The 144,179-nt window shown below is 34.0% G+C and overlaps 7 protein-coding genes and 1 pseudogene across 18 annotated transcripts; 4 read left to right on the top strand and 4 right to left on the bottom strand.

Annotated features, from left to right (window-relative positions):
* Positions 1-13,894: 13,894 nt before the first annotated feature.
* LOC105189395 (uncharacterized) lies at positions 13,895-16,235 on the top strand. Its single transcript, XM_019844295.2, has 2 exons — positions 13,895-15,097; positions 15,904-16,235. Exons 1-2 carry the CDS (start codon positions 14,066-14,068, stop codon positions 16,192-16,194), a joined length of 1,323 nt encoding a protein of 440 aa, XP_019699854.1. The 5' UTR covers positions 13,895-14,065; the 3' UTR covers positions 16,195-16,235.
* Positions 16,236-16,366: 131 nt separating this feature from the next.
* Positions 16,367-17,750, bottom strand: LOC105189388 (uncharacterized). The gene is made up of 3 exons (XM_011151446.3): positions 17,599-17,750; positions 16,652-16,755; positions 16,367-16,569 (listed from the first exon to the last, which is right to left on the bottom strand). Exons 1-3 carry the CDS (start codon positions 17,656-17,658, stop codon positions 16,434-16,436), a joined length of 300 nt encoding a protein of 99 aa, XP_011149748.1. The 5' UTR covers positions 17,659-17,750; the 3' UTR covers positions 16,367-16,433.
* Positions 17,751-26,516: 8,766 nt separating this feature from the next.
* On the top strand, positions 26,517-33,396 carry LOC105189397 (trichohyalin-like; annotated as a pseudogene).
* Positions 33,397-34,127: 731 nt separating this feature from the next.
* Positions 34,128-111,834, bottom strand: LOC105189389 (antichymotrypsin-2). 10 transcript variants are annotated; one of them, XM_019844293.2, is made up of 9 exons: positions 93,304-93,476; positions 81,951-82,072; positions 80,116-80,298; positions 79,821-80,031; positions 75,195-75,409; positions 74,005-74,199; positions 73,788-73,923; positions 43,760-43,930; positions 34,164-34,325 (listed from the first exon to the last, which is right to left on the bottom strand). In XM_019844293.2, exons 1-8 carry the CDS (start codon positions 93,311-93,313, stop codon positions 43,776-43,778), a joined length of 1,227 nt encoding a protein of 408 aa, XP_019699852.1. In that variant the 5' UTR covers positions 93,314-93,476; the 3' UTR covers positions 34,164-34,325; positions 43,760-43,775. The 10 variants fall into 10 exon arrangements, with proteins under 10 accessions (XP_011149751.1, XP_019699852.1, XP_025152444.1 ...); XM_011151451.2 differs by lacking the exon at positions 34,164-34,325 and adding an exon at positions 39,362-39,500; XM_011151452.3 differs by lacking the exons at positions 34,164-34,325; positions 43,760-43,930 and adding exons at positions 47,263-47,367; positions 51,585-51,783.
* Positions 111,835-117,288: 5,454 nt separating this feature from the next.
* Positions 117,289-118,009, top strand: Tom7 (translocase of outer membrane 7). The gene is made up of 3 exons (XM_011151459.3): positions 117,289-117,591; positions 117,683-117,731; positions 117,834-118,009. The coding sequence occupies exons 1-3, from the start codon at positions 117,492-117,494 to the stop codon at positions 117,847-117,849; spliced, it is 165 nt and encodes a 54-aa protein (XP_011149761.1). The 5' UTR covers positions 117,289-117,491; the 3' UTR covers positions 117,850-118,009.
* A 5,190-nt stretch (positions 118,010-123,199) lies between these two features.
* Positions 123,200-126,203, bottom strand: Arp1 (Actin-related protein 1). The gene is made up of 7 exons (XM_011151457.3): positions 125,956-126,203; positions 125,583-125,647; positions 124,940-125,266; positions 124,489-124,798; positions 124,177-124,350; positions 124,034-124,096; positions 123,200-123,965 (listed from the first exon to the last, which is right to left on the bottom strand). Exons 1-7 carry the CDS (start codon positions 126,001-126,003, stop codon positions 123,822-123,824), a joined length of 1,131 nt encoding a protein of 376 aa, XP_011149759.1. The 5' UTR covers positions 126,004-126,203; the 3' UTR covers positions 123,200-123,821.
* A 660-nt stretch (positions 126,204-126,863) lies between these two features.
* On the top strand, positions 126,864-131,302 carry LOC105189393 (hypothetical protein). Of its 3 annotated transcripts, none has more exons than XM_025296661.1 (6): positions 126,864-127,049; positions 127,154-127,504; positions 127,722-127,856; positions 127,929-128,920; positions 129,172-129,997; positions 130,124-131,302. In XM_025296661.1, exons 2-6 carry the CDS (start codon positions 127,165-127,167, stop codon positions 130,945-130,947), a joined length of 3,117 nt encoding a protein of 1,038 aa, XP_025152446.1. In that variant the 5' UTR covers positions 126,864-127,049; positions 127,154-127,164; the 3' UTR covers positions 130,948-131,302. The 3 variants fall into 3 exon arrangements, with proteins under 3 accessions (XP_025152446.1, XP_011149763.1, XP_011149762.1); XM_011151461.3 differs by having other exon boundaries at positions 127,929-128,438; positions 128,562-128,920; positions 129,172-131,048; XM_011151460.3 differs by having other exon boundaries at positions 129,172-131,048.
* Positions 131,303-136,032: 4,730 nt separating this feature from the next.
* shrb (charged multivesicular body protein shrub) lies at positions 136,033-137,760 on the bottom strand. The gene is made up of 4 exons (XM_019844296.2): positions 137,395-137,760; positions 136,922-137,099; positions 136,479-136,732; positions 136,033-136,322 (listed from the first exon to the last, which is right to left on the bottom strand). Exons 1-4 carry the CDS (start codon positions 137,573-137,575, stop codon positions 136,264-136,266), a joined length of 672 nt encoding a protein of 223 aa, XP_019699855.1. The 5' UTR covers positions 137,576-137,760; the 3' UTR covers positions 136,033-136,263.
* Positions 137,761-144,179: the final 6,419 nt, after the last annotated feature.

Here is a 144,179-nt window from a genome sequence, read left to right as displayed (position 1 = left end):
ATGAACATTTAAATTCAAATTTCAATTAAAAATTAACTTAAAATTTAAAAATGTAAACTTCGGTCTCCTAACGCTAAGATAAGCTTCAGGACAAGGGGCTTCCCAATATAGCTCCTGTATCAAAACCCTCATTAACTACACATAACGTGACCTCTCACAATCCCAGTAGAAGCGGAGATATCGACGATGTTAAATGGTCAAATTATCTCAGATAAAGTTAAACTACTTTAATCCTCGTATCTCCTAAAACGTCTAGAGATACGCGGGACGGCTTTCTCAAATTAAGCCTTATCAAACACACTTTGCCATACATAGATCTCGCTACTCATTCCGTAGACACGGAGATATCGAACATTTAATCAGAATCAAGTTGAAAATTTACTAAAAAATGTACCTTTCGTATCTCCTAAACGTTTCAAGAAACAGACTCGAACGTTTGCCCAATAAAGCCCTTATCACCCTTTTCTACATGACGGACTCTCATCCCAGTAGAAGCGGAGACTATGAACGATCTGATTCAAATTATTAAAAATCCTTCGATATCTCTACAAACGGTTAGAGATACAGGCTTCGGACAGGTACCAAATTAAAGCCTTTCAAAACCCTACATTTTGGACTACAATGGCAGACCCTCTACTCCATAGAAGCGGAGATATCGACGATGAAGGCTGGATATCGACGGAGAAAGGTTGAAAACTTTAACCTTCGATATCTCCTAAACGGTTAGAGATACAGGCTTCGGACAGGTACCAAATTAAAGCCTTTCAAAACCCTACATTTTGGACTCAATGACGACCCTCTACTCCAGTAGAAAGCGGAGATATGACGATGAAGCTGGATATCGACGGAGAAAGGTTGAAAACTTTACCTTCGATATCTCCTAAACGGTTAGAGATACAGGCTTCGGGACGCCCAAATTAAAGCCCTTTCAAACCCTACATTTTGGACTACATGGACGACCTCTACTCCCAGTAGAAGCGGAGATATCGGGGAAGGCTGGATATCGACGGAGAAAGGTTGAAAACTTTAACCTTCGATATCTCCTAAACGGTTAGAGATACAGGCTTCGGACAGGTACAAATTAAAGCCCTTTTCAAAACCCTACATTTTGGACTACATGGACGACCCTCTACTCCCAGTAGAAGCGGAGATATCGACGTGAAGCTGGATTCGACGGGAAAGGTTGAAAACTTTAACCTTCGATCTCTCTAAACGGTTAGAGATCAAGGCTTCGGACAGGTACCAATTAAAGCCCTTTCAAAACCCTACATTTTGGACTACATGGACGACCTCTATCTCCATAGAAGCGGAGATATCGACGGATGAAGGCTGGATATCGACGGAGAAAGGTTAGAAAACTTTAACCTTCGATATCTCCTAAACGGTTAGAGATACAGGCTTCGGACAGGTACCAAATTAAAGCCCTTTCAAAACCCTACATTTTGGACTACATGGACGACCTCTACTCCACATAGAAGCGGAGATATCGACGGATGAAGGCTGGATATCGACGGAGAAAGGTTAGAAAACTTTAACCTCCGATATCTCCTAAACGGTTAGAGATACAGGCTTCGGACAGGTACCAAATTAAAGCCCTTTCAAACCCTACATTTTGACTACATGGACGACCCTCTACTCCAAATAGAAGCGGAGATATCGACGGATGAAGCGACGAGGAGAAATTGAAAACTTTAACCTTCGATATCTCCTAAACGGTTGAGATACAGGCTTCGGACAGGTACCAAATTAAAGCCCTTTCAAAACCCTACATTTTGGACTACATGGACGACTCTCTACCCAATAGAAGCGGAGATATCGACGGATGAAGGCTGGATATCGACGGAGAAAGGTTAGGAAACTTTAACCTTCGATATCTCCTAAACGGTTAGAGATCAGGCTTCGGACAGGTACCAAATTAAAGCCCTTTCAAAACCCCCTACATTTTGGACTACATGACGACCTCTACTCCCATAGAAGCGGAGATATCGATGAGCTGGATATGACGGAAAAGGTTGAAAACTTTAACCTTCGATATCTCCTAAAGGTTAGAGTTACAGGCTTCGGACAGGTACCAAATTAAAGCCCTTTCAAAACCCTACATTTTGGACTACAATGACGACCCTCTACTCCCAATAGAAGCGGAGATATCGACGGATGAAGGCTGGATATCGACGGAGAAAGGTTGAAAATTTAACCTTCGATATCTCCTAAACGGTTAGAGATACAGGCTTCGGACAGGTACCAAATTAAAGCCCTTTCAAAACCTACATTTTGGACTACATGGACGACTCTCTACTCCCATAGAAGCGGAGATATCGCGATGAAGGCTGGATATCGACGGAGAAGGTTGAAAACTTTACACTTCGATATCTCCTAAACGGTTAGAGATACAGGCTTCGGACAGGTACCAAATTAAAGCCCTTTCAAAACCCTACATTTTGGACTACAATGGCGACCCTCTACTCCCAATGAAGCGGAGATATCGACGATGAAGGTGGATATCGACGGAGAAAGGTTGAAAACTTTAACCTTCGTATCTCTAAACGGTTAGAGATACAGGCTTCGGACAGGTACCAAATTAAAGCCTTTCAAAACCCTACATTTTGGACTACAATGGACGACCTCACTCTCCCATAGAAGCGGAGATATCGACGGATGAAGGCTGGATATCGACGGAGAAGGGTTAGAAAAATTTAACCTTCGATATCTCCTAAACGGTTAGAGATACAGGCTTCGGACAGGTACCAAATTAAAGCCCTTTCAAAACCCTACATTTTGGACTACAATGGACGACCCTCTACTCCCAATAGAAGCGGAGATATCGACGGATGAAGCTGGATATCGACGGAGAAAGGTTGGAAAACTTTAACCTTCGATATCTTCCTAAACGGTTAGAGATACAGGCTTGGACAGGTACAAATTAAAGCCCTTTCAAAACCCTACATTTGGACTAACATGACGACCCTCTACTCCCAGTAGAAGCGGAGATATCGAGGGGCTGGAGACGGAAGGTTGAAAACTTTAAAAATCCTTCGATATCTCTAAACGGTTAGAGATACAGGCTTTCGGACTGGTACCAAATTAAAGCCTTTCAAAACCTCTACATTTTGGACTACATGGCGACCCTCTACTTCCCAATAGAAGCGGAGATATCGCGGATGAAGGCTGGATATCGACGGAGAAAGGTTAGAAAACTTTAACCTTCGATATCTCCTAAACGGTTAGAGGTTAGAGATACAGGCTTCGGACAGGTACCAAATTAAAGCCCTTTCAAAACCCTACATTTTGGACTACAATGACGACCTCTACTCCCAATAGAAGCGGAGATATCGACGGATGAAGGCTGGATATCGACGGAGAAAGGTTAGAAAACTTTAACCTTCGATATCTCCTAAACGGTTAGAGATACAGGCTTCGGGGTACCAAATTAAAGCCCTTTCAAAACCCTACATTTTGGACTACAATGACGACCTCTACTCCCAATAGAAGCGGAGATATCGACGGTGAAGGCTGGATATCGACGGAGAAAGGTTAGAAAACTTTAACCTTCGATATCTCCTAAACGGTTAGAGATACAGGCTTCGGACAGGTACCAAATTAAAGCCCTTTCAAAACCCTACATTTTGGACTACAATGACGACCCTCTACTCCCAATAGAAGCGGAGATATCGACGGATGAAGGCTGGATATCGACGGAGAAAGGTTAGAAAACTTTAACCTTCGATATCTCCTAAACGGTTAGAGATACAGGCTTCGGACAGGTACCAAATTAAAGCCCTTTCAAAACCCTACATTTTGGACTACATGACGACCTCTACTCCAATAGAAGCGGAGATATCGACGGATGAAGGCTGGATATCGACGGAGAAAGGTTAGAAAACTTTAACCTTCGATATCTCCTAAACGGTTAGAGATACAGGCTTCGGACAGGTACCAAATTAAAGCCCTTTCAAAACCCTACATTTTGGACTACAATGACGACCCTCTACTCCCAATAGAAGCGGAGATATCGACGGATGAAGGCTGGATATCGACGGAGAAAGGTTAGAAAACTTTAACCTTCGATATCTCCTAAACGGTTAGAGATACAGGCTTCGGACAGGTACCAAATTAAAGCCCTTTCAAAACCCTACATTTTGGACTACAATGACGACCCTCTACTCCCAATAGAAGCGGAGATATCGACGGATGAAGGCTGGATATCGACGGAGAAAGGTTAGAAAACTTTAACCTTCGATATCTCCTAAACGGTTAGAGATACAGGCTTCGGACAGGTACCAAATTAAAGCCCTTTCAAAACCCTACATTTTGGACTACAATGACGACCCTCTACTCCCAATAGAAGCGGAGATATCGACGGATGAAGGCTGGATATCGACGGAGAAAGGTTAGAAAACTTTAACCTTCGATATCTCCTAAACGGTTAGAGATACAGGCTTCGGACAGGTACCAAATTAAAGCCCTTTCAAAACCCTACATTTTGGACTACAATGACGACCCTCTACTCCCAATAGAAGCGGAGATATCGACGGATGAAGGCTGGATATCGACGGAGAAAGGTTAGAAAACTTTAACCTTCGATATCTCCTAAACGGTTAGAGATACAGGCTTCGGACAGGTACCAAATTAAAGCCCTTTCAAAACCCTACATTTTGGACTACAATGACGACCCTCTACTCCCAATAGAAGCGGAGATATCGACGGATGAAGGCTGGATATCGACGGAGAAAGGTTAGAAAACTTTAACCTTCGATATCTCCTAAACGGTTAGAGATACAGGCTTCGGACAGGTACCAAATTAAAGCCCTTTCAAAACCCTACATTTTGGACTACAATGACGACCCTCTACTCCCAATAGAAGCGGAGATATCGACGGATGAAGGCTGGATATCGACGGAGAAAGGTTAGAAAACTTTAACCTTCGATATCTCCTAAACGGTTAGAGATACAGGCTTCGGACAGGTACCAAATTAAAGCCCTTTCAAAACCCTACATTTTGGACTACAATGACGACCCTCTACTCCCAATAGAAGCGGAGATATCGACGGAGAAAGGGATGAAGGCTGGATATCGACGGAGAAAGGTTAGAAAACTTTAACCTTCGATATCTCCTAAACGGTTAGAGATACAGGCTTCGGACAGGTACCAAATTAAAGCCCTTTCAAAACCCTACATTTTGGACTACAATGACGACCCTCTACTCCCAATAGAAGCGGAGATATCGACGGATGAAGGCTGGATATCGACGGAGAAAGGTTAGAAAACTTTAACCTTCGATATCTCCTAAACGGTTAGAGATACAGGCTTCGGACAGGTACCAAATTAAAGCCCTTTCAAAACCCTACATTTTGGACTACAATGACGACCCTCTACTCCCAATAGAAGCGGAGATATCGACGGATGAAGGCTGGATATCGACGGAGAAAGGTTAGAAAACTTTAACCTTCGATATCTCCTAAACGGTTAGAGATACAGGCTTCGGACAGGTACCAAATTAAAGCCCTTTCAAAACCCTACATTTTGGACTACAATGACGACCCTCTACTCCCAATAGAAGCGGAGATATCGACGGATGAAGGCTGGATATCGACGGAGAAAGGTTAGAAAACTTTAACCTTCGATATCTCCTAAACGGTTAGAGATACAGGCTTCGGACAGGTACCAAATTAAAGCCCTTTCAAAACCCTACATTTTGGACTACAATGACGACCCTCTACTCCAATAGAAGCGGAGATATCGACGATGAAGGCTGGATATCGACGGAGAAAGGTTAGAAAACTTTAACCTTCGATATCTCCTAAACGGTTAGAGATACAGGCTTCGGACAGGTACCAAATTAAAGCCCTTTCAAAACCCTACATTTTGGACTACAATGACGACCCTCTACTCCCAATAGAAGCGGAGATATCGACGGATGAAGGCTGGATATCGACGGAGAAAGGTTAGAAAACTTTAACCTTCGATATCTCCTAAACGGTTAGAGATACAGGCTTCGGACAGGTACCAAATTAAAGCCCTTTCAAAACCCTACATTTTGGACTACAATGACGACCCTCTACTCCCAATAGAAGCGGAGATATCGACGGATGAAGGCTGGATATCGACGGAGAAAGGTTAGAAAACTTTAACCTTCGATATCTCCTAAACGGTTAGAGATACAGGCTTCGGACAGGTACCAAATTAAAGCCCTTTCAAAACCCTACATTTTGGACTACAATGACGACCCTCTACTCCCAATAGAAGCGGAGATATCGACGGATGAAGGCTGGATATCGACGGAGAAAGGTTAGAAAACTTTAACCTTCGATATCTCCTAAACGGTTAGAGATACAGGCTTCGGACAGGTACCAAATTAAAGCCCTTTCAAAACCCTACATTTTGGACTACAATGACGACCCTCTACTCCCAATAGAAGCGGAGATATCGACGGATGAAGGCTGGATATCGACGGAGAAAGGTTAGAAAACTTTAACCTTCGATATCTCCTAAACGGTTAGAGATACAGGCTTCGGACAGGTACCAAATTAAAGCCCTTTCAAAACCCTACATTTTGGACTACAATGACGACCCTCTACTCCCAATAGAAGCGGAGATATCGACGGATGAAGGCTGGATATCGACGGAGAAAGGTTAGAAAACTTTAACCTTCGATATCTCCTAAACGGTTAGAGATACAGGCTTCGGACAGGTACCAAATTAAAGCCCTTTCAAAACCCTACATTTTGGACTACAATGACGACCCTCTACTCCCAATAGAAGCGGAGATATCGACGGATGAAGGCTGGATATCGACGGAGAAAGGTTAGAAAACTTTAACCTTCGATATCTCCTAAACGGTTAGAGATACAGGCTTCGGACAGGTACCAAATTAAAGCCCTTTCAAAACCCTACATTTTGGACTACAATGACGACCCTCTACTCCCAATAGAAGCGGAGATATCGACGGATGAAGGCTGGATATCGACGGAGAAAGGTTAGAAAACTTTAACCTTCGATATCTCCTAAACGGTTAGAGATACAGGCTTCGGACAGGTACCAAATTAAAGCCCTTTCAAAACCCTACATTTTGGACTACAATGACGACCCTCTACTCCCAATAGAAGCGGAGATATCGACGGATGAAGGCTGGATATCGACGGAGAAAGGTTAGAAAACTTTAACCTTCGATATCTCCTAAACGGTTAGAGATACAGGCTTCGGACAGGTACCAAATTAAAGCCCTTTCAAAACCCTACATTTTGGACTACAATGACGACCCTCTACTCCCAATAGAAGCGGAGATATCGACGGATGAAGGCTGGATATCGACGGAGAAAGGTTAGAAAACTTTAACCTTCGATATCTCCTAAACGGTTAGAGATACAGGCTTCGGACAGGTACCAAATTAAAGCCCTTTCAAAACCCTACATTTTGGACTACAATGACGACCCTCTACTCCCAATAGAAGCGGAGATATCGACGGATGAAGGCTGGATATCGACGGAGAAAGGTTAGAAAACTTTAACCTTCGATATCTCCTAAACGGTTAGAGATACAGGCTTCGGACAGGTACCAAATTAAAGCCCTTTCAAAACCCTACATTTTGGACTACAATGACGACCCTCTACTCCCAATAGAAGCGGAGATATCGACGGATGAAGGCTGGATATCGACGGAGAAAGGTTAGAAAACTTTAACCTTCGATATCTCCTAAACGGTTAGAGATACAGGCTTCGGACAGGTACCAAATTAAAGCCCTTTCAAAACCCTACATTTTGGACTACAATGACGACCCTCTACTCCCAATAGAAGCGGAGATATCGACGGATGAAGGCTGGATATCGACGGAGAAAGGTTAGAAAACTTTAACCTTCGATATCTCCTAAACGGTTAGAGATACAGGCTTCGGACAGGTACCAAATTAAAGCCCTTTCAAAACCCTACATTTTGGACTACAATGACGACCCTCTACTCCCAATAGAAGCGGAGATATCGACGGATGAAGGCTGGATATCGACGGAGAAAGGTTAGAAAACTTTAACCTTCGATATCTCCTAAACGGTTAGAGATACAGGCTTCGGACAGGTACCAAATTAAAGCCCTTTCAAACCCTACATTTTGGACTACAATGACGACCCTCTACTCCCAATAGAAGCGGAGATATCGACGGATGAAGGCTGGATATCGACGGAGAAAGGTTAGAAAACTTTAACCTTCGATATCTCCTAAACGGTTAGAGATACAGGCTTCGGACAGGTACCAAATTAAAGCCCTTTCAAAACCCTACATTTTGGACTACATGGACGACCCTCTACTCCCAATAGAAGCGGAGATATCGACGGATGAAGGCTGGATATCGACGGAGAAAGGTTAGAAAACTTTAACCTTCGATATCTCCTAAACGGTTAGAGATACAGGCTTCGGACAGGTACCAATTAAAGCCCTTTCAAAACCCTACATTTTGGACTACAATGGACGACCCTCTACTCCCAATAGAAGCGGAGATATCGACGAATGAAGGCTGGATATCGACGGAGAAAGGTTAGAAAACTTTAACCTTCGATATCTCCTAAACGGTTAGAGATACAGGCTTCGGACAGGTACCAAATTAAAGCCCTTTCAAAACCCTACATTTTGGACTACAATGACGACCCTCTACTCCCAATAGAAGCGGAGATATCGACGGATGAAGGCTGGATATCGACGGAGAAAGGTTAGAAATTTTAAACCTTCGATATCTCCTAAACGGTTAGAGATACAGGCTTCGGACAGGTACCAAATTAAAGCCCTTCAAAACCTACATTTGGACTACATGAGCCCCTACTCCAATAGAAGCGGAGATATCGACGGATGAAGGCTGGATATCGACGGAGAAAGGTTAGAAAACTTTAACCTTCGATATCTCCTAAACGGTTAGAGATACAGGCTTCGGACAGGTACCAAATTAAAGCCCTTTCAAAACCCTACATTTTGGACTACAATGAACGACCCTCTACTCCCAATAGAAGCGGAGATATCGACGGATGAAGGCTGGATATCGACGGAGAAAGGTTAGAAAACTTTAACCTTCGATATCTCCTAAACGGTTAGAGATACAGGCTTCGGACAGGTACCAAATTAAAGCCCTTTCAAAACCCTACATTTTGGACTACAATGACGACCCTCTACTCCAATAGAAGCGGAGATATCGACGGATGAAGGCTGGATATCGACGGAGAAAGGTTAGAAAACTTTAACCTTCGATATCTCCTAAACGGTTAGAGATACAGGCTTCGGACAGGTACCAAATTAAAGCCCTTTCAAAACCCTACATTTTGGACTACAATGACGACCTCTACTCCCAATAGAAGCGGAGATATCGACGGATGAAGGCTGGATATCGACGGAGAAAGGTTAGAAAACTTTAACCTTCGATATCTCCTAAACGGTTAGAGATACAGGCTTCGGACAGGTACCAAATTAAAGCCCTTTCAAAACCCTACATTTTGGACTACAATGACGACCCTCTACTCCCAATAGAAGCGGAGATATCGACGGATGAAGGCTGGATATCGACGGAGAAAGGTTAGAAAACTTTAACCTTCGATATCTCCTAAACGGTTAGAGATACAGGCTTCGGACAGGTACCAAATTAAAGCCCTTTCAAAACCCTACATTTTGGACTACAATGACGACCCTCTACTCCCAATAGAAGCGGAGATATCGACGGATGAAGGCTGGATATCGACGGAGAAAGGTTAGAAAACTTTAACCTTCGATATCTCCTAAACGGTTAGAGATACAGGCTTCGGACAGGTACCAAATTAAAGCCCTTTCAAAACCCTACATTTTGGACTACAATGACGACCCTCTACTCCCAATAGAAGCGGAGATATCGACGGATGAAGGCTGGATATCGACGGAGAAAGGTTAGAAAACTTTAACCTTCGATATCTCCTAAACGGTTAGAGATACAGGCTTCGGACAGGTACAAATTAAAGCCCTTTCAAAACCCTACATTTTGGACTACAATGACGACCCTCTACTCCCAATAGAAGCGGAGATATCGACGGATGAAGGCTGGATATCGACGGAGAAAGGTTAGAAACTTTAACCTTCGATATCTCCTAAACGGTTAGAGATACAGGCTTCGGACAGGTACCAAATTAAAGCCCTTTCAAAACCCTACATTTTGGACTACAATGACGACCCTCTACTCCCAATAGAAGCGGAGATATCGACGGATGAAGGCTGGATATCGACGGAGAAAGGTTAGAAACTTTAACCTTCGATATCTCCTAAACGGTTAGAGATACAGGCTTCGGACAGGTACCAAATTAAAGCCCTTTCAAAACCCTACATTTTGGACTACAATGACGACCCTCTACTCCATAGAAGCGGAGATATCGACGGATGAAGGCTGGATATCGACGGAGAAGGTTGAAAACTTTAACCTTCATATCTCCTAAACGGTTAGAGATACAGGCTTCGGACAGGTACCAAATTAAAGCCCTTTCAAAACCCTACATTTTGGACTACAATGACGACCCTCTACTCCCAGTAGAAGCGGAGATATCGACGGATGAAGGATGGATATCGACGGAGAAAGGTTGGAAAACTTTAACCTTCGATATCTCCTAAACGGTTAGAGATACAGGCTTCGGACAGTACCAAATTAAAGCCCTTTCAAAACCCTACATTTTGCACTACATGGACGACTCTCTACTCCCAGTAGAAGCGGAGATATCGACGGATGAAGACTGGATATCGACGGAGAATGGTTGGAAAACTTTAACCTTCGATATCTCCTAAACGGTTAGAGATACAGGCTTCGGACAGGTACCAAATTAAAGCCCTTTCAAAACCCTACATTTTGGACTACATGGACGACCCTCTACTCCCAGTAGAAGCGGAGATATCGACGGATGAAGGCTGGATATCGACGGAGAAAGGTTGGAAAACTTTAACCTTCGATATCTCCTAAACGGTTAGAGATACAGGCTTCGGACAGGTACCAAATTAAAGCCCTTTCAAAACCCTACATTTTGCACTACATGGACGACTCTCTACTCACAGTAGAAGCGGAGATATCGACGGATGAAGACTGGATATCGACGGAGAATGGTTGGAAAACTTTAACCATCGATATCTCCTAAACGGTTAGAGATACAGGCTTCGGTCAGGTACCAAATTAAAGCCCTTTCAAAACCCTACATTTTGGACTACATGGACGACTCTCTACTCCCAGTAGAAGCGGAGATATCGACGGATGAAGACTGGATATCGACGGAGAAAGGTTGGAAAACTTTAACCTTCGATATCTCCTAAACGGTTAGAGATACAGGCTTCGGACAGGTACCAAATTAAAGCCCTTTCAAAACCCTACATTTTGCACTACATGGACGACTCTCTACTCCCAGTAGAAGCGGAGATATCGACGGAGAAAGGTTGGAAAACTTTAACCTTCGATATCTCCTAAACGGTTAGAGATACAGGCTTCGGACAGGTACCAAATTAAAGCCCTTTCAAAACCCTACATTTTGGACTACATGGACGACCCTCTACTCCCAGTAGAAGCGGAGATATCGACGGATGAAGGCTGGATATCGACGGAGAAAGGTTGGAAAACTTTAACCTTCAATATCTCCTAAACGGTTAGAGATACAGGCTTCGGACAGGTACCAAATTAAAGCCCTTTCAAAACCCTACATTTTGGACTACATGGACGCCCTCTACTCCAGTAGAAGCGGAGATATCGACGGATGAAGGATGGATATCGACGGAGAAAGGTTGGAAAACTTTAACCTTCGATATCTCCTAAACGGTTAGAGATACAGGCTTCGGACAGGTACCAAATTAAAGCCCTTTCAAAACCCTACATTTTGCACTACATGGACGACTCTCTACTCCCAGTAGAAGCGGAGATATCGACGGAGAAAGGTTGGAAAACTTTAACCTTCGATATCTCCTAAACGGTTAGAGATACAGGCTTCGGACAGGTACCAAATTAAAGCCCTTTCAAAACCCTACATTTTGCACTACATGGACGACTCTCTACTCCCAGTAGAAGCGGAGATATCGATGGATGAAGACTGGATATCGACGGAGAAAGGTTGGAAAACTTTAACCTTCGATATCTCCTAAACGGTTAGAGATACAGGCTTCGGACAGGTACCAAATTAAAGCCCTTTCAAAACCCTACATTTTGGACTACATGGACGACTCTCTACTCCCAGTAGAAGCGGAGATATCGACGGAGAAAACTTGGAAAACTTTAACCTTCGATATCTCCTAAACGGTTAGAGATACAGGCCTGGTTCTGGCACCAAATTAAAGTCCTCTCAAAACCCTACATTTTGCCGTAAGTGACGACTCTCTACTCCCAGTAGAAGCGGAGATATCAAAGGAGAAACTTGGAAAACTTTAACCTTCGATATCTCCTAAACGGTTAGAGATACAGGCCTGGTTCTGGCACCAAATTAAAGTCCTCTCAAAACCCTACATTTTGCCGTAAGTGACGACTCTCTACTCCCAGTAGAAGCGGAGATATCAACGGAGAAAGCTTGGAAAACTTTAACCTTCGATATCTCCTAAACGGTTAGAGATACAGGCCTGGTTCTGGCACCAAATTAAAGTCCTTTCAAAACCCTACATTTCAAAACCCTACATTTTCGACTACATGGACGACTCTCTACTCCCAGCAGAAGCGGAGATATCGACGGAGGAAGGCTGGATATCTACGGAGAAAGGCTGGAAAACTTTAAACTTCGATATCTCCTAAACGGTTAGAGATACAGGCCTGGTTCTGGCACCAAATTAAAGTCCTCTCAAAACCCTACATTTTGCCGTAAGAGGCGACTACCTACTCCCAGTAGAAGCGGAGATATCAACGCAGAAAGGTTGGAAAACTTTAACCTTCGATATCTCCTAAACGGTTAGAGATACAGGCCTGGTTCTGGCACCAAATTAAAGTCCTTTCAAAACCCTACATTTTCGACTACGTGGACGACTCTCTACTCCCAGTAGAAGCGGAGATATCGACGGAGGAAGGCTGGATATCGACGGAGAAAGGCTGGAAAACATTAAACTTCGATATCTCCTAAACGGTTAGAGATACAGGCCTGTTTCTTGCACCAAATTAAAGTCCTCTCAAAACCCTACATTTTGCCGTAAGTGGCGACTCTCTACTCCTAGTAGAAGCGGAGATATCAACGGAGAAAGGTTGGAAAACTTTAATCTTCGCTATCTCCTAAACGGCTAGAGATACAGGCCTGTTTCTGACATCAAAATATAGTCCTCTAAAAACCTACATTTCACCATTAATTACGACTCTCAACTACCAGTAGAAGCGGAGATATTAACGGAAAAGTTCGAAAACTTTAACCTTCGATATCTCCAAAACGGCTAGAGATACAGGCCTGTTTTCTTCACCAAAATATAGTCCTATAAAACCGTACGTTCACTATAAATTTCGACTCTGAACTCCCAGTTGAAGCGGAGATATTCGCGGAACGAGTTAAAAAACTTTTACCTTTGATATCTCCTAAACGGCTGAATATACAGGCACATTTTTTTACCACAATAAAGTCCGGTATCAACCCTGTTCTTCCCGAATTGCGGGTAGTGCGTTGCGTGAAACATGAGGAGGTGAAGGGGCAAGACAGTAGAGATTCTAGTTTAGCGATAAGATCTGCCGCTGACTCGCCTCGTGTTTCCTCCTGCCGCACTGTCGTTCATCGGTAGTGAGACAAAGACGGAGAGCGATTGATCGTCTGTGCTTTTCTAACTTAATATCTTCCTTAAGGAAATAGAGTGAACAAGAACCATGCACGCTTTATCATTATCGTCAGGACGGGCATAGTGTGCACACATTTTCTCAGGTGGCGCGTCGGAAAATGCGTCCCAGCGTAACCGGTCCGGTGGTCGCTCTCAGGTTTCTCTCTGGTACTGGCGGCGCTGGAGATGTTGAGATCTGGCCAAAATCATCGCTAGTAGTTCATTGTTATCATTGTTATATAGTCATAGTTGGGAACATGTATTGAGTGCTGTTAATTTATTTTAATTATCCATGTAAAAATTATCCCATATATATTCAAATGTGTTGACCATGTCAGAAAACACGAAAACCGTTTTAAGACCAAGAGTTAGATTCTCTCAACTTTCTAATAAAGAGCAAAATAATGGAACTGTTAAAGAATCTTGTAAGAATCGTACAAATTTACAAATAAATGGTCCCAAAATTAAAAATATTGTAACTCTTGAAAGACCTGTTAGAATAATGAGTTCTACAGAGCATACTGATATTCATGAAAAGGACATACCTTTGAAGAATTGTGAAATGAAAGTCGCAGTATGTTTTGATGATAAAGCATCTAAGAATACTCAAAATACATCATTGTTTAATGATAATGTGTCAGAAACTGAGCTTCCAAAAACTTTACACAATGTAAATACTCAAAACATGAAAGAAATTGATAAATTATTGCAACTAGATAAAAATAGATGCATGGAAAATAATATTTTGAAACATTGTAGAAGAATTTTACAACAAAAAAACAAAGAAAATAAAACTACAGTATCAAACAAAATTATGTTGAATAAAAATATTAAGACAAAAATAAAAGATGATCAATATGAACAGCCAATTGTATGCAATAAGTTACAACTATTTAGGAACAATAATGATATGCAGAAAATAGATACTATAAATTCTAATACAACGGAAATAATGAAGTTAAAATCTGTACCAAGCATTATGAAAAGAACTGAGAAGCAAACCAAAACAAAAATATTCAATGCAAAATCTACTATACCTGATGTTATACCATATTATAAATATATCAAACCTAGAATACAAAATAAAGGACTTGTTAAAAAAAATGTATTACATAATATAACAGGCCCTAAAATTGAAGTTTCTGTGGGACCAGGAGTTTCTCATAAAAAACAGCATGATATAAAGATAGATGATGCAAGTAAACAATGTTATATATCAAATAATGCTGCAGAAAAATTGGCACAACCAGATTTTAATTCTATCTTATGTATCTTTAATAAACTTAAGGAAATTAAACAACATAAGGTTATCAGAAATATTAATCATTTATCATCTGTACAGAAGAATCTTTTAAATGAAAAGGTAATATTTATATATATATAATAATATGTAATATGTAAAATTAGGATAAATATGAATTTGAATCAGATTATATATATGTATATATATAAATAAGTAGCTATAAGTAGTTACCTATTATCCTTTTACTTCGTATTAATATATATATATACACACACAAGTCAAATTTATGACTTGATTATAATTTCAATTTGATTATAGACTAAATATGGCTATCATTCATAGCACCCAAAACTAGTTCAATAATGTTTGTAGTCATTGGATCTGTTCTTTATAGCTGCACTACTGAACTAGTGCAATAAGTAAAATGAGATAATCATATTTTTTCTCACTCTAACTTATTGCATTAGTTCAACAGTACAGCTATAAAGAACAGATCATATATTTGTATAAACAGCATAAGATTTAACAATGTTCATTATTGTATTTGTTGCATATATGTATAGACAAGTATGTTATAATTATTTATGCATATAACAAAATATGTATATAACATTAGTAATTATAATATTAAAAATTATCAAATTAGTTTTATGCTGTTTATGTGAATATAGGCTATGGTATCTATATGTTATTAAACTGATTTTAAGTTATAATTAACATAATTAAAGATGAATAATAACTCTCATGATATAAATTATTTAAAACTGACAGAAACTAATCAGACATGATTGGTAAATATAAATTAAAATAGTTTGATTTTTATTCTAACATATGAGCAATTTAGTGCTAAGTTACATGGTGTATGTAATTTTAAATTATAAGACATAAGGTTAATATTTAAAAGCATTTAGTCTTTTTTGTGATAGATTTCTACTGTACTGGATTTTCCATTGGATGAAGCAATTTTTAACAATTTAGTGGATTTGAACATAGAAGATAAACAAATGCCCACTATTATACGGAGCAAGGATCCAGAACCACGACAAAAGGATGTTGCACCCAAACTTTCTGACTTCTTTGTACCTGAATATACAAAAGATGTCTGCACACTGATACATATTAAATCTCGTGCTTCAAAAATTAATGAGGATTGGAATATTTTTAAAATTAGTAATAAAATACTTGATTGGAGACATAGTTTGGATGATGTACGATAATGTATTTATACCATTTGATAACTTATATAAATATTATAAACAATAAATGAAAAATAATTAAGACAGAATGGATACAACTGTTCCTAACAACACAATATGACATATACTCAAAACATTTTGGCATATAAAAATAAATTACTACAAAAGTATTGGTAGAATTTCTACTTACAAACTAGACAAGCTTGATCCGATAAAGAATTTGTTTTTTTATATTACATGTTTATTAATATCATGTTGATTTAAAATTCTGAAGGCATTGGAACAAAATTATTGTTGTAATATTTTTGACGCAGGTAAATATATAAACGTTGTAAGTTATAATAAAAACATATACCAGCAAGTATCAATCCGATTACAACTCCTCCTATGATTATCCTGTTAACATTCCAATTGATTTTAATTTGAACAAGTAAATATAATAGTATAATAATTTTCAAGGTAAATCTAATATATTTACACTGTAATCCATATGTTGTAATTATCATAAGTACAGCATACATTTTCATCACAACAATATTCCCAAACTTCGCATAATCCCCATACACAATAATGTGCAGCAGCCTAAAAATATGCACATAATGAAACAAATATTGATACATGTATATTTGAAAACTTAAGTTGAAATTTTATAAAAAAGAAGGTAATTGTGAAGATACGGACCTACTCACTAATTTCGCTAAAACTTTGCACAATTGTGTATTTTGGTGCGTAGAACACGATTTTGAAAGAAAAAAGTGTCGCTCTCAAATGGATCAAGTTATAAAAATCTGAAAGATAACACGCATGGGGTTAGGAAATCTGTCATGCCGATAATACAGATTAACTGAGAAGCATGTGCAATGCGTAAAGTGTGAGTACATATAATCGGGAGAGGGGCGGAGCCCCTCCCCCACATTCCCTCTTCAAAGAAATCCTAACCTAACCAAACTTATTGCATCTTTATTGTATACTGTTAAGTGTGGGTTTTAAAAATTATAATCTTTTTAATAATGTATGCAATATATGAAGATTTAATAAGTTGGGTTAGGTTAGGATTTTTGGGGAGATGGTGTGGGGGAGGAGCGGAACCCCTCCCCGCTTACATGTACTATCATATACTTTCTAACTAAAAAAAACAGACCATAAGTCTCTGTATTATCGGCATGACAGATGTCCTAACCTCGCGTGTGTCATTTTTTATCGCTTCATAAGTTTCGATTCGTTTGAGGACACTTTTTCAAGATCATGTTCTATGCACCAAAATACACAATTATGCAAAGTTTCAGCGAAATTGGTGAGGAGGCCCGTATTCTTCACAATTACCCAAAAGCATAACATAATAACCAATATTTATGATATTCTTGCGTTTTATAAACAGTATAATATACATTATATAAATGATATAATATTAAATATTGAAATTACTGATGAAATCATGAAAATCCAAATTAGTATAAAAGGTATACTATTTAATAGATACTCCATTGTACAAAGCACTACAATCACACCAAAATGTCAGGGGGTACAGACTCCCCTCTTAAGAAACGAGTGACAAGTTTCAGCATTACCATAGTCTATACTAGGGGTGCGTTCCGTTTCACGCATATGCGCGCATTTTTATAATATACGTGACATAAACTATAGATAAATGCGCGCATATACGTGAAACGGAACGCACCCCTAGATGTGTCGAACTAAAATAGGTCACGTGACGCGAAGTGGAGATACGCGCTACATTTAAAACCGTACATGCGCACTTATTGATATATCCCACATAGTACGTAATCCCATACAGCACAGACAATTGCAGCAATATTACTGCAATGTTGCAACATTGCACATTGCAGTGCAATATTGCAGAGACATTGCAAAAACAATATTTTGCATTATTATACCTGAAATGTTGCAGCAATATTTCAAAAGGTCATCATAAGGTAGCTCACTTAAATCCCTACAACTTTTACTCAGATCATTTTCTTTGAAACTTCAATACTGAAGAGTTATTTGGGGTAGGACATTAAAATGAGACATCCTGTATATTGTTAAAATATTTTATAAAACATAGCAAATATTTTTTAAATATTATTTTAACATTTATTTAATGTTAATGCAACAATGTTTATAATTTCAAAAGATGTTTATAATTTGATATTAGATTTGTAACATTATAACAGTCTCATTTAAACATTATTGAACCTTCGAAATTATACCCAAAGTAAACACACTTATATGAAGTGAGGAATTGGTGTAGTGTTAAAATGATAGATTTATAATCCGAAGCTGTTTTGAATGTCCGAATTCGTGTCACACCAGTACCAAGTGCGAGTTTTCCAAATATGATGTGATATGATATCAATAAAATAAACTAAGTTTCAAGTAAAACCAGCATGGGCTAAAAACTTTAAAAATCATTTCTACTAGAAAAAGAGCAATAATTAATTTTTAATTTTTCTACTGAGAAACATTACCAAAATGTTAGCACAACATTATTTATAACAACTTTACATTTGTGAATTCAACATTATCGAAACCTCCAAATCGAGGTCAAAGTTTGTTCATTATGATACTGGTATACAACATTAGGTACGACATATTTGAAAACGTTACATATCGTTATAATAACGTTTAATTAGTCTTTAATTACGTTAACGTAATGATTTTTTGCTAATTAGGTAGAAATATCCATAAAAGCTGCAGGAAATGTTCATAAGAGCTTCATTATCAGTATGTCCATATTTGCACGTGTAACCTCCATAGAAACTCCATTCAAAATGTCTATGGAGATCCACAGAACGTTCAAGAAGCGGACGTTTGGATGTTCAGTAGAGGTCTTATGGATATTACATAGACGTCCATTGTAGATTTTTAATCTCCATGCTGGCTATCTACTGGACATCTGGATGTTCTATTCTATGTGGGATAAATGGTGAAGATGACGTTAATTCGCGTGTATTAGCGGTGCTAGCAATGGTAAATTTGAATCCTCATATTTCAACTCGAGAACTGCAATGTAATTTAGGAATTCCTTATGTCACCTTATGTTACGTGTGGAGGATTTTACAAAGACATAAATTCCATCCCTACCATATCACTTTAACCCAACACGTAAATGAAAATGATATGCGGCTAAAAAGACAATTTTGTCGTTGAGTATTACGAATGGTAAGAGAAAACCCAACTTTTTTCCAGTATATTCTCTTCAGTGACGAAGCTTCATTTCATAACAACAGACAACTCAATACGCATAACTATCATTATTGGTCCACATACAATTTTTATTGGACTCAACGTGTTGATAATCAATACCGTTGGAGTTTAAACACTTGGTGCGGAATTGTAAACGGATATTTGATTGGTCCATACTTTTTTGATAACCGCTTAAATGGGGAAACTTACCTTTATTTCTTGCAGCATAAGACGGGCTTTTAGAAGAGGTAGATCTTGCTACTTGACAAAAAATGTGTGGCAGCAAGATGGTGCGCCACCTCATTTTCCATATATTGTGATGGAATACCTGAATAATATCTTTCATGAAAGATGGATAGGAAGGTATGGATATATTCGATGACCTCCACGTTTTCCTGATTTAACTTCGCGTGATATTTTTGTGAAGCTATATAAAAAATATTGTTTACAAAACTCCGTCGACATCTACAGGAGACTTGAAAAATCGGACAACTAATGTTTGTCACAGCATTCCTCAAAATATTTCAATTTCAACAGTAGATCATTTTGAGAAACGGTTGAGGCTATGTCTGCAAGAAAATTGAAGTCCATTCGAACATCCTATCAATGGCTAACGACATATTCAAGTTGATCTTGGCTTAACCGGCCGGATCAGTGATCGATTTTGCCTTAGTTGACTGGATGTGGACACACGTACACGCACGCAAGTGTAAATCCAACTATGCAACCTCCATCTAGTACACCTTGGGTAACGCTAATGCCGGCGATACTAAAACTTTCAAGCTCCATAACCCGAAAAGTACTCAACATAAAATAACTTTATTATAGTGTTTTGAAAAGTTCTCGAGGTACAAGACCTCGAAGCTACAAGAATATATAATGAAAAAAGTAGGGTGTTCCATTTAAAAAATCATTGACATGATGTTGACCTGCCTTTGACAAGGTCACTCAAGGTCAAATCCATATGTCCATCATGTGTTTCTTTTTTTTATTCATGGGGAGAAACCCTCATGAATACTCCCGCCCCTTTGGGAAGGGGCGGGGATTATGCCGAACTCTTACCGGTTAAAACTCCCTAGGGTGCCTGCTAAGCGAACCGGAGTGAGGGAGCTGGGGGAACTGCGCCTGCATTCCCTCCTCAGCACTCCAGCCTTGAGGCTCGATGACGAGCCCTCCGCCCTAGTGTTGCGACCCCCAGCTTACGCGGGAAAGAAGGGCGCGGCGCCCCGACTGAGCAGGCTTGCCGGATTGGCCACCGGCTGCTCTCCTTGTTGAGAGAAGAGAGGGGACACCCACGTGCTCTCCCAGCCCCTCTCGATTACGTTGAGGAGGGCGAGGAGTGGGGGCCTCAGGGAAGAAGGGGAAATCACCTTCTTCTCCCCACGATGGCCAGTGCCCCCTTCGTCGGCAGACGGATGCAATCCCTAGACGGCCGGAGGCATCCTCGATTACGTGAATCTGCCTCCGGCAGCCATGTAGGGTCGACGTCCTGTGGATCTCTCTTCAAGCCATATAACTATTGAAAAATTTTTTCAATAAAATCATTGGTTTGCGAGATAATCGACTATATCACTTAAAATGAAACACCCTGTATACATATGTGTGTGTGCGTGCATGCGTGTATATGTGTGTGTGTGTGTGTGTGTGCGTTATTGTGTCAAAGTTATAATCATTAGGTATAAATACAATATTTTTGGTAACATGTGTATATATGTGATGTATTTATTTGACAATTTGAATTTCTGTGTCCTCTGTTACATTTCTTTTAACAAGATGGTTTAGATTCCAACAGAATTTACATTTATTTTCATTACTCAGGATTCAAAATATATCCAGTGAATATCGGCATCATTTTATAGGTGTCTTCACTCCGGATGGTTTTTATTATACCATACACGAACGGACGATTTATCATTAATTTCTCTTCAGGCATTATGGAATAAGGCATTATCATAATACCTGTAACATAATTATCATAAGCAAAAGAAATATTGTTAAATACAACATGTATATGAAAACATGTTTATTTAAAAAACGTCTTAAAAATGTCTTAAATAAGATTTTTATAAGACGTTTTTTTATAACATAAGAATATTTTTAGATATTATAAAAAGAATCTTAAAGTTGTCTATATATTATTATATATATAAAGTCGTTATACAAATATTATATTTTCGTCTGAGTATGAGACATTTATAAAACATATGTAACTGCATTACTAATTATAACATTTATGCATACGTTGCTATAGTAAATATCTTACAAGGAACATCCGCGAAGTGTCTGACATTTATTAATTTGATAATCTTGAAATTTCCGAAGGTTGATAAGTTAAAAAAATGTTAGAGCACTATTGTAACAATATATTCTTGAGATCAAGTAAAATAAAAAAGTCTAGTATCACTTTTTCTTCCGACAAATAGTTAGCAAGATATCGTTAAATATTGAAAAAGTTATCAAGTTTTCCTCAAATATCTCAAAAAATATTAGACAAATAAAAAATGTTTCAAACAAAAGTTGTTCAAATTAACTAGTAGAAAAAAAGTAGAATAAAAAATAAGGGTTCCCATTTAAAAAACGCAAGTTGACCTTCAAATGACCTTGAAAATAGAGGTTAAGGTCAAATTCAAGGTCATCATAAGGTAGCTCACTTAAATCCCTACAACTTTTATTCAGATAATTTTCGTCGAAATTTCAATACTGAAGAGTTATTAGGGTGGTCCGTTACTTTTGGGACACCCTGTATATTCTATTACAATAAGTTTTGCAAAATAAAGAAGCAATAAATTTTCTTACAAATATATATATATATATATGTATTTCTATCCTCGAATATGATCTCACGAATCACAATAAAATTTTAGCAAATTATATTGCTAGAAGCTGCTCTTTCGCCCACAAGCGTTCGCTCGTACGAGCTCATTGAACGTTTATTAGCTCACAGTTTAACGTTGGAAAGCTAATATCACTGGCGGTGCTAAAATAAGCTATTCCTGCAGTCGCGAGCGCCATGTTAAAAAGCTTATTCAATGTGGCGCTTCCGCCACTGGATATGAGCTAGCGGGACCGCGCGGCCACTGCGAAGGGGCGAGTTATAAGCTCATCACCGTTTCTTCTTTTCTTCAGCATTTATGTAGCTTCGCTAAGTAGCATTTATGTAGCTTCGCTAAGTAGCTGAATCAGTCATTTAGCAACATGGATGTGCGCTGGAAACATCCTTGGACATCGATCGTTTGCGGGTTGTGGGAAAACAGTCTTCATAAAGACTCTTCTTCGTTATTTACCCGAGATGACGGATACTCGTTTCGACAAGATCCTATTTTATTATGCCGACTGGCAAGAGGCTTACCGGTAACTACAACATGAAGTGGTGAAATCGACGATGCATGATCGAATTTCGAGAAGGCTTACCGCGCGCGGATGATTATTCAAACAATCCGCTTGTCACGAAATTGGTGATAATAGACGATCTCATGAGGGAATCGTCATCATGCGATGTAATCATCGATCTGTTCACGGAGGGGGGTCATCACAAAAATCTTAGTGTTATACTCATTTCGCAAAATCTATTTCATCAAGGACGTGGACAACGAGATATTTCTCTCAACGTGAATAGGGTGACCATATCCTAGTCATAAAAAAAGAGTAAAAGACGGGTAAAAAAGTGTATAAAAGAGTACTAATTACGGTTCCAAAAGAGTACAGTAAGTAGAACACAAAATCATATAAAAGTCAAGGTGACGTCAAATAATATAAAAATTATATCATTTTGACGTCAAAATGGTTTTATGTTTTATCTGGGACAGTGATTAATGGATTACTAGGTATAATATTTAAAATAAAACATAGTGGGTACTAAATAAACCGAGAAATATTAGTCGAACACCTATATTTTATTATATTATTAAGATATTTTATAATTATATTTTGCACTCCGTACATCGCCTGACAATTTCGGTTTTCACTGTGTCGTTACCAAAGAGCAGATATCAGCACCGTTTTCCGCACTCACAACGCCAGAGCGCTACGCGCCAGTGTCGATTGTGCTGCACGATTTATACGAGGGCAGTCTGAAAAGTTCTCGGCCTAACAATGAAAAAAAATTTTTTTGCCGTGAAATATGTTTTATTTTTCAATATAATCTCCTGAAACTTCAATACATATATTCCAACGTTTTTCCAATAATTCAATATCATTAAAGTGTGATTCCAGAAGGTTCTTTTCGCTCTGGTATATAGTGGTGGATCCAAGTTTCATCAACAGTTATGAAACGACGCTTGAAATTCATTTTATTAAGACGATCCAAACATGTTTGAGAAATACGCATTCGAATGCGTTTTTGGTTAATTGTTAGCAAATGCGGCACTTATCTTGCACAAAGTTTTCTCTACTGGTGCTACTACTCAAATGACTTGACAGATCGAATAAAATTTTACATGAGTTTATCAGAGATGCCACTTTCCAATACAATTATAGTTTGACAGTTTCTAATGCCATGTATGTGTCAGGTCGAGAACTTTTCAGACTGCCTACGTAGTAACTAGCGGGGCACCGTTGCGCAGAACTTCTACGCATAATCGGTATTGGCGCTCGTGGCGCTCAAATGCTGTGAGTGATGAAAACGTCACCGAAGTCTGCTCTCTGGTCATTATCGACAAAGTATAATTACGACATTACGTAACATTACGAAAAAAGAGTACATACAAGAGTATGATACGTAAAAAGTAGAGAGTACTCTTTTTACCACCTTAAAAAGAGTACATATACTCTTAAAAGAGTACATATGGTCACCCTAAATATGAATTATATCGTGGTGTTCAAAAACCCCCGCAATCGTATTCAGATTTGTCACTTGGCCCGGCAGGTATGTTCGGAAGATTTAAAGTTTCTGGAAGAAGCTTACTATGACGCTACACTGATTCCACACGGTATCTGTTGCTCGATCTGAAACAATCTACCTCGGGTATCGGTTTCGTACGAAACCGTATCCCTATAATGTCTTAAAGACGTCACAAAGACATTTTTCCGACAACTTTATCAAATCTCTTCAAAAGGATATATGAAACGCATACAAGATTACCACTTTTCTTACAAACCATACATTTCTCCTCAGATATATTACATCTTTTTATATCTACCGCTATTTTTACAGAAGTTGACGGAATATCTTAGCAAGTCTGAAGATTCTGACATTGTAAATACTTCATTAGCGTCATTAGTGTGCTTTTTCGAAGAAAAGTCAGTTGTTGCTTTTTTTTCGACTTTGCTACAAAATGTCGGCATTCATGCCGAGTAATTCGTTTGAATATACTATTATGTTTTCCTTTCTCACAAAATCTATATTAAGAATGGATCGAATAAGAAGTTCAAAAGCACTTTTTACGTACTTACCACATCCCTTACAATGATAAATGACTGAGATCAACAGTTATTTAGTCAGAGTTATAAACATCAGAAAAAGAATATGCTACGATTAATAAAACTGATTTGTATTCTGTTGCTCTATCATTATGAAGTGTTAATTCCACTTATCTCTTGTGAAAATCACATCTTGATATATCACGTCCATATGAATAATTGATGATGCAGAAATGCTTTTTTGTATATTACATACCATGCCTATAAAGATTTCGGAATAGAAAAGCTGCTTTTGATTCCCATAAACATAAAAAAGTACGCGAAAACCATATTACTGGTCTTATTCAAACGAGGACATTTACAAGATCAGTATAAGGGGCTAAATTAACGACGTTTTACATATATTCAACATTATACATATGCATAGTTTTTGTAAAAGTTTGATGGCGGAAACTGATTAATAACTTAGAGAAATATGACGAGTTCTGAATTAAAAGTATAGCAAATCGAGTATCTTCAAACTGCTCTATCTTCAATTCTAATTGGCCGATCGAAAAACAGGTTTCAGGGGATTGTGAAATACGTCAACAGTAATAATTTCTCACAGTATCAAGTACGTATGTGCGTGCATGTAGGATGTGTGTACGTGTGTGCGTGCGTTCATGCGTGCATGCGTGCATGCGTTCATGCGTGCGTGTGTGCGTATGTATGTGCGCGCGTGCGGGAGAAAAAGAGATAAAATGAGGGAAGGAGGGGAGAGAGGGGAAGGAGACAGAGAGAGAGAGAGAGTTTTGATTTGATAGAAAATTACAGGTGATCGTCTCTATATTATCAAAAATTTTGGGATTGTCAGCCGTTTTGACATTTCTTGAAATCATATGGTGCATTGATCGTTTTTATTTGGTTTCCATGTGAACGGTTACTCTGCGAGAGGTTTCGTATACGTTCAATGAATTGCATGTTATGACCAGTATCTTCACTTTACTTGTTAAGTAATTTATTTTATATTGTATTTATAACTTGTTCCTTTTAAAACGACATAAAGGATAATAATGGATACTCGTTTAGAAATGTGTACAAAAAATTTCTTGAAACCTGGACAGACGTTTCAGAATTCGAAAGTGAGTATTTTTCCTCTTACTTTTCGAGTATCTTCACATTAAGTGTTCATGAAAATTAAGAGAAAGGTTTGAATTAAATAAATAAAATAAGTAGTGCAGAAGGACCAAAAAGTTTGATATCCAGTAAACAATCTGCTAATAGTCTGCCGATAAATTGACAACAGATTCAATCTGTTGACAGATACATCTGTGTTTGCATTTGGTTAATATTTTATTGATAAAATTTATTGGATCTAATACTGGATTGATGAGAGAAAGTGAGTAGAATTTGCAGCATGTTCTATTTAAACGCATTAGAATCATGAATCCTATTCAGTTTCTGTCATCTGTCATCATATTTTATTATTAAATTCTGTGGTATTTCTGCTCTTTTTAGCAAAGTAAATTTTTAACAGAGTCTACACAAGATACTATGCAAAATCCGTTCTTGCAGAATTTGCTGTCTGAATATTTTTATATTGTAAACAATAATTTTCAATATAATTTTATTCATATATTTGAGGAACAAAGTTAATACTGAGAAAGGACATAAGGCATAATTATAATTGTTCAATTATTCTATTTTACAAGTTCCTGGACTTATTTTTAAAATTTAAAAACGCTTATAGGAATTGAATTTCTTGTAAATTATTCTATTATAAATTTCATAAACACTATAAATTTGTTTTATAGGCATTTAAAAGATCATCGATATTGTTAGCACCAAAATGTACTTTTCAAAAACTGATGAACTATACTCTAGATGAAGATAGGATAATGGAGCAACAAGAGAAAGAATATACAAAACTAGCAGCATTGAAAAAAGTAATTATGAGAGAATTGAAATCAATATAGAAATACATTTATTAATTTTTATGTAATACATTTTGCAATTTGCAATTTAATCAAATATTAAAGGATAATATGCTAAATATAAAGATAATATTTCTTGTTGCAAATCTTGCTTCAGAAATCCACAAAATATACACATTTGAAATAATTTTTGTATAATTTAGATAAAATATATTTGATTATTTTGCAAAATTTATCTCAGTTAATTGATAAAATTACTGAAACAAAAATAATTTGATAACAGCATATTAAAGCAAGGCAGAAGGAAGAATTATTGTCAGAGAAAGGGAAGGCTAAGGAGGAAGAAACAGTCCTTATCAAGGAAATTGATAAGAAAAAAGCAATAGAATATGCAAGAATAATGGGGCAGGCAAAGATGTTGTTATTACAACAAAGACCTTTATGTCGACGAATTAATAATGCCTTGCTATCTTCCGAGGTATTTTTTTTTAAAAGAATATTTACATAATTATGTTAGGGCCTTAACAAGTCCTCTTTGACTCTTCAACAGGATTATAAAAATTAAATTTACAATGGTTTATTATAATTTTATCAGTGTCTCAGGGAATTGGAAACCCAAGTGACATTTCAGAAAATTATTAAAACAATAGATGAGGAACAAGATGAAACATATGTTGATTCTATTAAGACAGCTGTTGCAAGATATAGGGAACAAGAAAAACAGGAAATAAGGAAGCAAGAAGAAAAGATGAAAAATTACAGAATGGATCTAAAGAAACAGTAAGCTCTAAGAATATTTAAGAATAAAATTAATATTTGCTTTGAGAGTAATATTAATATGTATTATTGTAGATATACAGGGTGTCCCAAAAGTAACAGACCACCCTAATAACTCTTCAGTATTAAAGTTTCAAGGAAAATGATCTGATTAAAAGTTGTAGGGATTTAAGTGAGCTACCTTATGATGACCTTGAATTTGACCTTAACCTCTATTTTCAAAGTCATTTGAAGATCAACTTGCGTTTTTTAAACGGGAACCCTTATTTTTTATTAGACTGTTTTTTTCTACTAGTTAATTTGAACAACTTTTGTCTAAACATTTTTTTATTTGTCTAATATTTTTTGAGATATTTGAGGAAAACTTGATAACTTTTTCAATATTTAACTTACGATATCTCGCTAACTATTTGTTGGAAGAAAAAGTGGTACTAGACTTTCTTGCTTTATTTAGTCTCATGAATATATTGTTACAATAGCGCCTTGACTTTTGTTAACTTACTGATTTTTGGAAATTTTAAAATCATCAAATTAACAAAAATCAGGGCGCTATTGAAACAATATATTCTTGAGACTAAATAAAGCAAGAAAGTTTAGTACCACTTTTTCTTCCGACAAATAATTAGCGAGATATCGTAAGTTAAATATTGAAAAAGTTACCAAGTTTTCCTTAAATATCTCAAAATATATTAAGCAAATAAAAAAATATTTCAGACGAAAGTTGTTTAAATTAATTGGTAGAAAAAGATGATATAATAAAAAATTTGGATTTCCATTTAAGAAAATTGATAATCAGTAAATATATCGAAAATGGAGCCATCTATAAACAAAATGCTATCGCTGTCCTATGTCCCCCTTCAAGCTAAACAACTTTTGTCTTAAGCATTTTCTATAGCATTTCTTAAACATTTTTCGATTTAACGCAGTGTTTCTGAGATATTTGAGTGAGTCCTTTAAAATGGAACACCCTGTATATATAGAATTGATGATATATTAATGAAGATATAGAATTATTAGTATTGTATAGCCACGTGTATATGTAGCGGAACGTATATATATTAGTTTGTCTAAAAAATATTGAGCCTTTGGAGGTCAAAATTGAGAATATATTTATTGTTATTTGAAAATAACATTATGAAACCACATATGCACCATTTTGTTCGATGACCTTCTGCCATTTTCTGGTCAAAAAATTGTGACACGTGGTTTTCACAGGCCTCTTTTGAAACTAACTTAACACCATTCAAGAAGTTCTGTAGAGACCGAAACAAATAATAGTCTGACGGTGCCAGGTTTTGGCTATACGGTGGATGCATTAAAACCTCCCAGTCAAATTCTCTCAATTTCTGACGGGTCGTTAAAGATGTATGCGGTGTGGCGTTGTCAGAGTGGTATATGACACCCTTTCTGTTGACCAGTTTCGGCCGTTTCTTTTGAATTGTTAGGTGCAATCGCGCTAACTGTCGACAATATAGGTCCGAGTCTATCATTCTGGCGGCAGCAGCTCGTGATGCACGATGCCGTTCCAATCCTACCAAACACACAGCATAACCTTTCTAGGTGTCAGTGTGGGTTTTACCACAGACTGAGTGGAACTTCTCTTCACTTCGACCACGATCTTTTTCGCACATTGTTGTCGTAGGTTATCCACTTTTCATCACTCGTGACCAACTGCTTCAGAAATGGCTCGATTTTGTTACGTTTCAGTAGAGATTCGCAGATAGAAATTCGGTCGAGTAAATTTTTTTGAGTCAAATCATGTGGCACCCAAACATCAAGCTTCTTTTTATAGCCAACTTTCTCCAAATGATTTAACACTGTTTGGTGATAGATGTTTAGGTCATTGGCGATGTCATGACTGCTTACATACCGGTCTTGCTCGGCTTTTGCCAGAATATTATTCACTTTTTCTGTGATTGGTCGCCCACTGCGAGGAGCATCTTGGACATCGAAATTTCCAGAACGAAAGCGACTGAACCATCTTTTGGCTATTGCTTTTGATAATGTATCTTGCCTATAAACAGCACAAATTTCTTCACAGGCCTGCGCAGCATTTGCGCCTTTATCGAAATAAAATTGTAAAATGTAGCGCAGTTTTGCGGAAAGTTCACTCATCTTCACGACGCAATACCTTACGTCTGATTATAAGAATTCCAACACTTTTTGTACGTCTACTAACTTCAACTTGTCAGCTGTCAAATGACGTTAGGCCTGACCTGCTGCGACTCATATATCTTGAGATTTGGGACACTAACGCTACCTCGTGCGCAAAAGGCTCAATACTTTTTATGTGCCCACCCAGTCTAAGAAAAACAAGAGTATTAATTTTCGGTGATATATATTACGTTATATACATATATAATATGTATAACATGTTCAATAATTCCTGGATTCTAATCTATTTATTAAAACAGCATCGTCAATAGTTTTGTATTGATTATAAATTATAAATTAGAGTTGAAAAGAACAAACATGATATTAAATTGAAAGCAGTGGAGAAATTGCAGAACGAAAAACAAGATTTAAATAATATAATTCGAGACTTGCAACTTACGAAAGAAAAGGAAATACAAGAAGTATGTATTAATATATTTACTATCGATAATATCTACGAAGATAATATCTAATAAATATTAATATTTACCGATAACACGTTTTATTCTAATCAATTTCAATGTATTATTTTGTTTATAGATATCGAACAAAAAGAAGAGTCTCCAACAGTTTTTTCAAAATGAGGTAAAGAGGAAAAATCAATTCATATTAAAATTAAAACACAATGAAGAGATTCAGGATTGGATGTCGAAAATTTATCAAGAAACGAAAGAACGAATACAGGAAATACATAAATCGATAACAATAAGAGAAACGAAAGAGAGAGAACGTCAACAGCAGATTATAGGTGTTAAATGATACTCTATTTTCGTGAAACAATCGTGGAAAAATTTGGTGGAAAAAACTTTAGATATGATAAATATTGATAGAATAGAATTACAATTACTAACAATTGTTTTTTTTTTTTTTTTTAGTGGAGGATTATAACGCAATTGCTCAAAGGTATAAGGAAGAAGAACGAAAAACCTTACAAAAAGCTATAGGAGAGAAAAAAGCAATCGAAATAGAAAAAATAGAAGCAGGAAAGGAACGACAGGAAGCAATGCGTGTTGGCAGAAACGAATATAAGCTTCAACATGAAGTACTGAAAATAAAAACAAAAAAACAAAAACAAGAGGAGAAAGAATTAAGAAATTGGGAAATAATGCACAGATTTAATAGAGATGAATTTAACAAACAAAACAACATTCAGGAGAACAAACGACAATGGCAGCAGATATTGGAATATAGAAGTGAATTACAAAATGAAATTGTAAGAATATATTTTTCTTATATCATGATGCAAAGAAAGAACAGTTTTATATTTGATATAGATTTTATAACAATTAATTATACAAAGCTTGTGTGCAGTAGATTAAACTGAGCAGAAGGGTCTTTTATTGTTTTGCAAATTATACAATAATCATTAAGAAATTAATTAACATATTCACCGCCATGACGGTTAGTGATCGACACTGAACTTTTTACTCACGTCTTGTCAGTTACCAGTGACACACACTGCGATAAATGTTAAACTAATGTATAATAAGTAATTGTTTATATTTACAAGATTATCATTCTGTTTAATAATAATGGAAAAGCGTACTGATAAAGTATATTAATAAATATTAACAATTTTATTTATTAAGTTTTTAAAAATAATTATTGCAATTATAATTATAAAATGATATAATGAATCTTATTAAAACAACTAACTTGAACAGAAAGTTAATTAAAAAGTAGTAATAGTAGTAATAGATTTTTAGAGAAAGAGAACAATCTTTATAAGCAAGATTTCATTTAAAATGCTTCAGAGGACTTTGCAGAATATTTCAGATGACCTGATGCGAAATGGCTTTTGGCTAAATTGTTTGACGATTTATATTATATATAATAGTTCTTGATGTGTAGGTCAAAAGTATCAATGAGTCCAAAGTCCGAATAATTAATAGCTTCCGCAGCAGCTCAACAAGATTAGGGTTTTTGTACATCATTTAACATAGAGAGAACATATTTATACATATATATAGGTGTCTTAGAACAATTTTCATAGAGCTCATAGAAAGTGGGTTAAGACAAACATAAAAGTCCAATATTGTTTTGCGATATTTATGATAATTATCGAGTTATTAATTAGAGAAATCTGATAAGTAAGCGCGTGTCGGGATGGATGATTGGAGAAGCATTGCAGCCATTCGGACAAGAACGCGGCCTAGGGTTCGTATTCTTGAAAAATGTCGCATACGATATTACATGAATGTCACCAGATATCACGATTTTCAGCCAATTAAATTGCCTCATTGATGAAATATCGTATATTTTCCACAAATTTTCGGGAATAAGGACTTAGTCGATCCAACAAATTTTGCTGGTGCACGGCGAGAGGAAAGACGTGTCGCTATTCATGTTTTATCTCGTCGCTCCTACGTTTTGCCGCATGTCAGTTGTTGGGTCGCACTAAATTGGAACGGCTCTTCTGTCACCACTCGTCAATTTTTACAATTAATAATTATTAATAATTATTGCGATTAATAATTATTGCGAATACCGCAAAACAGTATGGGATTTTTATGTTCGTCTTAATCTCTGTCTCCATAAGTTCTTCGTAGCTAGTTCTTCGTAGCTAATATTGAGACGTCCTGTGCATCCTGCATATATTCGAATGTATGTGTGTGCGCGCGCGTGCATGCATGTGCGCGCGTGCATGCATGTGCGTGCGTGCATACATGTATACATTAAAAAGAATAGTGCTAGGAAGTTGGGATAATATGTTTACCACAAAAGTCTATCTGAAGTTTCTGATGATGTTACTTTCACTTTTCCTGGGAAATCCTGAGAAATATCGGAAATTAAAGGTAACTTAAAATTTTTAAATGGGACAATATGGGTATCGTTGAATAGAGTTTTTAAGAAAAAATAATTTTTTCTCGAAAAGAATTAACATCACTCGGAAATGAAAAAATAGTTACAGATGTTTAAAAAGTATTTGCCACTTTGACGAAGACATCTTTCCATCCTTATGTTATTGATAGTTCTTAGGATTTCTGCAGAATTTAGAGAATGGCAACCTTCTTTCTTATGTTTATATTTAGCTTGTAATTCATATCAAGTCTGGCTTGTTAGGTTGTGTGTTTATTATGTTTGGTCTAAACGACGAATGGATTCAAGAAGCTTACTATTATTTAAATTCTGCAGAAGTCTTAAGAGTCGTCGACAGTATGAAGTAAAAAATGGAAAGATGTCTTCGTCAAAGTGGCAAATTTAAGCATCTGTAACTATCTTTTCATTTCTTAGTAATTAGTAATATTATTCTTAGTAATATTATAATTTTTTTCAAACAAAAGTTGTTTTTTTAAACTGTATCTAACGATATATTGTTTCATGTTGCTATTTAAAATTTTAAGTTGCCTTCAATTTCCGGTATTTCCCAAGGTTTCACCGTCCCGGTACTTTTTATACACCCTACATATAAATTAATTATTCGTTTCATATAATTATATATAGGAAGAAAAGCGAATAGAAAAACAACGTGAAAAAGAAATGAGTGAACTCGAAGACATAAATACAAAAGTTGCGTTTGAAGAAGCCAATCGGAGGATTTTGTTTTATGGCAATAAAATTTTAGAAGAATCAAAAAATGTCAGGCCACTTTATCCAATTGTGAGAGCTATACAGGTACATTCGAACACTAATATTATAGAAAAGTAAAATTAATAAATTTGTCAGTGTTTTTAAAAATCGACATTATTAATTGTAGGAATGTAAAAAAGAAATGGGATTAACATCAGCAAAAAATTCTGAGAAAGATATCAAAGTGGAACAGTAAAAGAAAGATATAGAATTTCTCGTACAATTTACAGAATATGTTTCGGTCAATCAGATACATTTATTTTAATTATTATACACAATAAACAATATTCATTCCTAATTCATATCTTTGCGATTACTACACAGCATTATGAGATATTATCGAATGTCTCTAACCAAACACAGTCAGCTGATTAATGTTTGTAGAACTTTTTTCGACGAGTTTTACAATGTAACGGAATACGGTCAGTTTGTCAGTCGATCTAACTGCGTTTCTGACTGCGTTTCTTTTTCTCTCATCCGATGAATGGTTGCACAATTTGAGAAGGAATTGTGGAGTTTACGAGATGAGGTAAGAGTTGGTAACGAGTTGCTAGTATTGTAGGATTGAAACCTCGAGTTTATTAACTTATTACTAGTAGTAGTAATTGTAATAGTAGTAGTATATACGAGATATTTCAGACTATCCGAGTCACTCGATTTTTTCGTAAACGTAACATTTTAGAGAAAAATGTTTCAGATAGTTGTAGATTTTTAAGTGACGCATCAGATAGTGGTATTAGTATAATATAACCTTAAATAGCGTTTTCAAGGTGATTATCTTTAATTTTTTAAATGGAATTACCCATTTTTCATTTTTGTAGCTTACCTAGAGAGCTTTGCAAAATATTGGGCCTATGCATAATTCCGTAGCGAAAATCGAATAAATTTCAAACGCAAAATATTTAATCTTTTACAATTGTTAAAAATTCCAATTTATGGAATTTTTTAGTTTTTAAAAACTTATCAAAAAACTTTACTAACAAATAATTCAAATAATTCAGGTTCTCTTTTTTTCGCCAAATTTCAATCTATTTCAAATCTCAAGCTGCACATATTTTCCAAAAAAAAGCGGAACAATGTTAAGAGAATTTATCCTTGCGTTTGTAATATGCTTGGTGATGATATATATAAATGAACGATCAACTATAAATTCATCAATAGGTCCTATCCGTCCAGATTTTTGAAAGATGAGAGCTGAAACAAATCAAGAAACATGGTAATATTTATATTTATACACGACACAACTAACTTAACATAGGTAAAACTCAAGTAGCAAGTAGTATGGTCTTAAATGACGTCTTATTGGATGAATGCAAAAGTTTACATCCGATTTCTAATTAAAATTCAAACAGTAATTAGACAAGTAAATATTTTTTTTATTAATCAATGATATAATCGCCATCGTTACAATCTTTTCCCAATTTCTGATAGAATACGGATGCCTCGATTATAAGATTACTTCGGGTTTACCTTGAAAAAAAAAATAGTTTCTGACGGCTTCCAAAGATGCAAATATTTTTCTATTCAAATCGTTTTGCGATGATCGAAACAAATAAATGTCCGATAAATATCAGGAAAATACGGTGGGTGTGATCTCATTTCAATTTTTTTAATTTGCGCAAGGTTTGTTTTATGTATAGTTTTGCGTTATTGTGGTGAAAGACAATTTCCTTATGATTGGCAAAAATTGGACACTTCTCCTGGATTGTTGTCTTTGATTGTCTAATTGTTGACAGTACAATTAATCTTTTTATTACAATTAATCTTTTGGTCAACGGAGAGCAACTCAAAATAAATTGTTCCTTTGCAATCCCACCAAACAGAAAGTATCACCTTTTCAGGATGCAAGATTGCCATAGCAATTTGCCATGGGTTCTGTTCATTTGCTTGTTTCTAAACGCGTTTAAACATTGTTACATAGGATTCATTTTTCATCATCTATTAATTACTAGTTAATTCAAAAACTACTATTGGTTTGATAACTAAGTAATTGCGGATATTTTTAAGAAAATAAAAGACAATTTTTTTATGAAACGAAATAATTTTATGTAGTAATGTATCCATTTATGCAGTAATGTCCATTTTTATCAATGACCTTTTGCCATCTTTTAGGCAGCATCATAATTCCACGTTCATAAAACTTCTGGTTTCTATCGGCAAAACTCATCATTATTGAAATTTTTACCATTCAAGAAGTTTTACAAAGAATAAAATAAATAATAATTTGATGGTGCAAGGTCAGGATTATATGATGGATGTAGAAACACATCCCAAGCTTCAATAATTTTGCCGACTAAAGATGTATGTGGCCTTACATTGTCATAGTGGAACACAATACCTCTTCGATTTGCCAATTCTGGTTGCTTTTCTTGAATTGCATTGTTCAGTTTGGTTAGTTGTTGAATGTATACATCTGAATTGATCGTTTGGTTACGTGGTAAAATGTCAAACTAGACAATTCCTTTGTAATCCCATCAAACTGATGACATAACTTTCTTTTGATGAATATCAGGTTTGGATATTGTTTGCGCTGGTTCATCTTGCTTGCTGTACGACTTTCTCGATTGACATTGTTGTAAATAATCCATTTTTTATCGCCCGTTATCAATAATTTAAAAAATGGATCATTTTCGTTATGTTTCATAAGCTAATCGTAGATGGCAATGCGTTATGTTAAGTAAATTTCTTTGAGTTGATGAGGAACCCATAAATCGAGTTTTTTTACGTAGACAAGTTATTTTAAACGCTTTTCGATGTATGTATGTGATACATCGAGTTTCTCTGCAATCTCATGTGTTGTGCTACGACGATCCGCATCGATTATTGCTTTGATTTGATCGTCATCAACTTCACCTGGACGACAAGAGCGTTGTTCATCTTTGAGTGAAAAATTATCAGAACGTAATTTAGCAAATCAATTTTGACACTGCCGTTCTTTTAAGGCACTTCTTCTTCCTCACTATACACAGCACATAATTTTTATGAACTTGCGATACATTTTTTTCCTTTGCAAAAGTAAAAAAGCAAAATATAACGAAAATGTTCGTTTTGCTTTTCCATTTTTCAACCGACGCCAAACAAAAACTACACAACCGATCGATATAATTTTTTTACTGAATACCAATTAAAGTACCAACTATCAAACAACAATATGAATTTGACATTTCGAATACGTAAATATACCTAAAAATTTAACTAACGCTATCTATCAGTGAAATCCGCAATTATTTAGTTGCCAACCCAATATTTATTTAATCGGTCAAGCAAGAGAACAGCTGCAGGAACTTGATTCAATTTATCAGTTTCGATTAACAAATACGCCATCCATATATCGAATTTCAAAGTGTATTTAACCTTTTTCAAATGCCGAGAGATCGATCTGTCAGTGTTGAGTTTTTCAACAACCTTTTTTGTTGAAATTTGTAAATTATTTTTCACTAAATTATATACAATATCTTCTATAACAGAATATCAGCCAGAGCGTGGTTAGTTTGTCAAGGTGGAAATTACCACGTCTAAATTTCGTAAACCATTTCTTAATAGTTCGAATTATTGATACGATCCTAATAGAATTGAATGTTTTTTTACAGTGATACCAACTGTTACATCTTTTCGAAACTCATAATATACCTTAAATGTATTTATCTTCGTTCATTTTCAAAATCTTTTTTCATGATGTAAATTCAATCAAAATTCATAAGTCTTTCACTCAAATGGCGAGAGAAATATCATTTTTCTAACAATGTACAATAATTTTCTAATAACGTAGATATAACAATCAATAGCATTGCCATATAACTCTCTTAATAATATCTATTGGAATCGGACATGAATTTTTGCACTCACCCAATAATAATGTCTTAATAATATTATTTGAGGTCATTTCACTATTTGAAAATTATTATTCTTCTATATCAATTGAACTAATTATGATCCGAATGGACTCGATATTGCTGTTATTTTCATTACATATATTATACGAGAGAGAGAGAGAGAGAGAGAGAGAGAAAGAGAGAGAGAGAGAGAGAGAAAGAGAGAGAGAGAGAGAGAGAGAGAAAGAGAGAGAGAGAGAGAGAAAATAGTTTTCATTTTTATCCTACATGTTCTATGAATGAATTATTCTAACTCAAATACAAAATTACCAAATTCTCAGCAAACGCAATAATATAATTGTTATATTGTTATAATATAATAAAATATAATGTATAGTAGAATATGTACAATAGCGTGCATTCGTACTGCGAGAGAAAAAGCGTCATTCCCCTAGTCCAGTCCATGTTCCAAAATTCACTGCCAGTACTGGCAGTGAATTTTGTGGAATACAGCCCCGGTCATTATCCTCCACCAGCTGTCAGAAGCCAGCTGGATCTAGTGCAAGATGTAAACAAACACCTCAGTATGATGACTCATGCACCAGTCTGTTAGTAAAAACTTATTTACAATATTCTAAAAATATATAACAGCCTTAAAGACGTTTATTGTTTGAATATATAGCTATGATAAATTTCTGATCATAAGCTGTAAGAAACAATGTTTTGATTCGTTGATTTTTGTCCATTAACGGTTGATTAAAAACTTATGCACGGAAGTTTTCTTTTGTCAAATATTTGAGTAGTTCTGAAGAGAATCGTTTAATGTAGAATACATTTTAATAATCAGTTCAGTGTCTCCGTTATGTGATTGTATAATTTACAATTTGTTGTAAACGGATGTAGATTGAATTGCGAAGATGTTGGAAAAACTATTGTTTACATCGCAGATCCTCTCATGCATTCTTGGCATATGCTAGAGCTGCTTTAGTTCTCTTATACTTCTTCCAATTTTTATTATTTACTTATTTAATATTTACAAACATTACTTATTTAATATTTACAAACATTACAAACTTATTTAATATTTACAACTGTCGCGCCATTCTGTACGATATGTACCCACATTCTTGCAAATCATACTACGAATGCAATAGTGTACTGCACACCAATTTCTTTCTTACAGCCCATTCATGGTGATTGATTATTTGCGCTAAAACAAATCTATCAAAAGCGCAACCGTGGATGTGAGGACACAATTTAAAAATGGATGCGAATACAATGATTTTCATCCAATTTAACTTCGAGAACTTCTAATTTGTCTATTTGATTCTCTACATTTGGTTTTTGTTACAAAACAACATCTATTGATTCTGCAGTATATTCTACTGTAAGAGGACGACAAGATCTTGGAGATTGAGATGCTTTATTGTTCCATAATATAATATTGTTCACTGTTGAATAATGGAATAATTGTGGTAATAAATAAATTTTGATCACTTTGCGGTATATTATCTTCTACTGATTTGTAGTTTTGCTTAAAACATGAAAAATTAGAGCTCCCATCGAATCTCCAAGAACACATCATTATTGTTTCTATTTCCGTAACGCCTTCGCTTTGCATATATTGAACAATCACTTCTGTTTGTAAATTTGTAATTCTTTCTGTAATGTGTTTTAACAGCAATTGAACAGTAGTCTCTGCTTTTTTCCGAAACAAAAACTGTTCCCTTTGGTGGCCTGCATTTTGCTTTAGCAGCTCTAACATCATTGTATGTTGGCCAAATATCTGCACTACATGCTTTTGTTTCCAAACGAATATTTTGATATACTTCCTTAGAAAGCGAGTTATCAAATAAGAATACTAAAGCTTCTTGTGCAGATTTCTTTCTTAATGAAATAGTTGGTTCATTCGCCACGCACTGCATGCTCAGTAATCGTAGTAAATAATTCATTATTATTATTATATTTGTATCAGATTGACATGTTTAATAAAAGTTTAAAACATACTTATTAACTTCCAAAAACAGTTATTTGATTCTATTGATTAGTTTCTGCGAAATATCACTTCGAATTTGACTCATTTTTTGTCAAGGTGACCCTCTTAAATCAGTGGATGAAATCCAAAAATGGTTTGACGATTTTATTGTGTCCAAAGATACAACATTTTACCGACATGGAATTCATCAGCTGTCTGAAAGATGGCTTAAAGTTATAGAAAACAACGGCAAATATTTTGACTGATAAATTTGTTTTACTTTCTGTTAAAATAAATTTTGAATTTAGCTGAAAAATTTAGATTATTCATTTGTATACCTAATATTGCATTATTTTATTGAATCCAATCGCGACTTTGTATCAACGTGACACAACCACGAATACATGGACTTCGTTGTTAATTAATAATTAGGTTCAACGATGTAACCAGAAAACAATCTTATAACATCACTTGTTCCCATCTCTACATCAGTGGTAGTCTTGACGATGGAATAATAAAAAGGTTGTCCAACCACAAATTCAATAGGTGGATAGATGGCCGCAGACTCGACAATTAATATTGCTGAAACATATTAATCACGTGATAATAGATGGATTTGTCGTAAGATTCATCGTGATTTTTTATACAGGTACGGTTGTACTATAATAATAAGGAAACATAATATGCATAAATGTATCGCAAAAATGTATTATTGAGTTAATTTCAAGCAAAATATTGCTCATACAACACAAATAGTTCTAGCAATATTGCTGCAACATTTCAACATCGTTGCAATGTTGCAGCAATGTTACTGCAACTATCTGCGCTGTATAGGTGATGATGTCACAATAACTAAGAAAAAGAAAGAGTAATTAAGAAACATTATGATGTGTAGGTGTAGAATGTCGAGACAGGATATGACGAAGTAAAAAATAATATAAAGAGTGATGGCAAATTTCGCTCAATTTTTGAACCTCGACTTTCAAACTTTTTTTCATGGCAAATAGTACTATTAGATGAAATATTCATTCCAGTAAAATTTCAAGATGAGCATAGACACAGTTTCGGAGATACAAGAGGGTGAAAGTGATTATTTCCAGTCAGGGTGTATTACATAAGGAAGAATGCGTGGCTGAAATTCGTGTTTATTGAGGATATTTTTTGTTGAATGGATTATCTATGATTCATTGTTCAGAGAATGAACGATCAACTATTTACCGCTATTTCATTTATGGGGAGGGGAGGAGGGAGTGATTTATAAAGCACCCTGAAAATATGTTTCCTATTAATCACTGACCAAGTCTTTGAAGCAATTCAATTACCGAGGAAATACTTAAATTGAAAGATAGAGTCTCGCTATTATATATGACGCATTCACAAGTTCTCTCGCAGTAGAAATACTTTACTATCCTACGAAATACAAATTAGTTCGGTCCGTTTTTTTGTGATAAAAAATGTATTTATTTCAAAACAAAATGAATGAACAGATCAATTAAAGTATTTTCCATCGCTGGCTACTACTTTCTCCCATTTCTCAGGCAATTTTCGAATTCCATCTCGAAAAAATGACTCTTTTGAAGCGATCCAAGTTTGGAGCCAATTTTCGATTTCTGCGAAAGAAGTGAACCGGTGACCTGCCAAATCGTGCTGCATCCTTCGGAACAACCAGTAATCAGAAGGAGCAATGTCCGGAGGATACAGCGGGTGCGATAAAACATCCCATTTCAGCGTTTCCAAATATTTTTTTACGACTTTTGCGACATGAGGCCGAGCGTTGTCATGAAGAAGAATAACTTTATCATGTCTACTCGTATTCCGGCCGTTTGTCTCGCAATGTATGGCTCAAACGAATCAATTGTAGCCGATACCGATCGCCCGTAATGCGATCTCCAGGTTTCAGCAGCTCATAGTAAACAACACCCTTTTGGTTCCATCAGATATAGAGCATGATCTTCGAACCATGTATGTTCGGCTTTGGTGTTGATGTTGAAGTCAATGGCAACAATTGACCAGGCTTGGCGTACTATTTTTTCTTGTTGGGGTTGTCGTAGAATATCCACTTCTCATCTCCAGTTACAATCCGATGCAAAAAACCTTCTCTTCGTTGCCTTTGAATCAGCTGCTCGCAAGTGAAAAATCGCCTTTCAACGTCTCTCGGTTTCGTAAGGCACCCAATTTCCTTGTTTTTGAATAAATTCCATGTCTCTCAATCGTACGGAAACGGCTTGTTGAGTTACTCCCAATGATTCTGCAAGCTCCTCTTGCGTTTGACTTTAATCTTCTTCGAGTAATGCCTCTAATTCTTTGTCCTCGAATTTTTTTGGCTATCCAGAGCGAGGCTTGTCTTCGACGCTGAAATCTCCATCCTTGAAACGTCGAAACCATTCCCTACATGATTTATCAGTTGGAGCAACGTCACCATAAACTTCAACAAGCATTCGATGCGCTTCAGCTGCATTTTTCTTCCAATTAAAGCAGAAAATTAAAACCTCCCGCAAATGCTGCTTGATTAACAGAAAATTCGACATTTTCAACACTGTAAAAAGCAAGGTTTTTGTATGAAACTCAAAGCGATATAAACTGAATATTATTGGCAGATGTCTAACCTCTCTGAAACCGCCAAAATCGGCAGTCACTATGAACCATTCATAATAGCCGGAGCCATCTTTTGAAAACGGACCGAACTAATTTGTACACCCTATATATATTCCACAGATTGTGTGAACAAACAACCTTATGTGTATTTACGTGTTGAAAATCATCATTATATTTTCGATAAGTCTAATTGGAGTCCTTTTTACAGTTTGTCTCGCTCAAGATTATAATATTCTCAATTGATTTTTCGTTTGTTCTGATATTACTTGTTTCTTTGTTCTCCATTTTCTTGTTTGTTTATTGTTGAAGTGAGTTTCTCACTACTTTTCTTTTGTTTCATCCCAATTTTTTCTACATTCTCTTATCTCTTCAAGTATATTTTTTCATATCTTGACGATCGATTGATTCTTCAATAAAACAATGCCTCTTACTAAATGTTTAAGCTGTAATGACTAAAAAAGATCGAAAAATTATAAGTTTTTTCTTATCAAAGACATATCGAATTCGTTGACGATGGTTAACAATTTGCGGAAAAATAATCCGAAGAAACGGAAATTCGGAGAATTGAACCACATTCCATCACAGACCAAAATATGCAAAAACTGTTACCAACTTAATAATCGATCAAAAATCATTTCAAGATCCCAAGTAGATGATGATCCAGATACATCTGATCTCTCGATTTGTCGTCAAGATATTATATTCTCATTATAATTCTTCATTATAATTCATTATAATTATAATCAATAATTCTCATTCACGATGCACTTTTAACTGCGAAAACCCCCCGAAGTTGATCTCAATTCCTTGAATTATCCGTTGTAAGCTCATGGATTATAAATTCTTAACCAAAAATAATGCTCGTATATGTAGCAATCATGTCGATAATTCTACATTTTGGCCACTTATAAAGCAAACAAAAGAAGTAAGTGCTGAAGAATAAAAAACAGTCAATGATCTTATGTTTATTTACTATCAAGAAAATCACTGAAAGGGAAAAATGAAAAGATATTCGATATGAATAATATCGATTCTATTGATGATATGACATTCAAAAATTGGTTTGCTCTCGATAAAGAACAATTTCAAACTGTATGCAGTTTTTCCGTAACATGTCAGCCTAAGCACGTTACTGTTTTACTTTGTAAAATGTGAACTTCTCTTTCTGATGAACAACTTTCATTCTTATTCGGTATTTGTTGGAGGACTATTGAAAATCATATGAATTCAATAAGAGAAGATTTGCATAAGAACCTCGTTCCACAATTCATCAATCGGAATGATCGCTCAGTATTCTTTACTCATATGGCACCAATGTCAAAACTACTATTCGACATTCCCGATGATAAAGCCTGCATAGTATTCAATGCCACCTATCGCCTGGCCCAAAATCTGCGAATTATGCAGGACAAAAACATTTGTGGAATAAGCAGAAAAAATGTCACTAGTCAAATCTATGATAGGTTACTCCTTAGATGGTTTCGTTTTATACGTTTTTGAACCATTTGACGCAATGCATAATGATGTGACATATTATAGGATTGTTTCCACAGATACGCGAACGATATGAGTATTATTCATGAGAGTGATACGATATTAGTTGATAGAGGTTTTCGTGATGTGCTGAATTTCCTAACTGAAAAGAAGAATTTGGAAGCTTATTGTCCAGGACTCGGCCAACTTAATACCGCAGAAGTAAATGCTTCAAGATGTATAATGTAACCAAATGTCGCCGGGTGATAGAGCAAGTTTTCGGTTGCCTAAAAAAGAAATTAAAGATTTTTTCTTTGCCAGCACATAATACAACCCTCAAATACGATCTCGATTCTCTCTATGTCGCTTTTGTTCTCTTGAATTTGGTCAATATTGTCTTTTCCACAACGACGACATGTTTTAATTTAAATACTTTTGGCCTCCCAACAGTCCTGATATGACCCCTTTCAATTACTACATGTGGGACATAGTTGAGAGGATTATCAACAAGTCTAAGCATCTCAACACGGTCTTTCGATCGCCACCGAAACGGCATTTGCGGCCATAGATTTGATTCAATTGAAGACAGTGTGTTCGCTTGTTAAGTTAGGATTGAGACAGTGTTAGAGGCGCAGGACTACTACATCGAGTGAAGGGATTCCAGAAAGAATCCTTAAGTTGAATATTAAAGCACTTTATGCGTTTTTAACATTAACTAATAATAAATAATTTTTTCGATAAAACGTTTTCATATCTGGATTTTAACGACGTACTCTGTATTTGTAGTCATTAGTAAATTGGGACAGTGACTGTTCCAACGAATAGTGGCGTAACACTACGGTTCCCGATCTCTCGATTTTGGATAACTTTGATACTGTAAAAGAACGAACGGTCGATCGTCACAGTAGGCGATATCATCATACAGCGCATTTCAATCTGCATCCCTGCAAAAAAATTATCGATTGACCGTGTGATCGCGGCGAAAGAGGATTGCGTCAATTCGCTTCATATACAATGTATATGACATGATAATGACATAACACAACAAAGACAATAGCATGCAACATTCGTTCTGAGCTGTGATAGGGACGACTCACAATTTCTCAAGTAGATATCCTGAAAATAAAAGAACCCAAGTCAAAAATAACATTATTGTCTTGGGTTCTTACGAAGATTTCCTTGAAGAAACTAAGGTTGATAAGACCTCCAGTCTATTTTAGCTTTGAATATACTGTAAAACATTGAAACATATCAGATTTATATTTTTTTAGCAGCGTATCTCAATGTTCAAGGGTAGGAACAACTCCTCGAGAAAAAAAGTCTTTCAATTTTTTGCAAATATTAAATAAAAAAAAAAAGCTACGAGATATGTGAAAAATGTTTCATACAAAAGTTGTAGAGAAATTTATATTCTTTGAAACGGTCTATTCAAATTTAAAAAAGATGCAAAATTTTTAATATCCGCCTTTCTTTCATTATCTTTGCGAATTTATAAAATTTTGTAAGAACAAAAATTGAATAACATTGAATACCAACCATTGCCTTTTATAGACATTCTTAAAAAGAGTATCCTATTGTCAAGAACATCATCGATAATTACAAGTATATTAAAAAGGTCAGCAAACTCTTTATGAAAGTTTAATAGATCTCAAAGTTCTTCTTTTGAACACATCTCTGAAATACGAAACATAAATATGATTATAATTCAACAAACTAAAGATATTCACAAGATAATCGAATAGCAAGAAAATATAATACCCAGGCAACACAAAAGAAAGACACAGTCAAAATTACTTGCTGTTGGCAAAATTTTAACTATTAATAGATTCTCAAATTCGTCACTTGATTATGGTAACAACAATGTCATAAAAATAACTAAAACCACAAACCGTCATCAATATTGCTATAATATTACGTCCTAGAAAAGGACGCAACGCGCTTCCGCGAGTGCCAGTCCTATACGTACTTACGAGTGCACGATGCTGATCAAAACGGGAAAGGTCCATTTATTCCGATCGCGACGTATGGCGGCCGTTTTTAGATCAGAGAATTTAATCTCTTTACCTGGGATCGCGAGGACCGCGAGCTAATAGTTGAGATTAAGGAATGAATCAAAAGAGGTACAATGTGATTGAAATAAAAGTAATAAATAAAAATTATAAAAATCAAGTTACATTCATTGAGGATAGGCCAAAAGTGAATTAAATAAAATAAGATTAACAGATAATGTCGAAACATGGTTCTGTACATTTAGTTTGCGAAATCAGGTTAAAATTATATATATTTATAAACACACGGTCGATTTTGTGTGTGTGTACGTGTGTGTGTGTGTGTACGTGTGTGTGTGTACGTGTGTGTGTGTGCGTGTGTGTGTGTGTGCGTGTGTGTGTGTACGTGTGTGTGTGTACGTGTGTGTGTGTGTACGTGTGTGTGTGTGTACGTGTGTGTGTGTGTACGTGTGTGTGTGTGTGTGTGTGTGTGTGTGTGCGTGTGCGTGTGCGTGTGCGTGTGCGTGTGCGTGTGCGTGTGCGTGTGCGTGTGCGTGTGCGTGTGCGTGTGCGTGTGCGTGTGTGTGTGTGTGTGTGTGTGTGTGTGTGTGTGTGTGTGTGTGCGTGTGTGTGTGTGTGTGCGCGCGCGCACGTGTGTATATGTGCGTGTGCATGTGCATGTCCATTAGGCACAGAAAAACTCAGGGTGCAGTTAAATTGAATTGATAACAAAACTAATACACAAAATAAAATCTATAAGCCCTGTTGGCACTAATGAATACTTGCTTTGGAAGGCCATAAAACATCTTAGAAAACTTACTATAGATAAAGTACCTTTAAAACTAGAAGACAAATGGATTCGCAGTAAGGAGAAAAAAGCAGAAGGTTTCGCTCAATTTCTGAAAGTCTTTGTTTCTAAGCTAGCAAGTCTTGACAATAACAACAAAGAGAAAGTTAAAGAGTATCTAAATACTAACTTAAGATTGTGCTTATTAGACTAAATAAAATTAAAGTAGCAAAAAAATTTGCTTCTCGAAAAAGCACTAGACATTGATTTAATAATTGCAGAGATTCTAAGACAATTGCTCAAGAAAGAAATTGTCTTTTTAGTGTTGTTGTTTAAGGCTCCTGGTTACTTTGGCAATTTGTTTTCTGGGGCAATATACAACAAAAACGTAATGTAATGTCTTATATTATACAGGGTGTTTCAGATCACCCGGGTCACCCGATTTTTTCATAAACGCGACATTTTAGAGAAAAATGTTTCAGACAAAAGTTGTCGGGCTTCAAAAAATCTATTTACTGATGCTATAAATTTGATCTTGAGATGACCTTGAAAAGCCCAGTCAATCAACATAAAAATTTTAAATGGAAACTCCAATTTTTTATTACATCGTCCTTTTCCATCAATTAATTTGAACAACTTTTGTCTGAAACATTTTTTTATTTGCCTAATATTTTTTAAGATATTTAGAGATAACTTGGTAATTTTTTCAATATTTAACTTACGATATTTCGCTAACTGTTTGTCGGGATAAAAAAATGGTACTAGACTTTTCTATTCTACTTGGTCTCAAGAATATATTGGTACAATAATGCTCAATTTTTTGTTAATTTATCTTTCGAAATTTCAAAATCATCAAATTAACAAAAGTCAGGACGTTATTGTAACAATATATTCTTGAGACTAAGCAGAATAGAAAAATCTAGTACAATTTTTTTATCCCGACAAACAGTTAGCGAGATATCGTAAGTTAAATATTGAAAAAGTTACTAAGTTATCCTTAAACATCTCAAAAAATATTAGGTAAATAAAAAAATATTTCAGACAAAAGTTGTTCAAATTAATTGATAGAAAAAGATGATATAATAAAAAATTTGGATTTCCATTTAAGAAAATTGATAACCAGTAAATATCTCGAAAATGGAGCCATCTATAAACAAAATGCTATCGGTCCAATGTCTCCCTTTAAGCTAAACAACTTTTGTCTTAAGCATTTTTCGATTTAACGCAGTGTTTCTGAGATATTTAAGTGGGTCCTTTAAAATGAAACACCCTTACATTATATTATTTTTTTATTATTATATTAATTATTTTCGTAGGGATAAATAGTACTCAGTGGGTATTTACTGTTCACAAATATATATGTAGTTTATTATTTCTTACATACATGCAACTAATCTTGTAATATAATACATGTACTTCCGCTATATTTAAAATGAGTTTATAGGCAAGAAAGCCAACATTTAGACTTTCGGTTCGATAATTCGGCCTTCAAATAGTGTTATGGGTTGCGAATTGCCGAATTTAATATGAAAGTGGAATGGACGGTCTACGTCGAATACTGGTATTGCATAAGATACCTGCGCACTAGCGAGCACTGCTACTATTGCTACAAACATAAAACAATCAAATATAACATATTTAATCGAAAGATATTCTTATCGAGTTCGTTTATGCAATATATGGCATATATATCTCGTACATAATCTACAATCAAGCTCGCTGACAGGTTATTATGTTTGTTCTAAGCACAGTAAATGTTAGAAATGTATCGTGATAGAAAAGTATTGTGAATTGATGAAGAAAATCAATATGAGCGTTATACCACAATTTTCAGTCTCATGCTCATCTCACATTTACGCGACGATTCAATGCCGTAAGATAATAATCACTTTTTGTGACATTTTTATTGAGCAAAAATTAGTTGACTATTTGACATATGTCAAAAAAAAGAAGAAAGATGAACTTTCGATATCATAGCTTAAAAACTGATCCGATATTATCGTGTCAACGGTTTGTTATATTTTTTACATATTCACATGAACCTCAAACAAAAATACATTTAATGATTGCCCGGGAAGAAACATCATATATGACTGTATGATTGTATAATATATGTATATACAGAGTGTCCCACTTAAAATGATTCAGCCCAATATCTCGAAAACCCAGTAGACAAAAATGTTTCAGACAAAAGTTGTTTGGCTCGAAGAGGGGCATAAGATGGTACCATTGATTTGACCGTGGATAGTCCTTTGTAGATCACGTGCAGGTCACTTTCAATTTTTTTTCAATTTTTAAATGGAATTTTCTATTTTTCATTACATATTTTTATAGCTCATCTTGAAAATTTTCCAAAACACTATAATTAACAAGCAGATGGCAAGACATGTAAAATCGATAATTGAATGAGTCATTTCGTTCGAATAGGGAGGTTGAGTACATAAAAACCCTCAAAGGGTTTGCGTGCATGAGCCTTCATTTGCAATTAAAATTTGCAATTGAAGAAACAGCTACATGTGTAAGTAATTTTAAGTTAAGTGTTGTAACTTGAAATCAATAAGCGTGAAGCGCGGTAGCTATTTTGTCGTCTACGTCCGAGGAATATTCGAGTCCTCGCAGTGCCAACTTTTTTTTTTATGATATTATGTATTACTATATTTTATATTTCTATAATATTTTTAATATTTTTATTATTTTTTATAGGATAAAAATGTAATGCACACATATACAATAATATCTGTCTTATTATATAGAAAATAATAAAAATAAAATTTCAATTATTATTATAAAATTGAGTTTTATAAAATATAATTAAAACGTTTATTCTTGTTATTTTTTATATTGTATAATATATAAGACAGATATTATTGTATATGTGTGTATTACATTTTTGTCCATCTCCTTGTTAGTTATAGTGTTTTGGAAAGCTCTCGAGATGAACTATAAAAATATGTAATGAAAAATAGGAGGTTCCATTTAAAAAATTGAAGGTGACCTTCAGAGGACTATCCAAAGTCAAATCAATGGCACCATCTTATGCCCCCCTTCGAGCCAAACAACTTGTCCGAAACATTTTTGTCTACTGGGTTTAGTTTTTGAGATATTGGGCTGGATTATTTTAAATGGGACACCCTATATACGTATATTCGTATATTCAGGGTATATAAAAAGTACCGGGACGGTAAGTATTATAAAAACTCAGTATTTTAGAAAAAAATGTTTCAAATAAAAATTGTAGGGTTTTAAAAGATCTATTTACTGACATTATGAGTTTGACCTTGGGTGGCGTCGCCAAGGTCAGGACAAGGTCACCTTGAATTTTTTAAATGGGACCTCTTATTTTTTATTGCGTATTCTGTAGCCCTTCTTCAAACTTTTTTAAACCACTATAATTTTTTTACTTTGAGTAAGCCGTTCCGAAGTTATCGAGCTTTTTATGATAAGATGTCCAGCCAACCAAAGCAAAATCAAAAAAGTATCCAGCCAGCCAAAGCAAGATCAAAGAAGTATCTAGCCAGCCAAGGTAAGATCAAAAAAGTATCCAGCCAGCTAAGGCAAGATGATCATAAAGGAAAACTAGCAATTGCAAACGTAATTAATATATTAAATACTCAAATTGTTCACCATTCATTGCTTGACAATGCACTAATCGATGATAAAAACCTGAAACAGCATCTTCTAAGAAAAATCATTTATCTTTTCCGTACAAAACAACGCGTATCATGTACAAGTAATGTGTTCTCTTCAAGTCAAATTCATTGCAATTGATTTGAAATGATTCGGAAAGTGAATTTTAGTGCTATTATAAATTTAGTACATTAATTACTTTAATATTACATGTGTCTGAAATACAAGTCACGAAATTGCTCCAGCTACTAGCTGAACATATTATCATAAAAAGCTCGATAACTTCGAAACGCCTTACTCAAAGTGGAGAAAATTATAGTGCTTTGAAAAAATCTGAAAAAGAGCTACAAGAATATGCAATAAAAAATAGGGGTTCCCATTTAAAAAATTCAAAGTGACGTTGTCCTGACCTTGGCGACGTTACCCAAGGTCAAACTCACAATGTTAGTAAATAGATCTTTTGGAACCCTACAATTTTTATTTGGAATATTTTTTTCTAAAATGCTTAGTTTTTGTGATATTTCACTGTCCCGGTACTTTTTATATACTCTGTATATATATATATATACAGGGTATCTGTAAAGTCCGACCCCACCCCTGGATCTCGGGAACGGTTTTAAATATGGAAAAATATTTCAGACAAAAGTTGCAGGATATTGAGGGGGATACATGATAAAAATATGGACTTGACCTTGAGTGACTTTCAAGGCTAGGTCAATGTGATCGATGTTTTCTTAAATAGAACCTCCTATTTTTTATTGCATATTCTTGTAGCCCTTGTCGAGGCGTTTTCAAAACACTATCTATTTTTGTGTTTTGCGCAAGCCATTTCCAAAATATGAAGCTTCAAAGCTTACATACCACCGGCATTCGCATTATCCAAGGTGTACCGCATGGAGGTTGCACGGTCAGATTTACGCCTATTGTGTGTGTGTGTGTGTGTATGCGTGTGCGTGTGCGTGTGTGTGTATGTGTGTGTGTGTGCTGTGTGCGTGTGTGTGTCACAGTAGAAATAAGGACCCCACGGTTCGTCACTCCCGTAGTATTTTTTGACTCCAAACCCTCTCCACTAATGTAAGGGAAAAGAGAAGAAGAATAGTGGAGAAAGACAGTGAGAGAGAGAGAGAGAGGAGGGGAAAATTTTGACTGAAGAAACACATACTCACAAAATTGGTTCTTTTTAGGGCCACAACACACGCACACACACAGTGGAAAGGGTTTGGAGTAAAAAAATTCTACGGGAGTGACGAAACGTGGGATCCTTATTTCTACTGTGACATACACACGCACACACAATAGGCGTAAATCCGATCGAGCAATCTCTACGCAATACACCTTGAATAATGCGAATGCCGGCGGTATGTAAACTTTGAAACTTATCTTGAGAATGGCTTGCGCAAAACACAAAAATAGGTAGTATTTTGAAAACGTCTCGACAAGAGCTACAAGAATATGTAATAAAAAATAGGAGGTTTCATTTAAGAAAACATCGATCACATTGATTTGGCCTTGATAAAGTCACTCAAGGTCAAGTCCATTTTTATCATGTGTCTCCCTCAATATCTTACAACTTTTGCCTGAAACATTTTTCCATATTTAAAGCCGTTTCCAAGATCCAGGGGTGGGGTCGGACTTTACAGATACCCTGTATTATATATATAAGCATAATTTTATTGCCACAATTGTAAACAAAATATGAAATATCGCATGTTATCGATATTATTTCAAGGCTTCCTTCGTATGCTTTGTCGACGCCACTTTTTGTTTTTCCAATAGTATAACTTTATTTAATGTACTATTTTATATACATATGTATTGATGTTCCAACGGTTGCTGAACGGTACGTTATTCGTCGTTAAATAGTGTATGTTATTTAACAATACATATTTCTGATGTCATGATTTTACAAATCTCTGGTTTTAAAATTATGTTATCCCAAGTGAAGTTGAACGAGTTTTAACCACAGTCAGTTGTAACAATGATCATGACCGGAATATATAGCTTGTAGGTATTTAGGATATTTTTCATGAGAGAGAGAGAGAGAGAGAGAGAGAGAGGAAAGAGAGAGAGAGAGAGAGCGAGAGAGAGAGAGAGAGAGAGAGAGAGAAAGAGAGAGAGAGAGAGAGAGAGAGAGAGAGAGAGAGAAAGAGGAGAGACAGAAAACTTTCCGGTAAATATAACAATATTATAACACACATTGCACGCTATAAGTTTTTGATCGACACTCCATCATACAGTGTTCCTTAAGTTCTTGGTATGTTCACAATGCCTTTGAACAAAGGTATGAGTGATCTTCCTTCATTATAATATATATGATAATAGAACGGACGATCTATTTTAAATTCTGTCGTAACTGGAGCCTTCCAATGTGCGCTAAGAGGCACAAATAAAACAGCTGTGAGAACATAAAAAATAAAACATTACATACAAATAATCAACAAACACCGCATTATGTACGATGACATCGCGCTTTTTTTTTATTTTCATAAATGTAATTTGTGCACGAATGTACGCTTTGCATGCACTATGAATTTCACTTTTTTTCTCTCTCTTTCAACATTTCACTTTCGTTTTTGCCACTACCGATAGCATTTATATTGGAATGTTTCCTATCCCTGGGTTGTTTCAGGATAGGCAATAAAAATATATTTTTCTGTTCTGTAAGAAAATTTAATCATGCGGTAGATAGATTCTCTTGATAAGGGTGAATGAAAATTATAACCACATCACCACAGACGCTTATGAGATCTTCGCTTATGTTTTAAGTTGGAAGAAAATATAAATTATTATAGACGATAAATATTATAGAGCAAAGAGAAACAAAGAATAAGCAAAGTAATAGAGACTCTTACGGATCGTTCAGTCATATACGCTGTTACCATGAATTATTATGCGCTACAATCTCTCGTTAACTTCTCAGATCGTATACGTTAGCCTGGAATAATTCGAGATTGTTTGATGCTTGCACTACGAACAAAAATGGCCTGTTCGCTTCAAGGCTCACAAAATCAGGTAGAAACCTTCGGGCGCTGATGCCTACCGAAGAAATATCAAATCTCACTATAATTATTTAAAATAAAATTCGAAAAAGCAACCGTAAAGCGTGGAAGTACCTTTCGACAGGTTCCAGCTGTTGAAGAAACCCATTTACAATTTTAATTCGACATTTTCGAACTTATTGATTCAAACTTTAAACTTCTTGTATTAGTTTGGCAACTAAATAATTGCGGATTTTTTTAAAAAAAGAAAAGATAATTTTTTCATGGAACGAAATAACTTTGTGCAGTAATCTATTGTCCATTTTTATCAATGACCTTTTGTCCTTAATTTTTGAGTTTTATGAGAAAGTTTTATGAGAAACTCTGACCCGATGGGCCAATTCTGATGGCGGATTCGGATTCAGCGGGTCAAAATACATAGGGATATACGGGTCTAGTCACCAGATCAAGAAATTTTTTTTTCTTTGTGTAGCTATGTCATTGCTTTGATTTTGTCGTCATCAACTTCACCTGGATAACCAGAACGTTGTTCATCTTTGAGTGAAAAATCACCAGAACGAAATTTAGCAAACCAATTTTGACACTGCCATTGTTTTAAGGCTTCGTCACCATACATAACACGTAACTTTTTGTGAACTTGCGGTGCGTTTTCTCCTTTGTGGAAGTAGAAATATGCTTTGTGGAAGCAAAATATGACGAAAATACTCGTCTTGCTTTTCCAATTTTCACCGGACACCAAACAAACTATACAACCGACCAATACAATTTTTTTACTGAATGCCAATTGAAGTACCAACTATCAAACAACAATATGGGTTTGACATTTCGAATACGTAAATATATCTAAAAACTCAACTTCCGCAATTACTTAGTTGCCAACCCAATATACACTGTTCAAAAGAATTATGGCATAGATAATTTATTGCTGAAAATTGGCCACATTTGACTGGCGATTACTTCGCGGAAAATTATTGTAGACTAATGACTTTTTTTCAAAATGAAGCTTGAAGTCTCTACTTTAAGAATGTATCTCCATTTTTTACATGCGATGCACCTCTACCCCTGTAACCCCTGACATCTAAGGGCATGTTTGCTATACTGAAACATAGTCAATAATTACTGTGGAAGTGACGAACTACGGAGTCCTTATTTCTTCTGTTACGGACACACACACACATGCGTGCACACTTGGCCCGAAGGCCAAAATAACGATATTTTTGAAGGGCTGTAACTTCGCGAAAAAAATTTGTAACAACTTCATTCTTTTTCAAATTGAAAGGGAAGATTTGAACTTTATAACGATGCAACGGCATCCCCGAAAAAAAATTGTCCACGTCCATGCATTCCGTCAAACTTTGCAATTTTCAGTATACCAAACATGCCCTCAGATGGTCACGGGTTACAGGGGTAGGGGTGCATCACATGCAAAAAATGGAGATGTATTCTTAAAGTAGAGACTTTAAGCTTCATTTTGAAAAAAAGTCATTAGTCTACAATAATTTTTCGCAAAGTAATCGCCAATCAAATTTGGCTAATTTTCAGCAATAAATTATCTATGCCATAATTCTTTTGAGCAGTATATATTATTATTTTATTCATTTTTATTTGTTTGTTAATATTTTATTTATTTTATGTATCGAATGTAGTTCTGAAAAAAATTATCCTCCGATTTTCATAAAATTCAGTGGAATAGTTCCAGGTACTTCCAAACAAATATATTTAAAAGGCTTTTTTGGCGTAATTGAAGATTAACTGAAGTAATGTTAAAATAATGAATACAATTATTTCCAATAACTTACATATCACAGATGTAAAATGATTTTGTCTTCGACTTTATAGTTCTTCATTCTTTATATAACGATGATATAAATAATTTATATCATTAATTTATTATATTTATAAATATTAATTTAAATATCTACCTTCCGCAATTGTTCAAATCCTCTGTTTTTCTAATTTAATGAGTCTATTATATACAAATAATGGATATTTTATAAGAAGCACTACAACAAGGAACATCCACGAAGTTGCGCGTCATTATATACAAATAATGGATATTTTATAAGAAGCACTACAACAAGGAACATCCACGAAGTTGCGCGTCTCCGATTTCGACGAAATTTGTCATGTTTGTAGAACATGCCAAAAATAAAAGACCCATATTTTTTTATCGGCAATGGCTTAGGTTTAAGAAGTGAAATTGCCCCTCGAAGTGCCAGGATGTGCCGGATAGTGAAATTGCCGGATACCGGATATCGGATATCCGGTAATAACGAGAGACCGGATATTCGGCCGGATATATTCCCATATAATATTGATTAACCATTTGAACTATTTGGAATAAATGTAACAAGCGTTCGTTCGTACTTTGATAGTTGCATATTTTTTGTCTGTTTTTTTTCGCTGAACTACTAAACTAATGCAGTAAGGGCCGTTTCACCACATCGAGTTAATCAAATCGGTTGATTAGCTCAAAGTGGTGAAATCCTAAGTTACAGTAAGACAAATATATTTTGTCTCACTTTAAGGGTGCGCTCCGAATTACGCATTGAGCACTAGTTCAGCAGTGCAGCGAGAAAAAACAAACCTTATGTCTCTAGATAGTGCTATGGCTCAAATGCTATTCTGTCTAACTTAACCTAATCTAACCTAACCAAAGTATTTTTGAGAGTTTTCGATACTGTGAACGTAAAATATTAAATTTTTTCCTGCAACTAGAAGTTAGAAGTTTTATCATTGTTCATAAAATTGACCTATATGAGTTACAATGTTCCAGTTCAGATCCTGTATTTGGAAGTATTTTAAAGTTTGTAGTGATAATGAGTCGACAGAGGAATGTAAACTGTGCCATGAACATTCTTCATCGAGCAAAATTGTTCGTGGAAAAACGCCGAAATTATTTAGTATAAAGCCATTGTGGAATCACGTAAAACAAAAACATCCTTTAGTATATAATTCCCAACATGAAAGCAAAGTAAATGCCATTGAGAGTTGTATCAAGAGGCACGGTAGTGCCTCGCGCCAAGTTCAAGCGCAAATAAGTTGCGCCCGAACGGCGCGAAGCACATTGTGCCTATATTATGCGAAACTGCGAGTTGGAACGAGGTGAGATATTCATATCTCAACAATAACTGAACCGATCGAGGTTTTTTTAGCCCCAATCGATTTGGCCTTAAAAAATAGGAAGAAAAGTGTGCTTATGCTTTGTGCTGTGTTCATATACATATTACATATGATTTCCGTCAAACTTATCTTCCATTGAACTAATCAGTAAGGGGTTTTTAGGGTCGCTGATTACGAAACTGGAAATAAAATTACAAAATTCAAGATGGCGGACCCAATATAGCGGACCGAAATTATAAAAAGATGGCTGATTCAAACCAATTTTGCTATCTGGAGATTTTTGGGGCCTCTAATTACGAATCTGGAGATAAAATTACAAAATTCAAAATGGCGGAATATGACGCAATATGACAGATCGAAATTGTACCAGTGAAGGAGGATATTGCCTCAGGCAATTATATTTACTGAATTTAACAATGAATCGATATTCGATAAAATTGACCTGTCGCGTCAGTTTTTTTCAGATTAGGAAGTTAGTCTTCCAAAAGATTATTATCCGTCAATATCCGAGCGGAATATGTAATGATATTCTGACATATCTTGATAAAATAAGATATTTTCCTTGAAACAATCTCATGCTGAATTTTGAAATTATACACCCATTTCGTTGAAGCCGAAAATTATTGACGTGATAAATTAACATCTTTTCTTGCCGTGATGGCCCATTTTTTCAAATCTAAATCGTGGAACACCTTTATCAGAAGTAAAGTTAAATTGTTCCATAACATACTGTGAAATAAATAATAATTTATCACTTCTCGACACGAACGCAGAAGAGGAAAAAAGCCCGTCCTTTAAAAAACAAGTGATAGAACAAAGAAAAAAATTGTATTCTCTGCAGAAATATAAAAATGTTCTACTTTTATTAATGCGAAAGGAAGATCTAATAGTATGGTGAAAAATTCATGCTTCAGAGCAAACTTATAAAAACCTTATTTCTTAAATACTGTAGTGCACCTCCTAGTTCTGTAAACTCCGAAAAATTATTTAGCACCGCAGCAGTCAATTATACAGAAAACAGAAATAGGTCACTACTCGATAATGCAGAAATGCTCATATTTCTTATGGAAAATATGAAGTATTTCAAAAAATGTTAAAAAGTAAATACAATAAATAGATCTTCTTTTTCCTAACTTTACATATATTATATATAAATTGAATATAATTATCCGATCGAATTTATAGAAAATGGAATTTTACAGAAAATGGCCAAATAGGCCGGATAGCACTATCCAGCTATCTGGCCAGATTGTAAAAAAGTAGCCGGATAGGCCGGATACCGGATAATTGCCAGATATCCAGCACATCCCTACCTCAAAGTTTCAGCTCCTTTATGCTCGATATTTACGCCCCTTTATCTCGATAATTATTAGATAGCAGATAGGGAAATTATAGTGTTTTATGAAAAATAAAATAGGCTTGATTAAGATAAAATAAATTTTTTAACAATTAACAAAATAACTATATTAGGCTTAATTATTGATTAATCAAATTCATTATATGGAGGGAAAAGTTCAATGTTTTCATTTCGAATCCATCTATCTATATATTGTTTTATATTTAAATTATAGACGTTATACAATTTATAAGTAGAAATGATATCGTGAGTAAAATGCTCAGTAACGTATGCGAGCGCTTAACCGCTATATTGCTATGCAAATGACGAACATCTATTTACATCTATTGAACGCATTTTTATTAAAACAATATAAAATATTACAAGTATAAAAATAATTAAGAATTATTAACATAATAATATATAACCGGCACCGGCAACAGTTTTTGGATCGATTAGGCCGCGTTATGGCCTGAGCAGCTGCAACGTTTCTCCAATCATCTATGTCGGCGCGTTCCCACTCCTCGAATGTCTGTCCTTAATAACTCGATAATTATTACGAATCTCACAAAACAGTATGGGACTTTTATGTTTGTCGTGACCCAATCTACTTTTACACTTCGGGTTGGCAGTTAATTATCGGACACTCTGTATATAGAGACATTCGAATTTTTAATATTTTTCAATGTCTAGTCTCTTGCCCCGCAATAAATATGGTGTCTTCCATATATTGCTATATAGTATTCAATAAATTGTCTTTCAATTTTACTTCATAAATATTCACCGGTGTATTAATTTTGCCGTAAAATATTAATATTTTATATAAAGCATCTGATGTTTTTTAGAGTATTTATACTGTTACGTATGTACAATATTATCGCATAGACGTTTCAAAATAAGTCTTAATAAAAAAACAATATTATGTAATTAAAGATCAAAAATATTAAACATTACCATCATAAGAAAAAATTATTTTTACACAGTAACAGATGTCATTCATGCTATAATTTCACAAATCAATAAGTCGAAATCGTTTTCGATTAAATCGTGCTTACAGAGGTGACTTTTCATCGCATTATCATATCTTCTTTCACTAATATTTCAGAATTTCATAGAATTGTTAGCAAAAGTTTATGTATTATGTTCTGAATTATTTTTATATTTACGTTCAAAACATGTAAGTAGATATTCATTATTTGTGTAGCGATATAGCGTACGTTACCGAGCACTTTGCTTATATCATTTCCACTTATAAATTATAATGTCCGTATAATTTAAATATAAAAATATATACAGGGTGAGGAAAAATACCGGGACCCCATAATATATCGAAAAATATAATTTTTATGAAAAAATGTTTCAGACAAAAGTTGTAGGGTTTCAAGTAACGCATTACATAGCAATATCAGTATGACTTTGAATAGCGTTGTCAAGGTCACATGAAAGTCATCTTAAATTTCTTAAATGGAACCCCCTATTTTTCATTACATATTCTTGTAGCTTATCTCGAGTGCTTTCCAAAACACTATAACTGAATGTTTTTTCATTAAGTATTTTGCAAGTTACAAGATTTAAAAGTTACAGTACCGCCAGCATTAGCATTACTCAAGGTATACCGCGTGGAGGTTGCACGCTTGCGCGATTTCGACTTTCTTTTAAAATACAAAGTGAAAGGAATATTATATATTTCGATTTTCGAATTCGAGCAACAATTAAGAAACAACATTAGCTGTCATCACTTACATTTCATTCAGTCATTATTCCTCAGCATTATCTTTAGAAAAACTTTGGATTGATCCAAGTATTAATTTATTCGGTTTGATTAATTCTTCCGTTTGTCAAAATGCTACGTCTTTCAGAGCGAGAACGCATATTTCTTCTGATGATGAGAAGATGGGGTGATCGATTAATGGAGAATGGTTTGTCATACATAATACCATATGTGACTAAAGAGGAAAATATTCTTTTAATATTATATATAATTAGGTACATAAATTGTTCTTATATGTATATTATTAGATCATATGTTTGAACATATGTACTATATAGTACATAACATTATCACATGTACATATCACTTTACAGAGAAGATACACGCTTTATTAATTGTTAGATTAATTATTAAATCATATTAACTGATCATATCTTTGACATATCTCTGAAGTTATTTTGTAAATCGAAAATTGCCAAGTATCGTTATTATTAATAGAAATATGCAAATAAAATCGATGTCCTTAACACATTTGTTAAATAACATTATATATAAAAGACGTTCATTAACATTATTATTATTACAACAATACAATTAAAAGGTTACACTTGGATTTTTATTGTGAATATCGGAACGTAATGATCTTTCGAACTTAAGCTTGATGAGCTCAATAAGTTCAATGGTCTGCTGCTATCCCTTGTATGTTCGTAGTATTTAATAATCATCCAAAAAGGATGATCGACGCGAATATTAATGGCCTCCGGCGGTCGCCAGTCAAGCGAGAGAGGTATGACAATACCACCTGGCAGAAAATTTTCGTATCAATTATGTTATATAACAGAGAAGAGGATTTTTCTACATTCTGAGCATAGATGTGCGAAATATTCAAATGAGATACTACCGATTGCACCAATTTAATTCATGCGAGCATTCTAATCAGCGTAGAGAAATTCTAGACAACTAGGAAAGGAAGAAAGGAAACTTCGTGTTTAACGACGGGTGTTATTGACATTGCTAATATGCTAAATTGCTAATATGCAAAAATATTCTAATCATCTAATAGTAAAAGTTGTTTGCCTTCTAGATTTTATATATTTATATTATGACAAAAGCCCAAAATCGGCCATTTTTTACGAATTATAATAACACATGTTATTTAAATTTATTTATCATTCGTATATTATATTCTTCAGTTTATCCTGTCAAATTTATTTGTATATTAATGTGGAAAATATATATTATATATTGAAGTAATTGATGATTTTGTTCCAAATGTTATAACATTATTTCATATTTTTAATTATTTTTGAATTATTATAAAATCACTCTCTCTCTCTCTCTCTCTCTCTCTCTCGCTTTCAAAAAGTTATAAATGTAATAAAATTACAGTATTCTAAGCTATAACCAACAAGTTGAAGCCAGCTTAAAAATTAACTAGAATTCAATAGTCTATGTCTAAAATAATCATGGAACTTTATATATATATATTCACAGAACACAATAATATTTTTCTTTAATCCTTTTTATCTGTTCTTCAATTTCTTTACAGTTTTTAATATTCTCTAATTTTCTTTTTATTTATTCTTGGTTGATTTAAAATTAAATATATTATGTACTATAATTGATCATTAATTAGTGAAATATGCGACGATAATATTGTTTCATAAAATTTTATCCATTTATTGAAATATTTTATTATTGCGCAGATTCCATATTAACTCTTTTGTGCCTATGTATATCCTGTTCCTTCAAAAAATCATATTTTTAATCAAATTAAAAATAGCAATTTCTTTTTGGGCTTATATTAGAAAGTCGGATTCTTCGTAAAAACCCAACAGTGAGTTTCATTCCTTGATTTGCATACTTCGTTAAATAGTCTAAAAATGATACAAGTGAAAAATACATATATTTTCTACAAAAATGAAGATAATAAATTTTGGGCTTATTTCAAAAGTCAACGTAAGGGCTATATAAAAAAGAAATCTTAATATATACAGGGTATTCCATTTTAATAGTGCACTTCGATTATCATTGCAGAAATTGCTCGAATGGAAAAATATTTTAGATAAAAGTTATATGATTTCGAGAGAGACATAAGATGGTGCCATTAGTGTGATCTTGAATAGTTCCTTGAAGATCAGGTGAAAGTCACCTTCAATTTCTTAAATGGAACCACCTATTTTTCATAACATATTCTTCTAGGTTACATCGAGAGCTTTTCGAAAATCTATAATAAAGTATTTTTGTTAAATACTTTTTAACTTATAAGGTAAGATCGGGGCACGGTTCGGCCGGTCAAAGTAAGATCGGTAAACGACCCAGCCAGTCACGGCAAGATCGATAAACAACCCAGCCAGTCAAAGCAAGATCTAGATTTGCGTTTAATTACTTCAGATGTTCGAAAACCTGGCCATTTACTTGTATGCATAGCTCCAGTTTGTGTCGAAAATCGTCCCTAACTTTTTGAAGAACATCTGCATTAATATTTCTGCATGCTTCTCTGATACGGTCTTTCATATTTTCTACAGTCGTAAGTTGTTTCGAAAAAAACTTTATCTTTAATATATCCCCAGAAATAAAATTCTAAATGCGTCAAGTCAGGTGATCTTGGAGGCCATTCTTAAATTGGACTGCCCATACCAATCCACCTATTCGGGAATCTTTCATTTAAATATTCTGTAACGGCTCGAGATCTATGAGCCGGTGCTCCGTCTTGTTGTAACCACATTCGGTTGAGTACGTCATTATCGACATGTCTCAACAGGTTGGGCAAGTCATTTTGAAGAAATTTTAAATAGTTTACCATATTGACGTTTCCTTCAAAGTATGGACCCACAATCACATCTTCTAGAATGTCTACTCAGACATTAATAGACCACTGCCTTTGAAACTCTCGGCTTCTTTACTAATATGGATTCACATCTGAATAATAATGACAGTTATGTAAATTAACCTTCTCTGATGTGTGTGTGCGTATGTGTGTGCGCGCGTGCGTGCGTGTGTGTGTGCGTGTGTGTAGGGGTGTGTGGTTTAGTTGAGTAAGTGTTCAAATTGTTCTCCGTCTGCTGCTTGACAATGGCCTAGCCGTAGATAAAATTATTTAAAACATTTCGTCTCACCTCTGCTGAGATAAGATCGACTTGGTGTATTATACGTTCTCTAAGGTCCGCAAGATTAGCAGGTTGGCAGGTTTTGTTTCGTATATGTTGTTTTTAAGATTTTAATTCCCAAAAAATGTAATCGACAAGAGAAAGATCCGGTGATCTAGCAAGCTACTCTATTTGACCACGTCTTCCTATCTATCGATTTGGAAAAATATTATCCAAAAATTGCCGTACTATTACTACATAGTGTGGGCCTGCACCATCTGGTTGGAACCAAATATTTTCTATGTTCCCATCAAACATATTTTCAAGAGCGGATATGACTTCATTTTGCAATAGCTCCTGATGGATCGCTGCGTTCAAATTCCCATTAATGAAAAATGGTCCGACAATACCACGTTCGCAAAAACCTGCCCAAACGTTAAGTTTTTGGGGATACTGCGTGCGGATATCACGCATTCAGTGAGGATTTTCATCACTTCAATATCGGTAATTATGCCGATTTATCGCTTCATTAAATTCAAAAGAAGCTTCGTCGAAAAAAATTATGTGATCAAAACAGTTATTATTATCATCATATCGACACATCATTTCGTCGCAGAATTCATTTCTTTGATCAATCATCTTCCGATAGCTCCTGAGTGATTTTAATTTTGAAAGGATGCCATTTCTCTTTCACTAAAATACGATGAATGGACATTGTACTAATCTCAAGCGCCTTCCTTAAAGTAGAATGAGGATTTTCGACGAATGTTTGCATCACTTCGAAACTCTTATCCAAGTTTGTCGCTAATTTTGGTCTGCCAGTGAATGATTGTCGGTCCTTGACGGATCCTGTTTCATCAAATCGTCTGACCGTTTTCTGGACTGTAGACTTCGAAATCGGTTCACGATCTGGATAAATATTGTTAAATAAAGCAGCTACTTCATAGGATCTAACGGTCACCATATCCTCGCATCATCAATAAAATAATTCTTTCTCTTTCAGACAATATCATTCTGAATGTCACTGAAATTTCACTCAGTTGCTTGATAGTGTGTCATAATATGAAGAGCTGAATGTATCCAGGATAGAAAAACGTTCGACTACAGGTCAAATCAGAATTAATGTAGCAAGACTTTTATTGGAAAAGAACTATAAAAAGTATAATAATTTCGATATTTGAATTTTCCCCTAGTCTACAGTCCGCATTCATTGAATCTTCTGTCGATTCTTTTCAGAAAGAATTACTGCGAATGATGCGAGGATATGGTGACCACGTTAGATCCTTTGAACAAGTAGCTGCTTATCTTTGCTGTGACACACACACACACATACACAAGAGGTGTAAATCCGATCGTGCAACCTCCACGCGGTACACCTTGGCTAATGCCGGCGGTATTGTAACTTTCAAGCCCCATAACTCAGAAAATACTCAATAAAACATAACTTATTTATAGTGTTTTGGAAAGCTCTCGAGATGAGTTACAAGAATATGCAATGAAAAATAGAGGGTTCCATTTAAAAAAACAAAGTTGAACTCCATATGACCTTGGAACGTTCACTCAAGGTCAATCCAATGACACCATCTTATGTCCCCTCTCGAACCAAATCACTTTTATCTGAAACATTTTTTTCTAAAATGCATAGTTTATGAAATATTCGACCGTTTCCAAACTTTTGGTACACCCTGTATATATACTTATTTGTACATTCCTGATGTTATCGGGTATTAACATCTACTAACATTTTTAACATTAACCAATATTTTTTTGTGTTGTAAAATGAAAGTGCACATCCTTTGCGCTTCCGAGAACTATATTTGTTTAACTCTACCAATTAGTTGTTTTACAATTTGAAGCGGAAATGCAGTTGCTCTTGAACAGACTTCTTTTTAACCCTACATAAAATGTACGTGTTTACAATTTCAAATGTTGAGAAATATATGTGAAAATAACTTATATTTCAAATCAGCGATCCCCAATTTCTCATGAGTTTCATTAAAATTTAAAAAATTTTTACATTTTGATTCTTCATATTAAATCCAATATTCTGGATTTAGAAATTTTGACTATTTATTTATTTAGATTTATATTATTATAGATTTATAATCAAGGGTCTTTTTTTTAAAAACCTTTAATAAGATATTTAATAATAATACTTTTAATAATAATGTAACTTTTTTAATTAGATGCGATTTATTCCCAGAAAGAAGTTAAATACAAAATTTAATAAAAAATTTATTATATAAAACATTTTAATCATATTTTTGTCATATTTTATTCTTTGTAACTGTTTTTATGATATATACATTTAAAAAAAAAGTCAATTACGTCCACATATGCTGCACGTATGCACAACATGTGTGCGTGTATGCGCGCGCGCGCGCACATGTATTAAACATTGAAATTTTCACAGACCGAATTATATATACATATAACTGCCTTGTTAACAGGAAAAATTACGTATTTGATTTAATTTTTTTACATCTATCTAAGCATTTAGATTAATGTTCAGCTTCGTAATGTTACAAAGTTTTCGCATTTGTTAAATAAATAAGCATGCTTTTAGAAACATGTTAGACAATTGGAACGTCACTGCTGGCGTTCCAATGCAAGATATGAATATATTAATTTTAGTAAAAATAGAATATTTTTGATGAAATACATCGCATAGATTTACAATGTTTCTTTTTTTAATGTACATTCCCATATTTAAAGATATACTATTTGAAATATTTCGTTTTCAACGTTTAGTCACGCAATTTTCCTAGGGATAAATCGTGAAGATTGGAAAATAAAAAATTCATTTATTTGAAATTCAATGTTGTGACCAAAATTCCAAGATTTTATATTAGATTTTGCTGGATCTTGTTTTTAAAAAATAGCCGATAATATTAATATCAGTGTAGGTGCATTTATTACAATCTTTTCAAATTAGTTAAATAAGATATTTTCATGTTAAGTTAAAAACGAATGCTTATTAAGTAATTAAATTAGTAACAGTGATGTTAGACGGTAGAACTTCTCACATGCGCGCTCTAGTGAAAACGTGATATATTGTTTGTAGTAGCATGTCTCAGCATAGTATCTTTATCTCCATCATTATGAAAGGAAGAAAATATTACTAAAATAGATAATATACGTAAACAAAGTACATAACCAATAGTTCTGATAAATTATACTAATTTTGAATCTGCATTCGACTTATTATATAAATATCAATATTTGTTGCAATAAGAGAAATTGTAAAAAACCTCATCCACAATCTTTCTTCCAATAAATATATAACTGAGAAACATATAAAAAGATATTACCTTATTCAATGTAATAATCTTGTTTTTATTTTGGTGTAAACTATAAATCCGAATTTCCTATAGGCACATAACAAATTAAATAACAAATTTCTCATACCTGTTATACGTACATAAAATGTTACATCTAACAAGTGAACCGCAAGAAGTGACCCCTCACCAATATATTTGAGCTCTATCGATAGTTATGTCGAGATATAAAACTCCATAAAGGTTTTTGTCTCGGAAACGTTTTTGTTCAGGAGAGAGAGGCAGAAAACCGTTGAAGAGTAATAGTAAATCTATTGGGTTGGCAACTAAGTGATTGCGGATTTTAAATAAGAATGAAAATTCAAAATTTTAAATTTGCTTTTTTAAATTTTTTTCAATGCATGTATGTGATACATTGAGCTTCTCTGCAATATCACGTGTTGTGCTATGACGATCTGAATCGATAATGGCCTTGATATGGGTCTCATCGACTTCAACTGGACGGCCAGATCGTTGAGCATTTTTCAATGAAAAATCACCAGAACGAAATCTGGCAAACCAATTTTGACACTGCCTTTCTTTCAAGGCTTCATTTCCATATACGGCACATAACTTCTTGTGTGCTTGCGATGCGTTCTTGCCTTTTCGGAAATAATACAATAAAATATGTCTGAAGTGCACGTCTTGCTCTTCCATTTTTAAATTGGGATAAAAACAAAACTAAAGAACTAATCGATATAATTTTTGTACTAAATGAAAGGTAGAAGTCCAAACAATAAGAAAAAAATATAGGTTAGGTACTTTGAACACGTTAACGAAACAAAAGAAAGTATAAAATCCATCTGTCGACAAAATCCGCAATCACTTAGTTGCCTACCCAATAAAAACGAAATGATTATTTTTCCCCGTCCTGGCAAACGCAGGAAACATAGTTTTTCGTTAAGTTTTCGACCTGCTGAACACGATGATGATATTAGAATCCTTCGGAAACCCCGGGAAAGTTGTGTTTTTGAGATTATGTTTATATTAGTGGGCTATCTACAATTTCCAAAAGTTGATTTGCCTACGTCAGTTAAAAACATTTGAATCAGTCTGAAAATGAGTACTTGGAAGTTTTCGAAGTCACTGATTACAAATCTGCAGTCAGAATTCCTAATTCCAAAATGGCGGATCCAATATGGCGGCCGCAAACACTTACTATTCGTTTATCAATGAAATGTCTGAAAAGTACTTGATCGGCCTAAAAGTGATTACTTGGAGATTTTCGGGTTAGTAAAAGGGATAAATTCATTTAATCCCCCTAAAAGACGAATATCTTGATTATTATCTGTTTCTCTCTCCCGAACAAAACATTTCCGAGACAAAAACCTTTATAGGGTTTCATACCTCGACATATAACCTATCGATAGAGCCCAAATATGATATTTCTTGATAAAAGATAAAAAATATAGTTTTAACAAGATAGTATCTCGCCACATTTTGCTCAAAATATATTTGAATGTTCGAATAATAAATTTACTAAAATTTTTAATAATGTATTTTTGAATAATTGTTTTAATAAAAATGAAAATTTTGAATAAAAATAAAAGTCTTAAATAAGAGATTTTGGAATAATAAATTTATTATAAGGGTAAGTAGGACACAGTGAATTTATTCCGTAGTCACCATGCTTGTCTAATCTCATCTCGGATTAGAGTTTTTTGATAAGATTTAAATCTACAGAAACACATTTTGCGCAATGTTTGTTATAAATTTTGTCAGCAGGTTATTAGTTGAAATACAATGGGATCTGTTTTAAAATAAATAATGACAGATTGACGACAGAAGCCGGGCAGGATTTGTCTGATTTTTGCCGCCAACTTGCTGTGACATTATATCAGCACATTTTGTCGACAAAATATGAGTTTAATAGAAGCATAGATGACTATCTAAATAAAACGTCCAAACGATTCGAAATTGGGACAATTTGTTTATTATCATAACGATACTGGCGTTATCGGCGTTAAATCAGTACAAATTCAATACAAGAATATGACACGAGAATGATACGAGAATATGATATGTACCATGTCGTATTTAATTCCCAGTGCTGATTCAACACTGACCAAACAACAGATAGATCAATATTGAAAAACAACGTTACTCATATGTTAATCTTTAGTTATAATACTAAATATATATATACTAATTATAATACTAAAAAATTTTTTTTTTCTTATTCTGAAAATATTAGAACTGACTTTAAATCCATTTCTTTCAACCCTCAAATCCATTTAATCATATGTCATTTATAATTGATCCATTTTATATTGTGTTGCAAAATCGTTTATTACCGTTCGGATAATATACGTCCTACAATATTTTTTTTCTTTGATTTTGACTTCCATTCAATTTCTTTTCGCATTGCGCTATTTATACTTTGATTGATAGATGTATTTCGTAATCTCTATATGTTCCTTTCATTTTCCAATTTTGAAATATTATTTTCTTTAATCATTAATTAATTTGTGCTAAATACACTCACCCGTAAAAAAAATGGGTCACTAAATTTTAACACAGGTTTCTGCATATCTTTCAATAACGACAACAGCCAAAAATCATCATATTGAAATGAAACAACGCTCAAATTAAAGCTTGAACATTTCTTGTTAACAACCAACAACCTAAAAGTGAATTATAATAAATGTTTTACAAAATAGATGCTAAAAATAGACTTCGATTAATAGCAAAAAAAATTTATTTTTTAACTGTTGCACTGTTCAGGGGTATCGGTCCTCTGGTACAAAAATGTATGATATTTAAAGGTCATTTATTTCCTAACAAATCCATATTTTAATCATTTTTCGATTACCTTTTTTGATAAAGGTATGCCGTATTTGAAGAAAATATTACAAAATGGACAATCTTTTCTCATAAAGCTTGCGATTTAAAATAAAAATTATCGTGGAAAATTTTTTCAAAAAACGTTATCAAGATCAACGGCGTGGAAGTGGTAGGAATCTGATCATGTGTGTATGTGTATCTGTGTGTGTGTATGTGTATATACTGTGTATATATATGTGTGTATGTGTTTAACTTTAATAGTGTGTGTTGCCTCCTATCGTATTTAACAATTCTTCTGTTCGTTGGGTCATACTGTAAATCAAATTTCTAATTTCTTTTCGTTTTACATTGTTCCATTCTTCTTACAAAGCGTTGCAAAGTGCTGCTAACATTTGAATATTATGTTGTTTTATTCTTCATTTCAGCATGTTGCCCATAAATACTCGACAGGATTCACATCCTCATAATATTTTCTTCAAAATGGCATAACTTTATCAAAAAAGGTCGTACAAAAATGATTAAAATACGGATTTGTTAGGAAATAAATAAGCTCTGAACCTCATACATTTTTATACCAAAGAATCGATTCCTCTGAGCAGTGCAACAGTTAAAAAACAAATTTTTTTTTATTAATTGAAGTCTATCTTTAACATCAGCCATTTTGTAAAACATTTATTATAATTCATTTTTAAATTTTTGGTTATTGACAAGAAATATCCAAGCTTTAATTGTTTATATCAATACGATGCGTTGTTTCATATCAATACGGTGATTTTTGGCTGAGTTATCGCTATTGAAAGATATGCAGAAGACTACTAAAATTTAGTGGTCCATTTTTTTTGCGGGTGAGTATATTTATTTATTCTAAAGGAATATAAAAATAGAACATATAAATATGTATTTAAAATAAAGCGTTTTTTCAAAAAATGATTTATTCAAATAAAATATTTATATTCATTTGACTCATTTATCTCTTTATTTTCTTGATAAAATAAATTTAAGTTATTTATATGTTAAAGTAAATAAACAAAAATTAAAATCATAATATTAAAAACATCAAAATTTTCATTTCAGGAAATATGTATTCTCGATATAAAAATCAAAATTTAAAATATTGGGTTAGTCCATAAATTCGTACAAATTTTAAGAAAAAATTGAAATGTGTTTTTATTCTTCTTAAAAACACACACTTTAATCAATAATTTAATAATAATAAAAAACTTTAATCAATAATATATGCGCCATTCTGTCCGACAATCTTTTAGCATTTTTCATGTATTTTCCATAATTTCATAATCCTCCTCATGTAAAACTTTCGTATTTTCCCGGCGAAAAATATTCCAAGTAATTTTTATTCTAAACATTTTTAATCTAAAAAAATATAGTTTATATCTTCAAGAGGATAGGACTTTGTAATGAACGAAATAGATGATAATCGGAAGGAGTAATATCGGAAGGAGTAAAATTCCGTCTTCGGCATATTTAGTTAAGTGCAGTACTTGTCTAAATTAATAGTTTAGTTGTTGGATAGCAACTCATGATATATAATTCCCCTCCAGTCTTACAAGATGGAAAGAATGGCTTTTTTGCATGTAAATCAAGTTTAGAAACAGACAATAGAAATTCACTTCGCTTACTTTATGATCGTTTTTTTTGTTTAACGTTATTATAAAAAATCTACTTCTCATCTCTCGTCACCATTTATTTGGAAAACGATCTAGTTTCATTGCTGCGATGTTCCGAGTTATAATGTATCGATCAGAATCAATTAAAGTGATTATTCGACATCCGTGGTTAGTATTAGAATGATCTATTAAAGTGAGAAGGACATCTTAGACATCTACTTCCATTACTACTACAAAATTTCGGAAACTACTTCTGGCACATACTTTCGTTTATGATACTCTCCTCATACACTGCACATATCTTCTTATGTGTTTGCATTATATTCTTACCTTTATGAAAATAAAAATGCATAATACTTTAAAATAACTTATTACTCTTTTCCATTTTAAAGCCGCAATAAAGAAAAATATATTTCTTTAAACACTGTTATTTACATTACAAAATATAATCTGAAATATCAGCTATCAAAGCATATATTACATATAGATGACATATGTATAGCTGACTGTATAGGACTGGAACTATCTTCCCAATATCACCATGCGAATATCAATTAGACAAAAATCCACACGAACTTATGGATCAACCCAGTACTAACTTTCTTACAAAGGACAGTTATTATACAGTTCTAATAAATAATTCATCTAGCACACAGCACAGTTCAATGATTATTGCAGTTATATATATTATCGATATTATTTAATGCTGAACCTCTATCAAAGACAGAGCTCGGTTTGTTTCGCAACTACATTGCACACTTCTATACTTCAATACTATATTTTATAAAGGCCTCGTTTGTGAATCAGTATTGCAATAAGATTGTCGATTTTTAGTTAGTGATACTGGATCAATATTATATCTGTTAAACAATATCGATAATTTCTACGTGATTATAAATTTGTCATTGTATTTTAATCGAATCTGTCAATATATTATAACTACTAACATTTTATTTATTGAAAATTCTTGCAACAAATGTTGCTATTTCTATAATAAGTCAAATATAAACACAAAAAATTGATGTAATTTATGATATCTACTGATATAATGTATATTTTATTCAATACAAATATTTACCTTATTTATTTAAACTTTTCTTATTTCTATCACATAATGGAGATATTTTTATCCCACTGAGACATATACTTTGTCATGATTTATCGGATAACATGACGCTTCATAACCGCCACATGCGTGAAAACCTTACTCCCTGATATCATTCATTAATAATTGCGATACAGAAACATTAAAAAATGATCAGTTTTTTGTAGCTACGATATCTTCTTTTTACTTTTTACATTATAGGGTGTCCTATAATGGACGACTTTCCTCTGGGGGTATGAAAAAAAGTGAAATTCTGAGTCGAAAATTCCTCTTTCATTTTTTCCTCCGATCATTAATAACAAAGTTATTAATGAGGAAAGTCGACGAATGACGTGCCACGCGCAACTGTCGCGCAATACTCTATACTGGCGCGGGGCTCAGCTGTATGCTGGTGTCGAAATTATCTGATTTTTTTTTATCTGATGATATCAAATAGCTCATTTATCATTCATTTGATGAGCTAATTGATTGATCATCATTTTCAGTAAACAAAAACAAAAAATCGATTGAAAACAAATTAAAAAATGGAAATTTTATTAAATGTTACTTTAAATAAAAAGGACCAATGTTTCAGTCTTGAAAAGGACCGATTTTTTAGAGCTCCAGTTCAAAATGTTCTCTACCGGCGGCTAAGCAGGCGTGAGCTCGTTAGATTGCTTCTCTCCTCACACATTGGAGCAATAAAATTTCCATTGTTAAATGTTTTCAATCGATTTTTTATGTTTTTGTTTATTAATAATGATGATTAATCAACTAGCTTATCAAATGGATGATAAATGAGCTATTTGATATAATCAGATAAAAACAAATTTCAGCACCAGCGCAAGGCGAAGTTCCTATCCATGTACGGCACTGCGCGACAATCGCGCATGCCACACCATTCGTCGATTTTCCTTATTAATAACTTTGTTATAAATGGTCGGAGGAAAAAATAGAACAGAAACTTTCGACTCAAAATTTCACTCTCTTGCACATTCCTAGAGGAAAGTCGTCCATTATGGGACATCCCGTATAGAAGTTCGAATGGTAAATCATAAATATTTATGCGATTATAACAGTATAAACCATCATCATTATTTATCAATAATTAACCAGATGCAATATGTGCAATAACAAATAATATATAATAAATAAAAGAAAAAAACATGCATGTCAGTAAAATTAACATGTATAATGTTAAATAATATGTAATAAAAGCAAAAAGAGAACACACATAACCTCATACGGGAAAAAAAAAGTAATAGCAAGTAAGCACGTGACGAAGAAAAAAGAGTAATAGCAAGCAAACATGTGACGAGAAAGAAAAAAAGAGAAAGAAATATATGAGAAAGATACGTTCGTAGAGATTAGCAAATCTGTAGACACTGAAAGCATGTGACATTATTATATAAAGCTCCGAATTATGTCAGCGTACAAGTCATATACATCCGTGCTATAGAAACTCCAGGTATAAAAATTCAGAATTTTACATCATACACATAGACATAATCAAATTATTATTAAAATAATTTCCCAGAGTTTCACAGAAGCGAAAAAGAATATCGTCATGTTCCAAAAATATATAGATATAGGTGAAATATTATCTTTTTCTTTGCATAAAAGTATCGTTAGAATATGGATAAGTGTTGTTATTTTATGAAACGTTACTATTTCGGCAATTTTTATTTTTACTTAAACATTTATTTTTACTTAAACATTATACTCTTAAATTGTCTTGCGTTATTTTTGTAATAAATAAAAAAATTTATTTTTACAATAATTATTATATATAATTATTCATAAAATATCAATGATATCATTATATTAATTATTGGTTTGGCAACTAAGTAATTGCGGATATTTTTGAGAAAATGAAAGATAATTTTTTCATGGAACAAAATAACTTTGTGCAGTAATCTATTGTCCATTTTTATCAATGACCTTTTGCCATCTTTCAGGCAGCATCATAATTCCGCGTTCATAAAACTTCTAATTTTTATCGGCAACAAACTGAACCAATGCGATCATCATTATTATTGAAATTTTTACCATTCAAAAAGTTTTGCAAAGAACGAAATAAATAATAATCTAGTGGTGCAAGGTCAGGACTATATGGTGGTGGCCACACATCCCAACCAAGCTCCAATAATTTTTGCCGAGTAACTAAAAATATGTGTGGCTTTGCATTGTCATGGTGGAACACAATATCTTTTAGATTTGCCAATTCTGGTCGCTTTTTTTGAATTGTATTGTTTAGTTTGGTTAATTGTTGAATGTATACATCTGAATTGATCGTTTGGTTGCGTGGTAAAATTTCAAAGTAAACAATTCCTCTGTAATCTCACCAAACTGATAACTTTCTTTTAATGAATATCAACTTTGGATGTTGTTTGCACTGGTTCATCTTGCTTGCTCCACGATCTTTTTCGATTGATATTGTTGTAAACAACCCATTTTGCATCGCCAATTATCAATAATTTCAAAAATGGATTATTTTCGTTACATTTCATAAGCAAATCGCAAATGGCAATGCGTTGTGTTAAGTGGATTTCTTTAAGTTCATGAGGAATCCATAAATCGAGTTTTTTTACATAGCCAAGTTGTTTTAAACGCTTTTCAATGCATGTATGTGATACATCGAGCTTCTCTGCAATCTCACGTGTTATGCTATGACGATCCGCATCGATTACTGCTTTGATTTGGTCGTCGTCAACTTCACCCGGACAACCAGAGCGTTGTTCATCTTTGAGTGAAAAATCATTAGAACGAAATTTAGCAAACCAATTTTGATACTGCCGTTCTTTTAAGGCTTTGTCACCATACATAGCACATTACTTTTTGTGAGCTTGCAACGGGCATTTTCCTTTGTGGAGATAAGAAAGCAAAATATGATGAAAATGCTCATTTTGCTTTTCCAGTTTTCAACCGACACCAAACAAGAATTACACAACCGATCGATATAATTTTTTTATTGAATGCCAATTGAAGTACCAAGCAGTCAAACTACAATGTAGGTTTGACATTTCGATAGGTTTGACTAACGCCATCTATCAATGCAATCCACAAACTTAGTTGTCAACTCAATATTATAATAATAATAGTTAAGAAATAATAAAAACAAATTATTATAGTATAACAGATGAAATATGATAAAATACAATGAAAAATATAAAGAATGTTCATTTGTAAATAATGAAAATATTGAATCAATTTAAACAAAAAACAAATATATTTAAGTTACCATGATTACCACGATTTACCATATTTTCATTAGTTAATATTTCACCTATATTTGTTTGTAACAAAGAAAACAACAAACGAAACAACTTACCAGTTACCGCAGCTGCTTCACTACCTTCCTCATTAACTTCGATGAAAGCCTTCTGTACAACTTTAGAGATTTTTAGAGGTACGTCTGAGATGCCGTGGAAGTTCGCAGAGTTGGAAAAAGGTTCGGAAAGACCCATCTGAAATAAAAAATATCTATTATTGCATCATATGCTTGTCGCTGCATAATAGTCGACTGTCTATGAAACACTACGTCGCACCTTGTCGGACAATATATCTTTAAGATTTAGCTCTGACTCGATCTTGAATTTGGGCAGGTACAGCTTAACTTCACGTTCGTACGCTTCGCTGAGGCGCGTATTGCACACCTCAGTAATGACATCGAGATTGTTAGTCAATGCGGCTAGACCATCGATTTCGTTGGGCAGAATAATTACCATGTTGACCTGTGTATTCTGCAATAACAATAATAATAAACAATAAATAAACATTCAAAATACAAAACTTATATAAGAAGAAAGGAATAGAAAATCAGAAAAGACAATTAAAAGCGATTACTATATTTGTGTACGTGTGTTATTACGTTATACGAGATTCACGTCGTAATGGAAATAGAGGGTTATAATGAGGGAATCAAGTTTATAAACGAGCGGTTGGAGTACTTATACTTATAAGAGAAGCTTATTCACAGAAAATATATCGCTACAGAGATGTTTATAGTAGAACCAAGAGGCAATTTCGATCTGTGCAAATGTATCGCGAATGTGTCCGGAACTGAAGACAGTTCGTGGTTTTCTTCAAGTTAGTTCGGATGGGAGGGTAGGATTCAGAGGCTTGTATCAGAACTCTAAATCTTATAAAATGGTTATCCAAAAATGGTCATGGAACTGTGCTGTGAAAATATTCCAGGGATAGAGTTTTGAGGAAGTATCACAATAATCCGAAGGTGAATAGTGTGGCAGTTTAGATACATATGATAATAAGCAAATGTAAGAAAATCACTACGGCCCTGAAGTTGGTGTGGGCTCCACAATTATATGGCGGGCCCTGGACCAACGTTGTCACTGCGAGTGGACGTATGGAGGGGATAGGACGAGCGAGCGTGTTTGTTCCCTCAAAAAAAAGAGAGAGCTTCCGGCTTTTGTTCAGACAACAACCATACATAGTGCCATAACGGAATAAAAGTCTTAATCTATATCTATAGATTCGAGGGTTTAATTTGAAATATTTTGTCTCTATAAAATATTTCTTACACAAATCTCAAAGTTTTCCTGTTTTATTAGGTTTGGTTAGGGTTGATGCGCAATGAAGTCTATGAAGGGATGCGGAAAAGGTATAAGTTTCTAAGGATCAAAGGTGAGTTACGTCACGTAACAGTGTAAATGCATAAGTAAATCAGAAAATTCTCCGGATTTAAGAAATTTAGATAACTTATAAAAAAAATGATTACCGCATATGGTATTTCGATGCATTTAACGTTATGTTCTGGTAGTTCAACGAATTTATAATAGCCCTTTCTGTACATAGTAGGAACTTGCTTCACAGTATTGGTGTCAACGTGGAACGGACGGTCTTTGGTATTTTTCGGGTCAAACTCCTTGGCCCATTTTCCCTTAAAGTATACAGCGTTTGCAAGCACCAGTGCAGTAGAGGGATCTAGATCGGCTGATCAAAGATAAAAGTTGCAGTGAGCATTATTTAAAATTAGTCAATTGTAACGAAAATGATTTTTATTCTACATTATTTAAATATACAAATATTGTAATGTATTTAATAATAATATATCATTTACATATAATTTTATCTCATAATTTCATTTTTTAACTGTCATTTTTTTCCTGAGTTTAGAGAAATACATTAAATTTCTTAGAATAAATTCTCATTTAAAACAAATGAGCATTTACTTAAAATATATACTAACAACACATAAAAATATAGCTAATAAAAATTATAAAAGGAACATATTCCATTCAAGATTAAAGTAAATTCTAATGAGAGGGGTGAGAGAGAGGCATAAAAATGTGAGAATACTGTTGATATGCGTCACGGTATGTTATGACGCACGTCATTTAATTGCCGGTCAGCTGATGCTAAGCAGACGATGTGATGAACTGTGCCATCGAAAAATCAATACCAGTGCTTATTGATTCGTCGTCCAGGAAGATCGCTCTTCAATTTTAAGGACCGCTTGATACAATAGCATTTATAACGTAACTGGTGCAGGTAATAGGCGAATTAGACGAATTAGGTGAAAATAATTTACAAGTAAATATTACGACAAAAAATATACGTAACATAAGTTTTTACATGTAAAATTTATAAAATTTACCTTTTTAAACAAAAAGGTAAAAAAAGGCGCCAAATGCAGGCGCAACACGTATTGTGTTATTTCTAGAGATTTCAAATTCAAATTATTTTTTTTAAGGTATATGTGTGTGTACATAAGTTTTTACAAGTGAAACTTATTATAACTATAATAAAACTCTACAACACTATTCTACTGTACAAAAAAGTGATATATTAAAACAGTAGCGCCAACTGAGAAACCTAATATACAGGGTGTTTGATAGCTGATCATGCAGACGAAAGTTGGAGATAGATTGGGTGTAGCCGAGAAGAAAAGTTATGTACCATAATGTCAAATTGCCAATAGTTATCGAGTTATTAATTAAAACATGTGAGCCAACGAGCGCGTAGAGAGCGGAGGGCGACCGCAGTAAGCACGTAGACATTTGATACAGGCGGAATCAGCGAGTGACAGTAGGCGAGCGCGCGCGGCGAAGAGCAACGTAAACAACAAGAGACGAACGCGCGCGACGAGGAGCGAGCGAGCACGAACGACGAGGAGCGAGCGAGCGCAAGCGACAAAAGGCGAACGAGCGCGACGAAGAGCGAGCGAGCTATAAAGAAAAAGCTCTCGCTCGCTCCTCATCGTTCGCGCTTGCTCGCCTCTTGTCGCTTACGTTGCCCTTCGCCGCGCGCGCTTGCTAACCGTCACTCGCTGACTCCGCCTGTATCAAATGTCTACGTACTTACTGCGGCCGCCCTCTGCTCTCTACGCGCTCGTTGGCTCACATATTTTAATTAATAACTCGATAACTATTGCCAATTTGACATTATGGTACATGACTTTTCTTCTCGGCTACACCCAATCTATCTCCATCTTTCGTCTGCATGATCAGCTATCAAACACCCTGTATATGCAGGGTGGGAGGTTATAAGTTGATAACCCGAAATGTGAAGGTAGATTGGGTTAAGACAAACATAAAAGTCCCATACCGTTTTGCGAGATTCGCAATAATTATCGAGTTATTAATGACAGAAATCTGAAGAATGGGAGCGCGCCGACATAGATGATTGGAGAAGCGTTGCAGCTACTCAGGCCACAGCGCGGCCCACTCGACCGAGCAACTGTTGGCGGCGTGCGGCGAGATGTAGGTCCGGCGAGATAAAACAACGAATAGCAGCGCATTGTCTTTCCCTTCGCCGCGTACCGGCAACAGTTGCTGGATCAACTGAGCCGCGTTGCGGCCTAAGCAGCTGCAACGCTTCTCCAGTCATCTATGCCGGTGCGCTCCCACTCCTCAGATTTCTGTCATTAATAACTCGCTAATTATTGCGAATCTCGCAAAACAGTATGGGACTTTTACGTTTGTCTTAACCCAATCTACCTTCACATTTCGGGTTGTCAACTTATAACCTCCCACCCTGTATATATGATTATTGTATACTTAATATTTTTAGAAATCTCAAATACCTGCACTACTTACGTTATAAACGCTATTGTATCAAGTGATCCTTAAAATTGAAGGGCGATCTCCCTGGACAACGAATCAATAAGCACAGGTATTGATTTTTCGATGGCACAGATCATCACATCGTCTGCTCAGCATCAGCTGACCGGGAATCAAATGACGTGCGTCATAACATACTGTGACGCATACCAACAGTATTCTCACATTTTTATGCCTCTCTTTCTCTCTCTCCGCTCTCACTTCTTCCTTCCCTCCCTTCTCCTCTCTCCCGCTCCCCCCCTCTCCCTCTCTCCCTCTCCCTCTCCCTCTCCCTCTCCCTCTCTCTCTCTCTCTCTCTCTCTCTCTCTCTCTCTCTCTCTCTCTCTCTCTCTCTCTATCCCGTTCTCTGTCTTCCGCTCTCCTTCCCTCTCCCTCTCTCTCCCGCTCCCCCTTACTCTTTCCCTCTCTCGCTTCTGCCCCCCTCTCTCCCTCTCCCTCTCTCCCTTTCCATCTCCCTCTCCCGCTCCCGCTCTCTCTCCCGCTCTCTCTCCTGCTCGCTCTCCTGCTCTCTCTCTCCCGCTCTTTCTCCCTCTCTCTCCCGCTCTTCCCTCCTCTCTCTCTCTCCTCCCTCCCTCCCTCCTTCTCCTCCCCCTCCCTCCTTCTCCTCCCCCTCCCTCCCCCTCTCTCTCTCTCGCTCTCTTTCTCTCTCGCACATTTTCACTTCCTGTATTCTAACAATATTCTTCTCTCTCTTACTCTCTATCGCTTGCTCACTCGCATTCGCTGCTCTTTGCATCTTCAGCACGCTAGTAACGCCTCTGGTGTCAAAAAAACGAGATGAACAAATCCCCTCTCCTCTACGATCTAGCGTTTCTTACTTTCTTACTTTCTTACTAAATCGAAATTTTTCGTGATTCGGACTTTATCTTAAAATATATACACTTGAAGACAACGTACACAAAAAATACTAGGACACTTTTCTTCCTACTTTTTAAGGCCGAATCGATTGAGATTGAAAAAACTTCGATCGGTTTACCCATTGCTGAAATATGAATATCTCACCTCGTTTCAACTCGAAGTTTTGCGTAATATAGGCACGGTGTGCCTCTTGACATTCAATATAAATACATGTTTTAATGAATTGGAACGAAACTATTTTTATGACGATAAGATATACACTCTTCAATTTGACGTTGAAAATATTAATTTAATAATTTTGAGTAAAAACTTTATTTTACATAAGTAAAGAACTATTTAAGTCTGAACTCAGTTAGCACTCTAATTTTCAAATAAAATTTTACTCTAAAAAATTTAGAAAAAGAAAGATAATACTTTTATGAACAGAATATTTAGCGCAAGATACAACATTCGTGTATCTGTAGATTAGGTCAAATTGAATACAAAAATTTTCTATTATTGAGCAAATAATTATATAAAATTTTAAATTATTAATTGAAAATACTGGATGTATAATAGTATACAAAGCGATTCCTTAAACCCTTATTTACCACTAGCTAATTGAAGCAAGTGAAATGTAAAGTAATGTTCTTTCTCATTTAGTTGTGGATATAATTTACGAATATACAACGATAGATGTCGTTATTATAGCTGATCGCATTAAACGCGAACTACTAATATTTCTTTAATAATTAAAAATTTTATGTAATTTAAAATTTACATTTAATAGTTTGTAAAATGTTTTGTAAAATTATTTGTAAAATGATATAGAATTCGTATGTTTAACTTAATCAACATATACGTAAGTGCTATAGATTATGTCAGACATCTTATACAGGGTATCCGATAATTAGCTGCTAAGACGAAGTGTAAAGGTATACTAGTTTAAGACAAACATAAAAGCCCCTACCGTTTTGCGAGATTTGCAATACTTATCGAGTTATCAATTACAGAAATCTGACAAATGAACGCACGTTGAGATGGATGATTGGAGAAGCGTCGCAGCCTTTCGGGTTACAACGCGGCCCAGTCGACCTAGCAATTGTTGGCGGTGTGTGGCAAGACGTAGGTGCGGCGAGATAAAACAACGAATAGCGGCACGTTGTTCTTCCCTTCGCCGCGCACCGGCAACAGTTGCTGGATCGACTGGGCCGCGCTGTGGCCGAGCAGCTGCAATGCTTCTCCAATCATCTATGTCAGCGCGCTCCAGCTTCTCAGATTTCTGTCACTAATAACTCGATAATTATTGCAAATCTCGCAAATGGTACGGGACTTTTATATTTGTCTTAACCCAATCTACCTTCACACTTCGGATTGGCAGCTAATTACCGGACACCCTGTATAATTATCAAAATTATCATATAAATATAAAATATAAACTATACCTGCTTTAACAATGTTGTCGATGCGATTGTTAGTTTTTTCTTTGCTCCAGTCATTTATAGTATTCGCAGCCTGTTGGTTTTGTTTGAAGTCCACTGACTGAATGTCTGAATAGAAATAAGTTTGGAGACTATTCTTGTATTCAGGTTTTATCAAAAAATTACTCGCAATGAATATTTTGTTGGCGAGTTTTAACGTAACATTTTCGACATCCTATAAAAAAATAGCTGTAATTTTTTCACCAGTTTACCATCTAAAGGCCAAACTTTTTGTAATATTTTATGATTTAATAATTACATTCAGATTATTGATAAGATGCTGATAGCTTTCAAGAGTCTGTGCCTCCATTTCAGGAAGCTTAAGAACATTCTTAAACTGTTTCTTAGTTTCTCCTTCAGAGCCGGTTGCAGCCATGCTCAAGGCGACATTAGCACTCAGAGGAGAACATATCAAATTGCCTTCCTTCTCTTTCGCAATAGTCTAAAAAATCATTCGTCATAAATATCCTTACAATTCCAAGGTAATTATATCAATTTACTATAAATTTGATCGTTCTATTAGGTTGTTATTAAGTTCTGTGGTTTTTCCGGTAGATAGCGTTTGTCCATTGAAAAAGATAGCATGCGTCGCCTGAACCGCGGGTTGCCGCATACCCCTTGATAGGTCAGATAACGCTTGACATTTCGCGAGAAACTTTGTTGTATTTGGACGTGTTTTGTGTGCGCATTATTCGTTGAAAATGGAAGATTAAAAAGTGCATTTTCGGTACACTACTGTTTTTCTTCCGGAAAGGAGTAAAAGAAACAGACACACAACGTGAGATATGTGGCGTGTACAAGGATTCGGCCATAAGCGCTGACATTTGCCATTGGCAAACCGTTGGTTTGCGCACTTTCGTTTTGGAGATATGAATCTCATCGATGCTGCCCGCTACGGTCGTCCATCCATCACTGACGACGACCAAATCATGGCTGCAATCAAGGTTGACCGGCATTTGACGATGTAGAAGATCGCGAAGTACTTCGACATCGCCCATATAACTATTGTGCAGCGATTAAAACGACTTGGAATGACGAAGAAGGCGGATGTTTAGATCTCTCATGAGTTCACCGAAAAGAAACATTTTGGACCGCGTCATGATCTATGAATCCCTGCTGAAATAGTTGGAGGCCTTCCTCAAACGGGTGGTCACGGGAGACGAAAAATAGGTGGTGTACAACAACATCCGAGGTCAGTGGTCGTAGTACGAAGTGAGTCGTCACAATCAGTCGGCAAAGCATATTTATATCCGAAGAAAGTGATGCTGAGCATGTGGTGGGATTGACAAGGCGTCCTGTACTTCAAACTGATTCCGCGCGGTTCAGACCATCGACACCAAGACGTACTGCACTCAGCTGGATAAATTGAAGCAGGCAATGGCGGAGAAGTGGCCATTGATGAACAGGAAGGGCGTCATCTTTCACAACGACAACGATAAACCACACACTACTTTGGTAACCAAGCAGAAATTCTAGTGCTTTAGCTGAGAAGTCATGCAGTACCCACCGTACTCCTTAGACCTTGCGCCGTCGGATTATCACCTATTCCGGTTACTCCAAAACAATCTCGATGGGCAACGCTTTGATTCAGTGGACGATATACGAACATACTTGGAGGACTTTCTCGCACAGAAGTTGCGCGACTTCTACGAACGCGGCATTATGTCCCTTTCAGAATGTTGCCACAGTTGATTAAGATGAACAATACATTCTCGATTAAATAAATGTTTAAGTACAATAGATTTGTATTTCAATTTAGGACAGAAAAACCGCAGAACTTAATGAACGACTTAATATTGTTAAAATAGTTAAAATAGTTAAAATCAAATTAAATTTAATAATCTCACATTCAATTATTTTATTATTATCAAGTTACTAGTACGAAAAAAAAATTATCTAACTCATGTTTTATTAAAACAAATCGTGGTCTAACAAAACATGTAATTTCCAGTAATTATTTTTATTGATAATACATATATGATATATTAATGTGATAAGTATCAACAAATGAGAAAATATGTATTGCATTACAATCAATATTCAATAAACAATATTCTGATGGAATTCGAAATATTTAAATTTTATTACACTTACTTTAACAAAGTTGGTGGAAAATAATTGTACCCCCTGATTCACAGTTTGATAGGAAACAGGTTTAGGAGTCGGCACGGCCATCGTTGATGTTATTAGGCAAAGTGTCAAAAGGCCTCGTTGTACTACAATAATAAAAGAAAACAAGTTTTAATAGCACAAATCCATAATTCAGTATTCTTAATTTTATTATTAACGTCACAAAAAATTCAAGTATATTTACGTACGATCGATTTGATAAGCTAAAATAAAGAGTATGACATTTTCTTGCTCATTTATTATTTTAGCATAACAATGTATTATATTGTTATACACCACGGTATGTGGTGTCGCCCGTGTTTTAAATTGCTGAACAGCTGAGATAATCCGATCAGCTGAGTTTCGGAAAATCGATATCGGTCCACGAGATAGAAAAGTGATCTTCCTGGGCAACGAGTAAAATAATAACTGATGGAGTCGCACACGAGCCAACGTCACGGGCAGCCGTGTAGCGAACGATATTCTCTTATCTTTTATTCTTTATAGTACGACAGAAACTTGTAAATAAGAGAGAGAGTCTCTATACAGGGTGTTCTGTATAATTAGCTGCCAACCCGAAATGTGAAGGTAGGTTGAGTTAAGATAAACATGAAAGTCCCATAGCGTTTTGCGAAATTCGCAATAATTATCGAGTTATTAATGACAGAAATCTAAGGAGTGGGAGCGCGCTGACATGGATGATTGGAGAAGCGTTGCAGCTGCTAGGCCACAGCGCGGTCCAGTCGATTCAGCAACTGTTGCCGGTGCGCGGCGAAAGGAAGGACAATGCGCCGCTATTCGTTATTTTATCTCGCCGCACATACGTCTCGCCGCACACTACCAACAATTGCTGGGTCGACTGGGCCGCGTTGTAATCCGAGAGGCTGCGACGCTTTTCCAATCATCCATCTTAGCGCGCGCTCATTCGTCAAATTTTTGTAATTAATAACTCGATAATTATTGCAAATCTCACAAAACGGTATGGGATTATGTTTGTTTTAACTCAATCTACCTTCACACTTCGGGTTGACAGCTAATTACCAGACATCCTGTATAATAGTAGTAAAGGAAAGTTCTTTCTTTTTTTAAAAGTTTTGTCTAAGTTCATTTCGCGAACCCGGTACGCGCGTAGCGGTTGCGCGTAACAATATAATTAAAATTCATCATAATAACCACTGTCGCATTCTCAGTATTTCAATATTACTCACAAGTAGATGGCAAGACATGTAAAATCGATAATTGAATGAGTCATATTCCATTCGAATGGGGAGGTTGAGTACATAAAAATCCTAAAAGGGTTTGCGTGCATGGGCCTTCGTTTGCGAGAAATTTTCAATTAAAGAAACAGTTACATGTTAAGTGTAGTAACTTGGAATCAATAAGCGTGAAGCGCGATAGCTAAGGCGCGCGCTAGTATTTTGTCGTCTACGTTCAAGGAGTGTTCGAGTCCTCGCAGTGCCAAGTTCTTTTTTTTTATAATATTATGTATTACTATTATCTGAAATATTTTTTCATAAAAATTATATTTTTCAATATATTTATATATTTTGGGGTCCCGGTATTTCTTCCTCACCCTGTATATTTTTTAGTGATTATTAAACGAGGAAAAAATTTTAATGATAATATAACGCGAGGTGCGCTTCAGCTGATTTCTTACAGCGACGGACCTGAATACACCGCGATCGTCGCCTCGATCGCTGAACGCGGAGCGGTGGCAAGGGGATAGTAGGTGTCATCTCTTGAATTTCACCCGAAATGTGCAGATCGTCTCCACCTCTGATCTAGATTCTGTTTCAACTTTCCATTAACTTTTCACAAAACATCGATTAAAAATAAAAAATAATAGGAATATCCTACTTATTATTTAGCTTAAATTTAGAAAATAAATTTTTTATTTAAAAATTTTTTATTTAATATTATTTTATATTATTTTTAATATTAAATTACTCTTATTCGAGAACTATTAAGAGAAAAATGATAATTTTATAGAATTTTTTAGTATCTTCTACTTATCTGTGTATAAAATAAGATGTTTGAGATTATGTATTCATAAATAAAATGTCAAGAATTAACTCGTAAAATATATTAGAAGGTATTTGAAAAAATATCCTCTATACATGTGTTGTTGCACAACAACTTCAGAAGAGAGCATGGTTTCTTGTTAAGCTGAAATATATGTGGAATCACACATATGTATCGATAATGACGAACAGGAACATCTTGATATTTATACCATTACATTGATGCTATTTCATGAAGGAAAACCCGTCAAGATGTTATGATGCAACAACTTTGTTACGTATACTCGTGACTAATCACGCACGTCAACTAAAAATATATGACGCACAAACATATATTTCAACTTATTTATGTAACAATTTTCTTTGTAGTGGATACATCTGCATGTTGAAGGAAGAAACAAGGAGGAAATTAGTTGCTTTAGCCGAAGCGAATTCACAATAATAACTCTGACAGAATAATCGAAGCTCGAAACATAATCAATCAATTGAATCATGTTGTGTTATCAAGTATATACAGGGTAGGCCATTTTAATCTACATTTTAATCACTGAAATCTCTCAAAATCCATAAGTTTAAGACAAAAATGTTTCAGACAATAGTCGTATGGTTTCGAGAGGGCCATAAGAAGGTACCATTGGTTTGACCTTGAAGAGTTATTTGAAGGTCACGTTTAATTTTTTAAATGGAACACTGGTTTTTATTGCATATTTTTGTAGCTGACTTCGAAAGCTTTCCAAAACGCTATAATCAAATGTTTTCTCGTGAGGTACTTTTCGAGTTATAAAGTTTCAAAGCAGTATTTTGACTTTAAAATACGATATCTTGTATGTTGTCATGTTATGAGGTTAAGTTGACTCTTAGGGATCATTTCAAAGTCAAATCAACTTTTTACCCAAATCTCTGTAGTTATGCATGTCATGCATAAAAGAATTCGAATTATCCTACTTTTAGCGCTACCCAGGAACAACGACGTGGACGCAATTGAATTCTGTTCCCTTTGGGATACTTGATTAACGTGAGTCCCCTTGCCTCTCACGATTCGGGGTGCTTGATTAACGAACGAGCACCAACCACTAAAGAAGACATGGTAGGAAGAATTACAACTGCTTGCAGAAACATACCACGAGCTGTATTATTGAAAACTGTCGAACATTTTCATCGAAGGGTACAATTAGGTATTCAAGAAAACGGAAACGTTTTTGAACATTTGTTGTAAGAATGTTTCTGACAACTCGTGAGAGGCAAGGGGACTCACGTTAATCAAGCACCCTAAAGGGAACAGAATTCTACTGCATCCACGTCGTTGTTCCTGGGTAGCGCTAAAAGTAGGATAATTCGAATTTTTTATGCATAACATGCATAACTACAGAGATTTGGGTGAAAAGTTGATTTGACTTTGGAATGATCCCTAAGAGTCAACTTGACCCCATAACATGACAACATACAAGATATCGTATTTTAAGGTCAAAATACTGCTTTGAAGCTTTATAACTCGAAAAGTACCTCACGAAAAAACATTTGATTATAGTGTTTTGGAAAGCTCTCGAAGTCAGCTACCAAAATATACAATAAAAAATAATGTTCCATTTAAAAAATTAAACGTGACCTTCAAATAACTCTTCAAGGTCAAACCAATGGTACCTTCTTATGGCCTTCTCGAAACCATACAACTATTGTTTGAAACATTTTTGTCTTAAACTTATGGATCTTGAGAGATTTCAGTGCGTAAATTAAAATGGCCTACTCTATATACTATAATACAGAGTATTCCAGAACAACTTTTACAAAGCTCGTAGAGACATAGCCCGAATTAAACAAACATCCTATACATTCTAAACATAAATGTCCTATATCATTTTGCGATATTCGCAATAGTTATCGAGTTACTAATTACAGAAATCTGACGAATGAGCGCGCGCCGAGATAGATGATTAGAGAAACATCGTAGCTGCTCGGGCCACAGCGCGGCTCAGTCGATCCAGCAATTATTGGCGGCGTGCGGCAAGAGCGTAGGACATAAGAGCGACGAAATAAAACACGAATAGCGACGTGTTGGTCTTCCCCTCGCCGCGCACCAGCAGTAATTGCTAGATCAACTGGGACGCACTATGGTCCGAGCGACTGCGACGCTTCTCCAATCATTTATCGGTGCGCATCCACATTTCGGATTTTTGTTATTAATAACTCGATAATTATCGTGAATATCATAAAACGGTACGGATCTTAACCGATTCTATGCCCCCACAAGCTCTGTAAAATTGTTCTGGGACACCCTGTGTACCAAGTGTTTTATTTTAATCAATCTAGTCAATTTTCTCCGAAATTATTAATAATACAAAAAACTTATAAGTTATACTTTAAGTAAGTATGTTGACATTTTCAATCAGAACTTATAAGTAAAATATTCATAAATCCTGATTAAAAATGTAAACATAAACACTGAAATTTGTCTGAGAACTACTTTCATATTTTAAACACATATCTATTACCTTGAGTAATTATTAGTATTCTCCAAGCTTTTTCAAAAGTAAATATTAATCATTGTTTCAATTACTGCAATGAATCGTTATTCTATTTCAAAAAAAGTTGATACACTAGTGATATTTGGAGAATATGGAAGAAATTCTCATAAATCTGTAGTCTTGTACAGGATGTTGTACCAACATACAGAATAAGGTGACAGATTGTATAGCAAGATTTACTGGAATACACGTGGTCATTGTCAAATTTAATATTAAATATTAATAAAAGTAACATTTCTGATAGTACGTTAAATTCGTTTTAATAACACATTATATTAGGTGCGTTTAATTTTTTGCCCTTTTTACAAAATTTTGTTTATTTATAAAAAAACAAGTAGTTACCTAATCTTCAAAGTAATTCCCCTCACTTTCTACAGATTTCTGCCATCTTTCAGGCAACTGTCGAATTCCATTTCGAGAAAAAGATTGTTGTTTTAAATCGATAAACTCAACGATACTTTTTTTAATATCTTCAATAGATGTGAAGTGTAAATCAGTCATGTAATGTTGCAAAGATCTAAAAGTATAGTAATCTGAAGGGACGAAATCTGAAGTATACGCTGCGTAAGAAAAAATTTCCTAACTCAAGGTGATGGTTTCTAGTGTTGTTTTTCCTGTGCGTGATCACGCGTTGTCTTACAGCAAAATTACTTTCCTTCTCCCAATGCCGGTAAAAGACCTTTTCTTCTCAAATGCGTCACTCATTTAAATTAGTTATTGCCAATAACGCTCAGCAGTGACATTTTGACTGAGTTTGAGCAACTCATAGTGAATAATAGCCTTTTGGTCCCACTAAATATACAGCAAAACATTTTTGCCTGAATGTTTAGTTTTGCAGTGTTGGTCGATAGCCCACCCAGTTAAACCCACGATTTTCGCCTCTTCGGATTGTCATAAAATATCCACTTTTCATCACAGGTCACTATTTTTTGCAGAAAATCCTTTTTTTAAATCTGAATAGCAAGAACATAGCAGTGTCGCGACATCTATTCTTGTTTTCAGGAGTGAGTTCATGCAAAACCCAATTACTCTCCTTCTGAATCTTCCCCAGCTTATGTAAGCGTTGGAAAATGGCTTGTCAGGTTACTCCAAATAAATCTGCAAGCTCTGCCTGCATGCGACAAAGATTTTCCTCCAAAAGTTCTTTGAGTTCTTTATTCTTAACTTTTTTTTATTGTCCTGGGCATTCTTCGTCTTTGAGATCCAAATTTCTACTCTTAAACGTTTGGAACTACTTCTTATATTGAGTTGCTAGAAAAGTCATGACGCACCTTTGCAATAGATGACGCTAATTCATTTTTGGAAGTACTAGAGTTATTCGCCTCTATTATTGCTATGTCATTTGACAACTGACAGTTCTAGTTTCATTCTAAAAAAAAAATTGAGTGATTTGGTTGAGTTTTGAAGATTTTACAACAAGTTGAAGATGGAAGATCAAACTGTATATTTTCGCCATATTTTACTGTTTTACTTCCGCAAAGAGAAGAATGCGCGTCAAACTTGTGAAAAGTTGCGTAAGTTTACGGTGACAATGCTCTACAAGAACATCAGTTCCAGAACCAACGATGGTTCACGAAATTCTGTGCTGATGATTTTGATTTCAACGACGTTCCTCGGTCAGGGAGGCCCACCGAGGTTGATGACGACAAAATAAAAGCACTGATCGAGTCAAACCCATGTTACATGATACGAGAGATTGCAGAAATATTAAACATCCATCATTCAAGCGTTCATGACCACCTAAAGAAGTTGGAATAGCTGGGGTAAGCAAGCTCGATATTTGGGTTCCTCATGAACTCACAGAAGTTCATTTGACGGCGCGTATAAGCATCTGCAATATGCTCATTAAACATGAGGAAAACGATCCCTTTTTAAAGCGAATGATAATTAGTAATGAGAAGTGGATTGTTTACAACAATGGAGCGCAAACGGTCCCGACGCGATGATTCGTCTCAAACGACATCGAAAGTAGACATTCATTAGAGGAAGGTTATGCTCTCAGTGTGGTGAGATTTTAAAGGTGTCGTGTTTTTCGAGTTCTTACCAAGGAACCAAACAATCAATTCGAATGTGTACTGTCGGCAATTAAACAGTTTGGACGAATCCATTATCCAGAAACGTCCAGAGCTTGTTAATCGTAAAAGAGTTATGTTTCATCACGACAACGCGAGACCACATACAAGTTTGATCATCCGTCAAAAATTATTGGAGCTTGGATTGGATGTGTTGCCATACCCACCATACTCGCCTGACCTTGCGCCTCAGACTTTCACTTGTTTCACTCTCTTCAAAACTCCTTGCGTAGTATAACGTTAAATTCAGATGAGGCTGTAAATCAACACCTTGTTCAGTTTTTCGCCGATAAAGACAGGTCCTTCTATGAACGAGGAATTATGAAGCTCACTAAAAGATGGCAAAGGTCATCGAATAAAAAGGACAATATATCATTGATTAATCTTTGTTCTTTATATAAATAAATGACCTTTGAAAAACATAGAAAGAATACGTCCTAACTTTTCCGACAACCCAATATTACATCAGTAATCCTATATACCTGGTCTATCGTAGAGTGTCTGTCTCGGAAGTTAAATTGATGTATTGGTATTGTTTCAGTTTTATCAATTATAAGTTTGATTTGTTTAAATAGTAGTTTTTCAAAGAGTTTTGACATTATGGGTAATAAAGATATGGGTCTATATGATTTGAATATCATTTGATGACTTTCCTGGTTTAAACATCATAATAACTTCCGCAACTTTTCAAAGTTACGGTATGTATTTTAATCTAAACGCGGCATTTATGAAGTAGTTAAGTTTACTCCTTTCGGGGAAGTTGACGAAGAATTTCACCCGTAATAAGATCAAAACCTGGGGCTTTTCTGGATTTTAAGTTTTTCTTGAATTCGTTCGCTACTTCTTTTGGAGTGACTAATTTTAATTCATTATCTTCAATTTTTTCCCGAACCCAGTTTGTCGAACTTAGTACTTAAGGAAATTATATTTCATATTTAATGACCTAATAATACTAGATGGTGTGTATTAATATAATACTTGAATATCGGGATAATTATGATGAGCCAAGAATCGAAAAATAGTACTAATAATACTAAATACGTAATACCAAAAATTAATATCAACTTTTCGATGATCCACTATGACATTACCAAAAACCAGTACCGATTATCGAACTTCTCTATTATAACAACAGTTCCAAAAATCAATGCCAAAATTACTCTCATATTTCCAATTAGAAATTTATTCAGTATATTATTTCGATACTGAAAGATAAGGGGAGGCATCTGATACACTTCTTTTACCAATTTCAGCATTAGTCCTGTAAACGTACTCTTTGGCTCTGTATCACTTGAATACAATTATAAGATATCAATTCAGATACCAAGCAAATACCATTAATATTGCTTTCTTAATACTGATTCAATACTGGGCCACTATCTAAAAAGTCTTTCGATACTAGTCGGTATCTTACCAGTTTTCGATATTGGCTAATATAATACAGGGTGGGCTAAATAATTTATTACAAACTATTCTCTGTGAAACCACTAGAATATGTATTATAGACTTGAATTTTACATTAAATGAAATATGAAGGCTGACTATTTGGCGTGCAAAAATACTTTTAATGGGATCTTTTAGAGAACAAAGAGGGATCCCTCATTTCTTTTATAGAATAGGGTATAATTTCTTTTTTATTCGAATAGTTCTCATCAAAATTAATAACATTTATTTGAGAGAAATATTTCTTTTTATTTTACATTATTAAAGAGTTATGGAAAAAAATACATTTCGGATGATAATTTCGAAGTAATGTTGAAGGATATCAAAATAAACGAATTCAAAATAATGTAAATACATTCTGATTTGAAAGACTTTTTTTAACGTTCAAATGGGAGAAATGTCCAAGAATTTTTAAATACGTATTAATGCATTTGTAACTATTGTTTCAGACATCTGATAATACTAATAGAGTAATAGATCTACAAGCAGTACGTATTCTTATTTTTATATCTTCTTTCGTTGTAGAAGCAATAATCATTACCTTTTGTTTTACATATCTCCACAAAAAGAAATCTAACACCGAAGTGGCCATAAAACAGGTCCGCCACGTCCAAGTTCAAACGTTTAATCTACGCAGGAGACTCGATAATACTGAAGAAACCTATCCATCTCTCCAGTCTAATCAAGTGTAAAGTTATTAATATCTTATAAGAAATTATCTTCTCTATGCCAGACACGTTTGTAAACATGGTAAGTTTGAAATAACTTAGAAGAAATCTAAATATATTCAGTAAATCAAATTGATTTTTTTCATCATTCTTTAACAATGCAGAATAAAAAGAAATATTTCAAGTAAATGTTACCAATTTCAATGAAAATTATCCGAATAAAAAGAAATTATACTTCGTTCCATTAAAAAAAATTAGTATCTTCCTTTATCTCCTTAAAAGTTCTCCTCAAAAATCTTCTTTACGCAAATAATCAACTCTCATGTTCTATTGAATATAAAAAGAAAAAATTCAAATCTATAACTCCAGTAATTTCGGAGAAAATAGTTTGTAACAGATAATTTGATCTACTCTGTATGCAATTCCTATCTGGATATTATTGTCATATTTTGTAATCCAATCAATCAGTTAAAATTTGATATAATCTTTTCCAATTAGTTCGACGGATAATGTTTTAACAGAAATTTTCTTCAGTTATTTTTTTCTTGATACCCCGCAATTTATATAATTTATAATTTATTATTTATAATTTATAATTTTATGTTAAAATCGCGATTATGAAATGCGTTTTACAAGAAATGTTTGTTTTTTATAAAGATTGCAAAATAAAATGCTGCGCGATTCACCCGATTGTACATCACGAATTTGCGAAGATATAAGACAAAGAATACGAATATAAACGTGAAGTAAAAGATATACGATGATAAATATATTATGTGCAGATATAATTATGATTATGAATAATATTATTGCAGAAAGACACAATTAAACATAGCCAACTGAATACACTACATTTCCAGCGCGTGTAGCGTGAAATATATGTTATCATTGTTATTGTTATTATATGGCAATAGTTGCCATATGATGATATCAAGAATGGAAAAGTTCAACAGTTATCATACGATGGCATATGTGTTTTATAGAAGTACTTTATTTATTAGTACAGTGTTCACGCTAAGCGAAGCATAATGCAACAAATATTATTTTGAGTTAATAAATATCGAAAGTAATACCAATGTGAAAATGATAAATCATTGATTCAAATAAGCAATAAAATATTTTAAATATTCTTATTCACTTCCATATATAAATCTCTATGTATCCAATGATACATTTCCAATTACATACACATATGCGCATGTATATACACGACGTACGCGCACGCGCGCATGTACATATTAAATTTTGCTAAGGAACATATAATAAATTTTTTAGTAAACTGTAGTTCTTAAAATATAAAATAGCATATATGAAAATGGAAGGATAATAAATTAAGATAGAATATCAATATTTTTCTTTTAGCTATAACATTTTATAATTTTTATTAAATTTTAAAATTAAAAGTACTTATATATTTAATATGCAAGTTTAGTATATGATTTTAGTATATGATACGCAAATCGCAAAGTACTGTTCTAACTAGAAAATTAGAAATTAAATTATGGCTAAACATGCGACTAAATTTAGTATTATTACAAATTCATTGCATGTACAGTAAAATGATATAGATATTATGATGCTAATAATAAGTAACAAGAAAAAAAATTAACACTTTATAAGCAGAATATAAATCGACGGTATTGACGGGAAAAGATGGTTCGCAGATGGTGGAGCGGATCACCTTGAAACCACTATCACGAGAGAACTATGACTCGCCTCGAACATGAATTATCATGGAATATTCGACTATAAATTAACGCATATCAATAATGCACGTCATCCAGCCGAAAGAATTTGAAATGAGCTACGAAGTGAAAGCCGTATGCCGATAGCGATAAGCACATTTAGTAATGAGCATTTTGAAGCACAAAGAGGTTATCGCAGAGCTTAGCGTAGTGCTGATTATAACATCGATATCTCATCTAATCATGTTATTGCAAAAGCTAAACAAAAATATCTACGAGTTCTCCCTCGAAGAAGAAGAACAAGAACAAGAAAGAAAATATTTTTAATAAAATCTGGATAAATACATCAGTTCCTGAATTATACAAGTTACATTTGTTATGAAAATATCTAAGCAATGTATTTATAAATTTCGGAATATTTACATATAAGATAATATTAAAGGCTAAAAACGCCCTTGCTTTTCTTCAATTTGAATAATAAAGTTGAAGATTATTCAATTTTTATATTTAATCGATAATAGACATGTAATTTATAAAATATATTTACGTCATTTACGTTATCATTCTCTAAAACATTTTACTGTCGATTGAAAAAAACGGTATCTGAACTTCAATTCCGATATAATTATGTTTAGTTGTGTTTTTATGCTATAGTCGTAGAAAGATATATTGATTATCATAGATAAATAAGAGATGGTCAATCCAGGCGTATTTACAATACTAGAATTTAGATCTAAGTAGAAATCACTCGATTTGAATCCCCATTTTGATCATTTTGCGGATCAGACATAACCGGATGATCAATTTTATTTGTGTCCATCAATCGTCAATCATCATAAAACGAAAAAAACAAAACATATGGTAAAGACTAATTCTATTAGATCAGCATCGTTCTCAGTATCGTTGTCGATCAACAAATTTACTCACGCTTGTTCATCTTTCCTCGTTTTGACGTATCGTCTTCTTCGAATGCAGAATACCGACTGTGAGACTAAAAGCAGCGAACGAACGTGAAGTAAGCATTTACCAGTACCTCTTAAGAAGATCCCGGCCCCCGAACATAGCGATCGCGCAAGCAGCGACCAATCCGTGTAAAGCTCAGACGTTCGAATCGCTGTAGATTTTAATCAATCGCTGTGACCTTGAGGAACCCCATTATACTAGGCATGACCCATAGTATAAATAACAGTATTTATAACACAATAAGAATTTCGAAACATTACCACGATGATTACTATTTTTCTTTTTATACTTTTTTTCTTTTTCTTTGGTAAATCAATCGATCTTTTCGACTAATAAGTTAAAATTGTCGACACACCGATACGTTCTGCCTCGTATAAGTGTAAAGCGATTGTACGTCCAATTATATAGTCAAAAAGACATCTTTTTCACTTGATACTAAATATTACTAGTTATTACTGCAATATATACAGAATGTCTGGATTAAAACTTCTGATGACACATGTACAGACAAAACTCGTTAAACTATATAGAAAAATATTTACCATTTTATAAATTACTGCATAAAGCACACATCGAGATATTAAATAAATTAAATTAGTCAATTGACACACGTAATACGGTGGAACGAATTCTATAGATAGTTGAAAAAGACACGTTTTGAGTTTTTAACTGTTTTCCTAATAACAGAAAACATCGAATGGTAACGGAAAGCAGAATAAACAGCGTTGTAAATAGTGAATAGCATTATCTTATATTTCACGCGTGATCTTTAGTCGTATGTTTATATTTACCACGTTAATAGGAGATTAAGAAACCAATCCAAAACACGTCCTTTCGAACTGCCTTACAGACTTCATCGTGCGCGTCGATTAATCAATTTTATTTTATTAATGTATCTATACTTTAAGTCATAGATTATAAAATAGTAAAAATTGTGCTATTTAATTTAACGAGTTCTATTTATATATAAGCGATCGGACATTTAAATCAAGGTATTCTGAATATTTTGTAGATATTAAATCCATATCCTGATATGACTGCCCTGCTCAAAATAATAGATCGAACACAACAGAAACATGCTCTGTCCCGAATCATTTATAATTTTAATTCCATTATCCCACATATTATTACAACAGACAAATAATGCAAAGTTATGAGACTTCCATATATCCTGAATTACTTTATAATATTTTGCTATACCAATTATGAATATTGATACATTAGTCAATAAAAAACAATCTACATTCACCCGCAAAAAAAAACGGGCCACTAAATTTTAGCATAGTTTTCTGCATATGTTTCAATAGCTAGATAACTCAGCCAAAAATTATTAGTATTGATATGAAACAAGGCTCAAATTGAAGCTTGGATATTTTTTGTCAATAACCAAAAACCTAAAAATGAATTATAATAAATGCTTTACAAAATGGTGGATGTGAAAGATAGACTTCGATTAATGAGGAAAGAAAAATTTGTTTCTTAACTGTTCCACTGCTCAGGGGAATCGATTCTCTGATACAAAAATGTATGAGGTTTAAAGTTCATTTATTTCCTAACAAATTCATATTTTAATAATTTTCCTACAACCTATTTTGATAAAATTATGCCGTTTTGAAGAAAATGTTACAAAATGGACAATCTTTTCTCATAAAGCCTGCGATTCAGAATAAAAATTATCGTAGAAAACTTGTTTAAAAAGGAAATTAACATGTAACTCGACCAAAATGTTCCATGTGGTGGTAGATAATCAGATTTAAATCTGATGTGATTGTATACGTGAACATATGCATGCATGTATATGTCCTGCTCTTAATGTTACCAAGATCAACGGCGTGGAAGTGGCAAGAATCTGATCCTATGTGTGTGGGTGTGGGTGTGTGTGTGTATACGTATGTATGCGTGCGCGTGCGTGTATGTGTGTGTGTGTTTAACTTTAATAGTGTGTATCGCTTCCTCTCGTATTTAACAAATCTACTATTCGTTGGGGCATATAGTAAATCAAATTTCTAATTTTTTCTCGTTTTACGTTGTTCCATTATTCTTACAAAGCATTGCGAAGTGCTGCTAATGTTTGAATATTATGTTTTTTTATTCTTCGTTTCAGCATGTTGCTCATAAATACTCGATAGGATTCACATCCTGACTCATAACATTTTCCTCAAAACAGCATAACTTCATCAAAAGAGTTGTGGAAAAATGATTAAAATATGGATTTATTAGGAAATAAATGAGCTTTAAATTTCATACATTTTTGTACTAGAAAATCGATTTCCCTGAGCAGTGGAACAGTTAAAAAATAAATTTTTTCCCCATTAATCGAAGCCCATCTTTAACATCTGCTATTTTGTAAAACATTTATTATAATTCATTTTTAGGTGTTTGGTTATTGACAAAAAATATCCAAGCTTTAATTTGAGCCTTGTTTCATATCAATATGATAATTTTTGGCTGAGTTATCTAGCTATTGAAAGATATGCAGAAAACCATGCTAAAATTTAGTGGCCCGTCTTTTTTTGCGAGTGAATATATTATACATGATCTGTAGAATCTTGTACGATACTTTTCTATACTAGGATTGTATATTCTATTCTATTATATAATATTCCATAATGTTTCATTCTCCTATTCTATGATCTTTCATGACATTTCAATAAACAAAGAATATTAAATTTACTTTTGAAACGTTGGTTATTATATATAATTTTGTAAAGATTTTACATAATTTTTAAATGTTTTTGAAGTTAATTAATAATATTATTCTTTTTAAATATTCTAAAATATTTTTAAAATATAAATTAAAATATTTTTTAAATGTTATATTAAATGTTATTGTCCAAAAAGCAAAATACATTTCGAACAGCGTGCGCATGCGTGCATATATATAGGGTGTCCCATTTTAATGTCCCACCCCAAACAACTCTTCAGTATTGAAGTTTCAAGAAAAATGATCTAAATAAAAATTGTAGGGATTTAAGCGAGCTACCTTATGATGACCTTGACCTCTATTTTCAAGATCATTTGAAGGTTAACTTGCGTTTTTTAAATGGGAAGCCTTATTTTTATTACACTGTTTTTTTCAACTAGTTAATTTGAACAACTTTTGTCAAACATTTTTTTATTTGTCTAATATTTTTTTGAGATATTTGAGAAAAACTTGAAAACTTTTCAACATTTAACTTATGATATCTCGCTAACTATTCGTCGGAAGAAAAAGTGATACTAGACTTTATTTAGTCTCAAAAATATATTATATTGTTATATATTGTTACAACATATATTGTTACAATAGCGCCCTGACTTTTGTTAACTTACTGACTTTTGGAAATTTCAAGATCATCAAAATAACAAAAAATACTTTATAAATCAATAAAAAATTTACAGTTTTTAATTATAAACCTGTGTTTTCTATCAAAATTACTTCTTGCGTGAATTTTGGGACACCCTTTATTATAAATATAAATACCTGTATCCATGTATTATAAATAAATAAATATATATATATAATACACACACATACATGAAAAAAATGTTTTCGAGTAACGAAAAAAATAACGACGTTATCAAATCATGTTACTTCCCAACGGTAACACGTATATATAAACCATATAAACCATATAAACGTACACATACATTGTTCTTACAATATATTTTATAGAGTAATGAAATATAAATCATTTTTAATTTTGAATGGTGCAAATTTAGAAGCATCGCAAAATAAAAAGAAAATAATGTAACTTTCTAGATCTAATCAACCGTATATTTCGCGAGTATATCGATATTTACGTTAATATTGGTGAATTCTTTTCATAGTTTCTCAAATCTGACAATATAACAAAATGTTATAAACATATAGATATTTCTCTATACATAAAAATAGCCTATGCCGCTATGATAGAAAAAGAATTGTATATAGAGATAGTATTTAATATATTATATAACTATATTGAAATAGATAATAAATCCTAACTAAACGTAAGTCTATGATAGATTTTTTATATTTCTTATTCAATAATATTTAGTTTGAGACAACATACGAAATCTTTTATATCACAATTTGATATTCATTGTCCTTTTTTTCAAACGAACATATTTATGTCTTATGCATTTCCAATGTAAAATTAATCCAAGATTAGTATGAAAATTCTAATGACAGAGAGCTCTTTCCTACGAGGTAGGAAATAAGATAGGGAAAACCAGTTCTGGAAAACCAGTTTCTAAGTACAAGGTTGAGTTCATACGTGTACTACAGGGTCTTCCATTAAGAAGTTTCGTTTTAAATTTCGCGGCATTTTTTATCTGTCACAGATGGAGCTGTCATATTTGATAGCTGTCGAGTAAAATCTATACGGTTAATAACAATGGATCGATATTCATTTGAGAAACGCATAGAAATAGTAAAACTCATTACAAACATGGTGAAAATTTCGCGGAGATAGTTCGAAAAATCCGTACCAATTTTGGTTACAGAGGAACGCTTTCTCGTCTAGCAATTGTGAATTTAATTGATAAATTTGTATGTTTCGGCCAGATTAGTGATGTTAAAAACTCAACCCGTACTCGGCTAGTCAAATCAACTGAAAACTACTGCTATACTTGAAAGTGTCGTAGCAAATCCAGGTTTATCTGTTGCAAGACATTTGCAGCAATTGGGCATTTCACAATCAGCCTGCACTACATTTTGCACAAAAATCTTGATAGACCTTATATCCTATATGCTTATAAGATCCAGCTAACACAAGAAATCGACGGACTGTATATAACACCGTACGTTCGTCAATTGGGTGTTGGAAATGCAAGTATTGATTTTTCCAAGAAAATCATTTTGAGTGATGAAACCCTTTCCACCTTCAAAGCTACGTCAATAAACAGTACACATCTAGGGCATCGAAAACCCAAGAACGATTGGCGCATAACCTTCCCATCCACGACAAATGACAGTTTGGTGTGGTTTTTGGGCTCGCAACGTCATCGGACCATGTTTTTTCGAAAACGAAACGGTGCCATCATCAGAGTTAATGGATTGAGCTATCGAAAGATGCTGGCTGACCTTTTTGGCCTGAAATTGGAAAATTGGACTAGGATGATGTTTATTTTCAATAGGATGGGACTACGCCACACAAGCTATGACACGATCGCATTATGAAAAGTTTCCTGGATGTATCATTCCGCATAACGGAGACTTCAACTGACCGCCTAGATCGTGCGATTTGACACCGCTGGATTTCTTCCTTTAAGGTTATATGAAAGCTAAGATTTACGTCAATGTTCCGCAAACGATTTAAACGCTCAAAAACAATATTCGTACTGTTAAAATGTTAACTATTGGTGAAATTAAGCCGTAATTGTGCGAAAACATGCTGGAAAATTTCCTCAAAAGAATAACTATTTCAAGGTAAGAAAAGTCAAGATAGTCATTTGGCTGATGTTATGTAATCGTACAGTTTGTATTTTAGAATAAAAATATCACAACTTTTTTAAAAACGAATGTTCGTTTTATTAATTTAAAGTGAAATCTCTTAATGAGAAACCCTGTAACACTTTCCTATCTCTTCAATTTTCGCGAATATAGATCAATGGTATTTATGCAGATGTATTCTATTTGCATTTCAGATAGACTCACGTGTCTATGTACTGAATAGTCTGGTGCGTTCGTCATAAAAAACACAACATCAAATGCATTAGAGGATAAAATTGAACAAAGCTTGGAGAAATCGTCAAGGAAGAAAAATGATAAATATTTGACCATAATCGATTTGAATGTACCAAGTGCGATATTATTAAATAACATACAAGTGATTTATAGAATTTGTATTACAATGATAAGAGAATAATTATTCAAGAATACTTAGACATTTTTTTTGACAGTACTAATAAAATGTGGAGCATTAATTCAATCCGTTCCACGTTTATTAGAAATCGTATTGGACCTTATTCATGCATTGATTAGTAGAATAACAATTCTTGAGTTGCTATTTCAACGCATTGTGTAGAACAGTAAATATACAACACTATGGCATTTGAATATTTTTTAATATAGCCACGATTATCAACAGCGTCATTTAAAAAGAATTTAGATTTTTTTCAGGAAAATCAAGAGGAAAGGTCGTCCAGAAATATACTACGAGAGAGAGAGAGAGAGAGAGAGAGAGAGAGAGAGAGAGAGAGAAAAAGAGAGAGAGAGAGAGGGAGGGAGGGAGAGAGAGAGAGAGGGGAGAAAAAGAGAGAGAGGGCAGGAAGAGAGATAGGGAAGAAAGAGAAACCGGTTATTCTACGAATTATATTAAATAATTTAAGACGTTATATAGTCTTCTAATTTTGCATTAAAGCTGCGTCCGTAAAAACGAATAAAATGAAATGAAATATTTTAAGAATGAAGAGGGGAAAAGAAAGAAAGAGAGAGGGGAGAAGAAGAGTTAAAAAATAACAGTGTGTCTAAGTAATATATAGTAATAAGAATAATATATGCATGTGTATATATATATACTGCTTCTCTAAAGTCTAAATTTAATATCGCGCATCCGTGATCGGCATTTCCAGATCCTTTCTGTGGAAGACGCAACATCTTCTACTTTCCGCATCTGTTACGCCGACAGAAATAACAAATTACGTATTTAATTGGAAAGCAAATAAGAGAAAGAGAGAGATAAGTGAGCGACACGAAAGACGCAGATACATGGTTGTCAAGGCGTAAGTCAAGGTCGCGCATGTGCAAACGTCTGTTTCGCAATGAATACAGATGGTCATTTCTTTCAGTTATTTATGCGACAGTAAAACTTCATATCAATTTCCAATAATCTTAATCTTATCACATGTTGTCAAGGTCACCGCTTTGAACAACATTTAAAATATTTTTTAATAATATTTAAAAGGTTTTGGCCGTCGCTCATTATTTATTAAAAAAATGTTAACGAAAAGAATTTGAAGGCATGACAATTAACTTCAGCAGAACTAAAGAACATATTTTATTGATATATTAATTGATATATTAAATAACCAAGAAAGTTTGTTCTGTTTCTAAATTTTGTCAAACTGCACATGCGCACACTTTCAATTAAAAGTATAATTATATATGCTTAAATAAAAGTTTATTTAATAGAGAATTTACCGGTGTATAATACTTACGGAAATTAATTATTTAGAGTTTTAGATATATTAAAACAACACCAACTTTTTGGGTTATCTGATGTATAAAAACGATATACAGGGTATATACGAGTTGGTGTAACAACTTTTTATCACATAATTTAGCATTACCGACGGTAGTTAATTCAGTTACGTATATTAGGTGCTTTAATTAATTCTCGCTGTTGACTAATAGAGGTCAGTTGTTATGCTATTTCAACATGGCCGAAAGTTACCGTTGGTGTGTATGAAAGTACTGTCAATACGCTTTAATAATCAGTGTGTGACATTAGATCGGAGTGCAAAGAACACCATTTTTTATTACATTGAAGATGTCATTGAAGAAGTTTTATACAAAAAAAAGCATTTGCGGGAACAATGATAAATGATATAAATAAATTATTATTATTATTATTATTATTAATTATTATTATTATTTATTTTTTATTTCAGTGATTGGTCTTGCCTTAGTCGGCAGGATCAGTGATCGGTCTTGCCTTAACTTTCAAGCCTTATAACTCGGAAAGTACTCAATGAAACGTAACTTTATTATAGTGTTTTGGAAAACTCTCGAGATAAGCTACAAGAATATGTAATAAAAAATAGGGATTTCCATTCAAAAAAACATTAATGACCTTAACCTGATTTTGACAAGGTCACTTAACTCTTTGAAATACAACGGCACTCTGATGCCACCTTTTTTATTTCATTTTATTACGTTTTTCAGGTATAAAACACTCGATTTTCTTGCTGTTTTTTGGGTTTTCATTCGAGTATTATGTTATTAAGTAGAGGTCTTTAGGGTCGCTGATCACGAATTTGTTATCAGATTTCTGAAATCAAAATCCATAATCAAATCATATCATATCAAAGTTAACCATTTGCCATATTGGAAGTTGCCATATTGGATCTACCATTTAAAATTTTTTAATTTCGACTCTGTATTTGTCATCTATGATCAAAAAAACATATATACCAAGTTTGATACATATCCATAATATCATAACAAAGTTAACCATTTGAAGTCGCCATATTGAATCCGCCATTTTGAATTTTAAAATTTTGACTCTGATTTTATTTGAGGATCAGTCTGAGCTATAGGTTTTAACTAACTTTCATATTGAAATAGCATGTTACATGCAACATAATGTAACATGTAATATACCTGTTAGTTATAATTTTCTACTCAATAATATAACTATAATATAACGTGTATGTAGGAAATTAGAACTAACACGTATATTACATGTTATATTGTGTTTGCTGAGATAATTTTGATCAGTTGAACTGATAAGTAATAATATTATTTTTCAATATATAAATATATTAAAATAAGATAAACAAAAAGTAAATACTCTTTCTGAGTTATTTTATATTATATCATGATACTTTTCAATATCATGATATAAGATATAAAATATCTCATAAATGATTCATTACTCGACAACTTTACTCGAAGGTTGGAAAATATGAATAATTTGTTAAATATTTAATATTGTGTGCTAAAAAATATAAGGACATAATGTAAAATATTCCGTAAAATATTAATTTTTCGGTCAATTTGCTTCAATATTTTTACTTTTTTTGCTTTTACAGTATGCAGAATAATTAGAGAAAGCAACTTATTTAAACCAACATATAATCTTATTAAAGAAATTGAAAATAATCTTCATAATTTTACCAAAGTCACTGAAGATCAAATAAGTGTTATCATCAAACGTTTCTTTTAAAACCATATAACTTTTGTTTAAAACATTTTTAGTTAAAATTTTTAAATTCTACCTTCTCAAGAAAAATGTGGTGAATATATATGCAACAAAGAATGTAATTGCCATCAATATTATTTTATCGAGCTTACTCTGTATAATATTGATGGCAATTACACTTTGGTGCATAAATACTATATCATTATATATCTTTTAATATATATTTAATGTTTCTTAAAAAATAATAATTCAATAATTATTTATAAAGTAATATATTACATAAACAATTTAATATAATTTAATAATTTAATATTATACCAAATAAAAATAATTATAAGAAAAGAAAGTAAGGAAAGTAAATATAAAAGAAAAAGTATCTAATATTTTATAACTAAAAAGAAAAAAGAAAAATGATTAGTTAAAATGTATAAATTACTAGTTTAACGGATTATAAAAAACAACAGAAGTAAATTTATAAACTACTTTTGAGGCATCTGTTTATTTTCTGTTGCCAATTTGACTTATCAATAGTTCTATTACATTTTTGGCATCAAATAGTCAATATATTCAACACACCTGCTCGCAATTGACTGCTAACCTAATTTGGTGTTTATCATCAATCTTTCATCAATGCTTTCGACAGACTTGTTCGCTACCATTTCGTCATTTAGTTTACTAACTGATGTTAGTAAATTTCTATTAGAATTGTGTTCAAAATATTTTCAAGGACAAAAAATATTGTTCATCTATAGCCTTCCAGCAAATAAAATTTGTTGTCCATGTCGGAGGAATAATTGTTGAGATCATTAGACATATGAAAAATTTATCGAAAATGCTAATTAAGATAATGAATAAAAAATTTCCACAGATCTTAATAAGAATTTTTATTATATGAGAGATCCTAATCTCTACGTCCGACATATTAAACGCTGACATTACCCATAACGGGTCATTTCACAAATATGATTGAATCATGCATGATTTATATTTGAACTAAAATCGCAAGAGTGCGCACCGTACACTATTGTTGCACAATAGCAGTTACAAATTACAAACTTAAACTATAAAGTCAATTCAGATCAAATCAATTTCAGAACAAGGTATCGTTATTGTTTATGTATCTATTTAAATATCTATTATGTATTTATTGTTCGTGTAGTTCGTGATACCTGAATGATTGTTGTATCTTTATCTTTGTCTAACATAATAATAATTTTTTGATAGATTTTTTAATATTATATGATTTTAGTATCAGCAGGTATTTTAATAAATAATGAGAATTTATATATCTACTCACCTAATCAACAACACTAATAAATTTGGCAAACTTTTAGCGTTTAACAACTTCTGATAGTTCCTCGCACTCGAGCACCGTTAAACTGATAGATAAATTATTTTTCTAGTCCATTAAATTACGTATCTGACACTCACTGTCGCACCATCTGGTACTTAAGCCAGCGGCACACGATGCTTGTTTTCGTGCTGGATTGCTTGCTGGATGAAAATACTGCGTTCTGATTGGTACATTTCCATCCATCTTCGGAAATGTACCAATCATAACGCAATATTTTCATCCAGCAAGCAATCCAGCACGAAAACAAGCACCATGTGCCGCTGGCTTAATTCATTAAATGTTAACATCAACTGCAACTAAGCCTGCAACGGGATATGGCCTTAATTCGGTTTAGTAACATCGTATTTAGTGATTTCTTCTGATTCCAATTGGTATATTCTTTTATATCTAAAAATATACTCCAACTAAATATAAGAATTCACCAAGGCTGTTACAAACTAAAAATAATGGCCATTTTCCAGTAAGAAACGCTGTTACACGAAAACATTTTATTGGCTATGCATTATCTAAAAAGATGTTATAGATAATATGTTGCCAATAAAAGACTAGTGTGCAATATAATGTTCTTTAGCTATAAAATGTCCAATGAATATTTTTAAGCCCGGTCCAGAATAGGTTGCAAACACCCAATTGTTAGTTGTGAAGAATGGCAACTATTAGTTACAAAGTGTTATTTTCGGTCGTAAAACAATTGCGGTTGCTAAAAGAGAGTTGACCAACTTTTAACCTCTTGGCGACGACAACAGGCAATCGCAATTGTATCTTACAACTCGAAATAGCACTTTGTAACTAGTAGTTGCCATCCTTCGCAACTCGCAACTGGGTAATTGCAACCTATTTTGGACCGGCCTTCAGTTACAATAACCACAACTGAACCACTACGAAAGCCAGGAAAAGACACGACACCATTCACCGTCTTCCACCATTCATACCACCATTCATACCAGTATAAATTGACTCACAAAATTCAGTGATCGACTTAATCACGAATTTGATTAGTCATAAGTTGCAAGTTGATATTTTGAACTATGTTCCGATATTTATTGCCAGTACTGAAAATATATAGTTTGTGTCACATATACTATAAATTTTCAGCTGATCAGCTGATAAATTTTCAGCTGATTTCAGTAGATAGCAGAACGCTAGGTCGAGCATTGTCATACAAAATGTGACGTCATTAAACGGAAAATGGTCTTGGGACAAAAGTTCTATGAATGTCTGGAACCATTCATTAAGAGGGAAGGAAAAAGAGACAGAGAAAAAGAGAGTGACATCATTGAATAAATAAAACAAGTAATAGAAACGCATATGTTTAAATAAGTGGACAAGTGTTTCAGTTAGAAACATAAACATGTGACGTTCAATACAGTTATGGAGTTAGTTACGACAATTGAGTTAAAAGAATAATTTCTGCAACAGTTTAGCAGAAAACTATTATTAAAAACTGTATCGACAAAAAGTTTATTTTTTTCTGAAATGTTTATATTGTATGAATTATACAGAATTATAAAAAACTTTACACAGTAGAGAGAGAGAGAGGAGAGAGAGAGAGGAGAGAGAGAGAGAGAGAGAGAGAGAGAGAGAGAGAGGAGAGAGAGAGAGAGGAGAGAGAGAGAGAGGAGAGAGAGGAGAGAGAGAGAGAGAGAGGGGAGAGAGAGAGGAGAGAGAGAGGGGAGAGAGAGAGAGAGGAGAGAGAGAGAGGGGAGAGAGAGAGAGAGAGGAGAGAGAGAGAGGAGAGAGAGAAAGGGAGGAGAGAGAGGAGAGAGAGAGAGAGAGAGAGAAATATGTGTAAAAATGAATATATATATTGCAGTACTGTTCAATATGTGATAAAAACAATAAAAAATATTTAAATGAAGATTTCGAACTATCAGTTTATAAAAATATTTATTAGTAAAAAAAACTGCGGTTTGTACACTAAGCAACAGAATAATCTTACAGGCCATGCAATTATTACAATTTTCAAAGATGCAATACAATTTTCAAAGATGCAAGCCCACATAGCATTAAATCTCCAAAGTATATCCTAATTTGATCAAAATAATCCTATTATGATCCAAATGAAAAAGTTATTCATAGGAGTACTTGAGGACATGTGCATTAACCACAAATTACACAAGATATTCACATAATCTGCAGGATGTTCTAGTGTGTTAGTTGATGTTTACTGAGGAACATGGGATACATTGTTTTTTTATGGTGCAATATTTATTTGATATTGTGATCCATTTCATACAGTAATTAGTTTTTGTTTTTATTAATTAAGGTAAACGTCCCAGTGCTTGAACATATCCCAATAATTGAAGTATTAAAATATATTTTTGTTTATTAAAATATTTATCAATAAATGGAACAAAATAATAAACTAAAAAGAATGTTTAACATTTTTTATGATAGATATAGAAGTAAATTATAAAAATATATAATTTGACTGTAAATCATCGTAGAAAAATTGTTTATTTTGAATATAACAGAAATAGTCATATTTTCATTTAGTTTCTTACCATCTTAAACAAGATATGATGTTTATATTTTCAATTTGTTTTTGAAAATTCTACTCATATTTATTTATATTATAAACACATAATGCTTTTTATAGTTTTAAGCTATCAAATAATACATTTAAAAATATCATTTTACCTAAAAGTTTTTTTTTAAATATAAATATATTGATATTCAATTACCGATACAGTCGAAATTATAATGACCCATTGATTAAACACGTATTCAGTTATCGGTATACATGTCACTTACATTCATGTCCCATTGATTAAACAAATTGTGATAGATTGTGAATAATTCAGGCTTATAAGGAGAAAGAATTTTTATTTTTTAACTGTGAGTTTTTATATTTAAATTGAATATTTTTTTAGGTATATAATAACAATATTATAGTGACAACATGGAGATAAAGTATTAACCTAAAACATAACCTTTTATTATGCTAATTTAACATTTTATTTGATTTATTGTCAACTTTAGTTTATTATGGGGAAGGAAAAAAAGAAAAAGAACTATTCGCAAACTACTCTTAACGATGCTGTAGAGGTAATTAGGGAAGGAATGAGCATATAGACAAGCGACATAGAGTTTAGAATATCTTAAACAACACAAAATAAAATTCTTTTGGAAGATTCAATAGATCCAATTACTTATTTAAGTAAAGAAGAAAACATTGCAATTGTGGATAATATATCTTGGGCAAAAGTGGATAATATATATTGGGCAAGAGTGGATAATATATCTTGTGCAACGAGCAGGGTTGCCAGGTCTGACGGGATCTTCGCCCGGAGGTACCTTCTTAAAAAAAAAAAAAAAAAAAAAAACCGGGGAAACAGAATAAAAGTAGACTGCCTGCCTGCTGCCTTGCTGCGATTGGTCCAATGAGTAGGCAGTGTACAGTGTAGCATCCTAGGAGGACGGTGTAGATGGGCATACGAATGCGAGCGGGGGGGACATCTCCCAGCGAACGCTTGGCCCGGAGACCCGGGGATTGTCTGCCAGGCCCGGAGACTCCGGGTGAAAACCGGAGACCTGGCAACCCTGGCAACGAGGCTTTCTAGTAACCAAAAATCAGTTGCTTGACACTGTTCATATTCTTACTAAGTGCGCAACTAAGTTTCCGGGTTTTTTTGATCAATGAAGAATGGAAAATTTCAAGAGGAATACAAAAAATGGTTTATTGAAAGTATCGTCCCTCGCTAGCTACACATTTTTGCCATCTTTCTGGCAATACATGAATACCGCGACGATAAAACGACGCGTCCTTGGACCGAAACCATTCATCCAACCAATTTTGCACTTCTTCGAAATTGGCCAAGTGTTGCCCAGCCAAGCCATGCGCCATCGACCGGAACAAGTGATAATCGGAAGGGGCCAGGTCTGGCGAATACGGCGGGTGTGGTAGCAGATCCCATTTCAGCGTTTTGATGGTGTCCTGGATGATGGAAATGCGATAGCACGGAACGTTATTGTGCTGCAATATCACTCGTTCGTGTCTCGTGTCCCATTCTGGCCGTCTTTCGAGCAATGCATGGTTCAAATTGATCAGTTGTTGTCGGTAGCGATGCTCGTTGACGGTTTCACCCGGTTTCAGCAGCTCATAGTACACGATTCCTTTCTGGTCCCACCAAACGCAGAGTATTGTCTTCTTTTCGAAGCGATTTGGCCGTGCCGTCGATGTTGATGCTTCGCCAGGTAAAAGCCACATTTTGTGTTTGGGATTCTCGAAATATATCCACTTCTCATCGCCAATAACAATTCGATGCAGGAAACTCTTTCATGCCGCAAAAGCAAAATTTCGGAAATGGCTCTTCGATTTTCCATCTGTCTTTCAGTCAACTCATGCGGCATCCATTTTCCTTCCTTTTGAATTTTTCCCATGGCTTGTAAACGTTTGGAAATACCTTGGCGAGTCATGTTTAATGCATCCGCAAGTTGATCTTGTGTTTGAGTATCATCTTCAACCAATAACGCTTGCAGATCGGCATCCTCAATTGTTTTTGGTCTTCCGAAGCGCTCCTTGTCCTCAGTGTCGAAATCGCCACTTCTAAAGCGTTTAAACCAATCTTCACAGGTAGTTCTCGTTGGTGCATGTTCGCCGTAGGCCTCCTCAAGCAAACGACGTGCTTCAGCTGCACTTTTTTTCAAGTTAAAGCAGAAAAGCAAAGCTTCCCGCAAATGCTGTTTATTTGGCATAAAACTCGACATCTTCATTAGAAAAAATATTTTTGCGTTGCGATATGTGTTAGTATTACGACTGTTTATTGTTAACAGATGTCCAAGCTATAAAAAGAAACACAACTTCAGACATGTATGTCGACTACATCTGTCGTTAGCGCCATCCATGTGTGAAACCCGGAAACTTAGTTACGCACCTAGTATAATAGATTCAAAGAGATAAATACCTTTTAAAGGCTAAAGGTGTGGTCATTCTGGACTTGGTATGAAGGATTTATACCAATTTTTTTTTTATTTTCTTTATATCAAAATTATTAATATAATTGTACATTCTATTATTGGGTCTGTACTATTCAATAATTAAGACATGACTACTCTCTGTACAATTACTAGTACAAATGACATTATCTAATATTTCATTAAAATTACAGTATACAGGGTTCCCATTTAACTTGACAAATCGTAATATCTGGAAAACTACATGTCGGATAAAAAAAAGTGGGTAATGAAATTTGTTCGTCTCGAAGGGGGACATCTAATGATATCAAACTCGACCTCCTACCCCACTCCGGGGGGATGGGGATGGGGGGCAACTTTCAAATCTTAAATGGGAATCCCCATTTTTTTATTACAGATTCGGATTCTACGCCACAAAATACGTAAGTTTCGTCCGAAACTTTTTTTTTTATTCGTGATAGATGGCGCTGTAATCGCAAAAAATTAGAATTTCTGCAATTCTCCAAAAATGATCATTGGATTGAAAATAAAAAAATACCTGTTCAACATTTTTAAAAATATTTTTAAAAAACATAATAACAGTTATTCCCCCCATCCTCTCGGGGTAGGGGGGTGGTAACGTTCAAATCTCAAATGAGAACCCACATTTTTCATTGCAGAATTAGATTTTACGTGAAGTTTTTATGGAAACAATTTTTTTCATTCGTGATAGATAGCGTTGAATTTTTCCGAGAAACTACTTTTAGCGTTACCCAGGAACAACGACGAGGACGTAGTAGCTTTCTGTTCCCTTCGGGGTGCTTGTTTTAGGTGAGTCCCCTTGCCTCTCACCATCGGGGTGCTTGTTTTAGGTGACTCACCTAAAACAAGCACCCCGAAGGGAACAGAAAGCTACTACGTCCTCGTCGTTGTTCCTGGGTAACGCTAAAAGTAGTTTCTCGGAAAAATTCAACGCTATCTATCACGAATGAAAAAAATTGTTTCCATAAAAACTTCACGTAAAATCTAATTCTGCAATGAAAAATGTGGGTTCTCATTTGAGATTTGAACGTTACCACCCACCCTACCCCGAGAGGATGGGGGGAATAACTGTTATTATGTTTTTTAAAAATATTTTTAAAAATGTTGAACAGGTATTTTTTTATTTTTCAATCCAATGATCATTTTTGGAGAATTGCAGAAATTCTAATTTTTTGCGATTACAGCGCCATCTATCACGAATAAAAAAAAAAGTTTCGGACGAAACTTACGTATTTTGTGGCGTAGAATCCGAATCTGTAATAAAAAAATGGGGATTCCCATTTAAAATTTGAAAGTTGCCCCCCATCCCCATCCCCCCGGAGTGGGGTAGGAGGTCGAGTTTGATATCATTAGATGTCCCCCTTCGAGACGAACAAATTTCATTACCCACTTTTTTTTATCCGACATGTAGTTTTCCAGATATTACGATTTGTCAGGTTAAATGGGACACCCTGTATAACTATTGATTATTTCTTTTGCTATTATTTTTCAATAGCTAATAAACTAAAGTTTTATATAAACATTAATCTTTTTAGTAATCCTATTAGTTACTTATTAATAAAAATATAAAATTGATCGAGTTTTGTTATTAGTTCAATCATTGGGACATTTACCTTAGATATTTAACATGTATTATTTATGTCTGAACAATTGATATCCAGAAAGCACAAAGAATACAAAAAGAAGTTAGTCTATATATTATTTATGTCTTATAGTCTTTTATAATAATGTGTAATACTTAGATGAATCACTTAATATCTTAATAGTCTAATATTTACTAAATATTTTATATTTTTATGATACGTTTTTTTTTATTTTAAAAAATTATTTTTATTTAAAAAAAATTTTTAAGAAATAGACTATATATTATGTGATAGTTATATATATTGTAGAACATGTGATATATCTTATTCGTTATATGCAACACAAACAAACATTGTATTACACGTTTCTCAAATAATAAGTAAACTTTTTTATACATACAGATACACACACATATTATTATTATATTATCCAGTATATATTTTGTATATTACATTTCACAACGGTGTGGGCATTTTGTTCTTGCTGCTTTGGAATGCAACCGATGATTTAGCATAAGAATACGTTTCGGAAAAAGTAGTTTTCTCATTAGATATAGGCTGCATTTCAAACTGCATCGAAACATGTTCAAACCATTATGAAATTTATTTCTCTATGGCCCGATTGTTTTAACCGAAAAGTAAGTTAACGAACAATTAAATCATATGTCTGTCTTTGTTTATTTCGAACGAAAAACAAAGATAGGCATATGATTTAATTGTTAGTCAACTTACCTTTCACTTGGAACAACCGGGTCTATTTCGGTGTTGCAAGGATGACTTCGGGATGTATAGAATTCATCGCGATATATCTTTTTTTTCTTTGTCTGGCTGTGTTATCGAAGTTTTTTAAATGGGACATCCTGTATACATAATATATAGTATACACTATCACATCAATCGATAAAAGTGATTCGAGTTTTATCGCAGAATCTATAAGATAATAAGAAATATTAACTCTTTGCACTCGGATGTCTCCTCTGAGGGGACATTGTAAGTCTAGCAAACTACTCGGATGTTCCTTTTCAGGGGACTCACAGTGGTATGAACACTTCTCTAATGTCAACACTTAAAGAAAGCGATACTTTGTTTCAAAGCTACACTATTTAATATGACGTGATTCTTGTTTGCACATTTTGCTAAAAAGGTGCCGCCGAGCTGCTGGTAAGTAACCTGCGAGATGGCTCCGAGTGCAAAGGGTTAAATATCGTTAAACTAATTACATCGAGTTAAATGATTATTTATCTAGTTTTAATGCGATTAATAATTTGCATAATAATTAAATCGATCGCTTTACAACAACTTTACCAAATGGAAACATAATTCAAAAATGACTAAAAACGAAAATATCACAGTCATTTTTCAAACGTTCTTGATATTCCAATCGAAAATTTTATTAAATAAATGCACTGTATAAATAACAATTTATGATCGAAATTTTATCTCAAAAAGGCACTGAATTGGTCCTCTTAAGGTCCTATTAAGGTTTTGCTATTACTGGAGGAAGCAACTAAATATTACTTTATGACACAATTATAACTCTAATAGACATCTGATAATTAGTTATAGTTTTAATATAATCTACTTGATTTAATTTAGTATTGAGTTATCGTAAGTTTATTTTATTATAAATCTTTTGAATTTATAAAATTGTTCTGTTTTTTATATCATTTTTCTCTTTAATTATGGAAATAAATATAAAATAATATCACAACAAAAATATATTATTTATACACAAAGAAAGTATCGATTTTTATTAAAAATATATACTTACTTTAAAAATAACAGGATTTTCGATATACACACTCTTCAGCCGAACGTTTTACACACGACTGTTCACTGTCAAAAGAGTTGAGAGTTTGCTCACTGATAAGATTACTTGGTATCTTGAATGTATATCAAGTCTGTGTATACCTACTCGATTGACGGTTTTCTCCGCTCAGTGAGCGATTAGTGACTAAATAAATACGATTTCACTTAAAATTTAATACACATACCTGTCCAATATCTTGCAAAAGACGAATTCCCATTTGAATGACTTGCACTATGTATCTATCCCTCCGCTGCTGATTTTTCAAAATGTAAGAATTGGGTGCGTTCACGACACTCAACGGTTGAGCAACTGTTGAATAATTTGCCAACGTTATTGGTCTGAATGTAAGGATCTAACAGTAAGGACCAATAGTCACTAATCGCTCATTGAGCGGTTTTCTCCGCTAAACGCAATGGTTGTGTTCAGAAAACACAACGGTTACACAACGGTTGAGTAATTCGTCAGCGTTATTGGTCTGAATGTAAGGATCTAACAGTAAGGACCAATAGTTACTAAGCGCTCAGTAAGCGCTTTGTTTTCTGAACGCAACCACTGGCTGCGTTCAGCAGAACAAAGTGATCAGTGAGCGCTTAGTGATTCTCGCTCCTGATTGATAAATACTTCTGGGTCTATGAAGAATCTAAAAGAATGCTCCAATCACAGACAATAATCACTAAGCGCTCACTGATCACTTTGTTCTACTAAATGCGGCCAATGATTGTTGACATATTTATGTCATACCACGTATATTTCATTTCTCGCCTTTCGTTATGAGTTACTGCGCAGGCGTACTCCGCAGGCGGAGCAGCAGCTCTTATCTTTCTCGAGTCGGGATGCGTCCCGAAAGTCATTAAAAAAAGAGTGACAACCTTTATGTCCGCGATCATACACACTTTTCGCGTGTTATCGACTGCAAGCGTACATACTTTTCGCGCGTTATCGATTGCAAGTTCTACTAATATTATCTTGTGTTAGAAATCTGAAACGGACAACTCTGACGACGACGACGTTTCTTATTTACTTAAAAATTTTCATATTGAAACTATGCATCTTAATATCTCTGCTCCTAGGATAGGATAGAGCAAAAATAAAAATACTTTCATCATATAATTTGACCTCAAGCTATCTGCTAAGTCTAATATGAAATTAACTCATTCAGCCGTTATTGAAATCCGATATCGGCGATGCTTTCCAACTAGACGCATCGCGTATATACGGTCCGCTTCGCCGTTGCTGTGCGTGAACTATAATTTTGCAAGACACGACCCGAGTGTCTCTTAACTATGTCTATGATTATAACGAACGGAAAAATCAGTCTAGATATTATTTATTCTTTAATTAAATGTTTAGTACATTATAGCTTTGTGTATGTGTATATGTGTATGTGATTTTGAAATAAAATGTATATTCAAAAATTCTATATTTATCAAACAACCTAAAAAAATTTAATAGTATATTTTCTAAAAATTAATTTAAATGAATGAAATATTATTTTGTTGTAATAAATATCTAAAAAAGAAATTTTGTATGTAATATAGAATAAAATTATTCTATATTACATTTATGAAATACACTAAACATGGGAACATATTTGTCTAATCAGAATAAAAGTCGAATTAAAAATATTTATATATGGATATAATTTGCTTAAGAATATTTTGCTTCCATAGAATATATATATCTAACGAAATTATCCGTAGATATCTGATTATTATCTGTAGATATCTGGAACAAAAACAAGAGATTTTATTAGAGACCTTATTAGAAAGCAACAGAAGATATCGTTAGTCTAATCAGCAAGTATTTTCATAATATTTATAGTAAAACATATCTGTTGCATAAATTTATCAATAATTTTTTTATTTTGAAGCCGCAAAAATTATCACCAACTGTAAAACCAAATCGCTTCGAAAAATATCGATTTATAATCGATTAACAACTCTCTAAGAAAAAAAAATACTTGACGTTTATGACTATAATTACTTAATGAAATAATTATTTTCAAAAAACTCAGTTTGTAATAAGTGCTACTGCGATAAACATTCCCAGTAAACATAGAGAGTCACATTGCATCATGGTTATAATTTTCTCTATTCATCAATGTAAATGTAATACAACATATATTGCTCGTAACATTTACATTATTGAATAAGGAAATTATATCAATACTACTATTTGATGTCTACTATTGAGTATTATTTATAATAACTTCATGTATACAGGGTGTCCCATTTTAATGTCCCACCCCAAATAACTCTTCAGTATTTCAACTTCAGAAATTTCAAGGAAAATGATTTGAATAAAAGTTGTAGGGATTTAAGTGAGCTACCTTATGATGATCTTGACTTTGACCTTGACCTCTATTTTCAAGGTCATTTGAAGGTCAACTTGCGTTTTTTAAATGGGAATCCCTATTTTTTATTACACTGTTTTTTTCTACCAATTAATTTGAACAACTTTTGTCTAAAATATTTTTTTATTTGTCTCATATTTTTTGAGATATTTGAGGAAAACTTGATAACCTTTTCAATATTTAACTTACGATATCTCACTAATTATTTGTCGGAAGAAAAAGTGGTACTAGACTTTCTTGCTTTATTTAGTCTCAAAAATATATTGTTATAATAGCGCCCTGATTTTTGTTAATTTGATGATTTTGAAATTTCCAAAAAATCAGTAAGTTAACAAAACTCAAGGCGCTATTGTAACAATATATTCTTGAGACTAAATAAAGCAAGAAAGTCTAGTACCACTTTTTCTTCCGACAAATAGTTAGCGAGATATCGTAAGTTAAATATTGAAAAAGTTATCAAGTTTTCCTCAAAAAATATTAGACAAATAAAAAAATATTTTCGACAAAAGTTGTTCAAATTAACTAGTAAAAAAAACGGTGTAATAAAAATAAGGGTTCCCATTTAAAAAACGCAAGTTGACCTTCAAATGACCTTGAAAATATAGGTCAAGGTCGAAGTCAAGGTCATCATAAGGTAGCTCACTTAAATCCCTACAACTTTTATTCAAATTATTTTCCTTGTAACTTCAATACTGAAGAGTTATTTGGGATGAGACATTAAAATGGGACACCCTGTATATTACTATTACTGTTACTACTTATTAAAACAACAAAAGTGTTATAGACATTAAAAAGTAGTACAATTTTTAACGAAGTTAACAATTTTTCTTTCATTGTAGCAGAAGAAAATTCAAATAGATAAACAGAAAAATATCAAGAGAAAAAAAGGGAGAAAGAAAAAAGGAAATAGGGCAGAAAAATGAAATAGTAATGAAGAAGAAAAACGCATTGTTCTCTCATCATATTTTACATGATTTTTAATCTTAAAAGATATATCAGCAAAACTAATTGCATAATGAAATAACCGTATGAAATAATTGCATAATGAAATAACTGTAAATAAATGTTTTACGTACTTTTTTCACATAGAAGTCGTCATTGACTTAGTTTATATCGGTCATTTAATATACATAATAACTAATGACTCTATTAATATCAACAATGCATGTAAACAACGGCATACTAATCTGGTATAATATTTACTTTAGTACAAGTCTTCAAGAAAACGTATTATATTAATTAAATACAATGTTGTTCACATACTTCACCAAAATTAAGATAATTTAATAAAAAGTTATTTGTTGGTACGTGTATTAGATGATCGATGTAAACTAACCATTTATACACAAAATTCGGGGCTACATCGCGAGAGAGTGTCTGTCAGGACAACACATGCGACTACCAACATTTTTTTTGCAGAGATCGCAAGAACAAGTCGGTTTTTGTAGTTGTCGGAGATGGCATTTAGGAGGACATGGGGGCAATTTTAGTTTTTCTGGTTCGCAACAAGGGAGAGCATAAGGATCCTGCACAATATAATCAAAATAATCCTATCTGATATATTCATAATATATCAATGTATCTTATTATTTATTGTACCTGCATTTTTATATAACAACATGATATTGTTTTGGGACAAATTTGACTAGGGGCTATATACGATTGTTTTGCCGTGCATGGCTGATTAATATCAATGTCTTCTGCAGACTCTTCTAATTTTGACTTGATGCATCTTCTCTTTTGTCTCTTTATTTTAGGAGGACAGGCTGATTTAAATTGTTTTGTTCCCCATTCCAAACCTGAATTTACTTTATCAATAATTACAATTTTTCAATAATACTCAGAGTATTCTTAATTAATTCTCATCAAAAAGATATATCGACATCATTAAATTGTTGAGATATATAATTATTATGCAATAATATATTATGATACCATGTGTTTCATGTATATTGATTGCACTATATAGAAAGTCAAGTTTACCGTAACTCGCTAATCGGTCCAGAATAATTTCACATGAAATATCATCCGCCATATTCAAAGTTATAAATTAGATATATTTAAATTTCGTTATACAAAATTATGAAAATCACGATATCCTCGATTTTACATGCATGATGCATACCTCACAATATGACGTGCAAAATTATCGATTATATGATACATCACCACTCATTTAACAAAAGAAATACGGTCGTAAATAGAAAGATTAAGGTACGCACTCAATCCCAAGTTGGGAGACGTTGTCGTGTGGGTCGTGTGTTGTACGCCTGTGTATAATCTTGATTTTTATATGTTGGCTGTCAGTTTTTTTTCAGTAATTGGTACGTACGGTCGCGGACATAAAGGTTGTCACTTTTTTTTTTAATGACTTTCGGGACGCATTCCGACTCGAGAAAGATGAGAGCTGCTGCTCCGCCTGCGGAGCACGCCTACGCAGTAACTCACAACGAAAGGCGAGAAATGAAATATACGTGGTATGACATAAGTATGCCAACAATCATTGCGTTCAGCGGAGAAAACCGCTCAGTGAACGATTAGTGACTAAATAAATACGATTTCACTTAAAATTTAATATACATACCTGTTCAATATCTTGCAAAAAACGCATTCCCATTTGAATGACTTGCACTATATATCTATCCTTCCGCTGCTAATTTTTCAAAATGTAAGAATTGGGTGCGTTTACGACACTCAACGGTTGAGCAACTGTTGAATAATTTGTCAACGTTATTGGTCTGAATGTAAGGATCTAACAGTAAGGACCAATAGTCACTAATCGCTCATTGAGCGGTTTTCTTCGCTAAACGCAATGATTGTTGACATACTTGTCATACCACGTATATTTCATTTCTAGCCTTTCGTGTGAGTTACTGCGCAGGCGTGCTCCGCAGGCGGAGCAGCAGCTCTCATCTTTCTCAAGTCGGGATGCGTCCCGAAAGTCATTAAAAAAAAAGTGACAACCTTTATGTCCGCGACCGTACATACACCTTACTACCTAAAGCTATATACCGAATGAACGAACAAACGAGTCTGACATCATGCTCACGCATACGCACAACGGCTCTCATATAGGAAAAATTCCCGACTTGTCATCACTGTATGGACCCTGCGATGCGTTTTATTGCCGTCATTGGTGTATGCTTTCGTAGAGCTCCTACGTCTCTCACGCATGCGCTGTAGCGTCGCAATATATTGCATTTAGCAACACTGATACCCATAGTTTCTCTCTGCTAGAACAAAATAGTGGTAGTGACAAACGCACGCGAAAAGTACACGTTTCAGAATGAGTTTAAATCCAGCTACAAAGCAAAGAATAGCTATTGTATTAAATATGAGCAAATTTGTATTTCAATGGGGTTTTATTCCTGCTGTTCTTTATTTAGGTTAGTTTTTCTTAGACAAATGAAATCGGTATGCTTTGTACACGATATAAGTATAAATTTGAGTTTAATATTGTAACGTTTCGTTTTTCAGGTTTCAGTAAAGGTGCAGATCCAGGCATGCCGAAGTTAACTTTTATGAAGTAAGTAGTTTTTAAAATTGTATGACTATGCAAAAAGTTTGTTTTCTGAACAAAATATTTTGTATGAGTAATAAAATATATAACAATATATCTGTTTTTCAGTTTATTGTGGCAGTGAAATATAATAAAATATTTTCCATTTCACAAAAATTGTATGTATCATGAATGTTACATAAATATAAGATTGTTACATCATATTTTCCACAAAGCTAAAAGATTATGTATCAATAAAGAAGTCTCATTATATAGTATACAATAAATATGAAAATAATAAATAACTGTTTCTCTAAATATAGAAAAATCCTTTACTAATATTTGTAAAGTATCTAATTTTGTACAACAGTTTTGTTTGTTTTTGATACCATAGTATAAACCTCAAAGGCTATGATATTTGATGCGTCTCATATATTGGATATATAATAGTACTTTGTATTAAATCGATATTAGATACCTAGAAAAAAAATCATATATGACTATAAATAATTGACTACAAATAATATTACTATAAATATGAAATCATGCACATAAGGTCAATCTCTTAAAAAGTCCTTGCCCTTGACATGTATTGTTAAGGACAAGTTCCTGAGTGTTATACAAAAAGTTATAGCTGTCGCTCATTGTTTATTAAAATTATTAACAAACGAAGTTGAATGAAATATATATAATTTTCGAACAATATGCACATATTTTTATTGATTAAGTTATAAAAGAAAAAAGTATAATAACATATAATAAATTAATATAAAGAAATATATCAAAATTAATAAACAAATACATAATATTTATTAATCCAACACAGTACAAATAGTATTAACTATTTAATATAATATTTTGGGCTCATACTATAATACTTTTGCATATAACAAGTGCAAATTATTATTTTCATTTTTTTGTATATTTTTTACTTTACTAAACTGATAATTCTAAAATGATATACTAAAAATGAAGATTTTCGAGAGAATAGCATAGACCTCTATACAAAATTATATTTTACATAATTTAAAATATGATTTAAATTTGGTTTTAGATGTATTGCAAGATATATGAAAATATATTTTTATAAATATATTATTTAAAATGCAAATCTTGCATAGGGGCCTTTACTGATTTTTCAAAAATGTTCATTTTTAGTATATGACTCATCAATTTAGTAAGGCGAAAGATTTAAATACCAGTTTAAACTGCTTATATTATAATGTTCTTTTAAGTTGAAATAATATGTTGACTAGTTTGTTAGTTTTTATTAAAATGTGATAGAAATTATTTCTGTTCTGTTTGGCACATTCTATGTGTACGAGAGTATTGTTCTATTTCAAACATCCTCTAAACTGTCGTCTATACAAAAGCTTAATTATTTGTTTTGATGTATTTATCTCACTTCTTAGTGCGTTCAATCACAGTTTAGCTATCTATTTAGTTTAGTTATCTGTAAACTAAAAACTGATCAATATGTTGCTACATGAAGTTATTTATTTTACTTACAATTTTGACCAGTTACTGAATTATCTCTGCGAGAAAAGTCATTCACAAAGAAATTAAATGTCCACAATGTGAAACATTTTACAATTCCATGTAATACAAAACATATATTTAAATATATGCACATTTATTATGAAATAATCAGTGGTCGTAAATGTAAAAGAGAAAGTGTAACTTCTACCATGAAAAGCAGTAAGTACCTTTCATGGTTCTCTCGTTATCATTTAGGATTACAAAAAGCCTGTCACTTTAAGGGTTACTTTTTAATATTTCCTTCACCAAGACAAATATTTTTACAAAATGAGTTAAACATGAATGCTCATAGTGTTGTAGATTGGACTAATTTCTGTAGAAAGATAAGTGTAATTTATTATTTATAAATAATTCTGAAATGAGAATGTTCTTCGATTTCTCCATATAAAAAAAATAACCTTATGCTTTTTTATATATATCATTTTCTTTATAGTTATTATCCCAGTAGGTAAGGATCATAACATATTGGGTGGACATGGAAAAATTATTGAAATTGATGAAGCCAAAATTGATAAAAGAAAGTATAATCGAGGTCATATTTTACATGGTCAATGGGTATTCGGTGGTTACGAACGCGACAATGGCCGCGTTCAGCAGAAAAAGCTGCTTACTAAGCGCTTAGTAATTATTATTTATGATTGGAGTATTCTTTTAGATCTTTAACAAATCCAGGGGAATGAACCAATCAGAAATGATAATTACTAAGCGATTAGTAAGCAGCTGTTTCTGCTGAACTCGGCCAATGATCGTATATTTGTTCCCGTAAAAGATCGAACTGCTAAAACTTTGTTAAATGAAATGAAACGTCATATTGCTCTTGGATCTATAATATACAGTGACTGTTGTCTATAATATACAGTAACTTATAATAATATTGGTAAAAATAATTACACACGTTGTACTGTTAATCACTGTGTAAACTTTGTTAATCCAAATATAAATTGTTATAACATTGAACGAATTTGGAACGAAAACATTGAAAGAATTTAGCGTGATATTCGAACTACTATTCCACTATACTATACGAGTATATCTGTCGTTTACATATATTACTTAGCCCAGTTTTTGTTTAAACGTCGTTTTCCACACAATGAACATATTAATACATTTTTTACTATCGTGTCACAAATATCCTATCGAAGATATCATATTAGATAACAGTTAATATTATTTATATTGCGCCAGATTAATATATATTATGTACCATTTGTTTATTAATTTTAACATTTTTTATATTAATTTATTTTGTTATTATAGTTCCTTCTTTTATAACTTATTCAATAAAAATATGTGCACGTTGTTCAAAAATTACATATATTCCATTCAATTTCTTTTATTAATAACTTTTTAATAAACAATGAGCGACGACGGCAACTTCTGCATAACATTCGGGAACATGTCTTTAACAACATATGTCAAGGGCAAGGACTTTTGAAGAACCCTAACAGCACAGATGTCCAGAGGACGTCCAGAGTACGTCTTAAAGACGTCCTGGGGACGTTTTTCATCCTCAGGACGTCCATAAGACGTCCCCAAGAGATCATGTGCTGTCTGGAAAGATGACTTTATGTGCATATTTACCCATTTTTACATATAAACATTGTTAAAAAAGTCTCCTTAAAATATTTGATTGAAAACCCATATTAAAATATAAAGGATGGACTAGATTTTTTCGGGAAAGAGTTGCAAATAAGAGTTCTTCCTTTTTTTTCTCTCATATGTACTGTTTAACATTTTTTAATGTACATTGTATGTACAAATTTAATGTACGTTGTAATGTACAAATTCTTAATAAACCCCCTATCTTTCATTACATATTCTTGTAGCTTATCTCGAGGGCTTTCCAAAACACTCTAATTAAATATTTTTTCGTTAGGTATTTTTCGAGTTACAAGACTTAAAAGTTGCAGTACCGCCGGCATTAGTATTACTCAAAGTGTACCGCGTGGAGGTTGCATGGTCGGATCTACACCTCTTTCGTGTATGTGTGTGCGTGTGCGTGCGTGTGTGTGTGTGCGTGCGTGCGTGCGTGCGTGCGTGCGTGCGCGCGCGCGTGTGTGTGTGTGTGTGTGTGTGTGTGTGTGTGTGTGTGTGTGTGTGTGTGTGTGTGTGTGTGTGTGTGTGTGTGTGTGTGTGTAAAAGGTGCACAGTCGATATTGCTATTTTCATTTTTGTATGCGAAAACTCTATTTCAAATTTTAACATTAGGCTGGTACATTGTCAGACTGTTAATGGCCAGCAATTTGAGCATTTATTATGAATGCAAACGCTTAGAAACATGTAGCGATATTTATGCACATTTAAATAAAAATATGTATGTATGTATGTACCACAGACTTATTAGAGATAGACTGCGCGTCCAATGAGAGGACTTGAAGAAAACATTAAAGTGAGAGGATCGATAGCTGAGTGAGTGTGTCTCTGTCTAACATGTGTTTTGGTGGGGGAAGCCGAAGAGGTGAAGGAGAGTAGGAGAGTTGTATGAGCAGTACAACGTTATCTTTTATGTCCTTTTCTCCCCTCTTCTAACACAGAGCAAGAGAGAGAGCCTCACTCACGCAATATCTCTGTCCTCTAATGTTGTCTTCAGCGCGCCCATAAGGAAGCGCAGTCTATCCCTGTAAGTCTATGGTTCGTACCAATATTATCCCCTTCACTTTTCGGGAAAATGAAATCTAATCCATATTCTAGTGTACCAAGTTTTCCAAAAGTAACGGACCCCCCCCCCGTATCTCAGAATTTATGTATTATAGGGAAAAATGACCCGACCAAAAATTGTATGGTTCATGAAGTTGTATTTTTTGTGACCTCAAATTTGACCTTGACTTCGACCTTAAAGGTCATTTGAAGATCAACTTGCGTTTTTTAAATGGGAACCCCTATTTTTTATTACACTTTTTTTCTACCAATTAATTTGAACAACTTTTGTCTAAAACATTTTTTTATTTGCTTAATATTTTTTGAGATATTTGAGGAATACTTGATAACTTTCTCAATATTTAACTTACGATATCTCGCTATTTGTCGGAAAAAAAAATGGTATCAGACTTTCTTGCTTGATTTAGTCTCAAGAATATATTGTTACAATAATACCCTGATTTTTGTTATTTTGATAATCTTGAAATTTCCAAAAGTCAGTAAGTTAACAAAACTCAGGGCGCTATTGTAACAATATATGTTGTAACAATATATAACAATGTAATATATTCTTGAGACTAAATAAAGCAAGAAAGTCTAGTATCACTTCTTTTTCCGACGAATAGTTAGCGAGATATCGTAAGTTAAATGTTGAAAAAGTTTTCAAGTTTTCCTCAAATATCTCAAAAAATATTAGGTAAATAAAAAAATGTTTTAGACAAAAGTTGTTCAAATTAATTGATAGAAAAAAAACAGTGCAATAAAAAATAAGGGTTCCCATTTAAAAAACTCAAGTTAACCTCCAAATGACTTTCAAGGTCGAGGTCAAGGTCAAATTTGAGGTCACAAAAAACAAAACTTTATAAACCTTAAACCTTTTGTTCGGGTCATTTTTCCCTATAATATATAAATTCTGAGATAGGGGGAGGGTTCCGTTACTTTTGGAAAACTTGGTATATGCAGAAGACTATGGATTGCTTTGATAATATTCACGCTTATTATAAATTGCTAGTTTTTATTTTTAAATATACTTTTTATTGTGCAACAGCAAATATTTATGTTTCTATAACCAATATTCTACAAATTAGTCTTATTCTGTCTAGAAGTTTTGTAAATAAAAAATATCAAAACACATTTTTTAGCATTTAATATATTGAACATTAATCATTTATATTGTGTGATACAAACTACTCTAGAATCGATTATTTAACGTAAAATACAAATTCCGACATTACAATATAATCGTAAAAATACATAATTTCATGCAATTGTGAACACTATATAAATTTATTTTATTGAAGCATACATATTTACATATATTTTGCAAAAATGTTGCTACATATGGGAATTACAGAATATCTCTTTTATATCATGTGGATGAAGTAAACATTTTTTCATTGAATGAAGTTATGAAGATAGTTAACTCCACTATAAAATCTATAAAGGTTTGGACATAACGTATAAATATATAAATAATCAAAAATAAATATCAAAAATTGACAATTTGCAACTATTTTACGTCTGTTGGTACATTTGGTTTTGAAAAAATTATTTACATTTATAAAGGATTATGATCTATTTCTTTCTCTTTCTATTTTTTTTTTCATTATGTTGTGTAATATCTCCAGCAATATTTAATGCATCTAAGTAACTATCGAAAGTGTTTTGTATACATCTATCAAAACAAAGTTACATTAATTAACAAGCAATAATGATAGCAAGTCCGAACTATTTTAGCGTTATATAGTATTCCTTAAATATCAATAGAAATGCATAAATGATCTTTTAAGGTAATAATATAAACTATAAGTTATCATCCAACACAGTTATGAATATGTTTGCTGTGATACATATTGTTATAGTGCCGAGTGTGCCATCATTTGCTTATTGTAATAATAAAATTATTTGATATAACATTATTTTCTCAAAGCTGCTCTTAATTCAAAATGTTTTACGGTGGATAGCCCGTACACCATCCTCATCAAATTCTCTTTTACTGACCCACATTTTTTTAAAGGTGTCTAAAGAAGCCAAAATGGAACCACCAATCCAAGTACTATATAACCGTTCTTGAGGCGCGGATATCTGTCATTATAAAATATATGTAATATAAATATCATTTTTTTTTAGTTTTTAAAATTTGTTTTTCTTACCCTTATTTTTATATCTTTTGGAGACATTCTACGAATTTCCGACAATAATCTATCACCAAATCCCTAAATAATAAATGATAATTTTATTATTTGCAACAGGCGCGCACGCGAACACACACATATACATGTTAATTTGTACTTACACGAAATAGTGTTGATCCTCCCGATAAAACAATATTTTGAAATAGAACTTTTCTTAAATCTAAATCGGACTTCTGAATGGAATATGTTAATACTTCATGAAGACCTTCACACTCTTCACCTATCAAATCTGGTCTAAACAACACTTCAGGTGCCCTAAATCGTGCTGGACCAATCTATAGTAAATAAATATATTAAATAATTTTGTAAAATACTGCTTTTTTTTGTTACTCCATGAAAATATCATATTATTTACTACATATAAATAAATTTCTTTTATTAAATTATTTGCCATCTCAAATTGTTTTACATACCTCTAAGTGACTGCCATCAGGCAATATATATTGAAACTTTTCAGTTTCTATTGTTTCTTCCTTCTGAGGATTACTAGCAAGATAACATGCTCTTTCTTTTATCATCCTTACAATTTCAAATTCTGCTGTAGTCTTGAAGTTAATACCTTCCTTCCGTAAAAGTAGCCTAAGATGCCTTGTAACATCGCGTCCTGCTATATCAACTCGCATTATACTGTGAGGCATAGCAAAACCTTCATAAATTGGTACAGCATGTGTAACACCATCACCAGCATCTAGAACTACTCCTGTAGTTCTACCAGTTGCATATCTATTAAAAAATAACAAATATAATTTTTGTTACACACATAAATATACATGTGTTTTGTACATGCATTCTTTTACTATCATTCAGAGATTCTAATATTAAAAAATTAAAGATAATGTAATTTTGTTGTGAAAAATTACTTACAAACTAAGTACAGCTTGCATAGAAACAAACAGAGCTGGAACATTAAAAGTTTCAAAAAATATTTCTGCTGCTTTTTCACGATTTTTTCTAGGATTTAAAGGTGCTTCTGTAAGTAAAACCGGATGCTCTTCACTAAACGTAGCTAATTGATCTTTGCTATATACATAAGACCAAATATGTTCCATATCATTCCAATCTGTTACTATGCCATGTTCCATAGGATATCGGATAGACAGAAGGCCACGATGTTCCTCTGCTATTGGACCCACAAATAGATCACCTTCCAAAGCACCAGCCATAACACGTACATGTTTTGGTCTTCCAATACTGAAGATAGGGATTATTTATCAAATGTAACATTAATCATACCAATAATACCAAAATTAACATTGTTTTATTTAAAAATATCATTATAGGTAAATTTTACAAAAACAACTGATTTTCAAACATTTTGATTAATTTTAACTCTGTAGTGTCTTTATATGTCACAAAAATATAAAAAATAAACCAGTAAGTTTTCTAATGGTATTCAAGTGAAATAAATCATTTGATATATCACTATAATTTGTTGCCTGTCAAGAACTTTTAGAAACAATGGATGCTATTATAAATATTTATACATTGTCTTTGATTAAATGCTTACTAATTTGGAAATCTGCATTTTGGTATCTGACCACCTGCAAATCCTGCCTTAATTACACCAGATCCCTAAACAGAGCAAAAGTAGATATGTGGGACTCTATGTATTTTAGAAGAAAACAAAAAAAATTTCATATTTTGAAATCATTATCAACAATACAGGAAAACTCTTAACACTAGACATTATTCTGCTAGGAGGATATTGATACGAGAAAAAGAAACAAGATCAAAAATGGAAACATTTCCTATTTTTTCTTTCTAATTGATCACAATTGATATTGCTTTCGATATTAATGGATCAACATAATATAATAAAATATGAAACATCATCGTAGTTTAGGTGCGGAAAGATACGGACAGCAGTATATAACACTTACATTGTCAATAACTACCGGCTGATTGACAATCACGTCATACGGCTCCATTATATAAAATAAAAATGTCCACACGGCTCTATTTAAATCAAAAACAGATAATAATTATAATCCTACACAATTAGACAAATCTCTCAAGCAAGGTGTCAGCAGAGAATCAGCAGCAATCTGTAAGCAAGACAGATATGCTCAAACAGCTTTCACGAGGCTAGAGTAACTCTTCCTATCACTACCAGATGGTGCCGATATCAATAAGCTTGTGGAGCCTTCAGGGTACCTATTATGGAACTCGTCGGAATCGATTCCGATCGGAATAATTCCGTTTCCCCTAGAAAAGACAATGGCCGCGTTCAGTAGAACAAAGTGATCAGAGAGCGCTTAGTGATTATTGTCTGTGATTGGAGCATTCTTTTAGATTCTTCATAGACCCAGAAGTATTGACCAATCAGGAGCGAGATTCAATGGAAAATCTAGTAATGTCCAACTGTTGAGTCTGCTGAATGCAGCCTTTGGCTGCGTTCAGAAAACATAACGGTTACACAACGGTTGAGTAATTCGTCAACGTTATTGGTCTGAATGTAAGGATCTAACAGTAAGGACCAATAGTTACTGAGCGCTCAGTGAGCGCTTTGTTTTCTGAACACAACCATTGACTGCGTTCAGAAAACACAACGGTTGAGTAATTCGTCAACGTTATTGGTCTGATCTAGTAAGAATCTAACAGTAAGGACCAATAGTTACTAAGCGCTCAGTGAGCGCTTTGTTTTCTGAACGCAGCCATTGTAGACCACGTTTTACAGCTATTGTAGACGAGCCTTTACTCTTACAGCTATTGTAGACGAGCCTTAAGAGTTTGCATGCCCTGAGTGCACCTAAAAAGAACAGACCACTTGACTCTTGTAGACCTTTAAAATTTGAATGATCGTCGGTTATATGTTCGTTGTCATAGAATAGATATGTCGTAATGTTTGCGTACTAATGTGAATATTATCTACTAATGAAAGCACCATAAAAGTGTTTTACTGTGTTTCATAGAAGACAAGTACTCAAGAGAAAAAGGAAATCATTACTTATTACTTATTATTATAATAATAAAGGCAAGTAACCTGTTAAACACTGCTGCTTGCACGAAAATCTGCAAAGACAAATACATAAGTTAAGTGAATAGTTTCAGCAACTTTTTTCATTTACTTTGTTTCAGTGCTCGACGCAATGTCCGACACGGCTAGCGACAGTACCAAGTACAAATGGACTCCCGAAAGTACCGCACTGTTAGTTTCGGTATGGTCCGATCGACAGGTGCAAAAGCAACTCGAATATGCCCCACGGCCGCAAGTGATTTGGGAGAATGTTGCGCGATATATGTGTAAGAAAGGTTATAATGTTGAAGCTAAACATTGTCGATCACGCATGAAACAGGTACTGGTGTGCTATAAAGAAGCCAAGCAGGCAGGGACACGTTCCAGTTTGGAGCAGTATTATGAAACTATAGACAGAGTGATGAAAAATAAACGTTTGGAGCAGGTCAATATTAATGGTATAGACACAGTAGGTAGGTATAATTTTTCAATCACAAAATAAAATTTAAAAATTTAAATAATGTGTGAAAATTATTTAGCATATTATAATTTATATCAGTTCAAGATATATTAAAAGTAGAATTTATTATTTACGACTATATTCTTTGAACACATATATCACTTAAATATAGGAATATATAAAAAATAATGTATTGATATTGTATAACTATGATTGTGTAACATTATTAGATGCAACTGCAAATATGAAGTCACCTCCAAAAGATGTAAAAACAAACAAGAATTTACAAATGAGATTGAAAGTTCAAGAACCTGTGCAATCTTTCTATCGAACAGATGCTCTGTCTCCTGTATGGGTGATAGGAGGTAAGAGAATTTTTTCTTACAAATAATTTCTCTATATTTAATATCATTTACAATATTTTTTTTCTTTTGTAGGTGAAAATGAATATCCAGATTCACCTGAATCAAACGAAACTATAATAGCTAAGCCATATAGAGTTTTTTCACCTACAAGAGATGTTGCTATAAATACTAAGCCACACTTGACCCAAATTAGCAATCAGATGATACAAGCAAATTCAGCCATTATAGAGGAACCAATACGGGAAAATTGCCAACAAAATTTATTGTCCCCTTATTCATATGGAGAAATTCCTTATCAAAACACAGTACAGAATGTACAAAACCAGATCATCCAGGAAAATATGCAACAGAATATTCAACAAAATCAAGTATGGAATCAGTTACCACGACAAAAAGTGCTAACAAATGAACATAGTCACCAGCAGAATATGCTTAATCATGTGAATCGACATTTACCAAGCAACACGATGCAAGGTAACACAATGATCCAAAATTCTAATACAGAGAAGATTATACACCAGCAAAATCAACCACAGCAAAATATGCCATATATGGACAATCAAGCAATGCCTCAAGAACCGCGTAAGATTAGTTTTGGACAGAACTTACAAACGGACAGAATATATAAGCAATACAGAGATATCGTACCTCGTTTAGTTCGTATGACTGATGTCAATAGTAAAAACTTTGATTCTCTATCACCAGATTATTCATTGGACATGTCACAGAACTTGAACAACGCTTTCTGTCAGTCAAAGAGTGATGAAGAAACACACAATTTAAACGAGACATACAGCCAATCTAATCACTTGATGCAGAATCCTATATTAATACCTAATGCAGACGCAACTTTCATGACAAACAATGCAACATGTAACGATGACTCTCTACTATTGGAATATTTATCAGATTCACCAATTTCATCTGAGAATATTGGAAAATCGAGAAACAGTGTCATAAATTCAGATAATGCACCAAATGCACCATTCAGAAAGAAGAAGGCACAAAAATTAGAGCAGCTTGTTCTCAGTGCAATTAATTCCCAAAATGAGGTTGTTAATAAGGTAGAATGTTACTTTATCATCACATAAAATATCACAATACAGCATTTTGTTATATTTTCATTTCCTATTTTTTCATTCTTAATATATTTTATATTTTCCTTTTTGTTTCCTGTTTTTGTGTTATTAAATATAGATCATTAGATTTATTAACAGTAAATGAATAATTATTAAATAATTATGCTAAATATTCTATTAATGATAATAAATTGAATTATATTAATATTCGACCTATAATTTTTCCGATTTTTCAGATCTTGGCAGTTCAGAACGATATGGTGACGCGATTTCTCGATGTGGATAGAGATCGGCAAAATAGACTCGAAAACAGACTGGATCATTTATTAAATGTTGTTCATACTGCAGTACTTAATAAGAACATAGAGGCAGAACGTAAGACTCCGTCATCACGTTCGTCATCGCCTCTACCAGAATCTGCGATAACTTCCTTACATCCACCTCCAAAACCTGGAATGGTTCCACCTAAGTTAGATTTAGTCCCTCCGAAACCTTGTCGTGTTCCTTGCACAATGCCAAACTCAAATGTTGAGTTAATTAATCATAATCCCATTTCAACTAGACCTGGTGTCATCTCCCCGGTTACTAGTCCAGGTCAGAAGTTCGGCACAATATGGTCGAAATTGGGTCCAGTATCTCAATCGCCGTTCGTGAAAGCTCAGCAACGGCTTGGTCTCCAAACTATTACAACCAACGACAATGTTCGGACACAATCTTCGGCGGAAAGACGTATTGTTAAAGAACTAGATAAACCAAATATGGATGTACGAAATTTGATCTATGAAACTGTTAAACTATTAGAGATGGAACGGCAACTTGAGGAGAAGATCGAAAATGCGCGACTGGAGATGACAATCGGCCAAACTTTGACCGCACGCAGAAGACTGTTCACGCAGCGTAAACCTACTCCTATTATGATATTAACTGCTGCATTTTTGGACGCCGAATGTTGCGCTTGTGAATTAGACCCATCCTATTACAACACATGGAATTCACGTAAAGAAAAGCTGAAATATGCTCAACGAGATAATCTTCTGGCTGGTCAGGGTGAGAACTATGAACGTATGTATCATTTGAACACCGTTCGACATGATTATGTTGATTGCGAGCCATGCGACTCTTCAACACCAGCAAAACTACCGTTATATAAACCCAATCACAATGTTGACGAAGTTGCTACATGTACAGGAGTTCCAAAACAAACTATTCAACAACTGGCGCGACTAGTGATGAATAGTACAAGGTGGCAAAATCCTCCACATAATCAACAAATCAGTTCGGTTCGTCAGACAATAACGTCGACGCAACCAATAAAGCAAAATGTGCTCGATATTGAATATAACGCAACATTTACTGCTCCTAAAGCGAATGTACCTTCGTTAGTTCCTGAAGAAAAACCGCAAGTATTTGCGAAAAATAATGACATAACACAACAGAAACAAAGCAGCTACAATAAAGTAATGTCAGAAAATGATTTACATGGCCAAACTAAATTTCCTATAGGCTTCACCACTGCTGTGCTAAATGCTAACAAGCAGGAAAGTATTTTTGTGTCAAAGCAAACTAACAACAACGAAGCAATGTCTAGATCATTGGAATTTATCGATAATCCGCAAACCGATCGTAAGAATAATGTTCGTTTTTTAGATAATGCGCTGGCTGAGTTACAGCGTATGTACTCCGATCGCCAAGTTGGTGTAGAAGATGTTGGTAAAATATTACCGTCCGGAATAACAGAAAATAACGGCAATAACGGTAATATTGCAATAACCACGCGTAATCGCAACATGATAGAACAGTATGTGAGCGATTTGATGATGTCAAAGAAACCAATTCATGACAAGGATGTAGATTCTGATAACGATGACGAGTTTCTTGATACTACCATGAGTATGCATCCAACATGCATATCTCGCCGAGGCTCATTCACGTCGAACGGCACAACCTCGGCCGAGACAGCTCGCTCCTTGAAATTCAATAAAGCGACAGGCAATAACTGTAGAATAAGTTAATTCTTTTACTAAAGCTGTAATAAAACAGACTGATGATTTTGACCAGTTTGTTTCTAATTTTTAATAATGTCTAATATCCTTGCTTTTGTTTTGTGTTTTTTTTATACTGCTTATTTTTTAATACTTAATAAAGCAATAGTTAATTATGGAATAAACCAAGAATAGATTTTTTTATCGGCAATAATAAGTTAACTGACACATCTGGCTAATCTATTTCTAGTTTTTATTCAATGTTCTCATTTCTGGTTTATATTCTTCATCATGTATCATTGACCAATTTTTTTATTATGACTTTATATTCTATATATAGGGTGTTAAATTTCAAACGTAACAGGTAAAAAATCTAGGTAGGGAAACTATGAAAGATATTAAAAAAAAGCTAAAATACGTGTTCCGCGATTTCGAAGGGGAAAGAGAATGGCATTATCAGTTTTTTATTTGGAGGGCATTTTCAAGGTCAATTGGAGGTCACTTAATTTTTTAAAATAGAAAGCTCAATTTTTTTATTATATCTTCTTTTTCTACTAATTAATTTGAACAACTTTTGTCTGAAATATTTTTTTATTTGCCTAATATTTTTTTAAATATTTAAGGAAAACTTGGTAACTTTTCCAACATTTAACTTACGATATCTCGCTAACTGTTCGTCGAAAGAAAAAATATTATTAGACTTTTTTATTTTACTTACTATCAAGAATATATTACTATAATAGTGCCTTAACTTTTATTAATTTATAGACCTTTGGAAATTTCAAAATTATTAAATTAATAAAAGTTAGGGCACTATTATAGTAATATATTCTTGATAGTAAATAAAGTAAAAAGGTCTAATACTATTTTTTTTTCGACGAATAGTTAGCGAAATATCGTAAGTTAAATATTGAAAAAGTTATCAAGTTTTCCTTAAATATTTAAAAAAATATTAGGCAAATAAAAAAATGTTTCAGACAAAAGTTGTTAAAATTAATTGGTAGAAAAAGATATAATAAAAAATTGGGCTTTCTATTTTAAAAAATTAAGTTGACTTTCAGCGGACCATAAAAATGCCCTCTAAATAAAAAACTGACAATGCCATTCTCTTTCCCCTTCGAAATCATGGAACACGTGTTTTAGCTCTTTTTAATATCTTTCATAGTTTTCAAGAGTTTTTACCTGTTACGTTTGAAATTTAGCTTCCTGTATATGTTCTTTCTAGACTTAATTAATTGAAGTCAATTCTTTTTGATAACTGTTCAATATTTAATTCATTCAACTTCTAAAATTAATATCTATACAGGGTGTCATTTTAATGTCCCACCCCAAATAACTCTTCAGTATTGAAGTTTCAAGGAAAATAATTTGAACAAAAGTTGTAAGAATTTAAGTGAATTTTTATGTTAGTATTTATGTTTTATGATGATCTTGACTTTGACTTTGACTTCTATTTTCAAGGTTATTAGAAGATCAATTTTTTTTTTAAATGGGAATCCTTATTTTTTATTACACTGTTTCTTTTTCTAGTAGTTAATTTGAACAACTTTTGTCTAGAACATTTTTTTATTTGTCTAATATTTTTTGAGATATTTGAGGAAAACTTGATAACTTTTTCAATATTTAACTTACGATATCTCGCTAACTATTTATCGGAAGAAAAAGACTTTCTTGCTTTATTTAGTCTCAAGAATATATTGTTACAACAGCGCCTTGACTTTTGTTAACTTACTGATTTTTGGAAATTTCAAAATCATCAAATTAACAAAAAGCAGAGCGCTATTGTAACAATATATTGTTGAGACCAAATAAAGCAAGAAAGTTAGTACCACTTTTTCTTCCGACAAATAGTTAGCGAGATATCGTAAATTAAATATTGAAAAAGTTATCAAGTTTTCCTCAAATATCTCAAAAAATATTAGACAAATAAAAAAATGTTTTAGACAAAAGTTGTTCAAATTAACCACTAGAAAAAAACAATGTAATAAAAAATAAGGGTTCCCATTTTAAAAACGCAAGTTGACCTTCTAATAACCTTGAAAATAGAGATCAAGGTCAAAGTCAAGGTCATCATAAGGTAGCTCACTTAAATCCCTACAACTTTTATTCAAATCATTTTCTTTAAAACTTCAAAAGAGTTATTTGGGGTGGGACATTAAAATGGGACACCCTGTATACAGGATGAGTCGAGAAGAGAAAAAAATATTATAGGAAATGATAATATAGGTCATTATAAAGAAAAAATTTATATAAACACGGTTAGTATTCTCGGTAGTTTTTTGGCGATACAGCTATTTAAATTATGTAAAAATATATACTATAATAACAAATTATACGTGCTACGTTCACAACGAATGCTCAACAATAGAACCGTGAATTTCAATACGTTTCATAACTTGTATCCTAAAATGACGAGTTGTTTCTTTGATCTTGCCGTTTCTTATAAGAGTATCAGCATTTGGATGCCATACAAGTTATAAACTATAATGAAGTTTACAGTTTAATTGTTGAACATCTATTGTAGACATAATACGTATAATTCATTATTATTGTATATACTTCTACAAAATTTAAACTGTATTACTGAGAATACTAACCGTGTTCATATAAACTTTTCCTACAATTACTTATACTATCGTCTCCCAAAATATTTTTCTCCTCTCTTGACTCATCTTATACAGGGTGTCAGGTAATTAGCTGCCAAGGCAAAGTATGAAGGTAAATTGGTTTAAAACAAACATAAAAGTCCCATACCGTTTTGCGAGATTCGCAATAATTATCGAGTTATTAATTATAGAAATCTGACGAATGAGCGCACGTTAAGATGGATGATTGGAGAAGCATTGCAGCCACTCGAGTTACAACGTGGCCCAGTCGATCCAGCAATTGTTGGCGTGCCGCGAGACGTAAGTGCAGCGAGTTAAAATAACGAATAGCAGCGCGTTGTCCTTCCCCTCGCTGCGCACTGGCAGCAATTTCTAAATCGACTGGGCCGCGCTGTGGCCTGAGCAGCTGCAACGCTTCTCCAGTCATCTATGTCGGCGCGCTTCCACTCCTCAAATTTCTGTCATTAATAACTTGATAATTATTTTAAATCTCGCAAAACGGTATGGGACTTTTATATTTGTCTCAACTTAATCTACCTTCACACTTCGGGTTGGCAGCTAATTACTGGACATCCTGTATACAGGGTGTCTCAGAACAAATTTTATAAAGCTCGTGGAGATATAGAGCAGGTCTAAGGTTGAAAAAAACATAAAAGTCCCATACCGTTTTGCGATATTCATGATAATTAACAAGTTATAATGACAGAAATCTGAAAAGTGGGCGCACCCCAAGATGGATAATTGAAGAAGCGTTGTAGTCGCTCGAGCGTTGCTGGGTCAACTGGGTCGCGCTGTAACCCGAGAGGCTGCAACGCTCTTCCAATCATCCATCTCAACGCGCGCTCATTCATCAGATTTCTGTAATTAATAATTCGATAATTATTGCGAATCTCGCAAAACAGTATGGAACTTTTATGTTTGTCTTAACCCAATCTACTTTTACACTTCAGGTTCGCAGCTAATTACGGACACTCTGTATATAAAAGACTTAGTAATAAAAATATTAATAAGAAGTGCCTTTTTCCTATCAATAAAAAATGTCAACATATAAAAATTGATAGTAACATTTTTATCTATATAGTAAGAATAACAATGTATTTCTGTTACAAATAAATATATAAATAATATGTAATATAAATAATTATATCACTCCTGCGCAATAATATTCCTAATAAACTGTTCAATATTTTACTTTATATGTGCAAATAGTCATTTTTAACGTACTTTTGGTCCCTAAATACAAATGCGTTATATAAATTTGACTTAATCCATGGCTGTATTCCGAATTGCGTCCACTGGGTTAATAGTGCGCTTCCGTTTTCTAACTGTTAGTTCTGTCTTATTTTAGGGTAGATAATCCTAAAGAGTGTTCAATCCTAAAAATCAGTCCAGTTTAATCTGCAATAAAATAATCAAAATTGTATAATAAATTGTATAATAAAATTGTATAATAAACTGCAATGGAAAGAATAAACATTTAATAAGATTTTATAAAATTAATTGAATGAAAGAAAATAATATTTCATTTATATACAAAGTTTTCCAAAAGTAACGGACGTCCCCCACTTATCTCAGAATCTATGCTTTATAGGGAAAAATGACACGAACAAAGTTTTAGGGTTCATAAAATTCTGTTTTTTATGACCTCAAATTTGACCCTGACCTCGACTTTGAAGTCAACTTGCGTTTTTTAAATAGGAATCTTTTAAATAGGAATTAAATAGGAATTTTTATTATACTTTTTTTCTACCAATTAATTTGAACAACTTTTGTCTAAAACATTTTTTTATTTGCCTAATATTTTTCAAGATATTTGAGGAAAACTTGATAACTTTTTCAATATTTAACTTACGATATCTCGCTATTTGTTGGAAGAAAAAGTGGTACTAGACTTTCTTGCTTTATTTAGTCTCAAGAATATATTGTCATAATAGTACCCTGGTTTTTGTTAATTTGATGATTTTGAAATTTCCAAAAATCAGTTTTCCAAAACAACGTTTTGTGTTAGAGATAGTGCTCTTTCTAGTCACTTATTTATTTATAGCAAATATATTTATACAAAGTTTATAAGGCCATCTGTATTTAATAATTCAAAAAAAATTATTCTTTGAATAATTATGTCTATATACAGTAGCAGAGTAATTCCCTGGAAAAATAATATACTATGGAACTTATCATTTTGTTTACGAACATTTGTTTGCAGAACTGGTTAAATATTTTTTTCTTTAACGAAGTTCGAAACATAGCCAACAATGAAAGAATATATTTATTATATTTCTGAATAATTGTCAAAAGATAGATAGGTTTTTCTTTATTGAATGTCAGATATGTTTCGAAATGTCACAAAAATATATAAAAACCATTCTGCAAACTAATGAATAGTAGTAGAATAAAATCTACTTTATATTCAAGATATAAAGTGATATATGTATATGTGTGTAACCAGCAAAATTTTTCTATGTTGTTGCTGAATAGCTCAATCTTTAATATGTACCATAGCATAAAAATGTTAACGATACAATATTTCTACTAAAGTTTAATTCAAATACTATTTTTTCTTTCATAAATTGTACCTAAGAAACTAAACACTGCAGATTCTTAATAAAAAATTAATTTAGTTAATTGTGTGCAATATAAGACATGGTATAGTAATATTAATATTCAATTATATATAATATTCAATTTACATTTATCTTAAAATATCTTATTCTTTGATTTGAACATCTGTTCTGGTATTACTTTACGATGCCCATGCTTCTAAATCTTTCAAATCATCATCTTCTTCTGCTGCTTTAGCTTCTGCAAAGAAAAATTTAATATTTAACATACTTCTTGTCTTGTGTTATAAATTATATGTGTATGTACCATTTTTATAGTCCAATTAAAATTAAATTTTATAATAAATTATTTTTAACTATCTTTATAATGAAAATATATTAAAAAAGTAATAATTACTTGTACGATTTTTGCTTGGTACAGCAGGAACTGATGTTGGTACTGCTGGCAGTTCATCAGCTGTAGTATCATCAATACCAAGCAATTCTTTGTCAAGCTGTTCTTGTTGAAGTTCTTCTAACTCCTTTTCTAGTTCATCTTCATCAGCATCTTGGCCAAATGCTACTGGATTAGATATTGCATCAGAAATTTCTCTAGCCACATCTTGTTGTTCTGCTATGTCATCCATCATATCATGTACTTGATCAACATCCCTAAAATAAAAATATAAGGTATAAAATTTATCATTACTATAAAGTATAAGTTTAGCTTATATAAAATATAATTAACCAAATTTATTATGTTGCAGTTTTATAATTGATAATACACATATTATATATATTACCAGTCATAAAAAGCAATCTGCTTATGATTTTGCTTATTACAAAAGCAAAATAGCTTACATATGTTGATGTGCAGCCTTCATCGCATCTGCAGCACCTTTCATAGTAGTAAGAACAGCAGTATTTGTATTTGCACTTTCTAATGCTTCTCTCTGCATTTCAATGGTGGATAATGTACCATCAATCTGCTGTAATTGTTTTTCATATCGTTTCTTCCTTTTAAGTGCTTGGATAGCAGCTAGATAATAAACGATATTTTTTGACATTTAATCAAATTTGTGTATATATACATATATATATGCAAGCACAGCAGTTTGTGACAAATATACATGGTTATATAAGAAATAAAAATTAAAAGATGTTAATATATTACATATATTAAATAAAGCACATGATTCAATGTAATACATAGCAAGTTGTATAAATAAAAGTATAATAAACGGAATGATGATGCTGAGGATGACAACTCAATTGTACAATTAAGCATAAAATTTAAGGAATATACTATAATTCATGGGAAAACGGAATCATACCTCGTTTGTTCTTCGATGCATTTTTCTTAGCTATTAACACCTCATTATCTATCTTGCTCTCTAGGAATTCCTGTTTTTTTATTAGCATATCCTCTGTCTCACGTAGCTTCTGAATCGCTTCGGCTGTTGAAGGAGCGGCTGGCTCTTTCTTACCACCAAAAACTTTGCTGAAGAAGCTCATTGCTTCTTATGTCTCTTTAATCTGTCAATACTTCACTATGTTGTACGCCAAGATTACCAATGGATTACTCACTCTGCTACGAGATCACAATCGCCATATTTCATTCGCATTTATAATTTAAGGGTCTACAGGAGCCATACTAGAGACCTCTCGCGGAGACCCGCGATTTATATGTATGATATTTGCAATCAGAAGAAACGTCCGCAGGATCGTACAGAACGCTTTTTTGGAAAAAAAGTCGAAATAAAAATCGATTAAATAATTTGAATAAACGTTTATCCCGCGGTGCAACACAAGCCTATATTTTCATTTATTACAAATTTTCAAGATCCTAAATGCAAAATCGGGCTTTGCGCGATCCTAGATACTAATATAAGGAAGATGCCCATGTAAGTCTGATAAGCGAATATGATGGCTGCGTGGCAAAATATCATTTGGAGCAGATAACACGGAAAGTGTAGCCTAGCTGCACTATGGTGCAGTCTATATGACCAGAGAGAAACTTGAAAGCGGCTAGCTCGTGAGAAAATTGACTAATCATTATCGATTTCTTCTCAACCGCAAGGAGAATAATCAATTGTGATTGGTCAATTTTCTTAAGATCTAAAGCCAGCGGCACACGATGCTTATTTTCGTGCTGGATTGCTTGCTGGATGAAAATACTGCGTTCTGATTGGTGCATTTTCATCCATCTTCGAAAATATACCAATCATAATGCAGTATTTTCATCCAGCAAGCAATCCAACACGAAAACAAGCACCGTATGTCGCTGGCTTAAGACTTTACGATTTTTATGTAGGCGAGGCATTAAGGCCCATCTACAATGGCTGCAAGAATAAAGCTAAGACTCCATGCATGCGGTGAGCTCCGGCAAACGGTTGCGGTGACCAATCAGGAGACAGACGCATGCCGGAGCTTGCCGCAACCGGACTTGCGCCTCCCTCCTGATTGGTCACCGCAGTATTTGCCGCAGCTCACCGCATGCATGGAGTCTTAGCTTAAGGTTGTAAGCGTAAGCAGTAAAGGTCATTCTACAATGCGTATCGTAAGTTGTAAGCCGTAAAAATTGGCGAATCACAATCAATTATTATAAAAATAATCAGCCATAATTGGTCAGTTCTTACGGCTTACAACTTACGACACGTATTGTAGAATGACCTTAAAGGTCATTCTACAATGAGGTTGTAGTAGTACGCAGTAGGCAAATTGACCAATCACAGTCGATTTTTCTTCGATCGTAAAGAGAACAATCGATCGTGATTGGTCAATTTGCCTACTGCATACTACTACAACCTCATTGTAGAATGACCTTAAGGGATCGTCTACAATAAAAGTCGTAGAGTCGTAAGTCGTAGAAATTGATCAATCATAGTCCGATAAGAGAAAAATAATCGACCGCGATTGGTCAATTTGTACGACTTACGACTCTATGACTTCTATTGTAGACGAGGTATAAGAAATGGACCAACTATAATCGATTATAATAATCGATTGTGGTTGGTCTATTTCTTACTGCTTACGCTTAGAACCTTATGGCTCCTGCACACAGGACGCGGAAACGCTTGCCGCGCGGCGGAAGTCAGCACGGTAGCCAATCAACGTGCCGCTATTCTGTAATAAACTTCCAGCTCTTGAGGAAAGCAGGACATTGATTGGCGATCGCTCCAACTTCCACCGCGCGACAAGCGTTGCCGCGTTCTGTGTGCAGGAGCCATTATTCTTGCAGTCATTGTAGATGGACCTTTAAAGTCCGATCCAGAATAGGTTGCTAAAGCCCGTGTCACACTACGGATTGAAGATCAAGGATTGCAGATTGAAGATTGAAATTTGACCAATCGGAATAAAGCAAATCGAAACCGAAGTTCGTTGATTTGTCGAAGTCTAATCTTCAATCCGCAATCCTTGATCTTCAATCCGTAGTGTGATATGGGCTTAACACCCAGGGATTCGATTCTTGACGGCGTGCGAATGAGATGCGCATACGAAAATCTATATTATATGTAACGTGAACTGTATATTTTCGCATACGAGTCTCACTCGCACGCCGTTAGGAATCAAACCCCTGGGGGTCGATTCTTGACGGCATGCGAGTGAGATGCGTATGCGAAAATATACAATTCACGTTATTATAATATAGATTTTCGCATGACCATCTCATTCGCACGCCATCAAAAATCGAGCCCCTGCAGTTGCGAGTTACGAAGGATGGCAACTACTAGTTACAAAGTGCTCTTTTCGGTTAAAGACAATTGCGATTGCTGGTTGCCGTCGTCAAGAAGTTAAAAGCAGAGAGGAACCTGCAGCTGGATTCTGTAACTCGTTCGTGGAGTTAACTTTCGTTATCACCACTGGGGCTGGTAAAAACAGAGTGCTTCCTTTTCTACGAGAGTTATATCCCTACTCCTCGAACACGCAGTCTAGATATACCAGAGAGAAACCTGAAAGCGGCCAACATAACATTTTCTGCGACACCGACTTTCCGCACGGAAAGGACGCCATCTGCATCCATTTTGAGAGGGTAACTACGATGCTACATCCACTTTCAGGTCTCGGTGGTAAAATCTGCACATAGTGGAAGAAATCCGTGCTACATCCATTTTCAGGCGCTTTATGTCCGTGCTGCAACCACCATTTCTTGCCATCTCTATATAAAATACTCTATATAAAAAAAAATACATTGCTCGAAACAATCAGGGGATTACCTGATTGATAGCCTGCATTAATACCAGATTTAAAATACTGAATGATTCTCTTTTGATGTTCATTTGAATAAGAGATATTCATGTCTACAAACGCGATACCGTCATCAGCTGCTTTATTTTCATTTTTCAAGCGGGCCGCAAAATTATTTAACGACAATATTTGACAATATTCAATTGTCCATGTAAAATATATTCATACGTATAAATGCCGATACTGTTGGCTACTTTTCTTTTATTTCCAAAACAGGCTGTAAAATTATTTGGCAATATTGTCCATTCATCACGATCCCTATTGTCTCGAGTAGCGTATAATGCACGCAGAAATTGCGCCAACGCACGCTGAGCTTGAGGTACCCTCGCTCGCGTGCCTTTGAATATCGCGACCGCGGTTACCAATATAAGCGTTTTTATCCGTTAACATCCTGCTAACACAGTATCCTGCTAACAATGGAAGCTTAAATCCTCATTTCGCTAAAGTATTGCGAACGTAAGCTTGGTCGTGACGGAACTATCATGCGTGAAAACTTTGCTCCGTTCTCTTTCTCTCTCTCTTTGCGCTCTTTCGAAGTGACCCGTTTCTGATTGTCTAATCTTTCCTCGCATGCATTCGCGAATATTCTCGTACATATCGATACTCCCGCATTTTCGCGACTTTTCAGACGAGATCGCGAAAAACGCCGTAAAAATCTGTTGGACGAGTCGATAAATTTTCACACGGCTCTTGCCCCTCGCTGATCGAGTTTGTAGAGTCCGTTTCGCAGCGCGTAAAAAGTTTCCGCCGATGTCGACGTAAAACATTCGTTAATTGACGCAAATATCGCCGCTCTCATACAAGTATCGACCGCGTCGCGGATGTGTGGCGAAAATGTAGCAATCAACATAGGACGCGCTGCAAGATGCTGCGCGACATGAAGAGCGGCAACAAACATGGGCAGACATTGATGGACCTGGTTGGATGCAACGAGACATCATCAATATCATCATCGGTGAGCGTTTGACTCATTGCTCGAAGAGAGCTCTTTTATTATTACATTGTGCATGCCGCAAATTTGCATTGACTTTTGTAACGAAAAATATAATTCATGAATTATTGCCATATATTATGGCCATATATTATTGCCATATATTGTTGCCATATATTGTTGCCATATATTGTTATCGTATATTGTTGCCATATATTATTGCCACTTATTGCCATGTATTATCGCCATATATTATGGCCACTTCAAAACGCGCGAGCAATCGAAAAAACTATGAAATTGCTGAGAATCGCAAAGGCGCGCGGCAGACGTCATGGATGGATGCCAGCAGCCCGTGTCAGGGCTGCCCGATAGCAATGCTGATGTTGCGATTTAACTTTAAACCATAGCAGCCTCCGGTCGCTTTCTATCGCAGATTAACCCCTCGAGCGGAACGTTCTCGAAAAGTGCTCTTGACATAAACACTGGTTATAAACGAACTTGACTCGTTAGCGCCTCGTTACGGTATTGTCACAGAAAATAAGGTAGAAAGGAGTTAAACATCGGTACCGTTGTGAAAAGAGGGGCGATGGCGCCCCTTCGCGAATGGAATGTTAGGCTCTTGCGAACGCGAGTGTTAAATTCCACCGCGGTTGCGAACGTCTCCTGACTAGTTTCATCGCGAAAACTGAAACTTCATAACACGCGCTTGATCGTGCGTTGAGACTGTCGAGGGTGGGGGATTGAAGAGAATGTTGATGATATAAACGTGACAAAGTAGTCGCATATTCCATGATCGCTCTTTAAAATGAGCGCTTCTTTCGTCGGTGATAAAGACGGGAAGAAATCAAAGCCTGCTGATGAGGTCATAAAAATAGCACGGATTCTCCTTCGGCAGCTGCACCCCTGACTGTTTAATACGCATTACGATCATCTTTGCGGATAAGTATGCGGGAAATAACATTCGACATCTCCTTAAAGGCTTGAGATACAGGAACGCGCTTTTGCCATAATATAATCCTATATCAACACTATTCTTACAACAAAACTCGACTTTCAATTCACAGTAAAAGCGGAGATATTAACGGTACAAGTTGAAAAAATTTAACCTTCGATATCTCCTAAACGGCTGGAGATACAGGCCCGTTTTTTTCACCAAAATATAGTCCTGTAAAAACTCTACATTCACCATAAATTTCGACTCTCAATTCCCAGTAGAAGCGGAGATATCAACGGTACAAATTGAAAAATTTTAACCTTCGATATCTCCTAAACGGCTAGAGATACAGGCCTGTTTTTTGCACTAAAATATAGTCCTTTAAAAACCCTACTTCCACCATAAATTTCGACTCTCAATTCCTAGTAGAAGCGAAGATATCAACGGTACAAGTCGGAAAACTTTAACCTTCAAAATCTCCTAAACGGCTAGAGATAGAGGCCTATTTTTTTTCACCAAAATATAGTCCTGTAAAAACCCTACATTCACCATAAATTTCGACTCTCAATTCCCAATAGAAGCGGAGATATCAACGGTACAAGTTGGAAAATTTTAACCTTCGATATCTCCTAAACGGCTAGAGGTACAGGCCTGTTTTTTTGCCAAAATATAGTCCTGTTTCAGCTCTATTTTCACCATAAATTTCGACTCTCAATTCCCAGTAGAAACGGAAATATTAAAAGTACAAATTAAAAACTTTAACCTTCGATATCTCCTAAACGGTTAAAGATACAGGAACGGGCCTTTGTCTCCTAAACGGTTCAAGATACAGGAACAGGCTTTTACCACAATGTAATCATATATCTATCCCATTCTCACCATAAAGCTCGATTTTCAATTCCCAATAGAAACAGAGATATTAACAATGTGCGAGACCTTGCTTGTCAAGTACGCTATTATGGTTGTAGCACGGACATAAACCGCCTGAAAATGGATGTAGCAGAGAGGAAGCTGAGAGCGGCCAACACGGCGTTTTCGGCGACACCGATTTTTCGCACTGGGAATGGGCGCTATCTGTATCCATTTTGAGAGCGGAACTACGATGCTACATCCACTTTTAGGTCTCGACGGTAAAACCTGCATCTGGTGGCTGTCCGTGCTACATCCACTTTCAGGCGGTTTATGTCCGTGCTACAACCATAATAGCGTACTTGACAAGCACGGTCTCGCGCATTGTTATGCATTTGTAACATGAATTAACATGTTAACATGCAAAAAAAAATAAAAATTGAGATTGCATATGATTAATATCATAAAGATTATATACGATTTATATCGATATATAAATATATGATAATAAGATAATATTTTGTGTGTACCCAAAATTATTTTTCCAAAATATTTCAGCATTACGTTAGTATTTATTTATATTCCGGCAGGCATTTTTTAGCGCAGTTGTATCCGTGTGCATGTGTTGCATTGAAAGTGTGCGTGACGTACATGTGCACAAACGCACTCACACACACACACACACACACACATACACACATGTCATACGCAACAGATAGAATCTCAGGGTACATGTTTAAACATTTTCAATTGCCGTACGTTTCTATGTAAGAATGTAGTCGGCACACACACACAGAGAAACTGCTCCCGTTTATCCGTCTGAGGTCTCTCCCTACGATCGACTTGTTTTGACGAGCCAAGCGAAAGAGACAAAGAGAGGGAATGTGTTCGCTCCATCTCGTTCTGATTCGCAACGTTGCCGAGATTGTGCTTCCCGACACACGGCCGAAACTGACGTTTCACTCTCGGCGTGAATCCAACGAGATGATCAATAGCAATCGATTTCGACTAAACTCTTTATTTTGGACTTTATTTTGGTGCCAGAAACAGGCCTGTATCTCTAGCCGTTTAGGAGATATCGAAGGTTAAAGTTTTCCCACATTTCTCCGTTGATATCTCCGCTTCTACTGGGAGTAGAGAGTCGCCATTTACGGCAA

This window comes from Harpegnathos saltator, unplaced genomic scaffold (genome assembly GCF_003227715.2).
Source record: "Harpegnathos saltator strain DR-91 unplaced genomic scaffold, Hsal_v8.6 scaffold155, whole genome shotgun sequence".
NCBI lineage: Eukaryota > Metazoa > Arthropoda > Insecta > Hymenoptera > Formicidae > Harpegnathos > Harpegnathos saltator.
Note: the sequence above shows the minus strand (reverse complement) of the source record. Positions and strands in the feature narration are given on the sequence as shown.

Excerpts from the sequence above, each read along its gene's own strand:
- LOC105189393 (XM_011151460.3), top strand. The coding sequence starts at position 127,165 with ATGTCCGACACGGCTAGCGACAGTACCAAGTACAAATGGACTCCCGAA. Across the intron at positions 127,505-127,721 it reads TAATGGTATAGACACAGTAG|ATGCAACTGCAAATATGAAG; the intron begins GTAGGTATAATT and ends TAACATTATTAG. Across the intron at positions 128,921-129,171 it reads AAAATGAGGTTGTTAATAAG|ATCTTGGCAGTTCAGAACGA; the intron begins GTAGAATGTTAC and ends CCGATTTTTCAG.
- shrb (XM_019844296.2), bottom strand. The coding sequence starts at position 137,575 with ATGAGCTTCTTCAGCAAAGTTTTTGGTGGTAAGAAAGAGCCAGCCGCT. Across the intron at positions 137,100-137,394 it reads TGCATCGAAGAACAAACGAG|CTGCTATCCAAGCACTTAAA; the intron begins GTATGATTCCGT and ends TTTATTATCTAG. Across the intron at positions 136,323-136,478 it reads ACCAAGCAAAAATCGTACAA|AAGCTAAAGCAGCAGAAGAA; the intron begins GTAATTATTACT and ends TTTTCTTTGCAG.
- LOC105189388 (XM_011151446.3), bottom strand. The coding sequence starts at position 17,658 with ATGGAGTATCTATTAAATAGTATACCTTTTATACTAATTTGGATTTTC. Across the intron at positions 16,756-17,598 it reads GGATTTTCATGATTTCATCA|GCTGCTGCACATTATTGTGT; the intron begins GTAATTTCAATA and ends GCATATTTTTAG. Across the intron at positions 16,570-16,651 it reads TACAACATATGGATTACAGT|GATAATCATAGGAGGAGTTG; the intron begins GTAAATATATTA and ends GAATGTTAACAG.
- LOC105189395 (XM_019844295.2), top strand. The coding sequence starts at position 14,066 with ATGTCAGAAAACACGAAAACCGTTTTAAGACCAAGAGTTAGATTCTCT. Across the intron at positions 15,098-15,903 it reads AGAATCTTTTAAATGAAAAG|ATTTCTACTGTACTGGATTT; the intron begins GTAATATTTATA and ends TTTTTGTGATAG.
- Arp1 (XM_011151457.3), bottom strand. The coding sequence starts at position 126,003 with ATGGAGCCGTATGACGTGATTGTCAATCAGCCGGTAGTTATTGACAAT. Across the intron at positions 124,799-124,939 it reads ATGCAAGCTGTACTTAGTTT|ATATGCAACTGGTAGAACTA; the intron begins GTAAGTAATTTT and ends ATTTTTTAATAG. Across the intron at positions 124,097-124,176 it reads GAGGATCAACACTATTTCGT|GGATTTGGTGATAGATTATT; the intron begins GTAAGTACAAAT and ends TTTATTATTTAG.
- LOC105189389 (XM_011151448.2), bottom strand. Across the intron at positions 80,299-81,950 it reads TTTCCACCAACTTTGTTAAA|ACTATTGCGAAAGAGAAGGA; the intron begins GTAAGTGTAATA and ends ATGATTTTTTAG. Across the intron at positions 73,924-74,004 it reads AAGATATATTGTCCGACAAG|ATGGGTCTTTCCGAACCTTT; the intron begins GTGCGACGTAGT and ends TTTTTATTTCAG.
- Tom7 (XM_011151459.3), top strand. The coding sequence starts at position 117,492 with ATGAGTTTAAATCCAGCTACAAAGCAAAGAATAGCTATTGTATTAAAT. Across the intron at positions 117,592-117,682 it reads TCCTGCTGTTCTTTATTTAG|GTTTCAGTAAAGGTGCAGAT; the intron begins GTTAGTTTTTCT and ends TTCGTTTTTCAG.